Source organism: Oncorhynchus mykiss, chromosome 11 (assembly GCF_013265735.2).
Source record: "Oncorhynchus mykiss isolate Arlee chromosome 11, USDA_OmykA_1.1, whole genome shotgun sequence".
Taxonomy (NCBI): Eukaryota; Metazoa; Chordata; class Actinopteri; order Salmoniformes; family Salmonidae; genus Oncorhynchus; species Oncorhynchus mykiss.
Genome location: NC_048575.1, coordinates 69,630,434 through 69,774,612, shown reverse-complemented (window position 1 = coordinate 69,774,612; position 144,179 = coordinate 69,630,434). Strand labels below are relative to the sequence as shown.

Genomic DNA, 144,179 nt, shown 5'->3' with positions numbered 1-144,179 from the left:
CTTGTGCTTGTCTCCACCCCCCTCCAGGTGTCACCTATCTTCCCCATTATCCCCTGGGTACTTATACCTGTGTTCTCTGTTTGTCTGTTGCCAGTTCATCTTGTTTGTCAAATCAACCAGTGGTTTGGCTCAGCGCCTGTTTGTACGAGTCTCTCTTTTTCCTCACCCTCCTGGTTTTGACCCTGTCTCTGAGCCCACCTGCCTGACCACTCTGCTTGACCCAGCCTGCTGTCCTGTACCTTTGCCCCACCTCTGGATTACCAATCTCTACCTGCCTGCCATCCAGTACCTTTGCCCCACTACTCTGGATTATCGACCCCTGCCTGCCTTGACCTGTCGTTTGCCTGCCCGTTGCTGTAATAAACATTGTTACTTTGACACAGTCTGCATCTGGGTCTTACCTTCTAACCTGATAATGTAATATGTCATGTTTCATGTGGACCCCAGGAAGAGTAATGGGGATCCTAATACCAAAATATCACTAGAAAGCAGCATGCTGCCAGACCACCAAAGGACCCTAAGGGTATTAGTCAATGCTTATGAACTGGATATTGGATTTGAATTGCCCATTTATATCAATGACACTAACAAATGGTTGGATTGTTCAGCAACGTGCAGTAAATGCTAACACAGATTTGATGGTGAAACGTACTCATTATCATCTCCCTATCAGGCCACTGCATGCTGTGACATGGGCCTGGATTGTGACATGTACATCAAGCTATCTGCCTGAAGTCTGGGGCTTTCAGTGGTACCTTCCCTTTGCTTAGAGCAAGAGTCTCCTTATCTCATAGCCATTTAATATTTATTTATTATTTAACTAGGCAAGTCAGTTAAGAACACATTTTTATTTTCAATGCCTTGTTCAGAACGACAGATTTTTACCTTTTCATCTCAGGGATTCAATCTTGCAACCTTTCAGCTCCTAGTCCAACGCTCTAACCACTAGGCTACCTGCTGCCCCAACGTGTACTGTATGAGGTCACTAAAATTCATAGAAACAGATAAAAACACAAATAATTTATATTCTCTTATCCCTGGCTGTGTTTAGACAGGCAACCCAATTCTGATCTTTTTCCCACTAATTTGTCTTTTGACCAATTACATTAGATCTTTTCATAGCAGATCTTTTTCAGAGATGATCTGATTGGTCAAAAGACCAATTTGTGAAAAAAAGATTAGATAGGTAGCCCATGCCTAAACACAGCCTATGTCCTATTCTTCAGTCTCGTCTGGGATATATATTTTAGTTGGCACACCTGTGTGATGTCCTTTGTACATTAATAAAAATGTATTCACCATTCATATAAGTGGAGCATTAGAGAGATATATATATATATAAAAAATAGATATATATTGACATTGAGTGCTCCATGTTCCTGCTGGTAGCAGGCCTCAACCTGGTTGCAGGAAAATGTACTGCATTGGGTTATGGTTGTATCCATCTCCACCAGTCTCCTGGAAATCACGTGACAAATCTGTATAGATTAACAAAATAAAATGGTAACTGTATTTATTAGATTCAAGTCATGACAGCCATAGATTCTTTACACAGGAGTGTACAGAGTTTTGTTTCAGGACTTCACTAACACCTCATTCAACTAATTGTGGTCTAAATTGAACAAAAATGTGCACACAGTTCAGTCCCCTGGGACATAAATCACCCACGTCTGTATTATTGAATGAGCTTTCCAAGTTAAAAGTTTAGCGACAATTCTGCATAAAGGAAAATAACATGTGGATCTATTTCTATCTAAACTTGTGAATAAACTCCAAGAAAAATATGATTTTCCTGGTGGCTGGGAGGTTCCCAAGTTCTTTACATCTGTCTGGGTGTTAAGGATGTGCTTCAACCTGAGGAAAAGAGCAGAGGGGGGAAGAAATTAACCTCACTGCTCAAATTTCAGTTCTGGTTCAAGTCGCTGAGAACCGCAACTACCTTTAATGTACCATAGTTTTGTAGACAGTTTTACATATTCATAAGCATGATCAAGTTGTCACGAGTTTACTTGTAGATCGCTAATCTATTTGCAGTAAAATTGGGAGGGGCATTTTTATTGCCAACTTTTTCAGTCACCAATTAATCAATAAACAAGCAGTGGAATGAAGTAGTTCGACAAGTGTTCAAAAGTCAGTAACAAGTCTTTCAAATATAGCTTCAAATATATATTTCATATTTTCTAGAAACCTAGCTAACATTAGCTACGCTGCAGTGATGATGATGATGATGATGGGAATTAGCTAGCTAGATTTCCCTCAGCTGTTTCAATTTAACTATCTAATGGCATTTCCAATCAACTTCCTCAATAGATGGTTAACTAACTAGAAAATATATTAGTTTTCCCCTCGCATCTAAAGCTGCCTGATAAAGCTAGACTGTTGATAGTAAAACTTGGAAGAATGTCAGAGGCCAGCTAGCTAACGCAATAGCGGCTGTCAATGCAATGGCTGGTCTGGAGTTCGTCTGAAATGTACCATTATGTTTCACATGATGAGCAAACTACTGTCATGCCCTTTCACAAAAAAAAATCGATGAACACAGATAAAAGAGACGATTACATTCAAGTAGATAATTTTCGTTAATTTACCTCATCCTCTCTTTCTCATGTGGGAAGCTAATTCCTGAGATTTGATTGATGGAAATGGTTCGTCAGTTGTGGTTTTGGCAGAGGGAACTGATTGGCGAGGAGTTAAATGTCCTGCTCGCGGAGCGAAAATCACATTTCCACCTGCAAATATCTTTCTACAAATTTACAAAATGTTTTACAAGTTTACGTTACTCTTGTTAGCATGACAACAGTGACAGAACTCCCAGCGTGTATTTTTGGTTCACAGCAGAATATTCATACTCGTCAATGGACTTGTAATAATTCTGAAAATAAATGATACTTGCAAATCTTATTAAATGTATTCAAATGTCAAGTTACAGGTTTGCGACCCTTGTTAAATCTTTCACACATTTTCTTGAGTGGGCAGCTTCAAAATTAAATTACACATTTGCGAAGCTACTTGCAACCACGAATCTCAATGTGTTACGACAAAATTCTAAACACAAACTCATGTAGTTCTGTCAACATTATAATTCCATAGCCAAGTGAATTACTTCATCAAGCAGGGAGGTTTCTGTGTGTGTAAGGGTATGTGTGTGTGTATAAAAATGGCAGAGATGAGATGGTTTATTCAGACATGCTACAGTAGTAGGACACCATCCATCCACACACACACACACACACACACACACACACACACACACACACACACACACACACACACACACACACACACACACACACACACACACACACACACACACACATTAGACTCATGCTTGTCTGGAATAAAGGTCAGTATGACATCTGAGCAATATAAATTGTTCCTCTACAGCGTGGCAAGGTCCTCATGTACTTGCAATGTTTGACCTACCCTTATCCCCCAACATCACAGATTGTTGGTTATAAACTGTGTGTCATGGAAAAACTACTGTCTCTCTATAAAAAAAAGGTAAATCTGTGATGCGTACGGGAAGATAGACTTGAATCAGAGTACTTTGGACAAAACCAAAACCCTCTTACTCACTTTGAGTCATTTCCAACCAGATGCTTATAATTTGATTTGTGAGTTATAACTCTAAACACATTTAAAAATAAGCCCTTTTGGAGAAATCTCAAGAGATACTACTACTACTCACCATCTAAACAATCGTGCTTAGAATCAGATTTTTTTTCCCACTGTTTTCTTTTCTTCTGAATTATTAGGCTGTCTGTTTCTGTTTGCAGCACCATAATTTAGTGCTGAAAAACACATTTCCATTTAAGCTTCCTCCAGTAGCTGCATATCTTTTTCCAATTCAGTTTGTTTTCCAATTCCTTCGTCTCAGTTAACCCGAGGTACTAGAGTGGAGACTACTTCTCTGGGGGAGGCCACAGACAGGGCAGAGCAAAGAAAACACAAAGCCCCGAAAAGGGCAAACTTTTGTCATCTGCTCAAATAGTTATTCTGTGTGTGTGTGTGTGTGTGTGTGTGTGTGTGTGTGTGTGTGTGTGTGTGTGTGTGTGTGTGTGTGTGTGTGTGTGTGTGTGTGTGTGTGTGTGTGTGTGTGTGTGTGTGTGTGTGTGTGTGTGTGTGTGTGTGTGTGTTCAGGTGTGTGTGTGTGTGTGTGTGTTTCTTCTTGGCTGGGAATGAGTTTTCCTTCAAACTAATGGGAGACTTTGCTAAGCTACATGTTAAGGAAAGAATGCTACAGTTCCCCTGAAATCTGGATGGTGAGGAGAGCGGGACATTCCTAAAAAACTAAATCCAGTTTGAGGTGGAATATAATCTTTATTGTTTTCATTTGCTTTGAACTAAGTCCACTCCATGAGTCCACAGATGTTGTGGGGTTCAGTATTGTTAGCACACACACATTCTGTCCTCCCCCACCCTCTTTCCACTCTTTTCCCCTCCCCCTCTCCTCCTCTGGAATCCAGCGTCCTGGGAGCCTTTCCATTCGTGCCTGTCTGTGGCAGTCTGCGGAGGGAAGAGCAGTCTGCGGAGGGAAGAGCTGGTAGAAGCACTCTGCTACAGGACTAAGCTCTATTTTCAAATCTATAGAGCCAGCCTGGATTCTGCCTTCCCTCTCCTGGCTTCTCCAGTGAGCTGCTCTGCTCAATCTGTGCTGAGATCTCCTTTTGATCTGGGCACCTGTTCCAACTCATCAGCCAGGTGAAGGTGATTCTTTCTCTTGTCTCCCTCAGCCATTGTTTTTGGGCTTCTTTTCCTCCCTCCCTCCTCTCTGTGTTCAGCCCTGCCTCATGCTTTGAGTGAGTGGGTTTAGCTGTGGCTTGCAGTGCGCGTGTAGCTCCAGAATATTCCTCACTAGAGTGAAGGTGTGGAACACTGGCGTAGAATACTGAGACAGAACAGTGAGGTGTTTTGGTGAGGTAGAATTATTTTGTAGAATACTGATTTAGAACACTGAGGTAGAATTTCTGAGTAGCGTTCTGAGCTGGAACTTTAGCAATAACTTTAATTCTGAAGTAGAATACTGTGGTGGAATACTTGATCGGAATACTGAGCTAGAAGTATTTTGTAGAACATTGAGGTAGGTACTGTAGAGTAGGGAGGATGGGGGGTCATACTGCAGTGGTGTGTTTGGTTCTGCTGGCCCTATGCTGTGTGCTACTGCTAAGAGGAGGGGAGAGCGCAGGAGGCATAGTCTCTATAGGCCAGGCTGTGGAGAGAGGGATGGATGGAGGAATGGAGGCCCTACATGGAGAGGAGTCCCAGGATGAGCCGGCTAAAGAACAGGAGCTCACAGAGACGCAAAGACAGACTGGCAAGGCAAAGAGAGCCACAGAGGAAGAAGCCGTACCAGGTAAGAACAAAGCCAACCTACCTATTATAATACATGTTACTAAGTGGAGAGTTGGGACCCACTGGTAGATCCCAATTGAGTTGTGGCTAGAAACATGGATGGTTTTATCTACTTGATGGGGCTCAAGAAGAAAACTGTTTTGGAACCCCTGGCTTGTGTTACACTAGTGTTCTTGGATCCTAGTCTTGGAGACTCACAAGATGTGCAGGACTTTGTTCCAGCCCAGCAATAACACACCGTATCAACTAATGATCAAACCATTAATAGAAAAAAATAATCTACATCGTCTGGTTGTTGGGCTGGAACAGATGCCTCCTTTCCAGGAGCAGGACTGGAGAACATTATGTTACATTGTCAGACAGGAGACAGGGCACAGAGGACAGGGGATTCAGTCACTATGACCTGTCCAACAGTATACACACACATACCCTGCACACACCACTCTCACCTGTTTGTCTCCAGCTCACAAAATCAAATCACATCTTATTTGACACATGCACCGAGTACAACAAGTGTACACTTTACAGTGAAATGCTTACTTACAAGCTTTTTCCCTACAATGTAGTTAAAAAGTAAGAAAATGAGCAAATAGATAAAAAGAAAATAGTAACACAATAAAATAACAATAACAAGGCTATATTTAAGGAGTACCGGTACCAAGTCAGTGTACTTGGGTACGAGGTAGTTGGGGTGATTGATTGAGGTAATACAGTGTATTCGGAAAGTATTCAGACCCATTGACTTTTTCTACATTTTGTTGTTACAGTCTTACAGTATATTCTAAAGATTAAATCTACACGCAATAACACTGAATACTTTCCGAATGCACTGTATGTACATGTAGGTTTGGTTAGGTTAGGTTAGGTGATTGATTGATTGAATTACTATGTACATTTGGACACACCTACTCAAGGGTTTTTCTTCATTTTTACAATTTTCTGAAGACATCAAAACTATGAAATAACACATATGGAATCATGTAGTAACCAGAGAAGTGTTAAACAAATCAAAATATATTTTAGATTCTATAAAGTAGCCACCCTTTGCCTTGATGACAGCTTTGCACTCTCTTGGCATTCTCTCAACGAGCTTCACCTGGAAATACTTTTCCAACAGTCTTGAAGGAGTTCCCACATATGCTTAGCACTTGTTTGCTGCTTTTCCTTCACTCTGTGGTCCAAATCATCTCAAACCATCTCAATTGGGTTGAGGTCGGGTGAATGTGGAGGCCAGGTCACCGGATGCAGCACTCAATAACTCTCCTTCTTGGTCAAATAGCCCTTACTTTTTTTAACGTACTTTAAAAAATATATATATATTTAACTAGGCAAGTCAGTTAAGAACACATTCTTATTTATAATGATGGCCTTGTTCAGGGGCAGAACGACAGATTTTTACTTTGTCAGCTCGGGGATTCAATCTAGCAATCTTTCGCTTACTGGCCCAACGCTCTAACTACTAGGCTACCTACTGCCCCTTACTGTGAGGATCAACGCTGGAGACGAGAAGCAGGTACAGGGAGTGAACATTTAATGAAACACAGACATGAAACAGAACAGGAACAGCATCTGGACAGGAGAAAAATAACATCATCAATGCTGACACAGGGAACAAACTGAAGAGCAGACAAATATAGAGGGGGTAATCCACAAAGTAATGGAGTCCAGGTGAGTCCAATATTTTGCAGCTGCCCGTAATCATGGTGACAGGTGTGCGTATTGAAAAGCAGCCTGGCACCCTTGAGCCTGGATATGTGTTGGGTCATTGTCCTGTTGAAAGCAAATGATAGTCCCGCTAAGCGCAAACCAGATTTGATGGCATATCGCTGCAGAATGCTGTTGTAGCCATACTGGTTAAGTGTGCCTTGAATTCTAAATAAATCACAGACAGTGTCACCAGCAAAGCACCTCCACACCATCACAACTCACAACTCATGTTTCACGGCGGGAACCACACATGCGGAGATCATCCTTTCACCTACTCTGCGTCTCACAAAGACACGGTAATTAAAACCAAAAATCTGAAATCTGGACTCATCAGACCAAAGGACAGATTTCCAACGGTCTAAAGTCCATTGCTCGTGTTTCTTGGCCCAAGCAAGTCTCTTATTCTTATTAGTGTCCTTTAGTAGTGGTTTCTTTGCAGCAATTTGACCATGAAGGCCTGATTCATAAGGTCTCCTCTGAACAGTTGATGTTGAGATGTGTTTGATACTTGAACTCTGTGAAGCATTTATTTGGTCTGAAAATTCTGAGGATGGTAACTCTAAGGAACTTGTCCTCTGTAGCAGAGGTAACTCTGGGTCTTCCTGTCCTGCGGCAGTCCTCATGAGTGCCAGTTTCATCATAGCACTTGATGGTTTTTGCGACTGCACTTGAAGAAACTTTCAAAGTTCTTGAAATTGTATGGATTGAGTGACCTTCATATCTTAAAGTAATGATGGACTGTTGTTTCTCTTTGCTTATATGAGCTGTTCTTGCCATAATATGGACTTGGTCTTTTACCAAATAGGGCTGTCTTCTGTATACCACCAGTCAAAAGTTTGGACACACCTACTCAATGCCAAGAGTGTGCAAAGCTGTCATCAAGGCAAAGGGTCTCTACTTTGAAAAATCTCAAATCTAAAATATATTTTGATTGAGTGTGTGGACAGGTGTCTTTTATACAGGTAACGAGTTCAGACAGGTGCATTTAATACAGGTAATGAGTGGAGAACAGGAGGGCCTCTTAAAGAAAAACTAACAGGGATCTGTGAGAGCCAGAATTCTTACTGGTTGGTAGGTGATCAAATACTTATGTCATGCAATAAAATGCAAATTAATTACTTAAAAATCATACAATGTGATTTTCTGGATTTTTGTTTTAGATTCCGTCTCTCACAGTTGAAGTGTACCTATGATAAAAATGACAGAGCTCTACATGCTTTGTAAGTAGGAAAACCTACAAAATCGGCAGTGTATCAAATACTTGTTCTCCCCACTGTATATCAATGGTTAATTTTCTTCCCCTCATGCTTTAAACTGTGGAATACCACAGGGCAGCTGCCTTGGTCCACTTCTTTACTTAATATATACCAACAACCTTCCTTATGCCTTATCTGAAACTCAAACCACTACATTTTCAGATGATACTACAATTTATACAGCAAGACAATAAAATAAAATAAAATCAATTTGTATTAGTCAAATGTGCCGAATACAACAGGTATTACATTGAAACGCTTACTTACGAGCCCCTAACCATCGATGCAGTTATACGGATAAGAATAAGAAATAAAAGTAACAAGTAATTAAAGAGCAGCAGTAAAATAACACTTGTAAGACTATATACAGGGGGTTACCAATACAAGGTCAATGTGTGGGGGCACCAGTTAGTTGAGGTAATATATACATGTAGGTAGATTTATTAAAGTGACTATGCATAGGAGATAACAACAGAGAGTAGCAGCGGTGAATAGGGGGGGGCGCAATGCAAATAGTTTGGGTTGCTATTTGAATAGGTGTTCAGGAGTTTTATGGCTTGGGGGTAAAAGCTGTTTAGAAGCTTCTTGGACCTAGACTTGGTGCTCCGGTACCGCTTGCCGTGCGGTAGCAACGAGAACAGTCTATGACTAGGCTGGCTTGAGTCTTTGACAAATTTTAGGGCCTTCCTCTGACACCGCTTGGTATAGAGGTCCTGGATGGCAGGAAGTTTGGCCCCAGTGATGTACTGGGCCGTACGCACTACCCTCTGTAGTGCCTTGCGGTCGGAGGCTGAGTAGTTGCCGTACCAGGCAGTGATACAACCAGGATGCTCTCGATGGTGCAGCTGTAGAACCTTTTGAGGATTTGAAGACCCATGTCAAATCTTTTCAGTCTCCCGAGGTGGAATAGGTTTTGTCGTGCCCTCTTCACGACTGTCTTGGTGTGCTTGGACCATGTTAGTTTGTTGGTGATGTGAACACCAAGGAACTTGAAGCTCTCAACCTGCTCCACTGCAGCCCTGTCACTGAGAATGGGGGCGTGCTCGGTCCCCTTTTTCCAATCGGTTCAACACGTACAGCATATGGAAAATATCAGGGAGTGGGTTTGCCGGGAACAAACTTGTTTTAAACACTAAGAAAACCAAAGTTATGTTGGTCTGTTCCACTAGAAAAAGGCCAACACAGCATGGAACACAATTAAGTATGGGGGGAGTACAAACTTAGGAAGTGGCAGAAACCAAACTACTAGGAGTGCAGCTAGACAACTGCTTATCATGGTCGTCTCAAATAACTCATCTATGTAAAACAAAATATTAAAACTGCATGCATGATCAGAAGGATAGCTAAATATTTACCGGGAAAGATTCTTAAGTAAACAACCCAAGCATTAATTGGGAGTCAAGTGATCTACTGTTCTGTGTTCTGGGGAAATGCATCCACAAGTTAAATTTGGAGGCTGCAGATTGAACAGAACAAAGCAGCAAGGATTGTTTTAAGGTGGATATATGGTTATTCGGTTGTAGTCATGCTCAATGCTCTTGGTTGGTCATCAGTCAACAAGATATTAAATAAATACATGCTTATTTTATTTTGTAATATACACCATTTATAACAGCCAAACTCTATTCACAACAGTATTCAGTTGGAAAGAGACAGACATTCAGTAAATACTAGGTGTCAAAGTCGTGTGTATAGGTGGCAGGGAAGTCAGGCGCAGGAGTCAAACGGAGTGTAAAATGGAGTCTTTAATGAATGTCCAAGTAACATGCTCCATAACACTAATAAGAATAGAATATAAACAAACATGGGTACGAGGACACGTCGGGCACCTATACAATAAACACAACACTGACAATAAACAATCTCTGACAAAAGACATGAGGGGAAACAGAGGGTTAAATACACAACAGGTAATGAATGGGATTGAAAACAGGTGTGGGAAGACAAGACAAAACCAATGGAAAATGAAAATGGATCAATGATGGCTAGAAGACCGGTGACGTCGAACGCTGAGCATTGCCCGAACGACTTCGGTAGAAGTTGTGACACTAGGAATAGATTGTCCACCACCTATGTGTCATCTAGACAGAAAAGAGAAGGCTAAATAACATTTCGATTTAGCGCAATAAAGAAATTGAATAATTTATCTGAGCAAACAAGACCATTTTCAATATATAAATTCAAACAATACTTTAAAACCATTTAAATGTAGTACATAGGAAAGCTGTGCTGGACTATGGTAGATGAAGAATCATACTTTTTAGACTGAGTATTTATCTGGTCAACATGTCAGTGTATTATGTCTGTTTGTAACAGTGTGTTGTATGTGAAAATATGATCATATTATAAATTGTATTTTAAGAACTCTTGGAAGAACAGTCCAAATGAGGACTAAAAGAGATCCTAATAAAATAAAATATAATCCCAGGTTCCTTAGCTTAGTGATTATATGGAGGGCACTATGGTGTTGAACGCTGAGCTGTAGTCAATGAACAGCTTTCTCACATAGGTGTTCCTTTTGTCTTTTGTCATACCCATCTGGACCGTGTCTCTTGGCACGCACCAGAGCAGAGCAAAGTATACCTGGGCCTGAGACTGGTACTTGGACTAGGACTGGTACTTGGACTGGGACTGAGACTGATACTTGGACTAGGACTGGTACTTGGACTGGTACTTGGACTAGGACTGGTACTTGGACTGGGACTGGGACTTGGACTGAGACTGGTACTTGGACTGGGACTGGGACTGAGACTTGGACTGGTACTTGGACTAGGACTGATACTTGGACTGGGACTGGGACTGAGACTGGTACTTGGACTGGTACTTGGACTAGGACTGGTACTTGGACTGGGACTGGTACTTGCACTGGGACTGGGACTTAAACTGAGACTGGTACTTGGACTAGGACTGGTACTTGGACTAGGACTGGGACTAGGACTGGTACTTGGACTGGGACTGAGACTTGGACTAGGACTGGTACTTGGACTGGGACTGGGACTTGCACTGGGACTGGGACTTAGACTGGTATTTGGACTGGGACTTAGACTGAGACTGGTACTTGGACTGGGACTGGGACTTAGACTGAGACTGGTATTTGGACTGGGACTTAGACTGAGACTGAGACTGGTACTTGGACTGGGACTGAGACTGGGGAAGATTTAGTCTGCTGCTGCAGTAACATACCTGGCTGGGCTCTGAGCTGAGCATCTTGCAAACAGATTTGTACAGTCAACTTTTCTTTTCCACTGATTGTGCTGTAATCATGGGTGAACAGTGACCACAGAACCCCACTCTACAGTGGAAGGAATCACCCTCTGAGACAGAGATGATGATGAAGTTTTAATCATAAAGTACATTTGTTTCTGAGTTTCACAGCTTAAAATCTAGTAAACTTCAGCACACACATCTGTTGGTTGAATCAGACCAATTTCCCAATTAGGTTGCACTAAAACCATGTATTTATATGGCAATTATATTAGTTAGTAGGTACTGTGTAACCACACTGAAGAAAAATATAAAATGCAACATGCCTCAATTTTGAAGATTTTACTGAGTTACAGTTCATATAAGGAAATCAGTCAATTGAAATAAATCTATAGATTTCACATGACTGGGAATACACAGGGCCAGCCCGCTCATTTGGCAGATTTAGTCTGCGGCCTGTGGCGGCACATTGACGAGGGTATCATTTTCTGAACTAAATTGATAAAGATGCACTTCCAACAACACATTAAATCTCACATAATTCTGCCCAAAAACAATGTCAATTTCTCTTAAACAGTGGCATATGGGCTTTTTAGGTGAGCGCTGATGCCGCCCTGTGATAAGCAGCTCCCACTTTGTCAAAGGCAAGGCTGCAAAATATTTTGATTGTTTATTCCCAGCTCGTCTCTCTGTTGGAGAGAAGCATCGCTGCGGCGCGCAACCAACATTCCGTCCCCAAAATAATCTAACATGAATCATGTAGCAGATACAGCCAGGGTAAAACATAACCCATTCACAATAATTAAAACAAAATGTCAAGAAAACTGTAGGCTATTACACTCCTTTTTATTATTACCGCATGTAAGTAGCAAATAAGCGACTGGACACGATACTGGATGTCTTTTTGTTGTTGCTCTGTCCGGACTGGATGTCTTTTTTTGGTGCAATCCAGACTGGCCTTGCATTCCATGTCCATGGACGTTGGTTCACATTTTGTCTGGTATCGACCGGCATTGATTTGGCCCAAACATAGACGTCTATGTTTGGTTCAGATTTGGTCCTGTCTGGACCGGCCTTGATTTGGTCCAAACATAGACGTTTCTAAATGATGTTTTTTCAACTTTTATTCAGAACCAAAAATTCTGTTGATTTCAACGTCTGGAAAATGCATATTTTCAATGTCCAGAAAAAAACACATTTTCACCTTTCATTCAGAACGTAACTTGAACCTAACTTCAATGTCTGGAAAATACTATTTTAGATGTCTTTTCAATGTTATTTTGTTTACTGGGACTGTTCTAGTTTTGCATGGGAAGGCAAGTTCTTTAGGCTTGCCTAGGGCGGCAGAATGGCCGGGACCGGCCCTGGGAATACGTGGTCTGCAGTCGGACACTGCCAAATTCTCTAAAACAACGTTGGAGGTGGCTTATGGTAGAGACATTAACATTCAAGTCTCTGGCAAAAGCTCTGGTGGACATTCCTGCAGTCTGCATGCCAATTGCACGCTCTCGCAAAACTTGAGACATCTGTGTCATAGTGGTGTGTGACAAAACTGGGTCGGCAGGTAGCCTAGTGGTTAGAGTGTTGGACTAGTAACTGAAAGATTGCAAGATCGGATCCCAAGCAGACAAGGTAAAAAATCTGTTCTTCTACCACTGAACAAGGCAGTTAACATGGGTTAAAATTTCAATTTTTATTGTTAGGTTAAATTTTTTTTAGAGTGGCCTTTTATTGTCCCCAGCACAAGTTACACCTGTGTAGTGATCATGCTGTTTAATCAGCTTAATATGCCATATGGATGGATTATCTTGGCAAGGAGAATTGCTTACTAGCAAGGACGTAAACAAATTTGTGCACAACATTTTAGAGAAATAAGCTTTTTGTGCGTATGGAAAAAAAAATTCAGCTCATGAAACAAACACTTAACATGTTGCGTCCATTTTTTTGTTCAGTGTATGTTGTACAGTAGGTAGACATTGTTACATAGTTTGTAGTGTGCTATGGGATAGTTGCTACTACTGTTATACCTATTTGTCCACCATTGAGAAGATATGAGAATTACCAACCACACAGAGTCAGACAGGACAATGTTGATAATGCCCTAACAGCATGTCATTACAGTTTGACTGGGTTTACTAATGGAGGAATATTTTCCATGAAGACATAGCCTCCGTTCCACAGTTATGTCACTGGCACAGATATTCAGACAGCCATGAAGAGAGATAGTGAAATGCCAATGAGGCTCCACTGACTTCTGGATTTACACAACTTTTTGCTTCCCAAAATGTTACATTACATTACCATACAATACAATGCCTTCCAGTGGCGATTGAGGCAGAACCATAAGCAGCACAAGAGGATAATTACATCCACATATTATTCATAACATACAAAAATATGTTCATTCAGAGGAAAGGCCAGAAAGAAGAACAGCTTCATTATCCATTCCACATCAAATAGAAACCTACAGTCCTACTATGTGATTTTGGAATATTCAAATGGGACATCATGTGGTAACACTTAGATAAGCCCAGATCTCCTTGACCATGAGTATGATGATGTCGCTATAGTTCCTCTTCTTGAGGTTTGTCTGTGTGTACGTGTATGTGTTTGTGTGTCCCGGGCCTCCCGAGTGGCGCAGCAGTCTAAGGAACTGCATTGCAGTGTTTGAGGTGTCACTACAGACCTGGGTTCGATCCCAGGCTGTGTCACAACTGGCCATGACTGGGAGACCCATGAAGCAGAGCACACTTGGCCCAGCGTTGTCTGGGTTAGGGGAGGGTTTGGCTGGCCGGGATTTCCTTGTCTTATCATGCTCTAGCGACTCCAAACTGACTTTGGTCGCCAACTGGATGGTGATTCCTCCGACACATTGGTGCGGCTGGCTTCCGGGTTAAGTGAGCAACGTGTCAAGAAGCAGTGCGGCTTGGCAGGGTCGTGTTTCAGAGGACGCATGGCTCTCGACCTTTGCCTCGCCCGAGTCAGTAGGGGAGTTTCAGTGATGGGACAAGACTAACTACCAATTGGATATCACGAAATTGGGGGAAAAAAGGGGAAACTACCCCAAACCTTTTTTGTAGATAGAACAGAGGAGGCTTTCTTCTGCACAGGACACCGTCATCTCCCCCCGCCACACACACATTCACAGCCTGTCTGCCAGACGTTAGCTCAGCTGTGCCCCCTGCTAGTGATGTTGTCTGGCAGACCCACTTCCTGGTACACGTCTGGACCGGGATCTGTATTTCTGTCTGTCTCTCTCTCTCCGTCCCTTGCTCTCTCATCATTCTGTTTCAATTGCAGAAAGTTGGTGTTGATTTATAGCCGTTGTTTGAATGCCATATTGTCCTATCAATTTCAACATTTACAGTTGAGTAATTTAGCAGACGCTTTCATCCAGAGCGATATACATATCTGGTAGGAGCTGTAAGGATTCATATTGGGACCTCAGGGGTCAACATGATCGAGTTTATTCACTTTCCTTTGCTTCTTCGTCCATCTCCAAGCCCGGGTCAGGAGAGCCCCAGAGGAGGAGGAGGGCAAAGGGAAGAAAAAAAAGGGTAAGAAGGACAAGAAGAACAAGGAGTCTAAAGCAGACAAAAAGCTGAAGGACAAGGGAGGCCGCCGCGGCAAAGCACCAACAACTCCACCACCGACCACTACCACACTACCACCGACCACTACCACAGAGGTGTACACAGAGCCAGGTAATTTAGTTACACACCACTCTAGTTAAAGGTCCAATGCAGCTGTTTTCATCTCAGTATCAAATCATTTCTGGGTAACAATTAAGTACCTTACTGTGATTATTTTCAATTAAAATTGTAAAAAAAAATAAACAAAAAACAGCTTCTTAGTAAAGAGCAATTTCTCAAGCAAGAATTTTGCTAGGACTGCCTGGGAGTGTTCTGAGTGGAGAGGGGAAAACTGACGATTAGCTGTTATTGGCAGAGAGGTTTGGAACTCTTATTGGTTTATTAACTAATTGCAGCCTGGTGATGTCACCAGGCAAGCCAAAACTCCATCCCACCTAAACAGGCAAAAATTTCAGGCTCTTTATAAACAGCTCTAACGCTAAAGGGTATTATTGTAATTTTTACAATTTCACCGTATTATTCCAACTTCATAGTGTGTAAATACTGTATATATGAAACACAGAAAATCTCATTTTTGACCTCACTGGTTCTTTAAGACAGACTAGAATTGATAAATTAGCTATACAATGATTTGTAATTTGTGAGTGCTAAGTTGTTTGTAAGACGGTGCTCTCTGTTCCCTCTGAAGCGCCCACAGAACCTGACCCCTACCCAGACTTCCCCTATTTAGACAGAGGTGAGTGCAGATGTTTTCACATAATTTCTCTGTAGCTGGTGCCTCAGTGTTCTAATACCAATCAAAATGTTGATCTTATTTGTACCATTGAAAAGTATATAGATTTTCTCCACAATAATAATGTTACATCTACTGTCCTGTGTCCCTCTGACAGAGGATGACTACTGGAACCCTGATGATGATAAGCCAGCCACCCCAGAGACTGACTCAGAGGATGACTACTGGAACCCTGATGATGATAAGCCAGCCACCCCAGAGACTGACTCAGAGGATGAGTACTGGAACCCTGATGATGATAAGCCAGCCACACCAGAGACTGACTCAGAGGATGAGTACTGGAACCCTGATGATGATAAGCCAGCCACCCCAGAGACGAAATCAGAGGATGAGTACTGGAACCCTGATGATGATAAGCCAGCCACCCCAGAGACTGACTCAGAGGATGAGTACTGGAACCCTGATGATGATAAGCCAGCCACCCCAGAGACTGACTCAGAGGATGACTACTGGAAGGGAGAGGAGGAGGAGCCTGCAGGCCCAGTGGTCGACCCAGAAGATGACTATTGGACGGGAGAGGACCCGACGGCCACACCCCCCCCTCTTGTGGTGGATGGAGAGGTGGACACGGGAGATGAAGACTACTGGGAAGCCAAATGTATGTTTAAACCTCAGTTTCCTAAAATGACTGACAATGACTGACTGACTGAATGAATGGATGAATGGGATAAAGGTACCAACAACTGTAAAATGTCATTTTGAAATAACTTGAATAGTAATTTCCAAGTAGTTAGTAAAGTATTTTACATACTAGCTATTCGTTTATAAGTTTAAAACAGCACATACTGAACTATTTGGACTTGTACATTTCTTCTCCAGCTCCTCTCTACATCAAACCACCTGGAGTCTTTAACCCAGGGTTTCCCAAACTCGGTCCTCGGGACCCCAAGGTGAGCACGTTTTGGTTTTTGCCCCAGCACTACGCAGCTAATTAAAATAAACTAATCATCCAGCTTTGATCATTTGAATCAGCTGTGTAGTATTAGGGCAAAAACCAAAACTTCCACCCCTTGGAGTCCAGAGTACCGAGTTTGAGAAATGCTGCTTTAACCAATGAGTTTTAATCAGATGATGGAAAGATCATCTCATATGAAGGTCTGTCAGTGACATTCATAGCTAAGCTCAGCTCTTCTGTACTTTGTGTGAAAGTTACAAGTTTTCATTACGTTACTGTGTCCATATTTCCACTACTGTTTTACTCTACCATTGCTCCATATTTCCACTCCTACAGTATCTTACTCTCCAATACCTCTCTATTTCTCTCACCATATCACTCCACCATCTCTCTCCGTTCTCATCCTCTATTTTTCTCACCATATCACTCCACTATCTCTCTCCGTTCTCATCCTCTATTTCTCTCACCATATCACTCCATCGTCTCTCTCCGTTCTCATCCTCTATTTCTCTCACCATATCACTCCACCGTCTCTCTCCGTTCTCATCCTCTATTTCTCTCACCATATCACTCCACCATCTCTCTCCGTTCTCATCCTCTATTTCTATCACCATATCACTCCACCATCTCTCTCCGTTCTCATCCTCTATTTTTCTCACCATATCACTCCACCATCTCTGTTCTCATCCTCTATTTCTCTCACCATATCACTCCATCGTCTCTCTCCGTTCTCATCCTCTATTTCTCTCACCATATCACTCCATCGTCTCTCTCCGTTCTCATCCTCTATTTCTCTCACCATATCACTCCATCGTCTCTGTTCTCATCCTCTATTTCTCTCACCATATCACTCCATCGTCTCTCTCCGTTCTCATCCTCTATTTCTCTCACCATATCACTCCATCGTCTCTGTTCTCATCCTCTATTTTTCTCACCATATCACTCCACCATCTCTGTTCTCATCTATTTCTCTCACCATATCACTCCATCGTCTCTCTCCGTTCTCATCCTCTATTTCTCTCACCATATCACTCCATCGTCTCTCTCCGTTCTCATCCTCTATTTCTCTCACCATATCACTCCATCGTCTCTGTTCTCATCCTCTATTTCTCTCACCATATCACTCCATCGTCTCTGTTCTCATCCTCTATTTCTCTCACCATATCACTCCATCGTCTCTCTCCGTTCTCATCCTCTATTTCTCTCACCATATCACTCCATCGTCTCTGTTCTCATCCTCTATTTTTCTCACCATATCACTCCACCATCTCTGTTCTCATCTATTTCTCTCACCATATCACTCCATCGTCTCTCTCCGTTCTCATCCTCTATTTCTCTCACCATATCACTCCATCGTCTCTCTCCGTTCTCATCCTCTATTTCTCTCACCATATCACTCCATCGTCTCTGTTCTCATCCTCTATTTCTCTCACCATATCACTCCACCATCTCTCTCTGTTCTCATCCTCTATTTCTCTCACCATATCACTCCATCGTCTCTCTCCGTTCTCATCCTCTATTTCTCTCACCATATCACTCCACCGTCTCTCTCCGTTCTCATCCTCAATTTCTCTCACCATATCACTCCATCGTCTCTCTCCGTTCTCATCCTCTATTTCTCTCACCATATCACTCCACCGTCTCTCTCCGTTCTCATCGTCTATTTCTCTCACCATATCACTCCATCGTCTCTCTCCGTTCTCATCCTCTATTTCTCTCACCATATCACTCCATCGTCTCTCTCCGTTCTCATCCTCTATTTCTCTCACCATATCACTCCATCGTCTCTCTCCGTTCTCATCCTCTATTTCTCTCACCATATCACTCCACCGTCTCTCTCCGTTCTCATCCTCTATTTCTCTCACCATATCACTCCATCGTCTCTCTCCGTTCTCATCCTCTATTTCTCTCACCATATCACTCCACCGTCTCTCTCCGTTCTCATCCTCTATTTCTCTCACCATATCACTCCATCGTCTCTCTCCGTTCTCATCCTCTATTTCTCTCACCATATCACTCCACCGTCTCTCTCCGTTCTCATCCTCTATTTCTCTCACCATATCACTCCATCGTCTCTCTCTGTTCTCATCCTCTATTTCTCTCACCATATCACTCCATCATCTCTCTCCGTTCTCATTTCTCTTCTTGCGCTCTACTCGTACTTCATCATCCATCTCCCTCCTTTCTTCCTCTTCTATCTCACTCTCTTCAATCTTGCACTCCTTTCTTTCTCTCTTCTCTTTTTCATTCTCTTTCTCTCACGCTTTCACTCTCTCTTTCGCTCTCAATATCTCGCTCTCTCAATCTCTTACTCTCTCATTCTCTCACTCACTATCGCACTCTCTCATTCTCTAACTCTCACTCTCTCTGTTCTCCAATAACAGATGAGGTGCCCGAGAATCTTCCTTTCCCTGACGGTAAAGAGGTCGTCCCCACAGAGAAAGACGACTTGAGCTACGCTGTCACAGGTAACTTACATAATTATATCAATGACTCAATCAATACATACTGTAAATGTATCTCAGTCAGTCAGTCAGTCAGTCACTGCTTAGAGAGCCACAATGTATGCTGGTGTTCCTCCTTTCTAAGAATGAAAGACAACCCGTGTTTTAGTGTGGGATATGATCAACCGTCCTCTAACTCCAGGGAATCACATCAGGCTAGCTAGATCATAGCTGTTCTTTTAAATGAGAGTGAGTGGGTGAGAGTTTAGTTCCACACAATCAAAGGCTTTTCATGGTTTTGTTTTTGATCGAGAAGCCTTTCACAAGATGGTTGCTCTGTTATATTCCTTGTAAATGTAAATTAAACATTTAACTAGGCAAATAACAAGCAGTGAGTTACACTAGCTTTACGTTGGTCTGTTGTGGCTGCAGAAATTTGAACATCACTGTATTGGAAGATTACTGCATTATCAAGGCCTTTAGTTAAATAGCCGTAGCTACAGAGAGCTTTGGAAAGCACACATAAAACCAAAGAGAGTCTGTGTCATGTTGTTTAGTAAAAAGAGAACAGTACTACCAAACAGGTTTCTGCTGGAGTCAACTTGTTGTTTTGCCAGGGCAGTTATGTCCCACTGTGCACATGCATCAGTTCAACGTCTAGTTTTGATTTGCATTTGAATGAGTTGCCAACTAACGTTAATTCAACGTGAAATCAATAAAACCATGTAATTTGATTTATAGTAGGTTAAAAGTTGAGTGAAAAAAATGCAAACATTCTCAACATTTCTTAAATTGATGACTTTTTGCAAATTCAATCAGCTTTCCACTGCTGAAATGACGTGGAAACAACATTGATTCAACCAGTTTGTGCCCAGTGGGGTAGTCCTGTTGAATCAATGCAGAAACAATGTGTTACCCAGGCTACAGTATACTAAGACTGTTCTAACGTTGTGTTTCTCCCTCTGATACAGTATACTAAGACTGTTCTAACGTTGTGTTTCTCCCTCTGATACAGTATACTAAGACTGTTCTAACGTTGTGTTTTATCCCTCTGATACAGTATACTAAGACTGTTCTAACGTTGTGTTTTATCCCTCTGATACAGTATACTAAGACTGTTCTAATGTTGTGTTTTATCCCTCTGATACAGTATACTAAGACTGTTCTAACGTTGTGTTTTATCCCTCTGATACAGTATACTGTTCTAACGTTGTGTTTTCTCCCTCTGATACAGTGTTTTATCCCTCTGATACAGTATACTAAGACTGTTCTAACGTTGTGTTTTATCCCTCTGATACAGTATACTAAGACTGTTCTAACGTTGTGTTTTATCCCTCTGATACAGTATACTAAGACTGTTCTAACGTTGTGTTTTATCCCTCTGATACAGTATACTGTTCTAACGTTGTGTTTTCTCCCTCTGATACAGTATACTGTTCTAACGTTGTGTTTTCTCCCTCTGATACAGTATACTAAGACTGTTCTAACGTTGTGTTTTATCCCTCTGATACAGTATACTGTTCTAACGTTGTGTTTTCTCCCTCTGATACAGTATACTAAGACTGTTCTAACGTTGTGTTTTCTCCCTCTGATACAGTATACTAAGACTGTTCTAACGTTGTGTTTTATCCCTCTGATACAGTATACTAAGACTGTTCTAACGTTGTGTTTTATCCCTCTGATACAGTATACTAAGACTGTTCTAACGTTGTGTTTTATCCCTCTGATACAGTATACTAAGACTGTTCTAACGTTGTGTTTTATCCCTCTGATACAGTATACTAAGACTGTTCTAACGTTGTGTTTCTCCCTCTGATACAGTATACTAAGACTGTTCTAACGTTGTGTTTTCTCCCTCTGATACAGTATACTAAGACTGTTCTAACGTTGTGTTTTATCCCTCTGATACAGTATACTAAGACTGTTCTAACGTTGTGTTTTCTCCCTCTGATACAGTGTTTTATCCCTCTGATACAGTATACTAAGACTGTTCTAACGTTGTGTTTTATCCCTCTGATACAGTATACTAAGACTGTTCTAACGTTGTGTTTTATCCCTCTGATACAGTATACTAAGACTGTTCTAATGTTGTGTTTTATCCCTCTGATACAGTATACTAAGACTGTTCTAACGTTGTGTTTTCTCCCTCTGTTCTAACGTTGTGTTTTCTCCCTCTGATACAGTGTTTTATCCCTCTGATACAGTATACTAAGACTGTTCTAACGTTGTGTTTTATCCCTCTGATACAGTATACTAAGACTGTTCTAACGTTGTGTTTTATCCCTCTGATACAGTATACTAAGACTGTTCTAACGTTGTGTTTTATCCCTCTGATACAGTATACTAAGACTGTTCTAACGTTGTGTTTTATCCCTCTGATACAGTATACTAAGACTGTTCTAACGTTGTGTTTCTCCCTCTGATACAGTATACTAAGACTGTTCTAACGTTGTGTTTTCTCCCTCTGATACAGTATACTAAGACTGTTCTAACGTTGTGTTTTATCCCTCTGATACAGTATACTAAGACTGTTCTAACGTTGTGTTTTCTCCCTCTGATACAGTGTTTTATCCCTCTGATACAGTATACTAAGACTGTTCTAACGTTGTGTTTTATCCCTCTGATACAGTATACTAAGACTGTTCTAACGTTGTGTTTTATCCCTCTGATACAGTATACTAAGACTGTTCTAATGTTGTGTTTTATCCCTCTGATACAGTATACTAAGACTGTTCTAACGTTGTGTTTTCTCCCTCTGTTCTAACGTTGTGTTTTCTCCCTCTGATACAGTGTTTTATCCCTCTGATACAGTATACTAAGACTGTTCTAACGTTGTGTTTTATCCCTCTGATACAGTATACTAAGACTGTTCTAACGTTGTGTTTTATCCCTCTGATACAGTATACTAAGACTGTTCTAACGTTGTGTTTTATCCCTCTGATACAGTATACTAAGACTGTTCTAACGTTGTGTTTTATCCCTCTGATACAGTATACTAAGACTGTTCTAACGTTGTGTTTTATCCCTCTGATACAGTATACTAAGACTGTTCTAACGTTGTGTTTTATCCCTCTGATACAGTATACTAAGACTGTTCTAACGTTGTGTTTTATCCCTCTGATACAGTATACTAAGACTGTTCTAACGTTGTGTTTTCTCCCTCTGATACAGTATACTAAGACTGTTCTAACGTTGTGTTTTATCCCTCTGATACAGTATACTAAGACTGTTCTAACGTTGTGTTTCTCCCTCTGATACAGTATACTAAGACTGTTCTAACGTTGTGTTTTCTCCCTCTGATACAGAGGATTCTATTACACCACCACCTACCTATGAAAGCCCATGGTACGAGGAGTATGACTATGGATATAGTGGTGGAGAGAGTATGTACACACACAGACACACACACACACACACACGAAATGAACTAACATTAACCCATGGCCAAATCTCCAATATAAATATATTTTTCATTTCATTGGGACCCTGCAGTAAATTAAAGATTAGATAGACACAATAAAGAATTGGACCGCTACCACAGAGTCAAAGTAATGGGCCTACACTCTTTCATTCCCCACAAGAATGAACAAGAGACGTGTAGAATTGTCAGACTGTTTCAATTACATGGTCTGTTATCTTCTTCATAAAATTGGGTTTAGCGAGACTTTGCCAGCTGAAGTTACAAACTGCAAAATAAGCTAAGTAATGGAATTGATCCTTTCTTCAAACACTTATGTTTATGGTTATGTGGCAAACATGAAAAAAGGGAAGAGGGGAAAAAGTTGAAGAATGCTTTGTTCACACCTGTTGTGATGGATTATCTGTCAGATAGAATAGGGAATCATGACAGCTGTTGGTGTTCTATCTGCAACCTTTTGAATGTTTCACATCTGAAACATGGGGAGGTGGGGAAAATGGATTCACCCATTGAAGTTTTTCACTCCTTTGTTTACTACAGCAAAAAAACAGGAGGAGGAGGAGGAGAGGGAAAGACAAAGGAAAGAAAAGGAGAGAGAGGACAGAGGTATGATCTGACCTGTGGTCTGTCTGTCTGTTCCATTATGATCTGAATGACTGTGATCTATCTGTCCGTCCATCTGTCCTAGGTTGTGGATACTTCCCATCATACAGTAATATTTGACACTACGTTTACATTTTGGTCATTTAGCCGTAAGACTAAATATCATTGGTAATTCTTATGCAGAGCGGCTAACAATCAGTGCATTCAATTAAGGGAGGTAAAACAACCACACATTGCAACAAGTAAAACTTAGTAACACTGCAATGCCAAACGTTGTACTGTCAAAGCTCTCAGACAATCAGAAGAACATATGACACACAGATAGAACATGTCATGTTACTCACAGATTCATGTACAGGAGGTTTATCAGTCCCATGTGGTTCATGGTTCCAATAAAAGCCAAAAGAACGAAAACACAGATGTTAGTCTCTGCCTGGGCTTCACTTGCTAAGACTTGCAGACGAGGGACAAAAGTTAATTCTCTCCAGAACAGGACAAATCTCAACCGTATAAATGTGTTGTGAAGGAAGGATGGCAGGGAAGAAAGGCCTGGGGTATAGTGGTGACCTGTACTGTTTGAATTATTTATGAGCTGGAGTGGAGCAAAGAAAGAGGGGGGGATGGGCCAGCCAAGAGAGGTTACAGTACTGACAGGAAAGATGAATGAAAAGAGAGAAAAAAACAAGATAAGGGATAGAAACAGAGGAGCATAGAGTCCCGGTTAGAGAAGGAAGGCAGAGATGGAGATCTAACCAACAGCTGTTGCCACATGTTCTGGTCTCTTTCTGTACCTCGTGCACTGTGACCATGTTAGAACCACAGGAACTGTATAATCATAATATGGAACATTTGTCTGTGTGGGATATCCAGGGTGTGGGATTAACCAGTAAAGGGATGCCAGATGTACTGTGTTTTCAGTGTGGGATAGCCAGGGTGTGGGATTAACCAGTAAAGGGATGCCAGATGTACTGTGTTTTCAGTGTGGGATATCCAGGGTGTGGGATTAACCAGTAAAGGGATGCCAGATAGACTGTGTTTTCAGTGTGAGATATCCAGGGTGTGGGATTAACCAGTAAAGGGATGCCAGATATACTGTGTTTTCAGTGTGGGATATCCAGGGTGTGGGATTAACCAGTAAAGGGATGACAGATATACTGTGTTTTCAGTGTGAGATATCCAGGGTGTGGGATTAACCAGTAAAGGGATGCCAGATATACTGTGTTTTCAGTATGGGATATCCAGGGTGTGGGATTAACCAGTAAAGGGATGACAGATATACTGTGTTTTCAGTGTGAGATATCCAGGGTGTGGGATTAACCAGTAAAGGGATGCCAGATATACTGTGTTTTCAGTGTGGGATATCCAGGGTGTGGGATTAACTAGTAAAGGGATGCCAGATATACTGTGTTTTCAGTGTGGGATATCCAGGGTGTGGGATTAACCAGTAAAGGGATGCCAGATATACTGTGTTTTCAGTGTGGGATAGCTAGGGTGTGGGATTAACCAGTAAAGGGGTGACAGATATACTGTGTTTTCAGTGTGGGATAGCCAATAAAGGGATGACAGATATAGTGCGTTTTCAGTGTGGGATTAACCAGTAAAGGGATGACAGATAATCTTTAAGGATCCTTGAGGTTAAAAGTGTCTGTGATTAAAATCGCTCAACTGAAACAGTCATAAAACAGGTGTGTACAGTGTGTCTGTCTGTCTGCAACTTTATGGAGTATGCTGTGAAAGCCCATGCGCGCACGCCTGTCTCTAGGTTTACTGAATACAATAAAATTCATGTGAATTTATTCAGCAAATTCCTGGATTTGGAGAGATAGAAAGGAACCCAGAGGCATGTGGGTCCTCTGAGGTGTTACTGCATTTGGCCACATACACGCAGGCACGCACATACACGCACAGACACGCACATACACGCAGGCACGCACAGGCACGCACATACACGCAGGCATGCACATACACGCAGGCACGCACATACACGCAGGCACGCACATACACGCAGGCACGCACATACACGCAGGCACGCACAGGCACGCAGTCACGCACAGGCACGCAGTCACGCACATACACGCAGGCACGTACAGGCACGCAGACACGCACAGGCACGTTTTCATTTGAGTTATTTAGCAGACGCTCTTATCCAGAGAGACTTACAGGAGCAATTAGGGATATGTGCCTTGCTGAAGGGCACATGGGCAGATTTTTCACCTAACTGAAAGGTTGCTTCTTTGGCTCTGGGATTCGAAGAAGCAACCTTTAAGTTACTGGCCCAACACTCTTAACGAGCTCATACGCGCACGCACACACACACAATTGATTACTGGAATGGTAGTTAGTGATTGACTATGGGTGCTCTTTAACAGAGAGAGCTCAGCAGAGGAGGGAGGAGGAAGATAGGGAAAAAGTCAAGAAGAGACCACCCGTATTCAAAGAGCCCAAAAGTAAGTCAACTACTACCATCCAATTACAAAAATACCTTTATCATCTCCATGTCATCTTCATATTCACAATTTTTGTAATCTGACTAGTTAAATACTTCAATTTATTTGAGATAATCGGTTTCCAGAAACCATTAGCATACCTTATGATGTTTTCCAGTGTGGTTAGGAACGTTTGTGAAGTGTGTGTGACTGAGATGTTTTCCCCTGGTGGCAGAGTGTCCTCCCCTGGGTATGGAGTCTCACAGGATAGAATCAGACCAGCTGCTGGCCTCCTCCATGTCTCACCACCGTTACAGCCAGGGCAGGGCACGGCTCAACATGCAGGTAACCTTCATCCTTAACCCATACACACTAAGCCCTCACACATGAACCCTAACCCTGAGGGTAACCCCTCACACATTAACCCTGAGGGTAACCCCTCACACATTAACCCTGAGGGTAACCTCTCACACATTAACCCTAACCCTGAGGGTAACACCTCACACATTAACCCTGAGGGTAACCTCTCACACATGAACCCTGAGGGTAACCCCTCACACATTAACCCTGAGGGTAACCTCTCACACATTAACCCTAACCCTGAGGGTAACACCTCACACATTAACCCTGAGGGTAACCTCTCACACATGAACCCTAACCCCGAGGGTAACCTCTCACACATGAACCCTAACCCCGAGGGTAACCCCTCACACATTAAGCCTGAGGGTAACCTCTCACACATTAACCCTAACCACGAGGGTAACCTCTCACACATGAACCCTAACCCCGAGGGTAACCTCTCACACATGAACCCTAACCCCGAGGGTAACCTCTCACACATGAACCCTAACCCCGAGGGTAACACCTCACACATTAACCCTAACCCCGAGGGTAACCTCTCACACATGAACCCTAACCCCGAGGGTAACCTCTCACACATGAACCCTAACCCCGAGGGTAACCCCTCACACATTAAGCCTGAGGGTAACCTCTCACACATTAACCCTAACCCCGAGGGTAACCTCTCACACATGAACCCTAACCCCGAGGGTAACCTCTCACACATGAACCCTAACCCCGAGGGTAACACCTCACACATGAACCCTAACCCCGAGGGTAACCTCTCACACATGAACCCTAACCCCGAGGGTAACCCCTCACACATTAACCCCGAGGGTAACCCCTCACACATTAACCCCGAGGGTAACCCCTCACACATTAACCCCGAGGGTAACCCCTCACACATTAACCCCGAGGGTAACCCCTCACACATTAACCCCGAGGGTAACCCCTCACACATTAACCCCGAGGGTAACCTCTCACACATGAACCCTAACCCCGAGGGTAACCTCTCACACATGAACCCTAACCCCGAGGGTAACCCCTCACACATTAAGCCTGAGGGTAACCTCTCACACATTAACCCTAACCACGAGGGTAACCTCTCACACATGAACCCTAACCCCGAGGGTAACCTCTCACACATGAACCCTAACCCCGAGGGTAACCTCTCACACATGAACCCTAACCCCGAGGGTAACACCTCACACATTAACCCTAACCCCGAGGGTAACCTCTCACACATGAACCCTAACCCCGAGGGTAACCTCTCACACATGAACCCTAACCCCGAGGGTAACCCCTCACACATTAAGCCTGAGGGTAACCTCTCACACATTAACCCTAACCCCGAGGGTAACCTCTCACACATGAACCCTAACCCCGAGGGTAACCTCTCACACATGAACCCTAACCCCGAGGGTAACACCTCACACATGAACCCTAACCCCGAGGGTAACCTCTCACACATGAACCCTAACCCCGAGGGTAACCCCTCACACATTAACCCCGAGGGTAACCCCTCACACATTAACCCCGAGGGTAACCCCTCACACATTAACCCCGAGGGTAACCCCTCACACATGAACCCAGAGGGTAACCCCTCACACATGAACCCTGAGGGTAACCCCTCACACATTAACCCCGAGGGTAACCCCTCACACATTAACCCCGAGGGTAACCCCTCACACATTAACCCCGAGGGTAACCCCTCACACATTAACCCCGAGGGTAACCCCTCACACATTAACCCCGAGGGTAACCCCTCACACATTAACCCCGAGGGTAACCCCTCACACATTAACCCCGAGGGTAACCCCTCACACATTAACCCCGAGGGTAACCCCTCACACATTAACCCCGAGGGTAACCCCTCACACATTAACCCCGAGGGTAACCCCTCACACATTAACCCCGAGGGTAACCCCTCACACATTAACCCCGAGGGTAACCCCTCACACATTAACCCCGAGGGTAACCCCTCACACATGAACCCTGAGGGTAACCCCTCACACATGAACCCTGAGGGTAACCCCTCACACATGAACCCTGAGGGTAACCCCTCACACATGAACCCTGAGGGTAACCCCTCACACATGAACCCTGAGGGTAACCCCTCACACATGAACCCTGAGGGTAACCCCTCACACATTAACCCTGAGGGTAACCTCTCACACATTAACCCTGAGGGTAACCTCTCACACATGAACCCTGAGGGTAGCCCCTCACACATGAACCCTAACCCAGAGGGTAACCCCTCACACATTAACCCTGAGGGTAACCCCTCACACATTAACCCTGAGGGTAACCCCTCACACATTAACCCTGAGGGTAACCCCTCACACATTAACCCTGAGGGTAACCCCTCACACATTAACCCTGAGGGTAACCCCTCACACATTAACCCTGAGGGTAACCCCTCACACATTAACCCTGAGGGTAACCCCTCACACATTAACCCTGAGGGTAACCCCTCACACATTAACCCTGAGGGTAACCCCTCACACATTAACCCCGAGGGTAACCCCTCACACATTAACCCCGAGGGTAACCCCTCACACATGAACCCTAACCTTGATGGTAACCCCTCACACATGAACCCTGAGGGTAACCCCTCACACATTAACCCCGAGGGTAACCCCTCACACATTAACCCCGAGGGTAACCCCTCACACATTAACCCCGAGGGTAACCCCTCACACATTAACCCCGAGGGTAACCCCTCACACATTAACCCCGAGGGTAACCCCTCACACATTAACCCCGAGGGTAACCCCTCACACATTAACCCCGAGGGTAACCCCTCACACATTAACCCCAAGGGTAACCCCTCACACATTAACCCCGAGGGTAACCCCTCACACATTAACCCCGAGGGTAACCCCTCACACATTAACCCCGAGGGTAACCCCTCACACATTAACCCCGAGGGTAACCCCTCACACATTAACCCCGAGGGTAACCCCTCACACATGAACCCTGAGGGTAACCCCTCACACATGAACCCTGAGGGTAACCCCTCACACATGAACCCTGAGGGTAACCCCTCACACATGAACCCTGAGGGTAACCCCTCACACATGAACCCTGAGGGTAACCCCTCACACATGAACCCTGAGGGTAACCCCTCACACATTAACCCTGAGGGTAACCTCTCACACATTAACCCTGAGGGTAACCTCTCACACATGAACCCTGAGGGTAGCCCCTCACACATGAACCCTAACCCAGAGGGTAACCCCTCACACATTAACCCTGAGGGTAACCCCTCACACATTAACCCTGAGGGTAACCCCTCACACATTAACCCTGAGGGTAACCCCTCACACATTAACCCTGAGGGTAACCCCTCACACATTAACCCTGAGGGTAACCCCTCACACATTAACCCTGAGGGTAACCCCTCACACATTAACCCTGAGGGTAACCCCTCACACATTAACCCCGAGGGTAACCCCTCACACATTAACCCCGAGGGTAACCCCTCACACATGAACCCTAACCTTGATGGTAACCCCTCACACATGAACCCTGAGGGTAACCCCTCACACATGAACCCTAACCCTCAAGATCCTTAATGGCCTGGCTCCCCCTCCACTCAATATTTTTGTTAAACAGAAAACCCAGACATATGGCAGCAGATCCACAAGGTCTGCCATGAGAGGTGACTGTATAGTTCCCCTAAGGAAAAGCACCTTTAGTAAATCTGCATTCTCTGTGAGAGCTTCCCATGTCTGGAATACACTGCCATCAGACACACATAACTGCACCACATATCACACTTTCACAAAATGCTTGAAGACATGGCTAAAGGTCAATCAGATTTGTGAACATGGTCCCTAGCTGTGTGTTGCCGCTTTCCATGTTGTCTGTTGTCTGTAGCTTGTGAGGTGTGGAAACACTTTGTTGCTTTTATGAATTTTGTCTTGCTGCTTTTTATTTTATGTTGCTCTGTCTGTATGCTGCGTCTTGCTTGTCTTATGTTGCTCTGTCTGTATGCTATGTCTTGCTTGTCCTATGTTGCTCTGTCTGTATGCTGCGTCTTGCTTGTCCTATGTTGCTCTGTCTGTATGCTATGTCTTGCTTGTTCTATGCTGCTATTGTCTATATTGTAATTGTTTTTAATAACCTGCCCAGGGACTGCGGTTGAAAATTAGCCGGCTGGCTAAAACCGGCACTTTTACTGAAACGTTGATTAATGTGCACTGTCTCTGTAAAAATAAAAAATCAACTCAAACTCAAACCCTGAGGGTAAAACCTCACATGAACCCTGGGGGTAAACCCTCACACATGAACCCTAACCTTGAGGGTAGCCCCTCACACATTAACCCTGAGGGTAACCACTCACACATTAACCCTGAGGGTAACCCCTCACACATTAACCCTGAGGGTAACCACTCACACATTAACCCTGAGCGTAACTCCTCACACATTAACCCTGAGGGTAACCCCTCACACATTAACCCTGAGGGTAACCCCTCACACATTAACCCTGAGGGTAACCACTCACACATTAACCCTGAGCGTAACTCCTCACACATTAACCCTGAGGGTAACCCCTCACACATTAACCCTGAGGGTAACCCCTCACACATTAACCCTGAGGGTAACCCCTCATCCCCTAATCTCTAAAACGGTATGGTTTCCAGGCTTCAGAGGATGAGGACGACATGCATGGTGGGGCGTGGTGTCCTAACCAAGAGGACAACATTCACTGGTTTGAGATTGACGCTCGCAGAGTAACAGAGTTTACTGGGATCATAACACAAGGACGAGACTCACGCAATGAGTAAGACACACACACACATAAGTGCATGTTTTATCTACAGAGATTTAAATAAAATGGTGACTAAACTTTGTGTTCCAGGAGTGACTTTGTGACATCGTACTATGTGCAATTCAGTAATGACAGCAGAGAATGGACAACCATGAATGACGGTTACTCTGACTGGGTGAGTCTTTTAGCCTCACAGCTACACTGTTTCAAATGAGGCTTTTGTCAGCTTTGCTCCCAAGCAGGGTTCATTCTTATCCTCTCTTCATGGGGTGTAAATGTTTACTGTGTCTGGACATTGAGTCCTATATTTCTCTCTCGCTCTCCATCTTTTACCACCACTCTCTTCTCTTCTCTCTTTACCTCTTACCTCCTCTCTCTCCTCTTATCTCCCTATCTCTTCCTTTCTCTCGCTCTCAATCTCTCTCTTCTCCTCTCTCTCTCTCCAGTTGTTCTTTGGTAACTCTGATAAGGACACCCCAGTGCTGAATCAGTTAGCTGAGCCCATACTAGCTCGCTACATCAGAGTCATCCCTCAGAGCTGGAACGGCAGTTGCTGTATGAGGCTGGAGGTGCTGGGATGCCCACTGCCTGGTGAGTCACACACACACACCAACACACTCACACACAAACACTCATGCTGTGTGTTTCTGTCTCCTCAGACCCCACCAGTGCCTACCAGAGGTTGCAGAATGAGGTGACTCCAGTCCAGTACCTGGACTTCAGACATCACAACTACTCAGATATGGTCACGGTGAGATGGTGATGAATACCACCTTCATGAACTGGATTCAGGTCTAATGTTACAAATGACTTCAACACTGTCTTGACACTGATGATTGGTTAAAATCAGATGTGTTTGACTGTAACAAAGTCCTGCACAGACTGTAGGTCTCCAGAACCAGGGTTGGTGACCTCTGCTTTCCACTGTGTCTCTACTGTAGCTGATGAAGTCTGTGTCTGAGGAGTGTCCCAACATCACCAGTATGTACAGCCTGGGCCGCAGCTCCAATGGACTAGACATTGTGGCCATGGTGATATCAGGCAACCCCACAGAACATGAGATAGGTGGGAAGAAAAAAATACTGTATTTTTCACAGAAAGCTCTGTACTTGTGTCCTCTTTAGTATGGAAAGACTATGACGATCTGTGTTTTTCCCCCTTAGGTGAGCCAGAGTTCCGATACACGGCTGGTCTCCATGGAAATGAGGCAACAGGGCGGGAGATGGTTCTTCTTCTGATGCAGTACCTTTGTAAGGAGTACAGAGACGGCAACCCCAGAGTGCGCCGCCTGGTGGAAGGAATACGTACCCACCTGGTGCCCTCTCTGAATCCTGACGGACAGGAGAAGGCCCTCATAGCGGTTAGTACTGGGCACTATACGTGGTATAGGTACCGGCTGTACCTCCTTTATTCTTCCAGGGTGCAATTGTTTTTTTCTTTAAAGAAAAAGAAAGTTAGGTGCCAGACAGTTTCTGATTTAGCCAACTTGCTGTAGGCAAGTATTGTTGCATGCAGGAACAGTCTGGCACCCAACTTTATTTTTCTTAAGAGAAGATATTTTAAACAAGACAAAAATAGACACATTCAAGCAAATCCTAAGACGTTCTGTAAGGATGTTCTTTCAGGTTCTCTCCATAACATTGTGTCCCATTGCCACCACAGGGTTCAGAGTTGAGTGGTTGGACCACAGGCCACTGGACGGAGGACGGCCATGACATCTTCCACAACTTCCCTGACCTGAACAGTGTTCTGTGGGAGGCAGAGGACAAGGGTATGGTGCCCAAACTGACCCCCAATCACCATGTCAAGATCCCTGCTGACACAGTGGGGGACGACAAGGTGTGTGAAGGGAGGGAGGGGATGGGGAAGAGGAAGGGGCGGAAGAGAGGGGATGAAGACAGGAGAGGAGGGAGAAAATAAATGTAGATGTGTGAAGAGCAGAGACAGTACGAGTAAGTCCTATTTCTCTGTCTTTCGCCTCAACATGACAGCTGCTGTTTGTTTTTCTTGTCCTGCAGATAGCTGTGGAGACTCAAGCCATCATCTCGTGGATGGAGAGCCACCCGTTTGTACTGGGGGCCAACTTCCAGGGAGGGGAGAGGGTAGTGGCCTACCCCTACGACAACCACCGCCTAACCAAGGCCGCCAGCACCAGCGAGAGAGACCGGGCACACAGCCGCAAGAAGAGACAGTACGAGGCACTTACTCTCTCTCTCTCTCTCCCTCTTTCTCTCTCTCCCACTCACTCTCATTCTCTGGCTCTCTCCCACTCTCTCATTCTCTCGCGCTCTCCTACTCACTCTCATTCTCTGGCTCTCTCCCACTCTCTCATTCTCTCGCGCTCTCCTACTCACTCTCATTCTCTCGCTCTCTCCCAATATCTCTCTTCCTGCACTCTCTTTATGGCAAACCAAATAAACTATCAACTAAATCTGAATCATTCTTCTAGGTTCGAGGATGAGTATGACAGAGGGGCAGATTGGGATAGAGGCTATGACCGTGAGGAGCCAGAGGATGATGATAGAAACAGGGGATACCAGGAACCAGAAGAGGAGCGTTGGAACAGGGGATACCAGGATCCAGAAGAGGACCGGCGGAACAGGGGATACCAGGAACCAGAAGAGGACCGGCGGAACAGGGGATACCAGGAACCAGAAGAGGAGCGTTGGAACAGGGGATACCAGCAGCCGGAAGAGGACCGATGGAACAGGGGATACCAGGAACCAGAAGAGGACCGTTGGAACAGGGGATACCAGCAGCCGGAAGAGGACCGATGGAACAGGGTATACCAGCAGCCGGAAGAGGACCGGCAGAACAGGGAGCTGGAGGAGGAGTGGAGGGGGCATGGCTATGGCCACAGGGAAGAGGAAGAGGAGGATGACAGAGGGGGACATCAGGAAGCAGAGCCTGAGGATGAACCCAGGACCACGGCAGACGCCTCCTTTTTCAGGTGTGTAGCCTGAAGGTAACCACAGGTCAACAATCAGAATATCCCACATATCTGACTATCTGAGTGTGTGTGTGTGTGTGTGTGTGTGTGTGTGTGTGTGTGTGTGTGTATGGGGCCATCAGGTGGTTGGCTATCTCCTACGCCTCCACTCACCTGTCCATGACATACACTTCCCACGGCTCCTGTCACGGCAATGACATCACTGGCGGCGTCGGAATCATCAACCGCGCCAAGTGGAAGCCCATCACAGGAAGTGAGTACACAGTCAAACCGACAACATCCCTTTTCATTACATTGTTGTCTGCTGTTCAATAAGGAATTTGTTAGTCAACATTACATTCAGTAGTTCAACAAGGTTAAACCGTGTAATGAAACATGAATCAGTCATCAGAGTAAAGTACCCACTTTTGAGGACAATGCCACTCTCTGGTGGCCAATAATTGCTACCTTTGTCTCTCCCTCGTCCCTTTCTCCTTCCCGTCTCTCCCTCGTCCCTTTCTCCTTCCCGTCTCTCCCTCGTCCCTTTCTCCTTCCCGTCTCTCCCTCGTCCCTTTCTCCTTCCCGTCTCTCCCTCGTCCCTTTCTCCTTCCCGTCTCTCCCTCGTCCCTTTCTCCTTCCCGTCTCTCCCTCATCCCTTTCTCCTTCCCGTCTCTTCCTCATCCCTTTCTCCTTCCCATCTCTCCCTCATCCCTTTCTCCTTCCCGTCTCTCCCTCCCCCCTATCCTCCTCCGTCCTCAGGTATGAATGATTTCAGCTACCTGCACACTAACTGTCTGGAGCTGTCAATGTTCCTGGGCTGTGATAAGTTCCCCCATCAGAGTGAGCTGGTCATTGAGTGGGAGAAGAACAGAGAGGCCATGCTCACCTTCATGGAGCAGGTAATCACACACACAATTTACCAAACACACCTAGTCATGGAGTGGCTGTATAGTGACCGTGACCCTTTGACCCCTGGTTTTCACTTCACCCAGGTACATCGTGGGATCAGGGGCGTGGTGAAAGACAATGAGGGGAACCCCATCACTAATGCCACAGTGTCTGTAGAGGGGGTCAACCATGATGTCACTACAGGTGGGTACAGTGTCAGCCATACCCCATACTGCCTCCTGCATTACTGCTTAACAAATCAGTGTTGCCATGCACCGCCATATTGGCAGATTCATGAAACTTCAGGTGAGCACTATTGGTAACAGCCTGCTGTCCCTTTGCCCCTGAACAAACCAAAAGCACTCCAGGAGCCTGCTATCCTCACTGAATGTGCAGTCTAACCCCTCTCCTCCCTCCACAGCTGTAACAGGGGACTACTGGCGCTTGTTGAACCCAGGTGAGTACCGTGTGACGGTGCGGGCAGAAGGCTTCACCCCCCTGACCAAGCTGTGTGTGGTGGGCTACGAGCCAGGGGCAACTACCTGCAGCTTTAACCTGGCCAAGTCCAACTGGGACCGCATCAAACAGGTGCGTACTGCTACACCTACAATTAGGTTACCCATTAGCCCTTTGAGAGCCAATGAAGCGCTATATAAATACTATCAATTCATCAACAGATCATGGCCCTGCACGGCAACAAGCCCATCCGCTTGCTCAGCCACGGCAACGGTGGAACACGACGGAACACCGCCTCCAACGGTAACAGCCGTGTGGTTCATAACAATGGTGCTGCCGCCAATGAACCTGAGACGAGTCGCATGCGCCAGCAAAAGAGGAGGCTCGGCCGCCTCCGTCGTCTACGACAACAGAAACTGATGAGATCGACAACGACTTTGCCCCCGACAACCACGCCGGTTCCCACGACAACAGAGGCAGAACCCACCACTGCCTGGTACGACTCGTGGCTCATAGGAGAGGGGCAAACATCGGCACCAGAAGGTTTCACAGACTCCATCTTGGATTACAACTACGAGATCGACGATTACTAAGGGTAACACCAAGACCTTGTTCCAATACATCCTTTCTCCCCATTTCCTTAAAATAATCAAGGTAGGGAAGGAAGAAGTTGAACAGGACCAATTTGTCAGTCAAGCCCAGACTGTTAACTCAATTCCTGGACAATTAAGTGACCCCTTGAAAATCTGAGTGGACTGGATATGTTTAAGCAATATGGCTTAATCTCCAATAGGATAGATTGACTCTCCCCCTCCTATATTACTGAACCCATCCATTCTTTCAGATCTACAAATGGGCCACAAGAAGCGTTTAGGTATATTTACAGAAACTCAAAAGGAACAAAGATGTTGAATAGTCAGACGCACACGCTAATGTCAGTGTTCTGTATAACTGCTTGAGTAGGTCTTTTGATACGAAGTTCAACACAAATGAAAATGTCAGTACCGATATCTGGGAAGGTCCTTTTACACCAAGGCCTTCCTAGAGAATGTGCTTCAGAGATCATGTATATGTGCTGGTTGTAAATTAAACTTATTTTTACCACCTCCACCCCTGAAGAGTAAAAACAAAGAAGCAAAATGTATTTCTTTGAAAAGGGAGGATTTATTTACATTATTTTCACCCATGACAGCAAAACCATAATACCAACAGACATTAAAATGTTAACTTCACAAAATGTTAGTTGAAGGTTGAGAGAACGAGAGATTTTCTGAAATGTTCCTCATAACGTAGCTGAGGAAAGTTATTTTTTCAATGAATAAAGGCTCATTTACGTACAGCATTTGTGTTTTGTTCTTCATGACACCATCTACCGTACTAAAATGGAAACAATGTGTGTTGACAAATACAGGAGTCTGGGCATCGGCACACAAACAAAGCTCTTCATTAGATAGTCCGTTCCATCACACACACACCTTTCATTAGCAACATGTTTCCTTCTACTCAAACAGTACTGGGATGACTGCACAGCATCATTGATCCTCCATATTTACTATATATAATGACTGATATATTTGCTGATCAAGAGAAACCAATGAGAGACTTCAGCAGACACTTTAAAAACATTTTTGATAGTGTACAACCTGATTCCATTTGAGGACCAGGGGAAGGGGCTGAGGACAAAGAGTGTGCGTTGCTCCTTCAGTGGCTGATGTTCATCTCACTCTCCTCATCATCACCAGCAGAGAAGGAAGAGAAGCGGATTGGCTCACACTCCAGAGTCCGGAGGTTGACCAGGCAGGCTGTCTGAGTGCTGCTGAACTCTGGAATAGCCACCAGGAGGACTTCCTGACCGTCAGCACCTAGGGAGGGTGGGGCATGTAACTGGTCATTAAATTACACCCCATGTCACCCATGCAACTACAGTACACCAGTTGCTAAAACATATGTAGATCGCAAAAGATCCCGCAAAATGTACACTGAACATTTTTAAACAGAACACGTGTTGTTCCCATGTTTCATGAGCTGAAATAAATGATGCCAGAAAATGTTGCATACAAAGTGTTTACATCCCTGTTAGTGAGCTTTTCTCCTTTCCCAAGATAATCCATCCATCTGACAGGTGTGGCATATCAATAAGCTAATTAAATGGCATGATCATTACACAGGTGCACCTTGCGCTGAGGACAATAAAATACCCCTATAAAATGTGCAGTTTTGTCACACGACACAATGCCACAGATGTCCGAAGTTTTGAGGGAGCGCGTAATTGGCATTCCGACTGCAAGAATGTCCCCCAGAGCTGTTGCTAATTGATAATTGGAATGTTTTTCTCTACCATAAGCAACCTCCAATGTTTTAGAGAATTTGGCAGTACGTCCAACTGGCCTCACAAACGCAGACCACGTGTAACCACGCTAGTCCAGGACCTCCACATACGGCTTCTTCACCTGCGGGATTGTCTGAGACCAGCCAACCGGACAGCTGATGAAACTGGGTTTGAACAACTGAAGAAATGTTGCACAAACTGTCAGAAACCGTCTCAGGGAAGCTCCTCAGCAGGCTCTTGACTTGACTACAGTTCAGCGTTGTAACCGACTTCAGTAGGCAAATGCTCAGCTTTGATGGTCACTGGCACGCTGGAGAAGTCTGCTCTTCACAGGTGAATCCCGGTTTCAACTGTACTGGGCAGATGGCAGAACAACATGTACGGTGTTGTGTGGGCGAGCGGTTTGCTGATGTCAATGTTGTGAACAGTGTGCCCCATGGTGGTGGGGTTATGGTATGGGCAGACCTAAGCTACGGACAACAAACTATTTCATTTTATTGATGGCAATTTGAATGAACATAGATACCATGATGAGATCCTGAGGCCCATTGTCGTGCCATTCATCCGCCGCTGTTTCAGCATGTCGCAAGGATCTGTACACAATTCCCGGAAACTGAACATTTACCAGTTTCTTCCATGTCCTGCATACTCACCAGACATGTCACCAACTGAGCTTGTTTGGGATGCTCTGGATTGACACGTACAACAGCATGTTCCAGTTCCTGCCAATATCCAGCAACTTCACACAGCCATTGAAGAGCAGTGGAACTAGGGCTGTTGCAGTGACTGTATTACCTACCGGTCATGACCGCAGTAAAATTCCATGTGGCCGTTGAGTCATGGAAACCTCCTGGACATGCTTTGGTAGTACCCAACCTGCTAACTACCATCAGGTCTTAATGGCCTGGTACTCAGGACTGTATTGTCCCTCGAACCACTCACACCAAAGCAAATGCAATCAAAAATCACATCCAACACTTAGGCCTATCATACTTCTAAAACTCACCTCACTATGATGATCAATTTGAAGAAAAGTTCAACAGGGGGTTGAAACTGTAAAAACATGGTTGCTGTGGATGTTGTTTCAAAGCCTAAACTCAACGAAATGGACAGCGCTTTATAAGGTGATGATTAATGCAAAACACCTTCAAGCATACAGTGAGGGACGTATTTGATCCCCTGCTGATTTTGTACGTTTGCCCACTGACAAAGACATTATCAGTCTATAATTTTAATGGTAGGTTTCTTTGAACAGTGATAGACAGAATAACAACAAAACAATCCAGAAAAACGCATGTCAAAAATGTTGTAAATTGACTTGCACTTTAATGAGGGAAATAAGTATTTGACCCCCTCTCAACCAGAAAGATTTCTGGCTCTCAGGTGTCTTTTATACAGGTAACGAGCTGAGATTAGGAGCACACTTATTAAAGGGAGTGTTCCTAATCTCAGTTTGTTACCTGTATAAAAGCCACCTGTCCACAGAAGAAATGAATCAATCAGATTCCAAACTCTCCACCATGGCCAAGACCAAACGTCAGCCTCAAAATCTTAATGACTTGGAGAAGATCTGCAAAGAGGAGTGGGACAAAATCCCTCCTGTGATGTGTGCAAACCTGGTGGCCAACTACAAGAAACATCTGACCTCTGATTGCCAACAAGGGTTTTGCCACCAAGTACTAAGTCATGTTTTGCAGAGGGGTCAAATACTTATTTCCCTCATTAAAATGCAAATCAATTTATAACATTTTTGACATGCGTTTTTCTGGATTGTTTTGTTGTTAGTCTGTCTCTCACTGTTCAAATAAACCTACCATTAAAATTAGACTGATAATTTCTTTGTCAGTGGGCAAACATACAAAATCAGCAGGGATCAAATACTTTTTTCCCTCACTGTATTATTGGAAGGGAATCCCTAGTCAATGTTTTCAGTTTAGTGAAATGTGTCTTCCGCATTTAACCCAACCCCTCTGAATCAGAGGTGCGGAAGGCTGCCTTAAAATTGACATCCACGTCTTTCGGTTACAACTCTGAATATGCAAATCTGTCCGAGGCAGCCAGCTAATCAGATGACCTGGCTGTATATTACTTCATTAGAGCATATGCAGAGGCTTAATGAGCCCAGGCCCAGAAAAAAAATCTGAATTGAAATGATGATTGTGCCATACAATATATAGCCTACCCCATATAACAATGGCAGAAAAACTAAACTGATTTAAGATGTCTTTAGTACATAATTGGTCTAGTCTGTACTCTAAAATCAAATAGAATGAGTAATTGCCTTTGAGTGTGGACTATATTATTATGCATACTGGATGGACTGGTTACTTTATGCTAAACCAAAATGTCTATCCTTGAGTCTGGGAGAGAGAACGTACAGCCCTAGGCAATGCGGTTGGTTCATTGACTGAAGGGCGGCTTAGAGTTAGCCTAAAATTATAGTGAATTTGTATTTGAATAGTCGAGTAATAAGGCATTTTTTTATATTTTCATGATTAATTGGGTGACATTACCTTTAACTATACAGAATCTCACCACCATGCCTTTCCATCTCCTCCTCGCTCTCCTTTAATAAATTCTCCAGCGCGCAGACGGCCTGTCAACAGTTTAGTGAAATATGTTTTGTTTCCGGAAACATGCTACTATCGATGTTCCAGAACAAATTTCACTTGGTTTCCCATATTAAGCACTGGGTAGCTGCAGGAACAAGGTTGGAGAACCCATGGCATACAGAGTTTAGGCAGAATATCACCAGTCAGGCAGCGAGAGCATGCTTCTCAAACAGTGGTTGATGCATGGAGTGAAATAAGTGATGTTATATACATTTTTCAGCTGCTCATATTAAGCACACGCTCCGCTATAAAACCCAAGTAGCCTACAAAACGGACCGGCGGGAAAGCACGCGGCCTCCATTCACTATTCTAGTGCATACAGATTACATGTCTTTTCCCCCTGCCATTTGGAAAATGGGCCATTCTAATCTGAAACGAATGTTAAATATAGGTAAAGACAAGATTAAATTGGAGGATAGTCTGATGGGTGAAAATATGATCACTTGATGAGAGAACAACTGCGCTCTTTTCCTTGCCTCAGGCTGCACAAACTTTTTTTTGCTACTTTCTCAAATCATCAAAAGCCTATAGTCGCACCATCCAGTCCATATATGTTGATTTCTAAGGTTTGTATCATTCACAACTAAAGTTGACAAATAACTAAATCTAGCATATAGGACCTGTTTCAAATGATCACTTTTATGCTCAATATATTCACTTCACATGCAAACTCACTGCAATGGAAAAAAATATCCTTTCTATTTTATTCAGCTAAATGATATTCTTCTTACTATAAAATCATATAAAAAAATGGCACGGGACTTAAACATATATTGTCAGATAAATGAACAGTATGATGCATAGCCAGATAACATAGGCCTACAGTAGGCCAACTCCTATTCTATTTACCTGAAATACACAAAAGTATGTGGACACCCCTTTAAAATGAACAGATTTGGCTATTTCAGCCACACCCGTTGCTGACAGGTGTATACAATTGAGCAGACTGCCATGCAATCTCCATAGACAAATATTGGCAGTAGAATGGCCTTAGTGAAGAGCTCAGTGACTTTCAACGTGGCACCGTCATAGGATGCCATCGTTCTAACAAGTCTATTTGTAAAGTTTCTGCCCCAGGCAACTGTAAGTGCTGTTATTGTGAAGTGGAAACGTCTAGGAGCAACATCGGTTCGGCCGCAAAGTGGTAGGCCACACAAGCTTACAGAGCAGGACTGCTGAGTGCAGAAGCGCGTAAAAATAGTCTGTCCTCGGTTGTAACACTCACTACCGAGATCCAAACTGCCTCTGGAAGCAACGTCAGCATGAGAACTGTTCGTCTGGAGCTTCATGAAATGGGTTTCCTTTGCCGAGCAGCCGCACACAAGCCTAAGATCACCATACGCAATGCCAAGCGTCGGCTGGAGTGGGGTAAAGCTTTCCACCATTAGACTCTGGAGCAGTGGAAATACGTTCCAGTGATAAATCACACTTAAATCACACACTGGAAGTCCGATGGACTAACCTGGGGTGACGGATGCCAAAGTGTAGAAAAATAATAATATCATCATGTTTCTTTAGACCTGACCAAAATAAATCAAGGATTTATTGTGATGGTGAACATTCAACTAGTTTATTCAACTTTATTAAGGCACGCATCAGCTGGCGTGTATGTGTGGAAGCCTGGAGATGCTGAACGTGCTTATCTTAATTCACGGTAAATTACTGTGAGACAGGCAGGCTTTTGCTTGACAATAACCAGCTGACAAAATTTGATGACTGCCACAGCCCTAATGTGGGACAACATTTCACAGGCCACAATCAACAGCCTGGTCAACTCTATGTGAAGGCGATGTGTCGTGCTTCATGAGGCAAATGGTGGTCACACCAGATACTGACAGGGTCGTGGATCAGAAAACCTATCTGTGATCGACAGATGCATATCTGTATTCCCAGTCATTTGAAATCCATAGATTAGGGACTATTTTACTTATTTCAGTTGACTGATTTCCTTATATGAACTGTAACTCAGTAAAATCTTTGAAATTGCTGCATGTTGCATTTGTTATTTTTGTTCAGTGTAGAAAGGACTGGCAACTGTCAACTATCAGTGTGTAATACTGGACCAGCACAGTGCAATGCTCCAATGTGAATAAACAGTCATGCCAGGTTTCCAGTAACAGTGGGGACTCACCGGTGATGCGTTTGGCCTGGTAGGAGGGGGCGTTGCCGCTGAAGTACACATGAGGACATTCCTCCAGGATGAAAGGGTCCTTCAGGTAGAATGGATAACACCCTGAGAGAACACCAGATAAGACCAGTATGAGGTATGAGGTGTGTGGTTTTTTTTTATCCAGTGGGTCAGGTATGAGGTGTGTGTGTGTGTGCGTGTGTTCTTAGTCTGCACAACCAGAGAGAGTGAGGGAGAAAGTGTGTGTTCTTACCCAGTGGGTCAGGTATGAGGTGTGTGTGTTCTTATCCCGTGGGTCAGGTATGAGGTGTGTGTGTGTGTGTTCTTACCCCGTGGGTCAGGTATGAGGTGTGTGTGTGTTTTTATCCAGTGGGTCAGGTATGAGGCGTGTGTGTGTGTTCTTACCCAGTGGCTCAGGTATGAGGTGTGTGTGTGTGTGTTCTTACCCCGTGGGTCAAGTATGAGGCGTGTGTGTGTTTTTATCCAGTGGGTCAGGTATGAGGTGTGTGTGTGTGTGTGTTTTTATCCAGTGGGTCAGGTATGAGGTGTGTGTGTGTGTGTGTGTGTGTGTTTTTATCCAGTGGGTCAGGTATGAGGTGTGTGTGTGTTTTCATCCAGTGGGTCAGGTATGAGGTGTGTGTATGTGTTCTTATCCAGTGGGTCAGGTATGAGGTGTGTGTATGTGTTCTTATCCAGTGGGTCAGGTATGAGGTGTGTGTGTGTGTGTGTTTTTATCCAGTGGGTCAGGTATGAGGTGTGTGTGTGTTCTTATCCAGTGGGTCAGGTATGAGGTGTGTGTATGTGTTCTTATCCAGTGGGTCAGGTATGAGGTGTGTGTGTGTTCTTATCCAGTGGGTCAGGTATGAGGTGTGTGTGTGTGTGTGTGTTCTTATCCAGTGGGTCAGGTATGAGGTGTGTGTATGTGTTCTTATCCAGTGGGTCAGGTATGAGGTGTGTGTATGTGTTCTTATCCAGTGGGTCAGGTATGAGGTGTGTGTGTGTTCTTATCCAGTGGGTCAGGTATGAGGTGTGTGTTTTTACCCAGTGGGTCAGTTATGAGGTGTGCGTGTTCTTATCCAGTGGGTCAGGTATGAGGTGTGTGTGTGTATGTGTTCTTATCCAGTGGGTCAGGTATGAGGTGTGTGTGTGTTCTTATCCAGTGGGTCAGGTATGAGGTGTGTGTATGTGTTCTTATCCAGTGGGTCAGGTATGAGGTGTGTGTGTGTTCTTATCCAGTGGGTCAGGTATGAGGTGTGTGTTTTTACCCAGTGGGTCAGTTATGAGGTGTGTGTGTTCTTATCCAGTGGGTCAGGTATGAGGTGTGTGTGTGTATGTGTTCTTATCCAGTGGGTCAGGTATGAGGTGTGTGTGTGTTCTTATCCAGTGGGTCAGGTATGAGGTGTGTGTGTGTTCTTATCCAGTGGGTCAGGTATGAGGTGGCAATTCCCCCTTTGTTTGTATCCCTAATTCTGTCCCACAATCTGCCCCCTCCGTCATGCCCAACCGATTTGTTGTGTATGCTTCATTCATGCAACTCCCTTGCACGCATCATACTTCAAACACATTTTACCAGTTGAAAATAAACAGAAGGGCAGGGTCAATTTGACCATTTGGGTTTATACTTTCAAAGTGACCTACTACGAATAAACTTTTTTCACCGAGCAGCTGGATGGAATTGAGCTAATGTTAAGTTAGGTAGGTAGCTGATAGCCACTTTATAATATCCACCATGCTTCGCCAGGGCACAACGGCAGGATTGGATCAAAGCAGCGTGGTGGAGAAGCCTGTCACCGAGCCGCCGCTAAATCACTGAGGCCAAGGCCGCCGCTAAATCACCGAGGCCAAGGCCGCCGAGCCGGCGCTAAATCACTGAGGCCAAGGCCGGCGCTAAATCACCGAGGCCAAGGCCGCCGAGCCGGCGCTAAATCACTGAGGCCAAGGCCGCCGCTAAATCACCGAGGCCAAGGCCGCCGAGCCGGCGCTAAATCACTGAGGCCAAGGCCGCCGCTAAATCACCGAGGCCAAGGCCGCCGAGCCGGCGCTAAATCACTGAGGCCAAGGCCGCCGCTAAATCACCGAGGCCAAGGCCGCCGAGCCGGCGCTAAATCACTGAGGCCAAGGCCGCCGAGCCGCTGCTAAATCACTGAGGCCGAGGCCGCCGAGCCGCCGCTAAATCACTGAGGCCGAGGCCGCCGAGCCGACGCTAAATCACTGAGGCCAAGGCCGCCGAGCCGACGCTAAATCACTGAGGCCAAGGCCGCCGCTAAATCAGGTGCAGTAGGGGTGAGGTGTGTGTTCATACCCAGTGTGTCAGGTACAGTAGGGGTGAGGTGTGTGTTCATACCCAGTGTGTCAGGTACAGTAGGGGTGAGGTGTGTGTTCATACCCAGTGTGTCAGGTACAGTAGGGGCGAGGTGTGTGTTCATACCCAGTGTGTCAGGTACAGTAGGGGTGAGGTGTGTGTTCATACCCAGTGTGTCAGGTACAGTAGGGGTGAGGTGTGTGTTCATACCCAGTGTGTCAGGTACAGTAGGGGTGAGGTGTGTGTTCATACCCAGTGTGTCAGGTACAGTAGGGGTGAGGTGTGTGTTCATACCCAGTGTGTCAGGTGCAGTAGGGGTGAGGTGTGTGTTCATACCCAGTGTGTCAGGTGCAGTAGGAGTGAGGTGTGTGTTCATACCCAGTGTGTCAGGTACAGTAGGGGTGAGGTGTGTGTTCATACCCAGTGTGTCAGGTACAGTAGGAGTGAGGTGTGTGTTCATACCTAGTGTGTCAGGTGCAGTAGGGGCGAGGTGTCTAAGCCTCAGTGTATTCTCCAGTATCTCCAGGTGACTGTCCATGCTGCTGTACTTCTGGATGTCTTTCACATTCTGCCCTGACGTCCCCAGGATCCTAAGGCACACAGGGAAGACCTTTGCATTGGCTCCTTACAGACAACTTCACATGACATACACAACCCAACTTACACCTAGCTAGCACATATCTGTAGTACAAAGGGCATCAGGAAATACATTAGCTCGCTTAATGCAAAAGGTTATGGCAATACAAAAATCCCATTTGAAAACAGTGACCACATTACTCTTCCACAGAGAATGCTTTGTGAAGTTGGTCAAAACAAACAAAATGTTTCCAAGCTCTAAGTCCAGAAGCCCCAGGGTTGTTAAGACTCACCTCACCCCATCCAGGGTGGCCTGGTGTGGGTTGGAGGCCAGCTGCAGGGTGGGGTAGGAGGAGGAGAGGGGGAACATACAGTGGTGTAGGGGCTGCTGGGGCAGGGTATAGTTAGTAGGATCATACTGGCCCGGCATCACATCCACTGGAACTGACGACTAGGAGAGGAGGACACACTTCAGATAACTGAATGAATGGCACATTCTATGGCAAACTAGATAAATACTGCCCAAGCTGTGACATCCCTGGTGTAGGTGGTAGGAATCTCTGGAACTCACCACCAGCTGCATCAGCATCTCATCCAGCAGACGCATGGCATCCACAGTGCCTGCCTGGGTTTTCTTAGTCAAGTATTTAGCCTGGAGGGACAATACACAGTTAGGAAAACATTGCACGCACGCACACGCACACACTGGACAGTTCAAAATGAACCAGTAGCCTCTAAGTCAAGACAATTCTACTATAATGATTTGATAAGTGTAAGCTACGGTAATAGCTCACTTTCTCATCAACTGAAATGAATGGATGTCACAGCTAAATAAGTCCCCTCACCTTGGTGGATGCGTCCTTGTCCTGTGTGCTTTGGCTCAGAAGGTTCCCGGCCAGTAGAACCCTGGAGATTGTCGATGCACCACTCTGCTCCCCCTGGTCACCTAGGTGACCCGTTACCATGTCAACAAGCAGCTGTAAAGCCAGCATACTGTCTGCATGACTACCGCCCAGACCCAAACCTGACAACAGCAGCACAAACCTACACACAACATAATATATTAGTTTAGTGTTGTCACAATACCACATTTTCCTTGGCAAAATAGAAAAAGCAGACTCTACGCTTTGGTCCTTTAAAACCTACTTTTGTTAAATATTGTGTGCTATAGTTTGTTAAATAAACAAATGTGACTCTGGGTGACAACAAAAGGCTGTTTAATCCAACATTAAGACTGTTTTCCTCTAGAATTTAGGTCCGCTTCCTGTTTAGTTTCCTTTGCAGTGTTGTGATACTGGTACACTTCTAAAGTTTGACATTTCACAAAGTCAGGTATGGTGTGTGTGTGTGTACCTGTCTGAGCTGAGAGTGGTTCTGGGGGCCTGCGGGGGAAGGTCAGCAGTACAGAAATCATCCACTGTGAATTTCCCATCATTCTTTTCTGCACCATAAATAGCAATAACACTACCTAAGAGTGAGAAAGGAGAGCGAGAAACATAAATAATAAAAACAACAAAACAAAGGAGGCAGTCATAATTACTACATGAGAACTGAGACAAGCTCGTCTATCCTGATACACTAGGTAGAAGGTACAGAGGAGACAGAAACCTGTGACAAACTTGTCCACATCAATATTGCCCTCTAATTTGATCCTCTGCAGCTCGTCCTCCAGTATCAACTCATCTGATTCGCTGATGTACCTCGTGCGCGGAGGCTGGGGCAGCAGATTGTGCTAAGAGAGAGAGAGATGTAGTTAAAGAGTTACTACCAGATACAGTATACAGACTTTGGCAAACGATCCTGTTTGTTTCATGACAATCAAAGTCTGATTTTATGTTAGCAACTTCTTACTTCCTCACTGATTTCCTTCAGAATGGATGGCTGCAGTTCCATGTGCTTGAACAGGGTTCCCACAATGCAACACTGCTCACCCATCTGCAGATCACACAACTTCCTGATCCGTACATCTGCACCTGACAGGGAGGGAGTCAGGACAGAGTTAACTCTCAGCAAGGTATTGGTGTATGAACTGTTGCAGCAAATTGGAGAGCTAGGGGTCAACCCTGCACTTACCCCATTTCTGCTGGGCCCTCTCCGTGAGCAGGGGGCTCATCTGCATGAGTCGTGTGGCGTAAATGTGCGCATACTGGCGGTTGAAGCTGCGCTCCCCCAGCTTGAAACGCTCAGAGCAGGGTGAGTATGCCGGCTTGACCCTGTCAAACACGGAGGGCTCCTGGTCCTCGGAGCCAGGACGACACAACAGAAGAGAACAGGAACCCTCCTGAGGGGCGCTTACCTCAGAGAACATAGCTGCCTGGGGAGACAGTTATTAAGTTAAACACATGATATGGGATCTTGCATTGCAGCTGTAATGAACACGGTATCCTTGCTAGTTTAGGTAGTTTGAACAGGGCTTAAACACAGTCCATATGCCATCTCCACTACTGCTAGCTAAACCTCAACTCAGCTCATAAATAGTTACAATGATTGTACCGTGGTCTGCAAATGTGAGTGTGGTTATTAACTTTAGCTCGCTAATACTTTAGCTTCCGTTAGTTAGCTACCTAAGCTAGCTGCTAACGTCTTGTTGTTGTCAACAAAAGCAGTGTCCTGCGAAAACAGGAAAACGTCAATGCGTTAAATAAAGTATTTACATTACCTTTATTGGCCTTTTATTCGTGACAAAAAATGCGATTTTGTTGAAATGCACGTTTACTTTTGGAAAGGAGTTTGTTCTTTCAAAAGAGCATAGCTTAGATATCTCCCGCGAAATTTGACTGTTACCCGGCGTCGACGTTGCACAACGTCTTACGTAACAGACAAACCAGTCAGACATGTTTGTAAGGTCAAAACGGAGTTTTGAGTTCTTGGACGTCTTATTATACGTCCTCTAAACCAGGGTTCTCCAACCCTGTTCCTAGAGAACTACCATCCTGTAGGTGTTCACTGTTCCTGGAGAGCTACTGTCTTCTACACCTGCATTGCTTGCTGTTTGGGGTTTTAGGCTGGGTTTCTGTACAGCACTTTGAGATATCAGCTGATGTATGAAGGGCTATATAAATAAATTTGATTTGATACTGTCCTGTAGGTGTTCACTCCAACTCTGTTCCTAGAGAGCTACTGTTATGTAGGTGTTCACTCCAACCCTGTTCCTACCGCCCTACAGGATGGTAGCTCTCTAGGAACAGGGTTGGAGAGCCCTGCTCTAAACTATTCAGCTCACTTCCTCCCGAATGTATGCCCACTGGCAGTGGGCCATTACTATGGTAAGGATGAGTTATTATGTTACATTAATAGAGGGAATGTGTGCATCTATCCATAACAGCTGGAAGTAGGGGTGCTGAGGGTGCAGCACCCCCTGAAAATGTAAAAAAAAAAAGAGCTGGGCCTTTAGTTTTCTGGGACTGCTAATACAGAACAAGTATCTCAGCACCCCCAAACTACTTCCTGCGGCTATGCATCTATCTATCAGAATATGGCACACCCACACACAACACGTTTTGACAAGAGAAGAAGCATACCCATTGAGTGAATAGAATAAGCAGTTGGTAGGTGTGTGTGTGACATTGAGGACAGTCACACACAGTTATCCACATCATGTCAATAAAAAACATGATTCAGCATGTCACAAGGTGTCACAATCACACCTGTGTGTGTGTGTTTGTCATGCCCTCATTGTCTGTTATTTTTCTTCTCAATAATGGTTATTTTTCTAATTTGCTAATCCCATACATTACTGTATACAGTAATACATTAAGTATTATTCATGATCATGCCATTAAAACCAAAATTGTTACTTCCTGATCCAATTTTTTTGTTTTTATTTTATTTCACCTTCATTTAACCAGGTAGGCCAGTTGAGAACAAGTTCTCATTTACAACTGCGATCTGGCCAAGATAAAGCAAAGCAATGCGACACAAACAACACAGAGTTACACATGGGATAAACAAATGTACAGTCAACAACACAATAGAAAAGTCTATATACAGTGTGTGCAAATGCAGTAAGATTAGGGAGGTAAGGCAATAAATAGGCCATAGTGGCGAAATAATTACAATTTAGCAGTTAGACACTGGAGTGATGGATATTCAGAAGATGAATGTGCAAGTAGAGCTACTGGGATGAAAAGGAGCAAAAAATAAATAACAATATGGGGATGAGGTAGTTGGGTGGGCTATTTACAGATGGGCTGTGTACAGGTGCAATGATCGGTAAGCTGCTCTGACAGTTGATGCTTAAAGTTAGTGAGGGAGATATAAGACTCCAGCTTCGGTGATTTTTGATATTTGTTCCAGTCATTTGGCAGCAGAGAACTGGAAGGAAAGGCGGCCAAAGGAGGAGAGGGCTTTAGTGAAATATACCTGCTGGAGCACGTGCTACGGGTGGGTGCTGCTATGGTGACCAGTGAGCTGAGATAAGGCAGGGTTTTACCTAGCAAAGACTTATAGATGACCAGGAGCCAGTGGGTTTGGCGACAAATATGTAGCGAGGGCCAGCCGACGAGAGCGTACAGGTCGCAGTGGTGGGTGGTATAAGGGGCTTTGGTGACAAAACGGATGGAGCTGTGATAGACCACATCTAATTTGCTGAGTAGAGTGTTGGAGGCTATTTTGTAAATTACATCGCCAAAGTCAAGTATCGGTAGGATAGTCAGTTTTACGTGGGTATGTTTGGCAGCATGAGTGAAGGATGCTTTGTTGCGAAATAGGAAGTCGATTCTAGATTTAATTTTGGATTGAAGATGCTTAATGTGAGTCTGGAAGGCGAGTTTACAGTCTAACCAGACACCTAGGTATTTGTAGTTGTCCACATATTCTAAGTCAGAACCGTCCAGAGTAGTGATGCTAGGCGGGCGGGCGGGTGCGGGCAGCGATCGGTTGAAGAGCATGCATTTAGTTAACTTGCATTTAAGAGCAATTGGAGGCCACGGAAGGAGTGTTGTATGGCATTGAAGCTCGTCTGGAGGGTTGTTAACACAGTGTCCAAAGAAGGGCCAGAAGAATACAGAATGGTGTCGTCTGCATAGAGGTAGATCAGAGACTCACCAGCAGCAAGACCAACATCATTGATGTATACAGAGAAAAAGTCAGCCCAAGAATTTAACCCTGTGGTACCCCCAAATCAAATGTTATTTGTCACATACACATGGTTAGCAGATGTTAATGCGAGTGTAGCGAAATGCTTGTGCTTCTAGTTCCGACCATGCAGTAATATCTAACAAGTAATCTAACCTAACAATTTCACAACTACCTTACACACGAGTGTAAAGGAATTAATAAGAATATGTACATAAAAATGGCCGAACGGCATAGGCAAGATGCAGTAGATGGTATAGAGTACAGTATATACATATGAGATGAGTAATGTAGGGTATGTAAACATTATATAAAGTGGCATTGTTTAAAGTGGCTAGTGATGAGTCAGTATGTTGGCTGCAGCCACTCAATGTTAGTAATGGATGTTTAACAGTCTGCTGGCCTTGAGATAGAAGCTGTTTTTCAGTCTCTTGGTCCCCGCTTTGATGCATCTGTACTGACCTCGCCTTCTGGATGATAGCGGGGTGAACAGGCAGTGGCTCGGGTGGTTGTTGTCCTTGATGATCTTTTTGGCCTTCCTGTGACATCAGGTGGTGTAGGTGTCCTGGAGGGCAGGTAGTTTGCCCCTGGTGATTCGTTGTGTAGACCTCACTACCCTCTGGAGAGCCTTACGGTTGTGGGCGGAGCAGTTGCCTTACCAGGCGATGATACAGCCCGACAGGATGCTCTCGATTGTGCATCTGGAAAAGTTTGTGAGTGTTTTTGGTGACAAGCCGAATTTCTTCAGCCTCCTTCAGCCGCTGCGCCTCCTTCACCACACTGTCTGTGTGGGTGGACTTTTTCAGTTTGTCTATGATGTGTACGCTGAGAACTTAAAACTTTCCACCTTCTCCACTACTGTCCCATCGATGTGGATATGGGGCTGCTCCCTCTGCTGTTTCCACGATCATCTCCTTTGTTTTGTTGACATTGAGTGTGAGGTTATTTTCCTGACACCACACTCCGAGGGCCCTCACCACCTCCCTGTAGGCCGTCTCGTCGTTGTTAGTAATCAAGCCTACCACATAGTGTCTTCTGCAAACTTGATGATTGAGTTGGAGACGTGCATGGCCGCGCAGTCATGGGTGAACAGGGAGTACAGGAGAGGGCTGAGAATGCACCCTTGTGGGGCCCCAGTGTTGAGGATCAGTGGGGTGGAGATGTTGTTACCTACCCTCACCACCTGGGGGCGGCTCGTTAGGAAGTCCAGGACCCAGTTGCACAGGACGGGGTCGAGAACCAGGGTCTCGAGCTTAATGACGAGTTTGGAGGGTACTATGGTGTTAAATGCTGAGCTGTAGTCGATGAACAGCATTCTTACTTAGGTATTCCTCTTGTCCAGATGTGTTAGGGCAGTGTGCAGTGTGATTGCAATTGCGTCGTCTGTGGACCTATTGGGGCGGTAAGCAAATTGGAGTGGGTCTAGGGTGTCAGGTAGGGTGGAGGTGATATGGTCCTTGACTAGTCTCTCAAAGCACTTCATGATGACGGAATTGAGTGCTACTGGGCGATAGTCATTTAGCTAAGTTACCTTCGTTTTCATGGGAACAATGGTGGCACTCTTGAAGCATGTGGGAACCGCAGACTGGGATAATGATTGATTGAATATGTCCGTAAACACACCAGCCAGCTGGTCTGCGCATGCTCTGAGGACGCGGCTGGGGATGCCGTCTGGGCCGGCAGCCTTGCGAGGGTTAACACGTTTAAATGTTTTACTCACGTTGGCAGCAGTGAAGGAGAGCCCGTAGGTTTTGGTAGCGGGCCGTGTCAGTGGCACTGTGTTGTCCTCAAAGCGAGCAAAGAAGTTGTTTAGTTTGTCTGGGAGCAAGACATCCTGGTCCGCGACGGGGCTGCTTTTCCTTTTTGTAATCCGTGATTGACTGTAGATCCTGCCACACACCTCTCATGTCTGAGCCGTTGAATTGCCACTCTACTTTGTCTCTATACTGACGCTTAGCTTGTTTGATTGCCTTGCGGAGGGAATAGGTACACTGTTTGTATTCGGTCATGTTTCTGGTCACCTTGCCCTGATTAAAAGCAGTGGTTCGCACTTTCAGTTTTGCGCGAATGCTGCCATCAATCCACAGTTTCTAGTTTGGGAATGTTTTAATAGATGCTGTGGGTACAACATCACCGATAACATCACCGATAATCTCGCTCACCGAATCAGCTTATACATCAATGTTATTGTCTGACACTATGCGGAACATATCCCAGTCCGCGTGATCGAAGCAATCTTGAAGCATGGAATTTGATTGTTTGGACCAGCGTTGAACAGACCTGAGCACGGGCACTTCCTGTTTTAGTTTCTGTCTATAGGCTGGGAGCAAAGGAGGACTGGGACAGGGACTGGGACAGGGACTGGTGCTTTATATGCGCCGCGGAAGTTAGAATAACAATGATCCAGGGTTTTGCCAGCCCGGGTTGCGCACTCGATATGCTGATCAAATTTAGGGAGCCTTGTTTTCAGATTAGCCTTGTTAAAATCCCCAGCTACAATAAATGCTGCCTCAGGATATGTGGTTTCCAGTTTACATAGTCAAAGGAAGTTCTTTCAGGGCCGTCGATGTTTCTTATTGGGGCTGGACTCAGTGTATGTAAACTGGAATTGTGATACAGTGAATTATAAGTGAAATAATCTGTCTGTAAACAATTGTTGGAAAAATTACTTGTGTCATGCAAAGTAGATGTGCTAACCGACTTGCCAAAGCTAATAATTCACTGTATAACAATTCCAGTGGGTCAGAAGTTTACATACACTGAGTTGACTGTGCCTTTAAAGAGCTTGGAAAATTCCAGACAATGATGTCATGGCTTTTGAAGCTTCTGATAGGCTAATTGACCAAATTTGAGTCATTTGGAGGTGTACCTGTGGATGTATTTCAAGGCCTACCTTCAAACTCAGTGCCTCTTTGCTTGACATCATGGGAAGATCAAAAGAAATCAGCCAAGACCTCAGAAAAACGTGTTCGCTCAGCAAGGAAGAAGCCACTGCTCCAAAACCGCCATAAAAAAGCCAGACTATGGTTTGCAACTGCACATGGGACAAAGATTGTACTTTTGGAAAAATGGCCTCTGGCCTGATGAAACAAAAATAGAACTGTTTGGCCATAATGACCATCGTTATGTTTGGAGGAAAAAGGGGGAGGCTTGCAAGCCGTAGAACACCATTGCTGCTGGTGAGTCTCTGATCCACCTCTACGCAGACGACACCATTCTGTATACTTCTGGCCCTTCTTTGGACACTGTGTTAACAACCCTCCAGGCAAGCTTCAATGCCATACAACTCTCCTTCCGTGGCCTCCAATTGCTCTTAAATACAAGTAAAACTAAATGCATGCTCTTCAACCGATCGCTACCTGCACCTGCCTGCCTGTCCAACATCACTACTCTGGACGGCTCTGACTTACGTGGACAACTACAAATACTTAGGTGTCTGGTTAGACTGTAAACTCTCCTTCCAGACCTACATCAAACATCTCCAATCCAAAGTTAAATCTAGAATTTCATCCTACCAATCCTCGACTTTGGCGATGTCATTTACAAAATAGCCTCCAATACCCTACTCAACAAATTGGATGCAGTCTATCACAGTGCAATCCGTTTTGTCACCAAAGCCCCATATACTACCCACCATTGCGACCTGTACGCTCTCGTTGGCTGGCCCTCGCTTCATACTCGTCGCCAAACCCACTGGCTCCATGTCATCTACAAGACCCTGCTAGGTAAAGTCCCCCCTTACATCAGCTCGCTGGTCACCATAGCATCTCCCACCTGTAGCACACGCTCCAGCAGGTATATCTCTCTAGTCACCCCCAAAACCAATTCTTTCTTTGGCCGCCTCTCCTTCCAGTTCTCTGCTGCCAATGACTGGAACGAACTACAAAAATCTCTGAAATTTGAAACACATATCTCCCTCACTAGCTTTAAGCACCTACTGTCAGAGCAGCTCACAGATTACTGCACCTGTACATAGCCAACCTATAATTTAGCCCAAACAACTACCTCTTTCCCTACTGTATTTAATTAATTTATTTATTTTGCTCCTTTGCACCCCATTATTTTTATTTCTACTTTGCACATTCTTCCATTGCAAATCTACCATTCCAGTGTGTTACTTGCTATATTGTATTTACTTTGCCACCATGGCAAAGTGTTGTTGACTTGTCTTGTTGACTGTACATTTGTTTATCCCATGTGTAACTCTGTGTCGTTGTATGTGTCGAACTGCTTTGCTTTATCTTGGCCAGGTCACAATTGTAAATGAGAACTTGTTCTCAACTTGCCTACCTGGTTAAATAAAGGTGAAATAAATAAAATCCAAACCGTGAAGCATGGGGGTGGCAGCATCATGTTGTGGGGGTGCTTTGCTGCAGGAGGGACTGGTGCACTTCACAAAATAGATAGCATCATGAGGAATTAAAATGATGTGTGTATATATAGAAGCAACATCTTAAGACATCAGTTGGAAGTTAAAGCTTAGTCGCAAATGGGTCTTCCAAATGGACAATGACCCCAAGCAAACTTCCAAAGTTGTGTCAAAATGGCTTAAGGACAACAAAGTCAAGGTATTGGAGTGACCATCAAAAAGCCCTGACCTCAATCATATAGAACATTTGTGGGCTGAACTGAAAAAGCGTGTGCAAGGAGGCCTACAAAAAAATCACCCAAATTATTGTGGGAAGCATGTGGAATTCTACCCAAAACGTTTGACCCAAGTTAAACAATTTCAAGGCAATGCTACCAAATACTAATTGAGTGTGTGTAAACTTCTGACCCACTGGGAATGTGATTAAATAAATAAAAGCTGAAATAAATCATTCTCTCCACTATTATTCTGGCATTTCACATATTTAAAATAAAGTAGGGATTCTAACTGACGGGGAATGTTTACTAGGATTAAATGTCAGGAATTGTGAAAAACTGAGTTTAAATGTAGTTGGCTATGGTGCATGTAAACTTCCGACTTCAACTGTAAAACAGTAAACATTATTGAAGTGACCAGTGTTCCATTATTAAAGTGACCAGTGTTCCATGTCTATTTACATGTGGTAGCAGCCTCTAAGGTGCAGGGATGAACAACTGGGTGGTAGCCAGCTAGTGACAGCGACTAAGTTCAGGGCAGGGTCCTGGGTGGAGACTGGCTAGTGATGGCTATTTAACAGTCTGATGGCCTTAATATAGTTTTTCAGTCTCTCGGTCCCAGCTTTGATGCACCTGTACTGAGCATGCCTCCTGGTTGATAGGGGGTGTGAACAGGCCGTGGCTCGGGTTGCTGAGGTCCTTGAGGATTTTCTTGGCCTTCCCGTGACTCCGGGTGCTGTAGATGTCCTGAAGGGCAGGCAGTGTGCTCCCGGTGATGCTTTGGGCTGACCGCACCACCCTCTGCACAGCCCTACGGTTGCAGATGGTGCAGTTTCCATACCAGGCAGTGATACAGCCTGACAGGATGCTCTCAATGGTGCATCGGTAAACGTTTGTGGGGGTCACATACTTTTACAGGGAGTGGCACAATTTTTACAGGGAGTGGCACAAATTTTACAGGGAGTGGCACAACTTTTACAGGGAGTGTCAATTAAATGCAAGCGTAAAAAAAAAGTTTCAACATTTCTAGCCTGTCTTCTATCCATGGGTAACAGAGTTGACTTGTTATGCTCAACCCGCTCAGTAGTCCCTCACAAAACACCAGAAAATGTACAAAAACAGTAGAACCAGCTCACTTGTTTTTACACTATGATTTGACTATTAGATGTTCAATATGTCTTTTGAATTTCTTTTTTACTTCGTCATATTAAAAATGAGAATTCAGTTCACGTAAAAGGGTTGACCTTAAAATAAATGATCTTCAGATATGACTTTGTCAAAGAAACAAAATAACTAGGGCTTTACAGTGATGGTGAAACGTGAAGAAAATGTTTGGTTAAGTGGGTTAAAATCTTTCTAGAGGTGACACGGTTGACGGAGGGAAATGTCAAAATGCTGAATTTGTGCAATTTATCAAGTCTTTATTAATTTTAAAAGATGTATTGAATTATCCATAATTTAATATAACAGGCTTTTAAAATTAAATCTTGGTTGACAATTTCTACTTAAAATAGGCTATCAAAGGGACGCAAAGGAACCCATTTTGTGGAAAGACCCATTCATTGTTCCTGACAGACAGTCAGTCATAGGCTACCTACATGTGCCAGAATAGGAACTGAAAACACTGGTTGCTAAGTCTTAAATTATTTTCAGGATTTTTGTTTCAATGTCATTTCTATGTATTGTACCAAATTGTAAAAAAAAAATCATGAAATTATTATAAAACGTACAGAAATCTAATTTTATTTGTCACATGTGCCGAATACAACAGGTGTAGGTAGACCTTGCAGTGAAATGCCTACTTACAAGCCCTTAACCAACAATGCAGTTAAGAAAGAAAATAAGTGTTAAAGTATTTACTCAAATAAACTGAAGTCAAATGTAAATAAAAAATACTGTGAGTGACGTAACTTTGTTGGCTGTGGTTAACTCAGGGAATATACCGGTATAATAATTTATATAATTCTGAATAAATTATGCATGATGCTACCAAAATTATATCAGCACATCTCCTGTGATACACGTAGAACACAGACCCTGGATCATTGCTACTCTCCCTTCCGGGACGACTACAACGTCCTTTCCAGCTCCATATACACCAAAGACAGTACAGTATGAAGATGGGCTAAAACTGCTTCTCCAATAGAAATCCCAGATCACACGCGTTGGCGATGTCATGGCGGTGTTGGCTAGCTAAACTCATGCATAGGAACACATCAGATCTAATGGTCATCTTGCGCTAACTGTTAAATCAAAGGCACTCCTTTGATATAAAGTTGTTTTTGACTAAAATGAAAATGTGTCAGTTTGTCACTTTTACGAGTTTTGAGTAATAAGTTCAACTACTTAAGACACTGGCTCGATTCTAAGTTGTGCCTTTAGGTTTCACGAAAATTAACAGCTAAGGAATAATTTTTCACTTCTCTCATTGACTTCAAGCCCCAAACCACGGCCTGGTCTGTTTCGCAAGCATTCCCGGAAGTATTGCGATGTTGCATCTCTGGGTTTAGAAACTGTGGATGCAGTGACCACATTTACATACAATATTTCGGATAGTAGCTTACATCCCGCTTAGTCTTATTTGGGATAAGCTGTTTACATGCACCTTTCATATCCCTTTCACGAGTATCCCTGTATCAACAAAATATTCCTAATTGGTTCATATGTGTTAAATGGAATAGTAACTGAAATCTGGACACTGACTGTAGGCCTATAGCCTCTCACATGTAGAGAAATATAATATTAACTCCTGCAGAATTATGCATTTCTTGCAGTAAAATGATACAACAAATGTCAATTTTTACTCTGGAACAGGATTGGAGAAATATGACTTCCAGCATCTCTGGAGGGGGGTTGAGGTGGCAGAACGGAGTGCTCGGGTTGGGGTGGAGGGTTTGAGAATTGTCTGAATCAAATCAAATGTATATAGCCCGCCTTACATCAGCTGATACAGTGCCTTGCGAAAGTATTCGGCCCCCTTGAACTTTGCGACCTTTTGCCACATTTCAGGCTTCAAACATAAAGATATAAAACTGTATTTTTTTGTGAAGAATCAACAACAAGTGGGACACAATCATGAAGTGGAACGACATTTATTGGATATTTCAAACTTTTTTAACAAATCAAAAACTGAAAAATTGGGCGTGCAAAATTATTCAGCCCCTTTACTTTCAGTGCAGCAAACTCTCTCCAGAAGTTCAGTGAGGATCTCTGAATGATCCAATGTTGACCTAAATGACTAATGATGATAAATACAATCCACCTGTGTTTAATCAAGTCTCTGTATAAATGCACCTGCACTGTGATAGTCTCAGAGGTCCATTAAAAGCGCAGAGAGCATCATGAAGAACAAGGAACACACCAGGCAGGTCCGAGATACTGTTGTGAAGAAGTTTAAAGCCGGATTTGGATACGAAAAGATTTCCCAAGCTTTAAACATCCCAAGGAGCACTGTGCAAGCGATAATATTGAAATGGAAGGAGTATCAGACCACTGCAAATCTACCAAGACCTGGCCGTCCCTCTAAACGTTTAGCTCATACAAGGAGAAGACTGATCAGAGATGCAGCCAAGAGGCCCATGATCACTCTGGATGAACTGCAGAGATCTACAGCTGAGGTGGGAGACTCTGTCCATAGGACAACAATCAGTCGTATATTGCACAAATCTGGCCTTTATGGAAGAGTGGCAAGAAGAAAGCCATTTCTTAAAGATATCCATAAAAAGTGTTGTTTAAAGTTTGCCACAAGCCACCTGGGAGACACACCAAACATGTGGAAGAAGGTGCTCTGGTCAGATGAAACCAAAATTGAACTTTTTGGCAACAATGCAAAACGTTATGTTTGGCGTAAAAGCAACACAGCTCATCACTCTGAACACACCATACCCACTGTCAAACTGTCTCTCTCTAAGGGCACCTGATGGGCGATTAATGACAATGTTATGCTTGAGTGGACAAGTAACAGTGACAGCATGAAATTCAAATTAGCAGATGGACAGGTGAGAAAATCTCCAGTTGTTAGGAGAAATTAGTAGCCCTGTGCCACCACCGCGACAACTAGATGCTCTTGGAGAAAACATAATCAGATGAAGAGAGCAGCTGGAGTAGCAGTGTTCTCTGGGGTGATCCATGTCTCCGTCAGGCAAATCAAGTCAAGGGACTGAATGGTAACATTGGCTGAAATTAACTCTTGACCGCAGATTGGCAGTTCCAAACACAGCCAGAGACCAGGAATTGCACATGGATTGTGCACGCAGGGTACACTAAATTAGAAGGGTTGCAGCCAAGGGGTGGGGAGCATCTATAAAGGCTACAGGGAGAGGAGTAAACTGGGATAGAAAACACACACTTGCCATAGCTACAAAATAGCAAAATTAGATCAAGGTAAGATACACAAGTGAGAAAGTGGAGCCTTCCTCTCTTTCCTTCCTTGAATAACTCGGCAGAACAGTCTGTTTCAGCAATGGTATTAGTTTTGCGATGAGACCGCAGCTTACAGCTGCTGCTGTGAAACCAGGGGAGACTGAAGTACTACCACTAATTGCCTAGCAGAGGTGAATAGCACACCTCCCTGTACTAATTGCTGATTACCTAGGAGAGGAGAAGCTGCTGCCCCTCCAATACAGCCACTGATTAACAAAACAAGTCACATATTGCCCTACCCCTTGATCCTGGTTAATGTGTCAACAATCATCTGCAGGTTATGAGCAGTCAGCAAGTTCACACACCAAGTTTGCTACTGGGAATACAGGCAGCACTAAAAGTAGATGGCCCTGGCTAACAAAAATACAAAAATGATAGTCCTCTAGTTATAGAATGAAGCACATTGAAATGGAGCCTGCGAAGCTGGTTATATACACTCAGAAAATGTGTGAACTCATTCCCCCTCCAATACAGCCACTGATTACCAAAATTGCCTATTTTTATGACAGAAGTGAAGCTGTGGTAATGGCTGGAGCGTAATGGCTGGAATGGTATCAAACACATGGCTTGATGCCATTCCATTTGAGCCATTCCACCTCCGCACGTCTCCAACTTAATCATCAATTTGCTGACGACACAACAGTAGCAGGCCTGTTTACCAACAATGATGAGGCAACCTACAGGGAGGGGTGAGAGCCATGGCAGAGTGGTGCCTTTAAAATAACCTCTCCTTCAATGGCAACAAAACTAACGAGCTGATTGTGGACTACGGGAGACAGTAGAGAGAGAGAGCATGTCCCCATCCACATTATTTGTAACATATTTTGTACATAATGTTTCTGCCACCATCTCGTATGACTGAAAATAGCTTTTGGATATCAGGACAGTGATTACTCACCTCGTACTGGACCAAGATTTTTTCTTTAACTTCTTGGTGACAGCGGGCAGTATTTTCATGTCCGGATGAAATGCATGCCCAAATTCAACTGCCTGCTACTCATCCCCAGAAAATAATATGCCTATTATTAGTATATTTGGATAGAAAACACTCTGAAGTTTCTAAAACTGTTTGAATCATGTCTGTGAGTATAACAAAACTTATTTAGCAGGCGAAACCCCGATGACAAACCATTCAGATTTTATTTTTTGAGGTCACTCTCTTTTCAATGCGTTTTCATTGGGAATCCATTTCTAAGGGACCTTCTTGCAGTTCCTATCGCTTCCACTGGATGTCAACAGTCTTTAGAAATTAGTTGAGGTTATTCCTTTGGGTAATGAAGAAGTATGGCCATCTTGAACGAGGGTCACTTGAAGTGTACTGTTAGATAGAGGCGCGTGAGCAGAAAGCTAGCTACAGTTTGTTTTCCTCCTGTATTGAACACAGATCTTCCCGTCTTCAATTGTATCGATTATTTACGTAAAAAAATACCTAAAGTTGTATTACAAAAGTAGTTTGAAATGGTTTGGCAAAGTTTACAGGTAACTTTTGAGATATTTTGTAGTCACGTTGCGCAAGTTGGAACCAGTGTTTTTCTGGATCAAACGTGCCAAATTAATGGACATTTTGAATATATATCGACGGAATTAATCGAACAAAAGGACTCCTCCCTCTGCAACTGGATCCTAGACTTCCTGACGGGCCGACAGCCAAGCCATAAGTCTCCTGAACAGTTAATCAAATGGCTACCTGGACTATTTGCATTGTCCCCACCCCAGAGCCATTTTTTTACACTGCTACTCTCTGTTTGTTATCCATGCATAGTCACTTTACCTCTAGCTACATGTACATATTACCTCAATTACCTCGACTAACCAGTGCCCCCGCACATTGACTCTGTACCGGTACACCCTGTATATAGCCTCGCTACTGTTATTTTATTGTTGCTCCTTAATTTTTCAATTTTTGAAAATATTTTATACTTCAGTTTATTTTTGTAAATACTTTAAGTCTTACCTGCATTGTTTTGTTATTGGCTTGTAAGTAAGCATTTCACTGTAAAGTCCACACCTGTTGTAATAGATGGTATAAGATACAGTATATATACAGTAATGTAAGCTATGTAAACATTATTAAAGTGACATCATTTAGAGTGAAATTGTATAAAGTGACTAGTGATCCATTTATTAAAGTGACCAGTGATTGTATGTCAATGTAGTCTGCCGCCTCTATGTTAGTGATAGCTATTTAGCAGTCTGATGGCCTTGAGATAGAAGCTGTTTTTCAGTCTCTCGGTCCCAGCTTTGATGCACCTGTACTGACCTCGCCTTCTGGATGGTAGCGGCGTGAACAGGCGGTGGCTAAGGTGGTTGATGTCCTTGATGATCTTTTTGGCCTTCCTGTGACATCGGGGGCTGTAGGTGTCATGGAGGGCAGATACTTTGCCCCCGGTGATGCGTTGTGCAGACCGCACCACCCTCTGGAGAGCATTGTGTTTGAGGGCGGTGCAGTTGCTGTACCAGGCTGTGACACAGCCCGACAGGATGCTCTCGATTGTGCATCTGCATCTACTGAACAACGCTCTGTAATATCATCTGCCAGCTGATGTTTGGGAGCTGTTTTGACTATAGCGACCCCAACTTCCAGACCCTGTTGAGCTACCTGTCTGAGGCCATGCTGATAGAGGAATCCCTATAGACCCAGGTAAGACACCAGCAGGAGGACACCAGCAGGAAGACACCAGCAGGAGGACACCAGCAGGAAGACACCAGCAGGACACCAGCAGGAGGACACTCCTCATAGAGACATAGAATGTAAGCGGCTCTTACTGTTCCTCTGACGTTATTTACCCCCAATGATGAGTTTTGAAAATGTTAATTTGTGATTGATGAACCCCTCCCCTGACAGCACAGGGTTTGACCTGGCCAACCTGGTGCTGTGTTATCTGAGACCACCTCCACCACCCTGCTCTGAGACCTGCTCTGAGACCACCTCCACCTCCCTGCTCTGAGACCTGCTCTGAGATCACCTCCACCTCCCTGCTCTGAGACCACCTCCACCTCCCTGCTCTGAGACCACCTCCACCGCCCTGCTCTGAGACCTGCTTTGAGACCACCTTCACCACCCTTCTCTGAGACCTGCTCTGAGACCACCTCCACCTCCCTGCTCTGAGACCTGCTCTGAGACCACCTCCAACTCCCTGCTCTGAGACCACCTCCACGCTCTGAGACCACCTCCACACTCTGAAACCACCTCCACCTCCCTGCTCTGAGACCACCTCCACCTCCCTGCTCTGAGACCTGCTCTGAGACCACCTCCCTGCTCTGAGACCACCTCCACTACCCTGCTCTGCATAATCACACACACATACAGGGTGAGCCTGTGACAACATGGAAAGGCATTTTAAAACTAGTATGTGCCTCCTTCATGAAAGATGAGTTAATGTTAACAATTATTGGATCTGTTGACGATTGGTGTTAAACCCTCTGTTGTGACACACTGACACAAGGTCCAGTTTAGATGGACCCCTCCTGCCAGCCCAACACTGTCTAACATGTCTACCAGAGCCAGTATTCCCTACACGGAAGATGCCATCATTAGATCTCTCAACGCACCCTGGATGGCCTACAGAGGCACTATGCTGGATGGTACCTCATACCAAAGGTGTGTGTGTTCTCAGTGTTGTGTGTAGGGCAGTTGTGTGTTACTGTTCATATAGTTGTTGCTTCTAGAGCACAGCGTTGATGCTTACCCTGAACTCGGTGCTGTTTGATCAGGCTGAATGGGAGACACCAGACATCTTAAACCCACAACACTTCCTGGATGCTGAGGGACACTTTAGTAGGCGGGATGCATTCATGGTCTTCTCTGCAGATAATCTTAATCTCACCTAAAGAGGGTGTGTGTCATCCCTAGGTAAGCATGTGCCTTGCCAGGATAGAGCTTTTCCTGTTCTTTTAGTCTGTTTCAGAAGCAGAGTCTGGATGGACAGGAGGGAGCAACAAGAGCACCACACCACTAAGTTCCACACCAGACCATGATGAATCCCCCACTGCCCTGCAGGAACCTCTCACCCCGTGCACTAAACACAGCAGAGATCAAATATAGACCTTTTTGTGGGCTAGGCTACATTAAAATTACGACAGGACAGTTTGAACATTTTACAAGTTTATTAGTTACATAAAACCCAAAGGACTTAAGACTTGAATTTCTTAGAATCATCTAATTTTGTATGACTTCAAGACCTCCCACTAACACAATAATTTGTTAGTATTTGACAGAGACAATTTTGAGCTCATTTTAAACCTCTCCTTTCCTAGTGTTCTGTTGCATAATTTGCATTGTTCGTTAATCAGTGAATGTACATTCCTCCCAACACTAAGTAGTAACTCGGGTGTAAATTCAGATTTAACTGATAAAAGTAAAAAAGGGAAAACTCAGTAAAAGTGCAAGAACACAAATCACAGTTTAATGAAAGGAACAGTAAGTCACATCCTGAGGAAAAGTAACATGACAAAACCTGGATATCATAAGGCCATTAACTCCAGCTCAATCATTCACCTAAAGCATCATATCACATGCACAACCAAATATATAAAGTATTAGCAAATTTCCCATTCATTATCACTTTCCTTTCAAACACATGTAGTCAACCCTAATCAAAATCTACACACACTTTCACCCAAACAGAAGAAAAAAAAACATACCCACATGTTTGCCAGGCCAGTAGGCTTGTTGACCGATAGGAAGAACAGTGACCTGTGCTGCCTCCTTCCTCAGTAGTACAGATTTCACTGTCAACTGTCAGTGACCTGCAGACAACAGTATAGCTACGCTTCAGTTAAAGTCAGCATCTCACGCAGGCATAGCACTGTGGCATACAGTGGATCCTAGAATCATTTAGATCAGGCTCTCTCAAAGTATTGGGGTCCGGCACCTCTTTTGTGATAGCAAATATATAAAGGGACCCACTCAATCAGAACAACTCGAGTGAGAAAAATAGCATACACGGTGTTTTACTATGACTTCAGTGTATGGCCGGACGAACCAAGGCTCGGTCCTGGGGAGGAACATTTTAAAAGGCCAGCCTCTTGACATATTTTGTCATGGGGCAAAGAGTTTGTGTTGTTGCGGCTTTAGCACTAATATTCTGCAATTCTACACATTTTCCCATGAGACAGAAAGAAAACTGCAGTTTAAAATATATACACACACACTATGGGTTATTGAGTTGAAAAATGTATAATTGGTGAGTACTGTAGATGCCAATATCCCTGTGAGCCTCCCAGGCCCACGTTGTCCAGGGTTTAAGAACATAAATTGTATATTAATAATATGACATTTTATTGTATTTACACTCTAAACTAATTCAACAGATCTCTTGGCAAAAATGTGTTTGACCTGTTAGTAATATTCAGATTATTCTTATTTTTTTACATACAAAAATGTTTACAAGTTTGATGGGTCTGCAGACCCCAGCTTAACTGATTTAGATTGTTTGTTCATGCTCTCTGACACACTTCAGTTGGATCCTTTAGCCATTTGAGTGGATCCTCTTAAGGCAATTTAGAAGATCCTTTTAGATCCATTTGACCGGATCCTTAGATTCCGGTCCATCCTCTGACCATGATAAGCTAGATCCATAATTATGCCATCCCCTAGCTCTATGCAAATGTTTCTGAATCTCCATTTCCTCTCTGATGTCCAGGAACATCCTGATGAGAGACTCAAGTCAGTATGAGTGGATCTTTTCGGGTCCGTTTGACTGGCCGGGGTTTGATGCAGGAGTTGGATCCTCTGGCCAGATGGCCTAGATGAGATCCTGATTGTCAGTCAGCATAGTTGGCTCCTCTTGTCTTGAACCCTCACCCTCCTCTTCTTCCTATGTTGAGTGTTCAGCTGTTACTTAGTGACTAACTCATAATGCGCTATAGGTTAAATATAAAATGTTAAATCATTTCTGAATCACTTGTGATTGAAAAAAAAAATGATTATACATAATGTCATTTCGGGTAAAATGATCTACTTTAATCTTAAACTATGGTATCCAAATAAGTAAATAAACAATTCTGTGTTTAAACAGAGATGATTACCTCAGAGAGTAATTAGAGTTCACTTCAAATAAACTGACATTACTGGTTACTATTTGAGAAATAAAGATTATTATGGTGGCAATGTCGGACTAGATCCAAAACCTGACCCACTGGAGATGAGATTGTGATGTCACATCCTATCAAGCCTGGACAAGTATTCCTTTTCAAACCAATGTCACATGAGAATGCTGTTTGGATTGGTTTCTTGTTCCTTACCTTTGGGGTGGTGAGACCATACACTTCCACAGAACTGCATAGAGACCCAATACGAAACCAATGAATACTGCAGCTGCAATGGCTCCTACACACAGACAGATTTACGGAGAGAAATCATTGTTCACACATTTAGGAAGTATACACATTGTCACCGATGGCTTTTAGTGTCAAAAATAAACTAAATTCAGTGAAATTCCATCACATACAATATGCTACCCTCACACTACCCTGTCACGTCCTGCAACTTCAAACGGAAAAGGCGTCTTAACAGAGCAGCTCAAACTCATCTACAGGACATGTAACTGTTTGCAGCAGTACAGAGACGACACTTAGCAGTGCAATGCCAACTGCACTGCCCCTTGGTAGACCATGAACTATTACTGACCATTACCGTGGCTAGCGGAATGTCACGCTGTCTTCCAGACCTCTGGCCTGCCTGGGTCTGGCCACCTGACACGTGTCTGATTAAGTGTTTTTCTTTTCCACCATGGAAACAAACATTGAGCATGTTCCAACTGAAACCTTAAAATCAGATAAGAGGATAGCAAGAGAGTGATGTCATGACCCACCCCAAACAATGTTTTTCTCAACAACAAAAAAGGCAAAGAGAGACAGAATAAAAACACAGTTAAAAAGCCAGGGGCCATGGTGACAATGAGGACACCTCAGCCTGGTCGTTATTTGACTGGTCAGAGGTTTACATTTGGCCAGCATTTATCTGGATCGTCTATGTCTAGAGGGATCCAGATCGACCAGAGAGGAGATGAAGGGAGAGGTGAACTGAGCTACTGCTTATTTAATCTGCCTGACACATCAATGTACCAAGGTAACAGACTAGCCTTTGTCAATGCAAACAAGTGATGAGTCTCACCTGGAATGATGCCACTGCCTCTGGCCTGGGGGTCTTCTGTGTATGAGGGACGAGGGATGGCCGTTGACTCTTTAAAAAAAAAAAAAAAAAAAAAAAAAAAAAAAAAAACTCTTGAATGAGATTTGCTGTGTGTAGCAACTGTCATCAAAATTGTTAAAAGGTTGTTTGTTTGTTTCTAATAAATGTATCAGTTGGACAAGGGATGAAGATACTCCAAACTTTTAGAATTGTTAAAATCCCTTAGATATTGACAGAATTATAGCACATGAAACATTTTCCTGGCACGGACAAATAATGAATTCAGGGATTTGTGGGAATTCAGTTATTCAATTTAAAATGTCATGTTTTTTTTATATTTGTGTGTGCCTAATTAGCATATGGCTAAATTAGTTTGCATATATGTATACATTTAACATAAATGAGTGGAACAGGGCTGTAACCACCAAAAACGCGCTCGGTCTTCTAGGCCCACCTGCACTCACCTGCTGTGTCTAGGCCCACCTGCACTCACCTGCCCTGTCTAGGCCCACCTGCACTCACCTGCCGTGTCTAGGCCCACCTGCACTCACCTGCCGTGTCTAGGCCCACCTGCACTCACCTGCCGTGTCTAGGCCCACCTGCACTCACCTGCCGTGTCTAGGCCCACCTGCACTCACCTGCCGTGTCTAGGCCCACCTGCACTCACCTGCCGTGTCTAGGCCCACCTGCACTCACCTGCCGTGTCTAGGCCCACCTGCACTCACCTGCCGTGTCTAGGCCCACCTGCACTCACCTGCCGTGTCTAGGCCCACCTGCACTCACCTGCCGTGTCTAGGCCCACCTGCACTCACCTGCCGTGTCTAGGCCCACCTGCACTCACCTGCCGTGTCTAGGCCCACCTGCACTCACCTATGTCGTCTTGACTGCATTCAATTACTGTTGTCCTGTTCTCTTGCATAATTCAACAAGTGTTTCAATAGCAGGATACCCTCAGATTTAAAATCAACACGCTTGGCTCTAGATTATACCCATCTATACATACTTTAAATTATTTGTGTAATCAGACATAAATATAATCCAAGTGTTTATTTTCGGAAGTTACTGTCATTTCAGCGCACCTAATTTGTAAACATTTCAAAATGTATTAAATTACTTTAAATTCCACAAAAAATGAACACCAAACAAAATAAAGTTATCTTTCTTGTGATGTAAGTGTCGAGGAGATGTGTTAAATCCCAGACGAAGATTTAGCCTTTTTACAGATGCAATGGAATGCCAATGTTTTCCACTGAGCCCATTTCATCCATTACCAGGGTGTTCCACAGGTCCCTACAAACATTCACGCGATCAGAACGTAAAAAAAAATGAGACACAAGCAAGAGTAGGAATGAGTCACAGGAGTAAAACGTAAGCAATCAAGCCAGCAATATTTAACTGACAAGTGGATTTTGTGGACCCCTCAGACACAGGAAATAGATAGCTGAAAGGGACAGTTACCGAAGTGGGCGGGTCATGCACATTTCTACTGTGTGTGTTGGAGATTGACACCACACCTGGTCCCAATTCCAGTCAATTCAGGAAGTACACTGAAATTCCAATTCTCGTCAAAGCTTTTCAATTAGGAAAAATTGGAATTTAAATGTGGTTTACTTTCTGAATTGACTGGAATTTTAATTAAATTGACCCCAAACCTGACTGATACACACTCACCATTGCGCTGTTCATATGTAGCGAGGACCCATGTGTGCATTGGAACAGCTCTCTGAAAGACAGAGACAGACTGAAAACATACAGGACACACACACAATCCCAACGAAAACACAGTACTGATGAGCACAGGAGGTTGGTGGCACCTTAATTGGGGAGAACGGGCTCCAGACAATGACTGGAGCGGAATCAGTGGAATGGTATCAAATACATTAAACACATGGTTTCCAGGTGTTTGATGCCATTCCATTTGCACTGTTCTGTCCATTATTATTATTAGGAGAGTGGAGACAAAAGTTCCAGGGGAAAAAATCCCGCCAGAGGCGTTCAGTAGCATCAGCTTGTCTGTGCATGTCGTCAGACTCATCTCCTGTTGACAGTTGCACTCTGATCCAACTCAGAGGCCTATTTCAACTCATGCAACACTAAAAAATAAAGTCAGCTTGCATTCACCCTTCCCTGGAGAAAAATTACAAAAACTGTCCTTGGCCACTTTTTAATAACAAGACACAGTAAACACATAAAATCGGGTTTCAGCAAAAACATTGGAGGAAGTCTTGCAGAATGGAAAATTAAACTAGGCCTACGGCGCGCTATGATCCAAGATAAGAACTGAGCCAGCGACAGTTTCCAAAACATCTGTAGGGTTTTTCACAGCCTGCCTGAAAGTCTCCCATCAAGAAATACGAATAATCGCATAGGCAGTTTGCAGACCAATACTAAACACTTTAATATATGCAGGGATGCTCGTAGGAAAGAAAATAGGTTCAGTAAATTACTTTTATTCTTTACAAATATTCCCTCGTCAATCAAGTTGCAACAATGTAACAGCTGAGCAAGCACGTCCACGAAAACATGCAGGCTACAAATGTCTCTTAAAAAATATCGAATGTAAATATACTGGATGACCTACCTGTTTTTATTTGTTTATTCGCCTACGATGAGTTTGTCTAACGCTTACCTCCGAGGTGTTTCCATCGCTAAATACATTTTTGGTCTGGTTTTTCACCTCCGTCCACATTTTTGCACGCGTGTGTTGTGAAATTAAAGGGAGTTGATGACGCTCCTCTTGTCCGCCGCTGGTCCGTTGCGGGCTCACCAGGAAAACCTCTGTCGCTTCGTAGCTTTGCTCCGCCAGCGAACTTTCTCAAAACACTTTACATCAGCTGGCTGCGATCTTCAGGAGGGCGGAGAGAGTAGGGTTCATGGGACGTACACCCTTGATTCGTCTGATAAAAATACCTATTGTGATGTATACAAATAATTTAATCAGATCCGTTTCTCTAGTTGTTGTATTAATAGGCGTACCCTATCCACACGGGTGGAAAAACTACCCAATTGTCATACTTGAGTAAAAGTGAAAGTGAAAGTCACCCAGTAGAATACTACTTGAGTAAAAGTCATGATTACCATTACTAGTTATATCTTGTCTAGGTGGTTTGCTTGATTGGTTTATTACAAAATGATTCCCACAGGTTGGTTATAACAACACTACACTGTAAAACAATGAATTTACAGGACACATCTGTTCAAGGCCTTTTGTTTTTTATCTAGGCAATATTACAACTTCTGTAAACAGTGTTTCAGCTAAATAAATGTCCAAAATATTTATTAATACAACATCTTCAATGTTTGCTTCCAATTCCATGATGTGCTATTTAACTAAATAAATTACAGAACATCTCTCTCCCAATTAAGACATGATATTTAAAGTAGAGAAACAAATCACTAAATAGCTACAGCTTAACTTTAATAGTATTTGTAACAGTATAAGTTTTCAGCACAACTTAAACGTTTACAGAACAAAATTCCTCAGAGAAAATGTTTTTTTTTGTTCACCCTTGGCTTACTTCATTTGGGGAGTTGATCATAAGTGTACAAGAGTCATCAAAGTGTCCTTCAATGGAAACACTGGTGTCAAGTTAACTATCTGTTTGCCCCACATCCAACATTATGGAGAGTGTAGTCAGCTTCTAGAAGTTACACAGAAGTTGTGCCATAAAGCAATAAGAGCAGTTCAGGTCACAGACTAATTATGTATTTGCACACAGATGTTCACAAACACACACACACACACAATCAGGTCATAAGACACAAAATAAAGCAGCAAGATAAACTACATCTAAAATATCAAAGGCCTCTCTCCATCTCACATTGTCCAACAACTCGTCCTTTGGAGTCTGGGAACACAATGAAAAACCATCCAAAGCCAAATAAGTGTTAGGGTACTGATTACAAGGAGTGCTATCTGGGATGTTGGCCTGTGAGGAGTGTTTTTCACACAAAACTGAGCCAGTTAAATGAAACAGAATGCTCTGATAGAAATGTTTGTTGAACACACCTAGGTTATGCTGAAAGGGGAATCTTGTCTGTTCTATACTGTTCTATACAAATAGTCCCTCGTCAATCAAGTTGTAATGTATCAGCTGAGCAAGTACGTCCATAACGGGTCAGAGCTTAAATGGCGCTGCATGGTCAATCCGTCATCTGCAATGGCCATGCAGCATCTCCAGTGATACAGCCTCTGCAGAAACCACACAATTCATACTTCCGCTTCAAAGAGCTGTAGTGAAAGAAGTGAGTTTGTGTTTATACAGGACCTCCATTACTACCTAGCATCAACCAATCATGTCAATGCAGAGATATTTTTATTTAACTAGGCAAGTCAGTTAAGAACAAATTCTTATTTACAATGACAGCCTAGGAACAGTGGGTTAACTGTCTGTTCAGGGGCAGAACGACAGCTTTTTACCTTGTCAGCTCAGGGATTCAATCTACCAAGCTTCCGGTTACTGGTCCAACGCTCTAACCACTAGGCTACCTGCCACCTCAATGCCCTTCACATTGTTCAAACATTTGGGAGGCCCACAGCAATGTGGTACGGAACTCAATTTGGCCTCAGCGTGCCTCCGGATGCTCTGCAATTATGTCACACCCTCCATACGGAGTTTCCGACCACACTTTCTGATCAAGCATAAATGGCCTCTTATAGTGGATCATAACTATAGAGAATGATAAAGGCCTCTAGTGGCCAAAATGCCATTTTAGCATTGGCAGCGCCATTGAGGGCTTCCACCATACTTCCGCCATTTTAAAATAGTCAACTGGGTGAGGATTCCTACGGGTTGCAGCCTCAATGGCGCTGCCCATGCTGTGACAGACGCTATAATGGCACAGCTAAAAAAAAGTGTCCTATATCTATCTCTATGATCAGAACCCATTGGTGGGTGGGTGATGGCTGATTCATTGTGAGAGTCGTCTTAAGACTGCATCCAGACAGACCAATGATTTAGATAAACACTACATGACTAATAGGGGACGCTGTGTTGAAGCCAGCATGTCTCCATCTTGGCACTCCCCAGCATTATAAAAAATACTTTGGAATCTATAGAAACGCATTTATTAATGTCTACATTTGTTTTTTGCCACATTTATTCTACTACAGACACCTTAAATGCATACTTTTACATCATGTGAGCTAAACATTAAAAAAAAACATATTTCCTTAAAGTATCATTTTTTAGAGATTACTAATGTTACAACAAAAACATTTAAATATATGTAACTTTGTCCTTGAAAAATGTCATTGAAATACTGTAGAATTTCAATAATTCCTATGGAGGACTGTTCCTACTGGGGAGTACCAATATGGCCAACCAGTGGCTTCAAAGCCTCTCAATAGTCAATACATAGCGTCAACAATCCAGTTTTTATATACATCAATGGTCCGAACAAACACTTTTTTTTTTGCCTTCTCTGTGAAACACAAAATTAAAAAAAGCTTTGGAGGGATTACAACGCAACTCCAGTAGGACACTGCAAGACCTGCCTTTCATACCACATACTCGTACACAGCAGGACTTCAATGTAACCCATAATTCAATAAGGCTTAGTATCTCAAGACGAGTCTATAGACATCACTACACACTGCTTTTTAAGTACAGGCTACCCAATTTAGTTTAACAAGCCCATCCGCACGAGCAATACCAATCAAAAACTCTTGACATTTTTCAAAGTTTTCACATGCCTCCGCAAAAACCCCCATGATTTAATACGATTAAATCACTACCCTAAAACATTCTGTGGAAATGAGCAATTTGATCATGGAGTTCTGATGTCTCAGACCCAGTTACAAACAGCCACTGCTCCCCCAAATCCCAATACATAGAATATAATTCCTCCAGGATACAGAGGCCCTTTAAATATGTAACTGAATATACCTGAACTACGAATGTGAGGAAACAGCACCATCTAGTGGGAAAAGAAAATACGACGACACTACAAGACCTTTACGAGAACACCAGCAGATCCTGGGTTCCAGAAGTCTCTTGTTTAACGTTAGCTGTGAGTTACTACATAGAACAGAGCGAGATTGTCAGGGTTGCTTTAAAGCCAAGCATGAGAACTTAATCTCTCCTCCTTCAAAACATACGATTCTGATACAGTCTGAAATTCAGGAAACGCTTTAAGACTTTTTTCAAAGAACAAACAACCAAAGATACAAACAACACGTTATTGACGGACCACATCCTGTCTGGCTATGAACCATCTCAATGCCTTTTGAGAGGTCACAATGAAGCAAATAAATATAACAATTTCCCCTGCCAACCCCCCCACCCAACTGCCTCTGTGCCCTCCCAGTGACTGAGCGGAGGCCATTCGATCTCCTGGAGGCTGGGGCATGATGGGAGTTGTAGGATGAGCAGAAAGGCCAAGAGATGTGTCTAAGAGGACAGTTCACAGTCATTACATGACCTCGCAGCATGAGTTCTGCTTCCGTGCCTGTGGGATAGAAAACAGAGAGTGATTGATTAGCAATTACTATATCAGTTGCACACTGAGGCGGCTACCGCCGTGAAGAAAATGGGTGGTAATAAAGAGTTTTAAAAAGACAGAGGCCGCGGATCTGTAAGTAACCCCGTCCCGGATCCCTTTTCATCACAGCTGAAGATCCGAATCACGTTCTGCGCACACAAATTTGTGGTCACCCTCCCTTCACATTTCTGACTGTTGATCTGGAATTATAATTCTTCAAGTTTTACAGGTGAAACATCCATTCAGCTTCTGCACACCAACTATTTGATCTCAATCAGTTTCATAAGGAAATTAATTTAGATCTTGAGTTCCACAGTGTTGTTTCAAATTAGCCTACATTGTTGTTTTGAAATAGGTACAGTGAGCAAATATTAGAGCAAATGGTGTTCAACTGTAGCATACCTGTGTTTAGTTTCAATCAGCGCACCTACTTTGCCTAGTGACACGCGCTGTTGAGTTTTAGGCCACGAGAGAAAAATGCAACGATTCGCACAATCATCCTAAAATCCAAAGAAATTAGGTGTTGTTACAGTAACGTTATACTATGCAATTATATTTGGTTCTGTTATGTAGGATACTATCATTGTGTGATCTTGCAGACATTGATTCCACTTTGATATAACTATTAACAGCGCACCATTCACCATTCGTTAGAGTAGCCTGTTCTCTGAGCTACCGAACGAATAGAGCAGTAGAAAGTAGAGTAGAGAATCCTTCACATGCAGAAGCTTCTAAACTGTCAAGAAGAAAAGTCAGATCAGCAGCCACTACGTTTTTATTAAGCCTAAAAATAGCCCAAGTTTAATCTAAAATGCAATGACAGTTTGAACCGGAGAGCCCAGTCCACAGTCACTACAGTACTTACAGTCTTATAGAAGGCTTTAGACTGGTTCCCAAGGTGTTCAGACTTCTGCACCAGATCATCCAGCTTCTCCCCTCTCTCCAACAGAGACTCCATGGTGTTGTGCTGCAGAGACAATCACACCACACTTCATATACAGCATCACACCAACCACAGGCACTAGCAGTGTTAGACATGCAGTAGTGCAAGTTTCAGCGTCCTATATGGGGAAAATCATGTTAGAGTCCATAGCAAAAGAAAGTAAGGTTGAGAAACCAGAATAGAGACAGTTTTTCACACAAATCTCCAACTGGCATAAACAGTTGATTTACACTAGAGGCAATTATATTAGCTTATCTCAAGTTTGCCCATTATGTGAGAGATTCTCAGAGATGTGGTCATGTCAGGGAGTGTCGACTGTAGAGACTTACCAGAATGATCTTTGTCTCGTCCAGTTCAGCCTGCACTTTGGTCATAGCATCTGCCTCTCTGGGGTTCTGAGGAGAAAACACAGACTCCGTCAAACCATCACAATCGTGGATATTCAAGTGTTCTTCAAAGTTATTTAATTGTAAGTGTAATGTTTGTTGTGTGTCATTTTAGAGACAGGATGCCATGTGTACCTGGTACTTGGCCAGGTGGATGTCCAGAGCTTTGTAGTTGATGGTTTCAGGGTTTCCAGATGGCCAGTCTATGCTGTCCACTTGTCTGGAGAACTCCTCTAGCACCTGCATGATCAAACATCAAACCATTTAATCAGGATTTCTTAAACTATGGGTCGAGACCCAAAGTGGGTCCTGGTCATGTGAGAGGTGGGTTGCAAATTTTGAGAATACATCTATAATCATACACCATTTCTTCTTAGTTTGGAGGATCCCTGCATTAAAATGCTGAAACAGATACCGAAAGGGCCTGGTGAGGAGCAATAACTCTGGAAGAAAACTTGAGACGAACAAGACCCAGACCAGAGAGTAATATTCTCCACTTGTTGCTAAGGGAATAATGTATCTCTCTGCACATCATCTCTACCCACCTTGTCTAGTAGTGTGAAGGCGACCCTTTGAGGATACTCGCTGTCTGCTATCACCACTGCACTCAGACTGTCATTCCTCACATACACGTGGCACAGGTACTCTGGAGGGAGAGGGTAGGAATTATAGGAATAACCTCCTGTGAGCAGGTAGAGGACAGCACTGTGAGCAGGTCGAAGACAGCACTGTGAGCAGGTCGAAGACAGCACTGTGAGCAGGTCGAAGACAGCACTGTGAGCAGGTCGAAGACAGCACTGTGAGCAGGTCGAAGACAGCACTGTGAGCAGGTCGAAGACAGCACTGTGAGCAGGTCTTTCTCCAGGCTCCACCATCACCTGCTTTTACATCTTTCTTAACTTATAACATGGACGTGGGGTTCTTCCACAGCCCAAGTGCAGAACAGGACAATCGCTTCAGCAACAAGTAGAATAAACTTCTAAAGAAACTTCAGTTTTATCTCAATCTCTTCATTCAAAGACTCAGTCATGGACACTCTTACTGACAGTTGTGACTGCTTTGTGTGATGTATTGTTGTCTCTACCTTCTTGCCCTTTGCCCAACAATGTTTGTACCATGTTGTGGTCATGTGTTGCTACCATGCTGTGCTGTTATGTGTTGCTGCCTTGCTATGTTGTTGTCTTTAGGTCTCTCTTTGTGTTGTGTTGTCTCTCTTGTAGTGATGTGTGTTTTGTCCTGTATATTTTATTTTCAATCCCAGTCCCGCAGGAGGCCTTTTGATAGGCCATCATTGTAAATAAGAATTTGTTCTTAACTGACTTGCCTAGTTAAATTAATGTTAAATACAGTTATTAAATAAAAAAATCAGAACACCGCCAAATGCTATGGCCCAGTGTGTCAGGAGTTTACCTTGTTCTTTGACTGAGGCTCGGCTGCCGTGTGCAGAACGCTCCACAATCAAGGCGCTGGTGAAGGTCATGAACTCTTGGACACTGCCAAAACCAAAAACACAGACAATAGTGAAAACAGTGTTGGTGTTCCTTTCAATTCTAATGAATTCTGTTAAACCATGACAGGATACTATTAATGACAGGGAAGTCATCTTCTCCTTCATCTGCACTGATGTACAAGAACTGGACAGGTGACAGAATGTTCCCAGTCGGAGTCCATCGCACATTGCTTTCATATATCCTGTCTTCAGATCAGTGGAGATTGAGGGGAATCCCCTTTAGACTATTAAAATGCACCCAGGTGCCAAGAGGAAGACCCACCTGGAGCGTTGGAAGAAGCTAAAGGAGGATAGGTCATAGGCAGATTTAAGGAGGTTGGATTTTGTTGCTCCTTTGTGGAGGACGCTGAGGCTGTACAGCTTCATGATGACGCAGGGACAGAGAGTCACAGCGCTAGGGATGATAGGCGTGTCCCCGCGCAGAAGCCTCAAATCAACAACAACCACAATGCCAAGAGGTCTCAATGCCTGCCTGCCAAGAAAGGGAAACAATTCAAATCACATGAGCCAAAGCAAACATATAGCCACAAAGGACATACTCTGTAAGATAGCCTACTACACACAGTGCCACATATTCTACACACAGTGCCACATATTCTACAATCTAAACTAGTTAACATTACAACGATAGAATCACAGACGGAACAAGGGTTAGTTAAACATATATTTGAAATAAGTCGACATGCACCGCTTCGTCATATACTGGATTTTCATCAATATTGCTTGTTAGTTAGTTCACACCGATTGCTAGCTCGATAGCTAAATTATTTATTTTAGTTTCCTGGCGAGACGAAGAGCAATTTGACACTGGATGAATGAATCTAAATGCGATCCCACTTCATAGAAAGCTGGCTAACGTTACAACAACAACTCGTGTTCTTTCGACGACGGAGTTAGCTAAAGTTAATTTGTCGTACTTACTTACCAGACAAGACTGCACTGTTTGACATATGTTGATAATAAAATACCAACTGAATTAGTCCATAACTACAGATCGTTCACTAACGTAGTTTATTTCTATCACTCCAACCACGTCACGATATAAGCAATGTCCCACAGGATAATTGTTCCGGAATGCAACACCGCCTCATCTTCTTCTTCTATGATACCATGGCGGTCCGCAAACAATCGTTAAAGTGCATGCCGTCACCTACTGTGCTGGAATGATCTGCCCAATTCTGTACTACCATGAAAATAAAATTCAAAACCAAATAAATCCTAACTTCTACCACACCCTCCCCAACCCCATAGAACTAGATCTATATCATGTTGAAACACTCCACCCTTAGGATTGTTCAGCATGTCAACAACCATTTCAACAGTAACATCTGTTACCCCCAATATCTATTTTGGAGTCTCCACAATAACCTTCAACCTGGCATTTCTGCTTTCCACAACCAAAGTTATATTGATAGACTTACCAATAAAACCTATGAAGTCAACTTTATTCATTATTAAAGTGTCATTTGACACCGCACATTCATGAGCACAAGATTTCTGAACAGGCCTCAAAACCCGGCCAGGACCATCAGAAGCACCAGTCCTGACAGTAGGTCCACTTACTACAGGTACATTCATTTAAGCTCCACCAGTCCCCGGTGTCGTTCTACCAACATGTTTTATGGCCTCTGCATACGACACATCATGACTGATCCTATATCTCTGAGCCTCTCTCGGTACCTGGTATCCACCAAATTCTGCACTGTGTTCTCCTCAAAATTAGTGCACTTAACCTTCACAATGCTTCCACATTCACTGTAATCATGTGCCCCTCCATACTTGGCACACATTTTCTTTCCTTTACATTGAGCAGCTGCATGTCCCATTCTTTGGAATTTAAAACACTGCACTGCAAATGATACAAATTCTCTAACGTTGAAACTAAGGAATCATTTCTCTACTTTTCCCAGCAAAACTCTCAAACCTCAGCATCACTGATAAGCTTTCACTTATTTGACCCTCTTTCCTACCGATCAACCTTTTGGCCTCAATCTCTCTGCCTCCCTTCACATTTTCTTTAATATCATCTGTGGACTTAGATATTGGGAAACCAGTGATGACTCCCCTCAACCTAGCATAAGCACCAGGGAAATGGCTTTTAATCTTCTTCCAATTAAGCTTTTCCAGTTTCAAAATATTCTCTTGCAGATTTTTACCTTGTCAGCTCAGGGATTCGATCTAGCAAGCTTCCAGTTACTGGTCCAACACTCTGACCACTAGGCTACCTGCTGCCTCAATGCCCTTCACATTGTCCAACATTTTTGGAGGCCCACAGCAATGTGGTACGGAACTCAATTTGGCCTCAGCGTGCCTCCGGATGCTCTGCAATTATGTCACACCCTCCATACGGAGTTTCCGACCACACTTTCTGATCAAGCATAAATGGCCTCTTATAGTGGATCATAACTATAGAGAATGATAAAGGCCTCTAGTGGCCAAAATGCCATTTTAGCATTGGCAGCGCCATTGAGGGCTTCCACCATACTTCCGCCATTTTAAAATAGTCAACTGGGTGAGGATTCCTACGGGTTGCAGCCTCAATGGCGCTGCCCATGCTGTGACAGACGCTATAATGGCACAGCTAAAAAAGGTGTCCTATATCTATCTCTATGATCAGAACCCATTGGTGGGTGGGTGATGGCTGATTCATTGTGAGAGTCGTCTTAAGACTGCATCCAGACAGACCAATGATTTAGATAAACACTACATGACTAATAGGGGGCGCTGTGTTGAAGCCAGCATGTCTCCATCTTGGCACTCCCCAGCATTATAAAAAATACTTTGGAATCTATAGAAACGCATTTATTAATGTCTACATTTGTTTTTTGCCACATTTATTCTACTACAGACACCTTAAATGCATACTTTTACATCATGTGAGCTAAACATTAAAAAAAAACATATTTCCTTAAAGTATCATTTTTTAGAGATTACTAATGTTTCAACAAAAACATTTAAATATATGTAACTTTGTTATTAGCATTAGTTAGTTGGACAGAGTGTGAGGCTCTGTGGTCTCATCAAACACTATCACCACTTTCCACTCCAACACATCACTACTTTTGCTTCCTACCTTGGTCCTCTTTATGCTTTCTTTACTAGACACTCCACTGCTTTCTGTATTATGATCTCTCTTCTTCCTATGTCTTTCCACAACCGACCATTCCGGCCCTGGACCCTCATCCTCCCGCTCCATACCATCAGAACTGACAGCCATGTTGTTCGCATTCTAGCATAGCTGTTGCTTCTCAAACTTTTTCTCCATTTACTCCATTTTGTCCACACTACTAGCCGTCAATTCCCATTAACCTCTTACCACATTTCTGCAATAGCAAAACAAGTTTCAACGATATCAAACAACTCTCACTTGTGGTCAAACAATCGGTCACCTGCACTGCTGATCCAAAAATGCACTCTTTTTTCCACACATGCATAAATCAGATATTTAAGAATGGTAGGGTGGTGCCATTTGAAGAACATCAATGGAGTGATTGCTCTACCGCCTCATCTTCTTCTTCTATGGTATAATGGCGAACGCACAATTTAATGTGCATCCTGCCATCTACTGTGCGGGATGGAATCAGGATTCCCCAAAAAACTGAACAAACTACCAAAAATAAAGACATTTTTAAATCAAACAACTTTTCTGTTAAAAAAATAAAACATCTGATCCCTACACAGGCTCAAGGGGAAGGAACCTGGCAGGACGGGTCCTCTGGTGTCAGTACCCCTTGCAAGTCTTCAGATGTAAAATCCTTAGGTCCCAAAAACCTTTCTGCCGCAGCCACAATAACGTCCAGTTTCTAAGACTTCTTTGAGACTTGTGTCATACAGTTTATAACTGTGGCAAAGAACGCAGCAAAATCCTTTTTAATACACAAAGTATCTTTTTACTGGCAACAAACATTCTTATTATTCTTTAAAAATGCCTTCCTCACCATCTTAAATAAGCATGCTCCATTCAAAAAATTTTGAACCAGGAACAGATATAGCCCTTGGTTCTCTCCAGACCTGACTGCCCTTGACCAGCACAAAAACATCCTGTACTGCATTAGCATTGAATCGCCCCCGTGCAACTTTTCAGGGAAGTTAGGAACAAATATACACAGGTAGTTAGGAAAGCTAAGGCTAGCTTTTTCAAACACAAATTTGCATCCTGTAGCAAAACTCAAAAAAGTTCTGGGACACTGTAAAGTCCATTGAGAATAAGAGCACATCCTCCCAGCTGCCCACTGCACTGAGGCTAGTAAATACTGTCACCACCGATAAATCCACTATAATTGAGAATTTTAATAAGCATTTTTTCTACGGCTGGCCATGCTATCCATCTGGCTACCCCTACCCCAGTCAACTGCCTGGCACCCCCCACAGCAACTTGCTCAAGCCTCCCCCATTTCTCCTTCACCCAAATCCAGATAGCTGATGTTCTGAAAGAGCTGCAAAATCTGAACCCCTACAAATCAGCTGGGCTCAACAATCTGGACCTTCTCTTTCTAAAATGATCTGCCAAAATTGTTGCAACCCCTATTACTAGCCTATTAAATCTCTCTTTCGTATCGTCTGAGATTCCCAAAGATTGGAAAGCTGCTGCGATCATCCCCCACCTCAAAAGGGGGAGACACTCTAGACTCAAACTGCTACAGACCTATATCTATTCTACCCTGCCTTTCTAAGGTATTCAAAAGCCAAATTAACAAACAGATTACCAACCATTTCGAATCCCACCGTACCTTCTACGCTATGCAATCCAGTTTCAGAGCTGGTCACGGGTGCACCTCAGCCACGCTCAAGGTCCTAAATGATATCATAGCCATCAATAAGAGACAGTACTGTGCAGCCGTATTCATCGACCTGGCCAAGGCTTTCGACTCTGTCAATCACCACATTCTTATTGGCAGACTAAACAGCCTTGGTTTCTCAAATGACTGCCTCGCCTGGTTCACCAACTACTTCTCTGATAGAGTTCAGTGTGTCAAATCGGAGGGCCTCTGGCAGCCTCTTTATGGGGGTGCCACAGGGTTCAATTCTCGGGCTGACTCTCTTCTCTGTATACATCAATGATGTCACTCTTGCTGCTGGTGATTCTCTGATCCACCTCTACGCAGATGACACCATTCTGTATACTTCTGGCCCTTCTTTGGACACTGTGTTAACTAACGTACAGACGAGCTTCAATGCCATACAACTCTCCTTCCGTTGCCTCCAACTGCTCTTAAATGCAAGTAAAACTAAATGCATGCTCTTCAACCGATCGCTGCCTGCACCTGCCCGCCCGTCCAGCATCACTACTCTGGACGGTTCTAACTTAAAATATGTGGACAGCTACAAAATACCTAGGTGTCTGGTTAGACTGTAAACTCTCCTTCCAGACTCACATTAAGCATCTCCAATCCAAAATTAAATCTAGAAATGGCTTCCTATTTCGCAACAAAGCCTCCTTCACTCACGCTGTCAAACATACCCTCGTAAAACTGACCATCCTACCGATCCTCGATGTCAGCGATGTCATTTGGCCTATTTATTGCCTTACCTCCCTTATCTTACCTCATTTGCACACACTGTATATAGACTTTTAATACTGTATTATTGACTGTATGTTTGTTTATTCCATGTGTAACTCTGTGTTGTTGTAGGTGTCGAACTGCTTTGCTTTATTCTTGGCCAAGTCACAGTTGTAAATGAGAACTTGTTCTTAAGTAGCCTACCTGGTTAAATAAATCAAACTAAAACTACAGGCTGTGTGTGGTGTGTCCACTACCATATCTTCACAAGCATCACTTGTCTTCTCAATTATTTTAATCGCCTTCTGAATAGGAGATTCAATGGACCTTTCTAGCCTTTGCCACCTCAATCTCTTTCACCCTTACAGGGCACTCCTTACAGGGCACTCCAGGAACTCGGGATCATGATCCCCACAACAATTGCAATACCAAAGTCCTTCTACACACCGTTTTCCGTATATTATGTCCGTCTGCAAACACTTGAAACATGGTCAAATCCTCTGCAATTCTTACTGCAATGGTTTGGGGATGAAAGCTCTAACAGCGTATCTTGCTTAACCAGGCTTCACATGCGTAGGTATTTGCTATTTATCAAAACACAACAGGACCGACAGACTTTTTTATTTTTCTCCATTCACCCATCGGGTAAGACACAGGGGCACCAACCACACCAGGAATTCTCTTCAGGTATTCAACCTGAACATCCATCGTCACCCCTGAGATGACTCCTCTGACGGTTGATCTACTCCGAAGTTTAAAACACAAAACTTCTGTTGTTCGGATTCTTTTGAGGCTCACTGCAATCTTCCTATGTTCTTCAGAAATACAATTACTCAAAATAAGACAACTAGCGGTCACTGACAGACTCCACTTGTCCCAGTGCATACTTCACAATTTTTGACATCTCAAACAGGTCTCCCACATATGCATCCTTACTCAACAAATGCATCCCAACAAGAAGCGATTCATTTCCATTCATACATGTATCATCCACTCCAGTTTTCGATACCACTGTTGTCCATTCAGAACATTTGCCTTCACCAACTTGTCGACGCGCTGCTTGATTCTAACTCAGCATCCACTTCCACCATCTTTCCCTCCCTTGCCACACACCGCCTTAGAGACAGTACAGCGCATCATCACAATCTGTGTAGAGGGGGTTGCATCATGTCACAAATCACCTAGCAACCACACCAGGTCCCATGTTGGAAGACCAGAGTCAATCTTAAAAAAAACTAATATTTTTATTTTGTATTATTATTATGAACACAACAAATACAAAAAAAACAGAAATATACAAACAAGAGTACATAAACCTAACAGACAGGGGTATTACATATCAAGATTCATTTTCAATTTGTTAAATATTTTTATGGTGTGTATTGCTTTTTTGTTTTTACATTTACTGATCATTTCAAAATAATATTGAAATTATATCTTAAATAATGTGAAAAGGGTTTGTTCTCTGCCCACTTCATTTTATGGACAAAGAATCTTCCATGAAAGATAAACAAATTAACAATGAAAGTTAAAATCAGGGTCCATATCATTTGGTTCAAAATAAAACATAATATCAGAGTCCCCGGACTGGGGACCCTTGCAGCGCCGGACAGGCGGGCGACTCTGGCAGCGCCGGACAGGCGGGCGACTCTGGCAGCGCCGGACAGGCGGGCGACTCTGGCAGCGCCGGACAGGCGGGCGACTCTGGCAGCGCCGGACAGGCGGGCGACTCTGGCAGCGCCGGACAGGCGGGCGACTCTGGCAGCGCCGGACAGGCGGGCGACTCTGGCAGCGCCGGACAGGCGGGCGACTCTGGCAGCGCCGGACAGGCGGGCGACTCTGGCAGCGCCGGACAGGCGGGCGACTCTGGCAGCGCCGGACAGGCGGGCGACTCTGGCAGCGCCGGACAGGCGGGCGACTCTGGCAGCGCCGGACAGGCGGGCGACCCTGGAGGGAGGAGACGGAGAGACAGCCTGGTCCTTGGAGGAGGCACAGGATAGACCGGGCTGTGGAGAGACCTGGTGGTCTCGAACTAAGGGCCTGCACAAACCATCCTGGCTGGATGGTGATTTTAGCCCGGCACGTGCGGGGCGGAGGCACAGTACGCACTGGGCTGTGCAGACACACGGGAGACACAGTGCGTAGAGCCGACGCAGGATATCCTGGCCTGAGGAGACGCACTGGCGTTCTGGAGAGCAGGGCTGGCACCATCCGTCCTGGCTGGAACCTCACCCTAGCCCGGCAGATGCGGGGAGCTGGAATGTAGCGCACCGGGCTCAGAGCACGTATTGGAGAGCTGTAGCGCCGAGCTGGCACAGGACGTGCAGGGCTAGTGGGGCGCACAGGAGGCCTGGTGCGTGGGGCTGGCACAGTCTTCACCAGACGGCTAGCACGCACGTTAGGACGAGTATGGAGAGCTGACTCAGGTGACATCAAATCGCGGACACGCTCCGTCGGGCGGAAGTCGTGCCTCATGCACCAACACAGCAGCTCTCTCATTGCTCTCTCCTCCAATCTCCCCATCAACTCCTTCACAGTCTCGGCTTCGCTTCCTTTGCTCACCTCCAATTTCACCCCATAGCCCAGGGCCTGACCAGTCCCATGATCACCACGAGGAGTGGGCTCAGGTCTCCAACCTGACTCTGCCATACTCCCCGTGTACCCCCCAATTTGTTTTTGGGGGGGGGGCTGCTTCTCGGGCTTCCTTGCCAGCCGCGTTCCCTCGTATCTCCGGTTCCCTTCTCCTGCTGCCTCCGCCTGTTCCCATGTCCAGTCCTCTTCTCCAAGCTGCTTGGTCCTTTGGTGGTGGGTAGTTCTGTAACGGCATTCAGAGGAAGAAGGTGAGGACCAAGGTGCAGCGTGGTACGTGTTCATATTATTTATTAGAAACTGAACAGTAATTACAAAATAACAAAAGGAATAACCGAAACAGTTCTGACAGGCGATACAAACACTCAACACAAAACAACGACCCACAAAACCCATGTGGGACAAGGCTACCTAAGTATGGCTCTCAATCAGAGACAACGATAGACAGCTGCCTCTGATTGAGAACCACACCCGGCCAAACAACAAAGAAATCTAAAACATAGAAAATTAACATAGAATGCCCACCCTAGTCACACCCTGGCCTAACCAAAATAGAGAATAAAAGCCCCTCTATGGCCAGGGCGTGACAGTCTTTCAAATTAACATTAATAGTTGTTTCTTTTAAAATAAAATCTTCTAACTCACAACAAAATCTTCTGACATAAGAACAGTCCCAAAATAAATGGTCAAGAGTCTCTGGGTCACAATCACAAAACACACATTTGTTATCAATAGCTATTTTAAATCTGTGTATAATAAAGGTCTTTACAGGGTAGATTCTATGAATGAGTTTGTATGATAATTCGATCACCTTATTAGATAATCATTATTTACCAGATAACAATGAAACTTTGTTCCAGTTCACTTGTCCCAGGGCTGCATTCCAGTACATTTTAGCAGAGGGAATAGTAACATATTGACATAGTTTCCTTATATACATGTTATTACATTTATAGTTTAAAATGTCAATTCCTTCTAGTTGTATTGAGATGACAAAATCCTCAACAGTTGCACTTGGAGTACTGTTATAATCTCCTAAAAGAAGAATAGCACCTTTAGGGACAGCTCTAACAACAATTTGATACTCCTCAGGAGTGAATGTAACATTGTGTGTTGTAATACATTCTGGATAATCATATAGTTGTCCATCATTATTCAATAATTGTTTAACCCAAATAATGTTGTCGTCAAACCAGTTCTGGAAAGACAAACACGTGTTTTTGTATCTTATGTCTTTATTATTCCAGATTGTATTACCTATGTGGGGAAAATTGTGTTTGTACATGAGGTTCCAAGTTAGAAGTACTTGTTTATGAAAGTTTGCAAGCTTAATAGGGATTTCTCCAAATATCTACTAATCCAAGACCAAGACATAGGTTATTAAACTCAGGATTAACTATGCTGGATCTGTTAGGAGGGGGATATCTGTCAATCATCACATTAGATACAGAATTAAAATCTCCACCTAAGATAATTTTGATATCCTGAAACACACCTATAACTCTATGAACTTCTCCTTCAAATTCTTGAAATAATATCCAGTTGTTTTGTTTGTTGTTGGATGCATAAATATTCCAGAATAAAAACATTTCACTGTCGAAATTTACTGTTAAAATTAACAAAACGTCCTGAGTGGTGAGTCTTACTACTGATGACCTTCCCTTTAAATGCACCTCTTAAAATTGCTACACCTGCAGAGTGGTTGTTGCCATATGATAACCAGATATCGTTACCCCATAGATTTTCCCAAAAAGAAAGATCGGAAGAACAAGCATGAGTCTCTTGTAAAAAGTAAAAGTCTGCATTAAACCGTTTGCAATACAGGAAAATAGCCTTACGCTTGAGCAAATTACGAATACCCCTGACATTAATTAAACAAAGAGATAAAGACACACTTCAACCAACAACCTTGTTATGCTAATATAAGCTTTTCCTAAGGATATGTAACTCAAAAGGATTTCCATCCCATTATTAACCTCTCCAACAAAAAATGAATATTGATCATAAAGTTACCAAAGTATTACTCCCACAAGGGGGAGACATTGTGTAGACTTTACAATAAGCAGTTATTCACCTATAGTTAGTGTTTAGTGTACCAGTTCTCAGGTCAGCCTTCTCATTCAAGTGTTTGTGTACATTTTTATAATAAAAGGCTGCTTTTCACCTGGTAATCAGTTTTTTGGCCTGACAGTTCTGTCCGAGTTAGACTCTGGCTCTCACTCAAATGTTCTGATTTGGCCGCATTTCTTTCCCATCGATGATCACTCTTGCACCTATAAAAAAATGCAGTTTTCCCTGCCTTTCGAGCTGCAGCCATCGGCCACAGTTTCTCTCTTGTCACGTTGTCTGCTAAGGTCAGATCCTCCGTGAACCTCAATTTTTGCTTGATGAGGAATTCACAATTCTTCGCTCGCCTCCAAAGAAGATCCCTTGTAGATCTGTTGGTGAACCGGATGATGGTTGTCTCTGGTCTCTTGCCTTGATCCTTTAGTCTTCCCAAACGATGGACGATGTCTACAGTTTCCTGAAGTTTGGCTTTTGATTCGGGAATGACAGCTCCACAGATGTCAACAACTCTGCATTTGATGTCCTCACCCGCCTGCTCTGGAATTCCATGGAGCCTCAGGTTCCACCTGCGCTGGTATCTCTCCACCTCATTCACCTTTTGCTCGAGTTCAGGCACCTTCTTTTAATTTTCCTGGCAGATAACTTCCACTTTCTTCATGTTGAGGGTTTTCACTTCTCCAAAGATGAAGTCAACAGATTTGTTAATGGCCTCAATTTTCATCGTATTCTCCCTAACCATGACCTCCAAGCCATTTGCCCTTTCATCTATCTTTGTTGTCAAAAGCATTACAATATTGTTTTGCATCTCAAGAAGTGACATACCCTCCTGGCCTCTCATCTTTATTCCCTGGGGCTTGACTGGAGTGCCGGGGCGGGGTCGTAAGGTAAAGGCCTGAGCTGGGGACTGGAGGGGCGCAAGTTGTGAGCATTGTTGTCCGTGCTCACCACATTTTCATCACCCATTGCAGTATTTCCCCCCACAGTTACATTCTGAAGAGGAGTACCCAAAATCATACTATCTTTTGTGGTTAATTGTCCATCTGACGATCTCTCAATTTCTTAGCTTTTGGTTCTGGTCGTGGCAATTTCCATGTACGCTCGACAAGCTAGTTTTTGTGCTGGCTATTTAGTGTTGTCGCAAACGTAGTTTTAGAGGTGAATAACTTGCAGAAATTAATCAATTACTTTGGTAAATAAACTAAACCATATTCATACAGAGTTTTATGACCGTAGAAATAATCCAATGGTCATAATTGGGTAAAGAAATCCAATAATTCCTTCAGCTACCAAAACAAATGATCTGCACTGACCACCATCTTGCGCGCCAAATCGACCAGAGTCAGTCTGCTGGAACATTGTTGCCTGTCCATCCACATGGCTCTGCATTTTGCTACCAACGAAAACATCTAGACGATTGCCCGTTATTTTGTTTTTCTAAGGACCCAGAAAACAGAGGCAGTGGTAAAACCTATTCAAGTAAATAAATATATTTTGAAAATGATAAGCAAATTAAAGCAATGTTTTATCAGCTAGCTAGCTAACATTAGTTAACATTAACATTAGAGTGTGCAGTTACCCTTAATGTTAGATAGCTAGCTATCAGGGTTGTAGTACTAGAGACCACATATTTAGTTTCTTGGTCTGTGTCAGATACATTTGTACTCGGTCTTGACTCGATCTCTGACAGTGAGGACTCTTAATTTCTTCCCAAGACCAGCAAAGTAGAAAACGTATAATTATTAGCTTCCATTCAGTCCACGCATAAAACTGCTTAGCCAGACCAAATATATACACTCCTTTCTTGAAACATGAATATCTTAACAGCCTTTATCTATTATGTTTGCGCAGTGGCGAATCTATAGGCCTTCAGTGTGTGACAGGTTTGTGAGTCTGAAAGGACAGAAACTGTAATCCCGGCTCATGTAGGAGAGTGCACTTTTTGTAAAACCCAGAGGGTCAGTGATGTAGTGGAGGGTATACGCAGGCATCGCTTATACTCACTTCTCAATCCCTACTGATGTGTATCTAAGTAAAGTAGTTGTGGTGTACGATTTATCAATTATGTAGTACAATGGAGAAATCATGCACAAAGTAGCCTACACAATCGCAAAGCACATGAAATGGGGTGGCAGGGTAGCCTAGTGGTTAGAGCATTGGACTAGTATCTGGAAGGTTGCAAATTCAAATACCCAATACAAAGCTGCTGTCTGAACAGGCAGTTAACCTGTTCCTAGGCCGTCATTGAAAATAAGAATTTGTTCTTAACTGACTTGCCTAGTTAAATAAAGGTAAAATAAAAAAAATCACACACACAGCCTAGTTTCAGCTGAATATCATCTGCAGGCAGCAAGATAACATCACATAAGAATGTAGCTGGTAGAGTAGGAAAGACTTTCAATTTATGATATATAACAGTAAATGCTAACTAAGACAACAATGGGTAGGCAAACCAGGTAATGAAAAAGATTTGTCCGAAGTGCTGTAGGCTATTAGTAGGCTATTTGTGACGTGCAATTGATATCATGTATGAAATCACCAATGTAGAAATCGCTCCACCTGGTTGATAAAATTCTACACTGTTCGCTCTATTTGAGTTTATGTGGGAAAACAAGCACTAGTGTAGAGAATTATTGTGACATCTAAGTCACTGTGAAATATATTTTCAAAACCATAGAACACTGTTTTTACAGCTGTTTGAAGCTGGTGGACAAAAATGAAAGTAAAAGGCTCAAGCGGGAGTATTGGCCATGTTACAGGTAAATGGGACGTGGGGGAGGAGGAGATTGGTTTTGAATGCAGCCTACTGCTGTTGCAATTCACCTAGCTTCCACACAGGGGAGGAGTTCGGTGGAAATTCTATGTGTCACACCTTTTAGTGAATTAAATTTCACCAGCTAGCTTCATATTAGCTAGCTATCTTGATGTATATATCATTGGTAACTAAAAACACAAACTCCAAATGCATTTGTAGCTAGCTGATTGACAACCCTGGAAGAGGGTGAAAAGATTAGCAGCTCCAGCTGTCAGAGAAGGGAGAGAGTAGGGTAGGCTAACATTACTCTGGATAGGGCAGGTACCTATGTGAAAATATTTTCCAGTTCTAGTCAGCAAGGAAAACTATGAGAACAGAGAGATATGGCAACACCATATTTAATCCTGTCTCGTTTGAGTATAATAAAGCCTGTTTCTTTGTGATGTTTTCTGTCCTACATTTTACATTTTCAAATTTTAGTAATTTAGCAGACTCTTATCCAGAGCAACATACAATTATTCCATTCATCTTAAGATAGCTAGGTGGAACAACACATCACAATCTTATTCAAGTACATTTTCCCTTAAAAAAGTATTTCTCAGCAAAGTAAGTGCAAGTTGGGAAAAGAGAAGTGCCTTTTTGGGGAGGGGGGGGGGGGGGGTCTGATGCGCGACTACATGTCAAAGAGGTAGGGTTTCAGACGTTTTTGAAAGATGGGCAGGGACTCTGCTGTTCTGACTTTAGAGGGAAGCTAGCCCAATAATGGACTAAAGGAGCCTAATATTACTTATTATTGTCCAAGGACCTGACATGTTCTGTTTAAAGGCAAATTGGCTCTGGAAGCCGAAACAGCCAAATACTCCATCTAATCGTTAATCGATTCTCAATTGCGGGTACAGTTCTAGAAACCTAGATCCCTCTACTTTCATATCACAACAAAATTATTTCACAAACACAAAATACACAACTGTACACCGTTTTAAACTTCTTCGGGATTGGTGTCCCTTCCACAGGAAGAACATTTCCAAGGACATAAACATATCTGATATTGGCAGAAAGCTTAAATTCTTGTTAATCTAACTGCACTGTCCAAATTACAGTAACTGTTATAGTGAAAGAATACCATGCTATTGTTTGAGGAGAGTGCACAATTTTGAACATGAATAGTTATGAATAAACAAATTAGCCATATTTAGGCAGTCTTGATACAAACTTTTGAACAGAAATGAAATGGTTCATTGGATCAGTCTACAACTTTACACATATACTTATGCCATCTAGTGGCCAAAACCTAAATTGCACCTGGGCTGGAATAATACATTATTGCCTTTCTCTTGCATTTCAAAGATGATGGCACAAACAAAATACAAAAGAGCAGTTGGTTTTGTCTTTGTATTATCTTTTACCAGATCTCTTGTGTTATATTCTACTACATTCCTTTCACATTTCCATAACCTTCAATGTGTTTCCTTTCAAATGGTACCAAGAATATGCATATCCCTGCTTTAGGGCCTGAGCTGAAGGCAGTGATATTTAGGTATGGCATTTTAGACGAAAATGTTAAAAAGGGGCTAATCCTTAACCAGTTTTAACATAGTTGTAGTCAACAGTATTTTTCAGTGACAACACGTTTGTGGCATCCATCTTCCTTTTACACACTGGTGTTTCGGAGACGCAGATAGCTAATTAATACAGATAGTACATTCAGTCTTCAGGCTGTTTTCTGTAAACAAGCGCAGTAACATGGAAATATGTTATAAAGGTGCATATCAACCTTGTGTTTTTTTAAAATAATTTCTCGCTGATTTAAAAGATAAGATCCTTATGCTTCCAAAACCGTACCATAAGCAATGCTTGTTGATGTTCAGACCGAGCATCGGGGCTCTTAATTAACAAAACTCCCCCGTACAAAAGACATCTTTATCGAAAGACGTGTAACGTAATGGAACTAAGAGTCATGATTAAGGGCTAGGGGGAAGCTTGTACCACCATTGGGATGCCAGGACTGAGAAGAGCTTTGACTGGGCTGAGGGGGAGCTTCCCTCCAGTGATAGAACGGAGTGCTCCGGTTGGGATGTAGGGTTTCATATCAGATATAGAGAGCTGTGAAACCCTGTCTGCAGATGAATATCCCAAGAGAATAAGGGTACATCCTTGTATACTTTGGGTTATACAGTGCCATCATAAAGTGTTGATACCCCTTGACTTTTTACACATTTTGTTGTGTTACAGCCTGAATTTAAAATGGATTACATTGAGATGTATTTGTCACTGGCCTACACACAATACTCCATAACGTCAAAAATCTGAAATGCCTTAAATCAATATTCAACCCCTTTGTTATGTCAAGCCTAAATAAGTTCAGGAGTAAATATATGCTTAACTAGTCACATAATAAGTTTCATGGACTCACTCTGTGTGCAATAAGTGTTTAACATGATTTTTGAATGACTACCTCATCTCTCTACCCTACATACAATTATCTGTAAGGTCCCTCAAAAAAGTGGGCTGTAAGGTCCTTCCAAAAGTGGACTGGGATTAGAAATAAATATGCAGGACAAAACAAACATCACGACAAGAGAGACACCACAACACTACATAAAGAGAGACCTAAGACAACAACACAGCATGGCAGCAACACATGACAACACAACATGACAAAAACAAGTTGTATGTGGAGGATCAGGGCTGCAGTAGGTATCTCAGATGTGGGGGAGTGAGGCCTAAAATTGTTTTATAAATAAGCATCAACCAGTGGTTCTTGCGATGGGTATACAGAAATTACCCGTTTAAAGAGGAGTATAGAGTGCAGTGATGGGTCCTATAAGATGGCCGAATAGTAAAGAACATCTAGCCGCTCGAGAGCACCCTTACCTGACGATCTATAAATTACGCCTCTGTAATCTAGCATGGGTAGGATGGTCATCTGAATCATGGTTCGTTTGGCAGCTGGGGTGAAAGAGATTATGATAGAGGAAACCAAGTGTAGATTTAATCTTAGCCTACAGCTTGGATATGTGCTGAGAGAAGGACAGTGTACCGTCTAACCATATTCCCAAGTACTTGTATGAGGTGAAAACCTCAAGCTCTAAATGCTCACAGGTAGTAATCACACCGGTGGGGAGAGGGGCATTCTTCTTACCGAATCACATGACCTTTGCTTTGAGGGTGCCCAGAACAAGGTTAAGGGCATAGAAATCTTGTTGGACACTAAGAAAGATTTGTTGTAGAGCGTATCACAAAATCCGGGTGGGGGCCAGCTGAGTATAAGACTGTATCATCTGCATATAAATGGATGAGAGAGCTTCCTACTGTCTGAGCTATGTTGTTGATGTAAATTGAGAAGAGCGTGGGACCTAGGATTGAGCAGTTGGGTACTCCCTTTATGACAGGCAGTGGTTAAGACAGCAGATGTTCTGACTTCATACACTGCATTCGTTGAGAGGCCAAAGACACCTCAGAGACACCAATACTCCTTAGCCGGCCCACAAGAATGGAATGGTCTACCGTTTCAAAAGCTTTGGCCATGTCAATAAAAACAGCAGCACATTGCTTAGGGCAATGGTGACATCATTTAGGACCTTTAAGTTTGCAGCAACACATCCATAATGGCAGGTAACCTAGTGGTTAGAGCGTTGGGCCAGTAACTGAAAGTTTGCAAGATCAAATCCCTGAGCTGACAAGGTGAAAAATATTTTGTTCTGCCCCTGAACAAGGCAGTTAACCCACTGTTTGTAGGCTGTCATTGTAATTAAGAATTTGTTCTTAACTGACTTACCTAGTTAAATAAAATAAAAAAAAGAAACCTCAGTGGATTCTGGACTGCATATCAGAGAGAATACTATAGACATCAAGAAATCCAGTCAGTTTAGCACCTTAGACTCAGTGACTGCCTGCAGGGAGAAACTTTGTAGCGGGGCAAGGGAAAAAGAGGGAGGAGCAACTGGGCTAGTCACATTTGAAGGGGTGGGAGATGAGGAAAGTTTGGACGGGCAAGGAGGCACTGCTGAGTCAAATAGGAATCATGACTTAATGAAGTGGTGATTAAAATAGTTTAGCCATGTGCTCCTTGTCAGTCATAACCACATCATTCAAATTAAGGGACATTGGCAGCTGTGAGGAGGAGGGATTATTCTCCAGGTCTTTAACCGTTTTCCAGAACGTCTTGGGTTAGACCCAAAGAGAGAGAACTGCTCCTTAAACTAACTAACTTTGGCCTTCCGGATAGCCTGAGTGCACTTATTTCTCATTTGCCTGAATGAGAGCCAGTTAGCCTGAGTATGAGTGTGACGAGCCTTTCGCCAAATGCAATTCTTGAGGTGTAGTAACTCTGCCAGATCCCGGTCAAACCAGGGGCTGAACCTGTTTTTAATTATAATTTTAATTGTAATTTTCTTGTTAATAACAATACCACTGAAAATATCAAAAAATAAGGTCCAAGCGTCTTTGACAGAGGGGATCAAGCTGATTCTATACCAATTTACAGAGGCCAGGTCTTGAAGGAAGGCTTGCTCATTAAAGTTTTTTAGCAAGCGTCTATGACAAATCAGGACAGGTCGTTTAACTGAGCAACCATTACGAATGCAGGCTGTAAAGAAAACATCAGACTCATACCTATCAGGATTATTTGTGAGGATAACATCAAGGAGAGTAGCCTTTTCTGGATGTTTGGACTCAAACCTTGTGGGATTGGTAATAATCTGAAAAAGATTGAGGGAGTCCCGTTGCTTTAGGGCTTTAGGAAGATCTGCTTGCCGAAAAAGGTTATAACCAGAAAAGTTAACATCAGTATTCAAAACACTCTTCCTTAACCACGTCTCAGTAATGACCAACACATCTGGATTCGAGCTGTGAACCCACACTTTCAATTGATCCATTTTATGTAATAAGCTTCTAGTGTTAACATGCAGAAAACCCAGGTTTTTAATATTTGTAAATTAATTTGGTCAAGCTTTGTAGCCTGTTCGGTCTTTCTCTATACATATACAGTATGCTTAGATAATCTACGTAGAAAAATGTACAGATTTGTACATATAATTAGACATAATGATTATGGCTCTAGATTGCAGGAAAAAATTGTTTCCAGTGTTTTAAAAATGTAAGATTCAAATAAATTCGTACCTCCCCCCTCGATCCTCATCTACTTCATGCCCCTTGATGCATGACGCCCCTGGTTTCAACGTAATTTGTCAACATATTGTGACGTGGAATCGATATGTAAAATACATTGGATTTGCTAAAAGTTGTTTTGAGAACGATATTTGAACCACAGGATTATGCCATCATGGTTACACATTTTCAACATAGAATTTAAATTAGTGCCTTTGAAACAACGTCAGATCTTCAATGTTATATCCACTACCAGAAAAAAATGGTGGGTAGCACCTCCTACTGGATAATTGATCTACCTGCAGCTATCCCTTTGGTCTCCTATCCAAGGTTTTAACTAAGCCCTGCTTAGCTTTGATATTTGTCACTGACTATTACTAATGTGCTATTGTTGTCACGACTTCTGCCAAAGTCGGTTCCTCTCCTTGTTTGGGCGGTGTTCGGCGGTTGACGTCACCGGTCTTCTAGCAATCGCCGATCCATTTTTCATGTTCCATTTGTTTTGTCTTGTTTTCACACTCACCTGGTTTCAATTCCCCAATTACATATTGTATATGTTCCCTATGTCTTCCCCATGTCCTTGTTGGCAATTGTTTATGTGTAAGTACGTGTGCATTGTGTGACTGGTGCCAAATGGGTTTTGTGCCCATGTGTTTGTTGTTGTTCGTATGCCGGTAGTTATGTTTATTAAACGGCTCCAGCTATTTACCAAGTTCTGCTCTCCTGCGTTTGACTTCACTGCCACCAGTTACGCACCCCTTACAGAATTCCCGACCGACCATGGAGTCAGCAGGAGCAGGTGCCCCTGGTATAGGGGTTGAGGAGCGCATCCAGGAGCAAGTGAAAATAATCCACCATCTCGGCACCATCATGGATCAAGTTATCCAGACCCTGGACCATTGGGAGAGACAAGGAGGTCCACCAGTGCCTTCAACAACGCAACCCGAACCTCCACTACTCACTCCTCCTGCAACCGGTCCTAGTGGGATGCGTCTCGCCCTTCCCAGGGAGTATGATGGGACGGCGGCACGGTGCCTGGGTTTCCTGTTATAGCTGGACCTATACCTCGTCACCATTTACCCAGCTCCCTCAGAAAGGGAGAGGGTGTCCGCCCTCATCTCGTACCTCTCAGGGAGAGTTCTGGAGTGGGCCAACGTTGTGTGGGGAGAAGGAGATGCGACGTTTGACTTCACAGAGTTCACCCTCCGTTTCCGGCCCTGTCGACCACCCGCCCGAGGGTAGAGCTGAGGCAAGAGAAGAGGAGCGACAAGGAGTTTGCCAAAGAGTTTAGGACCCTGGCTGCTGGCATGGGATGGAACGACAGGGCCCTGATCGACCACTACCGTTGCAGTCTGTGCGAGGACGTGCGTCGGGAGTTGGCCTGCAGAGACACCACCCTCATCTTGGATCAGCTGGTGGACCTGTCCATCCGGCTGGATAACCTGTTGGATACCCGCGGACGTTCAGACCGGGGTCTGGTGGTTCCATCCCCTCGCACCCCCTCTCCTGAACCTATGGAGCTGGGAGGTGCGGTGCGTAGGAAGACCGGGGTTCCAGTTCGTGCACCATCTGTGGCCGCAGAGGACACACTGCTGGTCGGTGCCAGGTTGGTCCCTATGGGAGTCGAGGCAGCAGGCAGGGCACTCTGGCGTCACCCCAGGTGAGTCTGCACCACTCTCATCCAGAGTCCTCTGTTGTCCAACTGTTTGTACCTGTTTGTTTTCCTGATTTCCCCCCCGCATTCCCAGCATAAGGCGCTCGTCGATTCAGGTAGAGCTGGGAATTTTATTGACAGAGCACTCGCTCTTAGTCTTATGATCCCCATTATTCCTGTGGATAGACCTGTCCCAGTGCACGCTCTGGATAGTCGACCATTAGGGTCCGGGCTAATCAGGGAAGCCACCATCTCCCTGGTCATGGTGGCGCAGGGGAGTCACGAGGAGAGAATCAGTCTCTTTCTCATTGACTCTCCTGCGTTTCCCGTGGAACTGGGCATTCCCTGGTTAGCTCATCATAACCCCACTTTTTCATCAAATCAAATCACATTTATTTATAAAGCCCTTCGTACATCAGCTGATATCTCAAAGTGCTGTACAGAAACCCAGCCTAAAACCCCAAACAGCAAGCAATGCAGGTGTAGAAGCACGGTGGCTAGGAAAAACTCCCTAGAAAGGCCAAAACCTAGGAAGAAACCTAAAGAGGAACCAGGCTATGTGGGGTGGCCAGTCCTCTTCTGGCTGTGCCGGGTGGAGATTATAACAGAACATGGCCAAGATGTTCAAATGTTCATAAATGACCAGCATGGTCGAATAATAATAAGGCAGAACAGTTGAAACTGGAGCAGCAGCACGGCCAGGTGGACTGGGGACAGCAAGGAGTCATCATGTCAGGTAGTCCTGAGGCATGGTCCTAGGGCTCAGGTCCTCAGAGAGAGAGAAAGAGAGAATTAGAGAGAGCACACTTAAATTCACACAGGACACCGAATAGGACAGGAGAAGTACTCCAGATATAACAAACTGACCCTAGCTCCCCGACACATAAACTGCTGCAGCATAAATACTGGAGGCTGAGACAGGAGGGGTCAGGAGACCCCAACAGGCACGTGTATACCCTGCCTGTTGCCATTTCATGAAATAGACAGTACATATAACCCTAGGGTTTAGAGCTTTGGTTAACTTCCAAATTAATCTACAAGTTAACTGATATCCAACTGATATGTTGGATTCACGTCTCCATCTCAACCAAAAATCTAATTTAAACAATAAGACTAAATCAAATCATGATTTTGTCATATTCTAAATCAAATCATGATTTTGTCCTATTCTTACATTTTTATTTTCAGTTGAGATGGAGACGTGAGTCCAACATATACATTTTTATTTTCAGTTGAGATGGAGACGTGAGTCCAACATAGCCATTTTTATTTTCAGTTGAGATGGAGACGTGAGTCCAACATATCCATTTTTATTTGTAGACAATTTGAAATTAAAGCAACTAAATCAGTGGCACAGATGTAACTATCCAAGCAGAATATACATGTTCTTCAAATGTTGATATTTGGATGTGTTGACAACCAAACACAGATGTAACTATCCAAGCAGAAGATACATGTTCTTCAAATGTTGATATTTGGATGTGTTGACAACCAAACACAATTCAATATTACTTTTGTAGAATAGTAAATAGCCTAAAGTTAAGGTTTTCTTACCAACTAACATAACATTATTTATTTGACCATCCATGGCAACATTGAGGTTACCGTAACTGCATTTGTCTCCTTATGTAATCATAGAATGCATGTATGTTCAAGATAGCATGCAAGTCACAGATCTGTGGAGATCTTCACAATTGCTATAATAATCTGCATAGAATCTCGAACAGCATTGATGTACTTTTTATGTAATCTGAACTGCAATCCAGGACATTTGGTGGTGCTATTAGATGAAGCACAGTGATAACACATTAAGTTGTTGTATAAATAAACACATTATCTGACTTTGTATTCCTATTTGAACTTGGTTGTGCTTTTAAATGCTTGAAATTGCAATGATAGCACATTTAGGTGACAACTAACCCAAAATCTGACATTGTTTTTCATTGGAATTTGGTTGTGTTTTTAGATGGTTGACAGCGTTTTGACACATTCGGGAATTCAGCATATGTTTGGCTGTCTTTTTGAAAGGGTGAATATAAACCGAGTGGACAAAATATTAGGAACTCAGGCTCTTTCCATGACATAGACTGACCAGGTGAATTCAGGTGAAAGCTATGATCCCACTTGTTAAATTCACTTCAATCAGTGAGGATGAAGAGGAGGAGCAGGTTAAATAATTATTTTTAAGCCTTGAGACAATTGGGACATGGATTGTGTATGTGTGCAATTCAGAGGGGAATGGGCAAGACAAAAGATTTAAGTGCCTTTGAACAGGGAGGGTATGGTAGTAGGTGCCAGGTGCACCGGTTTGAGTGTGTCAAGAACTGCAGCACTGCTGGGTTTTTCATGCTCAACAGGTTTCCGTGTGTAAGAAAAATGGTCCACCACCAAAAGGTCATCTAGAGCCAACTTGATACAACCGTGGGAAGCATTGAAGTCAACATGGGCCAGCATCCCCATGGAACGCTTTTGACACCTTGTAGAATCCATGCAAATTAAGGCTGTTCCTAATGTTTTGTACACTCAGTGTAGGTTGTAATCTCATTGGTCAATGTCTCAATCAAATACTATCCACGTTGATATGACGTGGTGTGCCCAGGGGGTATTAGTTTGGTAAACTATATTTTCAGAGTAGCTTTCCCAACACTGCTAAAATGTCAACAACAGGACAGGCCATGATGACCTAAGCCTCACCTAGGCTACTGTCATTTCTCAGCACCCCCAGTCTTTGTTTCCCTAAGTAATTTTGCTCCATTTAACAATTCCCACTTGGCCACTTTCCTCAGTGCTAAGTGTTTTCCATACCAGAAGTGTCCAGATAAATTGATTTCCAGGGCAACGGATTAAAAACATTGAGCATGGAGACTGTGAAAGAGAGTTCTTGGAAGCATCTGTTGATGGGGTGGTTGTGGCAGGATGAGGGGAGTTTTTCCCCCCTTGAATAGGATAGTTTTGGTTGCCATAGATATTCAGAAAAAAATAGCCCTGCCTAGTCAATGAGACGAAGCTTTGGAGCTGTATACCGTAACCGTACGCAATTGTTTTCTCAAATGGAAAAGCAATAAAACATGTATTTTTTTGGATACACATTGAGATTCATATTTGGTTGAAAATGACGATCTGAGGACCAAGGTGAGAAGGACTTGATTTAACCTGATGTTGAATAGTTTGCTTTTGGCCAGTACACTTATATTGACGGCCGCAGTGGATGCATCATTAACTGCAAAAGCACACAAATTAAGAAAAATAGTTTCCAGGCCTTTGAGTGAAAACTTTTAACTGAATTAGCTATTGTTGTAAATTATTATTTTACAAAATAACTAGCCTAACAGCAGACAAAATGTTCAGCAGGGAGGAATTGGTTGGACATAAATGACTGGACATTTGTTCAACACATGTTAAATAAATAGTTTAAAAATAAAAATAAAAACATTTATGTATTTACAGATGAAGACCAATCATTTCTAAGTTTGTTATTTCTCTTTACGTTTTCTGCGTTCTTCATGCAGCACCTTTAAAACAAACCGCTACTTTTTAACCTGCTCCTGTCGCCCACCTGGACAGCAGTTTACTATTCCACAGCAGACAGCACCCATGACCGGCAGGACTTGTATTATATGGACCCTCATACGATGGACAAGGTAAAAACAGAAAACTATTACCATGTGTTTTTAATGTTACAAATTGTCATTGTGATAATCTAAATCGGTTAATGGAAAATTCCCTAAAGTGCCCTTTTAAATTGTCCTAAGAAAGTCTCAGAAATCTCACCTCCTCCCAGGGCAATGGAAACTTTACTTATCTAGCAAACTGAGTTTCCAGAAGTTTAAGAATAAATCACTGCAAAAGTCCATGAAAGCATGAAACAGTGTGGTTCAAAGATAAACATATCCAGGTGTTAGAATGGCCAAGTCAAAGTCCAGACCTGAATCCAATCGAGAATCTGTGGAAAGAACTGAAAACTGCTGTTCACAAATGCTCTCCTTCCAACCTCACTGAGCTCGAGCTGTTTTGCAAGGAGGAATGGGAAAAAATGTCAGTCTCTCGATGTGCAAAACTGATAGAGACATACCCCAAGCGACTTACAGCTGTAATCGCAGCAAAAGGTGGCGCTACAAAGTATTAACTTAAGGGGGCTGAATAATTTTGCACGCCCAATTTTTCAGTTTTTGATTTGTTAAAAAAGTTTGAAATATCCAATAAATGTCGTTCCACTTCATGATTGTGTCCCACTTGTTGTTGATTCTTCACAAAAAAATACAGTTTTATATCTTTATGTTTGAAGCCTGAAATGTGGCAAAAGGTCGCAAAGTTCAAGGGGGCCGAATACTTTCGCAAGGCACTGTATACAGGCACAAATCATGTGCATGTTGAACCCAACGACATAGGCTACTCTGGACCATGTTGACTCCAATGCTTCCCACAATTGTGTCAAGTTGGCTAGATTTTTGATACACACGGCCATTCTTGATACACAAGGAAACTGTTGAGTGTGAAAAATCCAGCAGTGTTGCAGTTCTTGACACACTCAAACTGGTGTGCCTGACACCTACTACCATACCCTGTTCAAAGGCACTTAAATATTTTGTCTTGCCCATTCACCCTCTGAATCCATGTCTCAATTATCTCAAGGCTTAAAAATAATTCTTTAACCTGTCTCTTTCCCTTCATCTAAACTGATTGAAGTGGATTTAACAAGTGACATCAATAAGGGATCATAGCGTTCACCTGGATTCACCTGGTCAGTCTTGTACACTCAGTCTATAGCTCTCCTGAAATCAGGTCATAGATATTTCATCTGACCATATGACCTTGGCCAGATGGGATGAGGCATTAGGGTGTGGGCGTTTGTGTGTGTACAGAGGCCACCATCTTCTCCGGCCAGCCCCTTTTACCAGAGCATAAAAACAGCTGAGGTCCTCATTCAACTGTATTTACAGTCCACTGGCTCTGCAGACTCACACTCTCCATACTCCCTAGATACACACAGAGAGTAATTTGTAAGGCTAGAAAAGATGCCGTGTGTCAGCTCCTACACGGGCCAGATGGGGAAGATGCCTTGTAACCTCAGCTCTGTGCTAGAGACAGCCCTCATGGTAAGACACACATTTCTGAAGAGTTTAGATGAGAACTAATTTTGGTATCCAGTCTAGGTTTTAACGTCAGAATAGTTTACTTAGGATTGAGTTACTTGAATTGATTTTCAAATAATTTGTACATTATTGCCTTAATTATGTTATAATTTGACTACTATTATTACTCATACTGTTCTGTATGAATGTTGTCTGAATTAACTCGTCTTCACACACAGACTGCCCCGTGTTTGAGAAGAAATTATGGGTGAGAAGCTTTGTCAGATGTTCAGTTCACTACTTTGTCCTCTTTGTGAAATAGCTGGATGAAATTCTGTGTGTCTTGGTGGTGACGTATTTCAGAGCAACCATCAAACAGGGCATACTGCAAATAGAAACTTCTTTCACTTTCAACTTATTACATTTTATTTTATTTGTTTTCAATGTTTGTGTTTCAGCAGGTCACATTTTAGATGAACAAAAATGGAGAGCAAGGGCTGAAGTGAAATATTAAATCTTCGTTATCCCTTACTCTCCCACACAACTTTTTTTTTCAATATTTGCTTTATTGTGCTATAAATTATGTACTCCATCGTTTCCCAAACTAGGGTTCACGACCCATGTGGGGTCACCTGATTTAAAATGGGTTTGCGAGAAAAACTCTGAAATCAAATGTAAAAAAATGGTGCTTGGTTCATAGAACCGGGGTTACGTCAGTAACCTCCGGTAGCCGCTAGATGCGGTTGGAATAACAGAGCGGTTTCTGTTTTCTTCTTACAAATGTGGCTCACTCTTTTAAGTTACAAAATATTATGACCCCATCACTGAAAGATAAGGAACACGTATGTGTCTTCTGTTTCCCTCTACAATCCCACAAGCTGCAAGGGACACATTAGAACAGAGTGGATAAGACCAGGCACTAAATCAGACTGGGGGGAAAATAACATCATTAATGATAACGTTCTTTTCTACACAGAAGTTTCTAGAACATTATAGCCTGGTGATCTTCTGAACTTCCCAATACCTTTCTGATGCATTTCAGTCAATTCAAATCATACTTCCTTCAGATTGAAATACCATCAAAAGTACTATCAGACTGATTTGTAATAGACTGTCATAGACTCAACTTAAAGAGTAAACATTGACCGTTGATTACAACAGTTTGGGAACCCCTGCTGTACTTTATCTGTGACGTATGTAAAGTGTCCTTGGGCTTGAGAAATGCCACACCTGACGTTTCCTTGGGGGGAAATAATGTTATTCTATTCTAAAGGTATTTTATGAATGAGACCTGCTCTGACCCTGTTCGTCCCTCCCTCCCCAGGTGGAGCAGATTCTGTCGGAGTTCAGGTTGAAGAAGGAGCAGTTGAAGGAGGTGATGAAGAGGATGATGAGGGAGATGGACCGGGGACTGCGGGTAGAGACGCACCAGGAGTCCAGCGTCAAAATGCTACCCACCTATGTCTACTCCACTCCTGAGGGATCAGGTAGAGGCATTTACCTAATTTGGGTCGCTCAACAAAATGAGTGCCTTTTGCGTATCTTTCATATTTTAAGTAGAAATTGTGCACCAATATTGCATTTTTAAAAGCCTGTTATATTAAAGGATCAGACCCCTTTTTTTCAATTTTCGCCTAAAATGACATACCCAAATCTAATTGCTCTGTACCTGAGGCAAGGATATTCATATAAATGATATCATTTGAAAGGAAACACCTTGAAGTTTGTGGAAATGTGAAATGAATGTAGGAGAATGTAACACATTAGATCTGGTTAAAGATAATACAAACAAAAAAACATGTTTTTTCTATAAAACTAAAAATTCATCATCTTTGAAATGCAAGCGAAAGGCCATAATATAATATTGCAGTTTAGACGCAACTTAGATTTTGGCCACTAGATGACAGCAGTGTGTGTGCAAAGTTTCAGATTGATCCAGTGAAGCATTGCAATACTGGACAATATTTTGCATCAAGTCTGCCCAAACGTGCCGAATTGGTCAATTGAGACATTTTCAATTACATAACTATAGAGAACATACAAAAATGATATGGTAATACAAAGTGTAAGTTTACACACTCCAAGGAATGTCCTACATGATGGATCATTAGCTTATACACTAACTTTCACACATCTAGATGGCCATGCGGGATGGGTGTGGAGCCAGAGACTGTAGAACCCAGTTCCTACATTTGAATATAAAAATGTATTTTATGAAACAAAACCGCGCTACATTTTATCTCTGGGAAATCAGAGCAGGATTATAGAATGTAAGTGCATTATTTACCTTCAGAGGTGAATGTATCAAACCAGTTGCCATGATACATTTTTTGTTGTTGTGGACTGTCCTCAAACAATAGCATGGTATTTTTTCACTGTAAAAACTACTGTAAATTGTACGGTGCAGTTAGATTAACAAGAATGTAAGCTTTCTGCCCATATAAGACATGTCTATGTCCTGGAAAGTTTGCTGTTACTTACAACTGTCATGTTAATCACATTAGCACACATTAGTGCAACCGTCCCGGTATAGGGACACCGATCCCGTAGAGGTTTTTAAATGAAGTGCCCTTTAATATAGACAACAAAGAGAATTCAACTTATCTGAATTTCAAAATGAAATAGAAGTCACACCCTCTGACTTCTAGGAAGGTTTTAACCCACTTACCCACAACATTTCTCAAAGTGTTCACCAACAATGTAAACCTCTAGTTATTTTGTTGCTTTGACAGTCATTTCTGAAGATTATTAATTATTTTATGTGATTACTGATTAATTCACATTGGTCCCTCATTTTAAGGTCAACCCTGTAACGTGAACTGAACTCTTGTTTAAATGTGGTGAAATTATTCCTTTAAAAACATTTATTTTATAGAAACATTTAAAATCATATTGTAAAAAAAGGTGAGCTGGTTTTAAACATTTTGGCAATTTTCTGGTGTCTTGTGGTGGAAAACTGAGCAGGTCGGCATAACACGTCAACCCTGTTACCCAGACAGGCTAGAAAGGTTTTAACAATTTCCCCTAAAAAAATAAGCTTGCATTCAATTGCCCCTCACTGTTGCACACAGCTTCCATTCTCCCTGTCACAAGCATATTTATGGCTGATTTAAGATGAAATCACCAACCCTGTTACAGTCAAACCTGTTACATTAAACACTTACTTTATTTGGCTCTTTATAGGCACTTACCATAGTCAACTTGATTGTGTTTTACCTCTTGAGATTGGAAAACATGTTTTTTTATGAAGTTAATGAAGTTTGTGAAGTTATGAAGTCTTTTTTGACCAAGTTACACTTCGCATCAGCCACCGATTTGGTTCAACAACCCATTTATTCAATGCCTTCTTGTGAAATAACAATGTAAATTCATGATAGCTAGTCTATTTGTACCGAGTGGTAATGTCTTGAGAGCTGGCACATGAAAGAACATTACATTTCTCATTAGATCTAGTTAACATTCAGTGTCTAGGGCTTTTTGAAATACAATATTCCACAATAAAACTCTATTCCAAAAAACCCTGGTTGTGTGAGTGTGTGTTTGATCCTTTATGACAACCTTCTCTATGCTGCGCTGTGTCAGAGGTGGGGGATTTCCTGGCCCTGGACCTGGGGGGGACTAACTTCCGTGTGATGTTGGTGAAGGTGGGGGAGGATGAGGAGAGGGGGTGGAAGGTGGAGACCAAACACCAGATGTACTCCATCCCTGAAGACGCAATGACAGGCACGGCTGAGATGGTGAGCGTGCAGCACTAGCGTACTTAGAAGTGTTCACTCAGAAGTGCACTTTGCTGACCAGTGTAATTAGTGTCCCATAAATCCCGTCTTTCCATTTCTCCGTCTTCCCCTCTTTCTCCTTTTCCCTCTTCCCTCCCTCTCTCTTCTCAGCTCTTTGACTACATTGCAGAGTGTATATCGGACTTCCTGGACAGACACCACATCAAACACAGGAAGCTTCCTCTGGGTTTCACCTTCTCCTTCCCCGTACGACATGAGGACATAGACAAGGTATGACATGGACTAAGTACAAGATCCACACAAGTTTAGAGACTTCAGATTAGAGAGTTGACCTCAGTGACTATCTGATTGTCTGAGTTAGTATCTGTTAGAGGAGGCTGGTGGGAGGAACTATAAGTGGAGGGGCTCATTGTAATGGCTGGAATGCAATGAATGGAATGGTATCAAACACATCAAACACATGGACACCACAAGGTTGACTCTGTTCCATTTACTCAATTCCAGACATTACAATAAGCCTGCCATCCTAGAGCTCTGCCTACCAGCCTCCTCTGAGCCCTGCTACCAACCCTACCCCTAACTCTAACCTGTGTGTTCCTCCCAGGGCATCCTACTGAACTGGACCAAAGGGTTCAAGGCTTCTGGAGCCGAGGGTAACAACGTGGTGGGACTACTGAGAGATGCCATCAAGAGGAGAGGGGTAGGGTTTTTACTACAGGATAAGGATTCTATGTTTACGATACACACAATTATAAATATGTTATGATAGACATGCTATGAGACATTTGTAAAACATGCGCAAGAGATTCATGTAAATAGATCTGTACTGAAATGTTCCTTTACTCTTCAGGACTTTGAGATGGACGTAGTTGCCATGGTGAACGATACAGTTGCTACCATGATATCTTGCTACTATGAGGACCGCAGCTGCGAAGTGGGAATGATTGTGGGTGAGGACACACACACACACATTGATTGCTCATCCACTAATCTCCTGTTACCTACCACCTACTCTACCCCTCTTTAAAGCCAACTATGTTGGTGTTTGTCTGTAATACAACACACAAATCAAGTGTAATATGAGCATTGTCCTGTCCCCAGGTACTGGGTGTAACGCATGCTACATGGAGGAGATGAGGACAGTGGAGCTGGTGGAGGGAGAAGAGGGGAGGATGTGTGTGAACACAGAGTGGGGGGCCTTCGGTGCCAACGGAGAGCTAGAGGAATTCAGACTGGAGTACGACAGGGTGGTGGATGAGACATCACTCAACCCTGGACAACAACTGTGAGTACTGGAGAGCTGTCTGTTTCACAAAGAATCAACCAGGCCCTTCTAAGTTTAGAGGGTGTTCCAATCTCCACTCGTGATTAAACATTTCATAGACATAAAAGTGCCTAAATTAATCGATTCTTGAAAGTAGTACCTAGAGGTAACTGCCAAAATAAAGGAAACACCAACATAAAGTGTTTTCATAGGGCATTGGTCCACCACAAGCCACCAGAACAGCTTATATGCACCTTGGCATAAGTGTCTGGAACTCTATTGGAGGAATGTGACACCATTCTTCCACGATAAATTTTTGTTGATGGTGGTGGAAAACACTGTCTCAGGCGCCGCTCCATAATCTCACATAAGTGTTTAATTGGGTTGAGATCTGGTGACTGAGACACACACACACACACACACACACACACACACACACACACACACACACACACACACACACACACACACACACACACACACACACACACCCTTTAAACCCCCTATGCCCTCTGGTGACACACACACACACACACACACACACACACACACACACACACTCTCTCTCTTTAAACCCCCTATGGTCCTTTGAGACCCCTCTGTACAAAGTCACTGAGATCTCTTCTTCTAGCCATGGTAGACAAAATAATGGGTAACTGGGCATTTTTATACATGCTTAATTAATTAAGGAAACACCTGTGTGGAAGCACCTGCTTTCACTATATTTTTTACTAGTAGTTCCAGCTAATACTGCACGTGTATCCAGACATTCTTAGAAGGTCAAAGTAAGTAAGAGTCCAATGTGTTTCTGAGAGCTGCACATGTTTCTGTGACACGCTGCACATGTTTCTGTGACACTGCACATGTTTCTGTGACACACTGCACATGTTTCTGTGACACACTGCACATGTTTCTGTGACACTGCACATGTTTCTGTGACACACTGCACATGTTTCTGTGACACTGCACATGTTTCTGTGACACGCTGCACATGTTTCTGTGACACTGCACATGTTTCTGTGACACACTGCACATGTTTCTGTGACACACTGCACATGTTTCTGTGACACACTGCACATGTTTCTGTGACACACTGCACATGTTTCTGTGACACTGCACATGTTTCTGTGACACTGCACATGTTTCTGTGACACTGCACATGTTTCTGTGACACACTGCACATGTTTCTGTGACACTGCACATGTTTCTGTGACACACTGCACAAGCAGCCTGAGGATAAGCACAGGTGGAAACGTGCCTCTCTCTCTCTCTCTTGTTCTCTCCCTCACCTGTCTATGACGCTCACCTGGCTGACCTACAGCCTGTGTGGTCGCTAGGTAACCAGGTTGTTTTCCTGGCTGTGGCCAGTGGCAGGCCCATATACGTCAGGGTCAGATTAATGAGCTCCTGTCCAGTGCTCAACCAGGCTAATGGCTGTTTACCGTTTGCTCTGACAGTCTCTTCACACAGGCAACCGAGGAGCTGAGCCTCACTCACCCTAGCACTTTATCTCTCTCTCCACTCACAACGACAGAGAGATGGAGAGATCGCTCTCCTGCTTTGCAATCCTTCTTATTCTTCAGCCCAGCTGGGAAATTATGATGACAGGGATATATATATAGGTTCACGTGTTATGTGACGCACGACTCTCTCTCCATCCACCTCCTCTGCCCTGCGGCTTCCCTCTACTGTCTCCCCCCCTCTCCTCCATCTGTCTGTAGCTACGAGAAGTTGATCAGTGGGAAGTACATGGGAGAGCTGGTGAGGGTGGTATTGTTGAAGCTGGTGAATGAAGAGCTGCTGTTTAACGGGGAAGCCTCTGACCTGCTGAAGACTCGCGGCAGCTTTGAGACGCGCTATGTCTCCCAGATAGAGAGGTGAGGGGTCAAGACACAACAGTGAAATGACAATAACATCTGTCAACACTATTAGAATTACAGCAACACAGTTTGTGTCAGTCTTCTGTGTGAGACAGTAAAGCTACGCTCAGTAAGTCTTGGTTCCTTAGTAAATGTTGTGTGTATTCTCACCCTGTGTGTTTCTCAGTGACTCTGGTGACAGGAAGCAGATCTACAACATCCTGTCCACGCTGGGCGTGTTGCCCTCGGAGATGGACTGTGACATAGTGCGTCTGGCGTGTGAGAGCGTGTCCACGCGGGCAGCACATATGTGTGGAGCGGGGTTAGCCGCCGTAATCAATCGCATGAGAGAACGCCGCAGCCAGGAGGTGCTGAAGATCACCGTGGGCGTTGACGGCTCCGTCTACAAACTCCACCCCTGGTGAGGAGGGGGAGGGAGAGGCAGAGAGAGAGAGACAGAGGGTCACTAAGTTTGTAACATACAAATGATGCTAGTCATATCTAGTAAAAATGTGATGGATTTTATTCTAACCCTGATGTTGATCTCCCTCCACAGTTTCCAAGACAGGTTCCACAAAGTTGTACGTGAGCTGACGCCTCACTGTGACATCACCTTCATCCAATCAGAGGAAGGGAGTGGCCGGGGGGCAGCACTTATCTCTGCAGTAGCCTGTAAGATGGCAGCGTGCATGCTGACACAGTGAGAGGGTCGTAACAGCCTCCCACCTATAGGGGGTGATACAGGTGAACCAGGCTGAACTGAACCCCCACAGTAAATGACTCTGGAGAATCTCAATTGGTTTTGCTCAACTCGCATCCTCTCCTCCATCCTCACCTCGCCTCCTTTTGAAAAAGGTCAACGGTAATCGAGGAGAGGAAGGGAGGAAACATGGAAACAAATGACGTTTACAGAGGCGTAAAGTAGTAAAAACTAATGTAGCTAGTTGTGCTAGACATTTTATAGATAAAACTACAAGTATTGTTTTGAAATATGTGCATGCTTTCTCCTCCAAGTGAACAACAGCTGAATCAAAGGGGGCAGATTTCAAAACTCTGCCGCGGAGGATGCGCTTCAGTATCCTTCGCGAGAGGAAGCTATAGAAGTGAGGAGGACACTCCTCTGTTCGCCTACAAACAAATTAACTCTCTCCTTGACCACTTATCGGTTTCCAGGTCGCACAGGAGAGGAGGACAGAAGAGTCGAGGAGAGGATGGACTGTTGTCCAATTAAGAACCCCCTCCCATCTAATGTCACCCAACCCTTTTTTCGAGGCCCTCACAGAGTAAAGCATCCCTCCTCACTGGTGAGAGAGGGAATATATGTGTGGAGAACTCATTGTACTGACATATAACCCTACCACACAGCACACACTATGGAAAACAAAGAGGCAGGTTAAATCAGTATTTTTCCTAGTGTACAGTATTATACAGAGTCTCTGTACATTTCCTGGAGTACCCACAATGCACAGGTGGTGTGTCACAGCAAGTACTGAACCCTTGTTATAACATGTTCTCAAGCTACCACCGATTGCAGGTGTTTGAAGCCTGGTTAGTACTGTAATATAACGTTCATGTGAAAAGCATTGACATTGATTTATAATATCTGTATGTTTTCAGTTTGCTGATGTCTGTACAATCCAGAGATGTTACCTTAGATACAGTAACTCAAAAGTAAAGGATTATACGTTTCAAATGTATTGCAGTTTAGTCTTTCACTTACTGTTAGTGGGAGATGAAATGCTTCTTTATAAAAGGTATGTATGATGAGTTTAGGTCTTAATTGCTAATATGTATATCTAAGAATGAGAATGTGCTTTGTTTATTGTAAATAAAGTTGCTATAAAAAAAAATCAATTTCTTTTGTGTCTATCCTCATAAAACATTTAGGCTTTTGCTGTACATGACCACATACTTTGGTGTCATAAATAACTGTAAAGTTTATGTTCAGCAAAGTCTTAGAGTAGGTGAGTAACACAAAATCAGGCAAACACCCAACACAACTGAAATAAGAGTATAAACAACAGCCATACCAATGGGTAACATCTCAACTTTTCATCGGTAGAGATTTTACTGACTACTCACATTGCATCACATAATACCCACAATCCTCTAAATCCCACCTCCTCGTTTGCCATATCCCGCCATCCCCGCTCTCACCGTATCTCTGCACATCCACCTCCCCTCTCTCTCTCTCTCCCCTCTCTTCTCTCATTGTATCACCCCTCCCCCTGCATTATATCTCTCCCTATCTCCTTCTACCACCCCAGTGGAATCCTGGTCCTTGGGTCCTTATCGTGTTCCCACAGAGAGAGGTTAGAGATGGCCATGTAAGGGACTATGGCACCCACTGCAGGCTTATTATAGGAGGGCAGAAGATAACATGGGCCATACATATAAACCCTCCCCACTAATCACACATAGTCCTGGACCAAGAGAGACATCGCACCACACACTGACATGGTGAGTAGAAAAATGACATTCTCCATATTATTCATCGTTTGCCATCTAACTTTTCTTTTGAGCAATATATCTCTGGAATATTGATCTGGAATGGAGTTAATTGTTGTGATACAATATTAGAAGCGTTTTTGACTATGTAGAGAGTAAATCTGGTGTCAGCTTTCTATTGGAACTCCTTTTACAGTGTTCAAAGCCCTTTTATAATATCCTACTGTTTTGATTACAAATATAAGTCCTTAGAAAGTAAATCATGCTGAATTGAATTTAAATCACACCGACTTTGGATGACCTTGGTCAAGTAAAACTAGGATGTTTTAGTGTAAGAAGAAGAGGCTAAAATGTATGTGACATGTTTGAATTCATCACTCAATACTCTTTCACGTAGAATACATGGTTCAATTATTACATGTTTATGTAAGTGCTTTTGTTTGACTCCCTCTCTCCTCTCACTCTGGTCAGACTGAGTGACAGCAAAGATCATGTGTCTGTCAATTTGTCCTGGTTTCTCAGGCCAGTAAGAAGGCTGCTAATAAGAGACAGAGAGGAGCCCAGAAGAGCTGCTCCAATGTCTTCTCCATGTTCGAACAGTCCCAGATACAGGAGTTTAAGGAGGTATAGTTACACTTTCACGGTCTAATTCATAAAAGTGCTATATTGGTAGTTTGGATTGCTGGTTCATAGACATTAAACGTCAGAGGAAACTGCTTTAAATATAAGTGATAAATACATTTGGATAATAATTATTTATTTTATGATGAAGGTAAAACCAATCAAAAGCAAGATAACCACTGGTGAAAAAAGTACTCAATTATCAAACTTGAGTAAAAGCAAAGATACCTTCATAGAAAATGACTCAGGTAGAAGTGAAAGTCACCCAGCAAAATTCTACTTGAGTAAAAGCAAAGATACCTTCATAGAAAATGACTCCGGTAGAAGTGAAAGTCACCCAGCAAAATTCTACTTGAGTAAAAGCAAAGATACCTTCATAGAAAATGACTCAGGTAGAAGTGAAAGTCACCCAGCAAAATTCTACTTGAGTAAAAGCAAAGATACCTTCATAGAAAATGACTCCGGTAGAAGTGAAAGTCACCCAGCAAAATTCTACTTGAGTAAAAGCAAAGATACCTTCATAGAAAATGACTCAGGTAGAAGTGAAAGTCACCCAGCAAAATTCTACTTGAGTAAAAGTCTAAAAGTATCTGTTTTAAATGGACTTAAGTATTAATTGTCATTCTTGAGTAAAAGTACAAGTCAATTCTACACATCAAATTCCTTATATGAAGCAAATGAAAAGACAACATTTATTTTCGGAACAGTCAGGGACACACTTCAAAACTCAAACATAATTTACAAATGCTCTATTTGTGTTTATTGAGTAAGCCAGTTAAGAGGCGCTAGGGATGACAACAAAGGTTATGTATGTGACCACGGTTAGACTGGTCCACTAACGCCTTTCAGAGGCCGAGCCCAAAGCTGGAGGCGGTGCGGGTCCGGATGCCACAGTGTCTGAAAGAGCAGGTTGGGCCTCAGGGGCAGCTGCCATGGAGTCCCCGACAAGAGGGACAACAGGAGGCTGAACCATGGTGGTCTCGGCCAGCATGATGGAGCTATCAAGTGCAGCTGGTGGCCCATCAAAATGACCCTGTCTAGCATAGCTGTGATCAGGGGAAATGGTGGGAACACGTAAAGCCAATCGTGAGCGAGGGTGTCCAGACCCAGAGGGCCTGTAGGGTCCGACATCGAGAACCAGCTGGGGAAATGAGTGTTTTCCTGAGTTGCAAACAGGTCCACCTGTACAGGTGCATCTAAATATATACATACTCTGGACACCGACATTGCTCGTCCTAATATTTCTCTATTTCTTAATTCCATTCTTTCACTTTTAGATTTGTGCGTATTGTTAGATATTACTGCACTGTTGGAGCTAGGAACACAAGCATTTCTCTATACATACAGTGCATTCAGAAAATCTTCAGACCCCTTGACTTTTTCCACATTTTATTACATCACAGCCTTATTCTAAAATTGATTAAATATTTTTTTGCAAATTTATAAAAAATTAAAAAAAACTGAAATAGCACATTTACAAAAGTACTCAGACCCTTTGCTCAGTACTTTGTTGAAGCACCTTTGTCAGCATTTACAGCCTTGAGACTTCTTGGACATGACGCTACAAGCTTGGCACACCTGTATTTGGGGAGCCTTACCATGAGCGGTTCCTCCTCAATTAAGGTGCCACCAACCTGTGGTTGGGATGTACTGTATAGAAATAATGGACAGTATGTGGATAGACTATATAGTATATCTGAATAATACATGGATAGAATAGTATATGTACAGCAATAGTTGAAAAGGATGGACTTGACTAGAATACAGTATATACATTTTAAATGGGTTAAACAGTATGTAAACCAGTGTTCCATGTCTGTACATAGGGCAGCAGCCTCTAAGATGCATGGTTGAGTAACTGGGTGGTAGCCGACTAGTAACAGTGACTAAGTTCAGGGTAAGGTACTGGGCGGAGGCCGGCTATTTAACAGCCTCCAGATAGAAGCTGTTTTTCAGTCTCTTGGTCCCAGCTTTGATGCACCTGTACTGACCTCACCTTCTGGATTTTAACGGTGTGAACAGGCAGTGGCTCGGGTTATTTTCCTGGCACCACTCTGCCAGGGCCCTCACCTCCTCCCTGTAGGCTGTCTCATCATTGTTGGTAATCAGGCCTATCACTGTTGTGTCCTCTGCAAATTTGATGATTGAGTTGGAGGTGTGCGTGGCCACGGAGTCATGGGCGAACAGGGAGTACAGGAGGGTGCCGAGCATGCACCCTTGTGAGGCCCTAGTTTTGAGGACCAGCATAGTGAAGGTGTTGTCGCCTACCTTCACCGCCTTGTGGCGGTCCGTCAGGATGTAAAGGACCCAGTTGCACAGGGTGGGGTTCAGACCCAGGGCCCCAAGCTTAATGATGAGCTTGGATGGTACTATGGTGTGGAAGGCTCAGCTGTAGTCCATGACCAGCTTTCTTACATAGATATACCTCCTGTGCAGATGGGACAGGGCAGTGTGCAGTGCGATGGCAATTGCATCATCCATGGATCTATTGGGGCAGTATGCAAATTGCAGTGGGTCTAGGGTGTCGGGTAAGGTGGAGGTGATATGACCCTTAACTAGCCTCTCAAAGCACTTCATGATGACAGAAGTGAGTGCTACGGAGCATAGTCATTTAGTTTAGTTACGTTTGCGTTCTTGAGTATAGGAACAATGGTGGACATCTTGAAGCAAGGACAGGGATAGGGAGAGATCGAATATGTCCACAAACACTTCATCCAGCTGGTCTGTGCATGCTCTGAGGACGCGGCTAGGGATGCTGTCAGGGCTGGCTTAACACTCTTAAATGTCTTACTCACGTCGGCCACGGAGAACGAGAGAACGAGAGAGAGGGCCAGTGTCAGCGGCACTGTGTTATCCTCAAAGTGAGTGAAGAAGGTGTTTAGCTGCGCCTTGTGAGAGATGAAAACGTGCTGCCTCGTGACACCTAGCTCACTATCATGTGAGAAGTGCAAGTCCGCTGGTGCAAAACATACAGTCTCCCGATCTTGCGGGGTAGGCGTGGTCGCCGAACCCGAAGGCTAAAACCGAAGAGGGTGCCGGTGGATAGACAAGTCACACAGTCTACTAAGACAAACCCTCAGCGACTAAACCGAGTATCACCCCTTGTTGGTACACTCTGTCACAAGTAATACAAACAACGACAAAACCCAAACGAGATGACACAAGCCAAACGTGTGGGGAGGGGGGGGGGGGCAGTAGAGCACCCAGATGGAGAGGCTAGCTAGCTAGCTGCTCCAAGCTATTGAATAGCTGTGGGTATACTTCTGCCCTCATATACTCTAACATAGAGCTCTTACCAAGCGAATCAACTCTGGAATGAGACTAAATATAGGAAGAGGAGGAAGTAGTGCGGCGACAGCTATTTAAGAGGGTCAGCCTCAGCACCACCAGGTACACAGGAATAATCTGCATTCCTTACTTGGAATGTATGCTGCTGTGTGGAAGGATACCATATTGGAGTGATCCAATATAGAGCAACATAACTTATGTTGATAGGTACGTGAATTTGATTATATTGCTATCGAAATGTAACAAGTACTTTTGGATGTCAGGGATCGTGTATAGAAGTAAAAGTAAAAGTTCTCAAAAATATTAATAGTAAAGTACTTAAGTAGCACTTCAAAGTATTTATACTAGTTACCTTACACCACTGTTACTAACTTACGGTTGTACTGTGTCTGTCTCCAGGCCTTCGGCTGTATTGACCAAGACAGAGATGGTGTCATCAAAAAACAGGATCTGAGGGAAACCTATGGACAGCTAGGTATTCAGTCTCTTTACAAATGTATGTGTGTCTGTGTGCATACGTTCATGTGCATATGTTGGTATAATCATTTGGTTTTTTGTTTCCCAGGAAAGTTGAACGTAAAGGATGAGGAGCTGGATGAGATGTTGAACGAGGGGAAGGGTCCCATCAACTTCACCGTTTTCCTCTCTTTGTTTGGGGAGAAACTCAATGGTGAGATCCCTCGGCATCTCACACAATCTACTTCACAATTAGAAGGCTGAGTCTCTTTTAATCTTGCCATAGGGACAGTCATTCATCAGTGTTTCCTCTGTATGAATGTCCTGATATCAATGTTATGATGTTATGTCATATAATGTGGGTTACACTGTTGGTTATTAGGCTGGATTGTGTGTGTGTGTGTGTGTGTGTGTGTGTGTGTGTGTGTGTGTGTGTGTGTGTGTGTGTGTGTGTGTGTGTGTGTGTGTGTGTGTGTGTGTGTGTGTGTGTGTGTGTGTGTGTGTGTGTGTGTGTGTGTGTGTGTGTGTCCGTGCAAGCTGAACTATGAAATATACCGTGACTCTCCCTCTACAGGCACAGACCCTGAGGACACCATCCTCGCAGCCTTCAAGCTCTTTGACCCAAACGGCACAGGCTTCGTCAACAAGGATGAGTCAGTATCATTTGAATCTCTTCCTAGTTTGCCAAACTGTACAATGACGTAGAGTATAATGTTAGTTTATTCGATTTGTTCTGTCTTTTCAAAAATGTTTTTTTTTTTTAGGTTTAGACGATTATTGATGAACCAGGCTGATAAATTCACAGCAGATGAGGTTGGTAATGTCTAACTCCTTCTTACCTCCTTAACAAGAATACTTTTTTTTTTTAAATCACACAGTTGACAAATTACTAGAGAGAGAGAGAGATCAATCATTCAATCAGTAGTACAGTCCTACAAGGACAGTAGAATCAATATCTGTTCACATTTATTTTGATCCTTTCCCAACGAGTTGCCTAACCCCACTCTCCTGATGAAATCCTCAGGTGGATCAGGCCTTCTCTGTGGCTCCAATTGACGTGGCCGGCAACATCGACTACAAGTCACTGTGTTACATCATTACACACGGAGACGAGAAGGAGGAGTCCTAAAGACCTTCTGACACCTGATAGGGCAGAACTGGAATCTCCTCTGTGCTCGTCTTTTGCCAATACATTAAAGACATTTTCAAAACTCAACACCTGTCTGTGAAATGTTTAGGCTTGTTTCAAATCAAATCAAACTTTATTTGTCACATTGGCCGAATACAACAAGTGTATTACCGTGAAATGCTTACTTACAAGCCCTAAACCAACAGTGCAGTTCAAGAAGAGTTAAGAAAATATTTACCAAATGAACTAAAGTAAAAAAATAATAAAAAGTAACACAATAAAATAACAATAACGAGCCTATATACAGGGGATACCGGTACCGAGTCAGTGTGCGGGGGTACCATTTAGTTGAGGTAATTTGTACATGTAGGTGGGGGTGAAGTGACTATACACAGATAATGAACAGCGAGTAGCAGCAGTGTACAAAACAAATGGAAGGGGGGGCAATGTAAATAGTCCGGTGGACATTTGATTAATTGTTCAGCAGTCTTATGGCTTGGGGTTAGAAGCTGGAGCCTTTTGGTCCTAGACTTGGCGTTCCGGTACAGCTTGCCGTGCGGTAGCAGAGAAAACAGTCTATGACTTGGGTAACTAGAGTCTCTGACAATTTTATAGGCTTTCCTCAGACACCGCCTGGTATAGAGGTCCTGGATGGCAGAAAGCTTGGCCCCAGTGATGTACTGGGCTATACGCACTACCCTATGTAGCACCTTACTGAGCAGATGCTGTTACGGGATTCTTCCTGGGAAGGAGAGGCAGACCAAAATGCAGCGTTGTTATAATTCATGGTTCTTTAATAATGAAACTATACATGAATAAACTACAAAACAAGAAACGTGAAAACCCGAAACATTCCCGTGTGGTACAAATACTGACACAGGAGACAACCACCCACAAAACCCAACACAAAACAGGCTACCTAAATATGGCTCCCAATCAGAGACAATGACTAACACCTGCCTCTGATTGAGAACCATATCAGGCCCAAACACAGAAACAGACAAACAAGACATCCAACATAGAATGCCCACTCAGATCACACCCTGACCAAACAAAACATAGAAACATACAAAGCAAACAATGGTCAGGATGTGACAGATGCTGAGCAGTTGCCATACCAGGTGGTGATGCAACAGGTCAGGATGCTCTCGATGGTGCTGCTGTAGAACTTTTTGAGGACCTGGGGACCCATGCCAAATCTTTTCAGTCTCCTGAGAGGGAAAAGGTTTTGTCATGCCCTCTTCACGACTGTCCAGGTCCCATTCAGATGTTGCAGTTCAATGAAAGCGTTGTCATCTTTATAGTTGTACAAACTCTTGTTTCTGACAGCTGACTGACACGGAACCGGAAACAAAACTCACAAACTACACCTGAACACTATAAAATAAAGCAAAACATACTCAATTCAACATATTTAGTCCCCTTAGTCCCCTCCCACATCCATATCCGCCTCAAAGCGTGCAAGATTTAGATTAATACCCCAAGTAGGACTTTTTTTAGGCACATTCAGGAGAAAGGGCCACACTTCAATGAGGCTGTGTAGTTCCAGTCAGAGCCATATATTTATATGTGACTCTGGTTCCAGTCATTTAGGCTTTGGTTGTCGTGGATACAACAACAAACTCTTTTGTAAAACTCCACTGCCAGACAGCCACCACATTCTCCTGGTCAAAACAGATGCAGAACTGGACGGACAAATTTGTACACAAGGCTTAGGATACCAGCTATACTCTTCTAAGTCCCTAGACTTAGGTGTTTGTGCGATGTTTTAGTTTTTGCAGTGTGAGATGTAGTCGTTGTAGAAGAAGCAGAGATGCCTATATCTTCTGGAGCTGCAGGCAGAGTAGATGTGGGGATAGATACATCCATAGCATGGGCACCAGATGGCGTGAAGAAAGAGGCAAAACCTGTCAAGAACTGTGATTCCTATCTGAGAAGGTGGGTGAAATTATCTTTACTCTCTGTTGAATTAAAGGAGACATCTTGTTTAAAACAAATGTTGCATCCTGATGAAGCAAAACATATTTTTGGATTCATGTCCATGTGTGGCAATTTTTGCAATGCATCAAGTTCTCTCTGCTAAAATGGTCAATTAACATTTAACAATAATACAACTATTTAATAAAACCATGCCTCACACCATTTTAGGCTATTTCATTCTAACAGCATCTATGGATGTTTTCCATCAAAAGCATGTTTTTGTTGATGTGTCAAGCAAAACGTTACTTGTATTCTTACTTGTATTCTAAAATGTTGGTATAAATGTATGTTTTGGTAGCATGATACAGTGCGACCCGTCATTCAGGGCAGGTGGGGTTTTGAGCCCGACATTTTTTGCAAAAAAAAAAAAATATATATATATATATATATATATATTAAAAATACTTTTTTTGGGGGAGCTTGCCTGTTTTGCATTTTATTTTGGCATTAATACGTGTCACATATCAGTTTGAAAATTATGTAAAAATAATATATATAATTGAGTTAACAAGGCCGCATATAAACGTGGTCTCTTTTTTGTTTTCTTGAGTAAGGCAGCTCCAAAATGTAGGTGTTTCAGCCTAGCTCAGTGCTTTCTGTGGTGGGGCAAGCCAACAGAAAATATGGAGTGTTGCACCGTGATTGGCTCAGTGTTCTGTCACTCATGGGGTACTACGTCACCACCAAGTCTAAGCCTAGACTTAGAAAATTCTAGCCCCTTGGGGGCTGCCATAGAGTTACATTAGAAGTGCCCATCCAAGAAGGCTCAAGGTCATTGGCCACAGATAAAATGACTTCAAATCACGTTATATGTACAGTAGCTTTGATTGGAATGATCATGTCAACATCATACTTTCAAAATCTTAGCTAGCAGTCATCATCATGAATCAAGACAACAATCTACTGGCAAATCATTTTTAATCCTTGTCATAGGAAGAGAAATAATGAAAATAAATTATAGATAAAACATATCGGTGCTCATTGGCCATCCAACACAAGTTGGAAATCGCAAATTCAACGAGTGGTTTGAAAGGAATCAGTGACTGGCTGTGTGGTCCCAAATCTTGGATTAAGGGGCACTTTTCTACAGTTCAAATTATAAAATTCAACATTGGCCATGCTGTCAATGAAGCAAGATTTGTGGAGCGCTCAAAACAACTTAACTTGGAGGACCTCCGCGCCACCTTCCTGTTCAAGTGAGCCGAGCACAACGATGTGAGTCCAAAACGGTTTTGTATGCTGCTTCATAAATGATGTAATATGCCAGGGAGATATGTATACTGTAGCTAAGTGTCACGACTTCCGCCGAAGTCGGCTCCTCTCCTTGATCGGGCGGCGTTCGGCGTCACCGGCTTTCGTTACCGGCATTTTTCATGTATCCATTTGTTTTGTCTTGTTCCCTGCACACCTGGTTTTCATTCCCCAATCAATTCATATGTATTTATTCCTCTGTTCCCCATCACGTAGGATTGTTTGTGTTAAGTGTATTTTGATATTGTGGATATTGTTACGGTCATTATTTTTTGTCTGTTACGTGTTTTATGTTTTATAACATTTTATGTTATTTTGTGCTGTCATTTTGACTGGAATAAAAAGTGCGCCGGTTCACTACACTCTGCTCTCCTGCACCTCACTTCGCCTCCGATACACACCCCTAACACTAAGAAAGTAATAAGCATATTGTGTAGTAAGATGTTAGTAGCCATGTGCCTCACCCTAATAACTTGGTCTATATACCTCTAACTTTGCCTACTTTTGACTCTACTGTAGCCTATAACCTGTTTTAGAGAAATTAATCATTGAATATTGCATTATTTAGCCGACGGTTCTAACTGGGTGTACAGAGAGAGCACTAAGAACAGCCCATGTTCTGAATTCTGTCGCTGTATGTTTTAAGTGCTAAAACAAATAGTTGTATTGACTAACGTTACATCTGTCCTAGCTCGCTCATTGTCTTTATTGAAATGACAGATTGCCTCCTATCCGCTTGGCATTCCCTTATGCCAGTTTGTACATCTCAATTGTCATTAGAAACCACATTTGTTTAAGCAAGTCAGCCATGTTTTTTTAAAAGGTAGTAAAAGAGGCTGAATGAACTGTTTCACTTCCAGAAAAGGCTCTGCTGATAGCCAGTTGTAGGCAGTGGTAAGATGTCGGGACAGCTTTATGTAGGTCCTAACAGTTTGTGGGCACCGTTTGAGTGCAATTAATGTATTGTTGTGTGTTGTGTAGTGGCTTTGCATTCCGTTGTTCATATTTTTTGCCCCACCAAGATTTACATGCTAAAATCGCCACTGCCGTGATATCAAATCGTGGTACCGGCATACCATGCAAAACTAGTCTCAGCACTGTTTATGAAACATTTCAAATCATCAATTCACAATCAGTTTTACTGATTCTGACTACCTTGTTCTAGTAGCTGAGCTTGTTAATAAACACACCCCTAAAACAGGGAACAGCTGAAGACTAATGTTTATTTTCAAACAATTAACAGCATTGATTGATCTACTGGGCTCAACATACAGGGGGGGAAAAAACATTCAGACAAAAAATAAACAGTCATGGTATATGCATAACAAAACTCTAACATTCAGAACTCTGGGATTAAACAACAACAAAAAGTTATACGGTCACAAGGTTATTAATTCATTCCAATGCCAAACAGGATTTCATAGTCATTTCCTAGCAGAACCATTTTTTACAGCAGCACAATAAAGAGCTATTCCAATCGGACCTGCCACCCCATCTCCTTTACAGTTCCATTGCACTAGTGTTGACACAGTCTTTCCAATGTAATGCGAATTGGCTTATCAGTTATCATACAGTCTACAAGACACTGTCAATGTTACATCCCTGAATGGTCCATCCACACGATGGCAGTCTAGTCCATGGTCATCGGTATTAGTCAGTCATCAGGCAGGGATGTGGTAGTGGAGGGTGTCAGTCACTGTGACTGCTGTTGTCCTCCTCACTCCCAACCACCATGCTGCTGTACATCTTCTGCTGCTCCTCTTTAAACATATCCTTCACCTTGGCCCTCTTCAGGCCCCCATCCCTACACAGAAACAAACACACGTAAGAAACATTTACATTTGTAATTTAGCAGACACACTTATACATTTCATACTTTTCCCAAACTGGTTCCCTGTGGGAATTGAACCCACAACTCTGGCGTTGCAAGCGCCATGCTCTACCAACCGAGCCACATGGGACCAACGTATCTGTGCTCAAGCGAATCTACAGCAATTCTGTGTGCCTTTTTTTGTTTTCCCTTTATTTTAACAAGGAGACCCATTGAGACCAAGGTCTCTTTTACAGGGGAGCCCTGCATGTTTATTTAACTAGGCAAGTCAGTTAAGAATACATTCTTATTTACAATGACGGCCTACATCGGCCAAACCAGGATGATGCTGGGCCAATTGTGCTCTGCCCTATGAGATTCCCAATCGCGGCCTGGATTCGAACCAGGGTGTCTGTAGTGACGCCTCAAGCACTGAGATGCAGTGGCTTAGACCGCTGAGCCACTCAGGAGCAACACAATTTACAAATAAAACATAATACACATTTACAAGATGACAAAACACACAAGAGAAACAATCCCATTCCTCAGCAAAGAGGTCCCCAATGCCTTCACTGCCTAGGTCAAAGACAGTCCAGTACGAGGCTGTCAAATGTTTATGCCTAGGCTCTAGTGCAAGTGAATTATCAGAAAATCCTTATAGAAGGACGGAAGGATATTCTTACCAGGACAAGTCCACTAGTCCCCCCTGATGTGCGATGGCAGACTTGACTCTGTTGGCAAACTGGACAGCATCCTCCCCTGCCTGTGAAAAGAAGAGATAGATCAGTGGCACTTGGTCCATGGCTGGCAGGTTGTGTGTGTCTGTGTGTTGTATACACACCTGTTGGGTCATGGCTGGCAGGTACCAGACGTTGCAGACTATAGCCCAGCTGGTCATCATCCTCAGCAGGTAGCTCACCATGTTGTACTTGGCACTGTTCCAGAACGCATCCCCAAACTGAGGGTCATACTGCGGGAGGGAGATGGTCCCACAGTTGACAGAACACCTCTTCAAAGATGTGCTGACATTTTCTTGCAATTTTCCCAATGCCATCTTTACGTGATTTAGGGAAAAGTCAACTACTGGACAGAAGCAGTGATATTGATGCCTCACCTTTATGGCTACTGGGTATATTGTTCCTCCAATCTCAAAACTTCCCTTTTTGAACATCATGACAGACGTGTTGTTGATACAGGTCCCTGAAGACACCAGAAATATGCACTGTAGATAAGCCACAACCACTAAACATACAGTATACAGATCCTATGATAACAACAATACTCTCCAAAATGACAGAAAAGGGTGAAAACTGCAAGGCCCTGCATGAGATATACAGTGGGGCAAAAACGTTTTTAGTCAGCCACCAATTGTGCAAGTTCTCCCACTTAAAAATGAAAATTACAGGCCTCTCTCATCATAGGTACACTTCAACTATGACAGACAAAATGAGGTGGAAAAAAATCCAGAAAATCAATTTCAATTTATTTGCAAATGATGGAAAATAAGTATTTGGTCACCTACAAACAAGCAAGATTTCTGGCTCTCACAGACCTGTAACTTCTTCTTTAAGAGGCTCCTCTGTCCTCCACTCGTTACCTGTATTAATGGCACCTGTTTGAACTTGTTATCAGTATAAAGACACCTGTCCACAACCTCAAACAGTCACACTCCAAACTCCACTATGGCCAAGACCAAAGAGCTGTCAAAGGACACCAGAAACAAAATTGTAGACCTGCACCAGGCTGGGAAGACTGAATCTGCAATTGGCAAGCAGCTTGGTTTGAAGAAATCAACTGTGGGAGCAATTATTAGGAAATGGAAGACATACAAGACCACTGATAATCTCCCTTGATCTGGGGCTCCACGCAAGATCTCACCCCGTGGGGTCAAAATGATCACATGAACGGTGAGCAAAAATCCCAGAACCACACCTAGTGAATGACCTGCAGAGAGCTGGGACCAAAGCAACAAAGCCTACCATCGGTAACACACTACGCCGCCAGGGACTCAAATCCTGCAGTGCCAGACGTGTCCCCCTGCTTAAGCCAGTACATGTCCAGGCCCGTCTGAAGTTTGCTAGAGAGCATTTGGATGATCCAGAAGAAGATTGGGAGATGGTCATATGGTCAACTCGTCGTGTTTGGAGGACAAAGAATGCTGAGTTGCATCCAAAAAACACCATACCTACTGTGAAGCATGGGGGTGGAAACATCATGCTTTAGGGCTGTTTTTCTGTAAAGGGACCAGGACGACTGATCCGTGTAAAGGACAGAATGAATGGGGCCATGTATCGTGAGATTTTGAGTGAAAACCTCCTTCAGCAAGGGCATTGAAGATGAAACGTGGCTGGGTCTTTCAGCATGACAATGATCCCAAATACACCGCCTGGGCAATGAAGGAGTGGCTTCGTAAGAAGCTTTTCAAGGTCCTGGAGTGGCCTAGCCAGTCTCTAGATCTCAACGCCAAAGAAAATCTTTGGAGGGAGTTGAAAGTCTGTGTTGCCCAGCAACAGCCCCAAAACATCACTGCTCTAGAGGAGATCTGCATGGAGGAATGGGCCAAAATACCAGCAAGACTTACAGAAAACGTTTGACCTCTGTCATTGCCAACAAAGGGTATATAACAAAGTATTGAGATAAACTTTTGTTATTGACCAAATACTTTTTTCCCACCATAATTTGCAAATAAATTCATTAAAAATCCTACTGTGATTTTCTGGATTTCTTTTTCTCATTTTGTCTGTCATAGTTGAAGTGTACCTATGATGAATATTACAGGCCTCTCATCTTTTTAAGTGGGAGAACTTGCACAATTGGTGGCTGACTAAATACTTTTTTGCCACACTGTGTGTGTGTGTGACTTGCATATACTGTATACAGCAGTGGTTCCCAAACTTTTTAAAGTCCCGTAACTCCTTCAAACATTCAACCTCCATCTGTACCCCCTCTCGCACCAGGGTCAGCGCACTCTCAAATGTTGTTTTTTGCCATCATTGTAAGCCTGCCACACACACTATACATTTATTAAACATAAGCATGAGTGCGAGTTGTCGTCGTAACCCAGCTTGTGGGAAGTTTCAAAGAGCTCTTATAGGACCAGGGCACAAATAATATAACAATAATCAATCATTTTGCTATTTATTTAGCCATCTTACACATAACTTTATTTGTTCATCAAAAAATGGTGAATAACTCACCACAGGTTAATGAGAAGGGTGTGCTTGAAAAGATGCTCATAACTCTGCAATGTTGAGTTGTATTGGAGTCTCAGTCTTAAATCATTTTCCACACAGTCTGTGCCTGCATTTAGTTTTCATGCTAGTGAGATCCGAGAATCCACTCTCACATATGTACATGTCTTAACAGCGCAATTTGCCAAGGCAAGAAACTCTGAGCGTAGTATCCAGAAATCTGGCAGTGGCTTCTGATTAAATTGAATTTTCACAGGCTCTTTTTTTCAGATATCGGTAAGTGGACTAGAGGCAGGGCATGAAAGGTATAGAGAATCCAGTGGTATGTGTCGTCTGTTTCAGGAAAGTATCTGCGTACCCAGCTTAATCAGGTGCTTCGATATATCACATTTGACATTGTCCGTAAGCTTGAATTCATTTGCACTCAAAAAAAATCATACAATGATGGAAAGACCTGTGTGTTGTCCTTGTTAATGCAGACAGAAAAGAGCTCCAACTTCTTAATCATACCCTCAATTCTGTCCTGCACATTGAATATAGTTGCAGAGAGTCCATGTAATCCTAGATTCAGATCATTCAGGCGAAAAGAGACATCACCCAGATAGGTCAGTCGTGTGAGTAACTAGTCATCATGCGAGCGGTCAGACAAGTCAAAATTATGGTCAGTAAAGAAAACTTTAAACTCGTCTCTCAATTTAAAAAAAAAACGTGTCAATACTTCGCCCCTTGATAACCAGCACACTTCTGTATGTTGTAAAAGCATTACATGGTCGCTACCCATATCATTGCATAATGCAGAAAATACACAAGAGTTCAGGGGCCTTGCTTTAACAAAGTTAACCATTTTCACTGTAGTGTCCAAAACATCTTTCGAGCTGTCAGGATTTCCCTGGCAGCAAGAGCCTCTCGGTGGATGCTGCAGTGTACCCAAGAGCTTCTCGTGGATGCTGCAGTGTACCCAAGTGGCGTCGGGAGCAACTGCTTGCACGTGCGTTACCACTCCACTATGTCTTCCTGTCATGGATTTTGCACTATCAGTACAGATACCAACATCTTGACCACCAAATTCAATTTGATGTCAAAAAGCTGTCCTGTACTTTAAAAATATCCTCTCATGTTGTCCTTGTTTCCAGAAGAGGATGTCTTCCTTAATTGACCCCCCATTAACGTAACGGACATATACCAGGAGATGTGCCAGGCCCTCCACGTCTGTTGACTCATCCAGCTGAAACGCATAGTAATTGTTTCAAAACATCTCCTGCCATGTCACTGATGCATCATGAAACAGTGTTGTTTGATTGAGACATCGTCTGTATAGTTTTTTTGGCCTTTTCTCCCAACATTGTCTCTGCCATATCGAAGGCAGCAGGAAGAATGAAGTCCTCCACAATAGTATGGGACTTGCCTGTCCTAGCCACTCGGTAGTTCACCATATAAGACGCTTCTAGCCCCTTCTTAATAATGGTATCTGTTGCTTTTATACATGTCTTACTACTCAAACGTCTTTATTTTTTACTAAAAAATCCTGTGGCTTATTTTTCAAAATGGTCATGTTTCGTTTCTAAATGTCTGCGCAAGAGTGAATGTTTCCCGTGAGAGAGTAACGGTTAATGTGATTGGATGTTAATTATTTGACTAGACTACCTGTATTTGACATTGTGTTGTTATTTCGCTGAACACTAGATGGTTTAAATTTATTTTTGGCAGTCAAACTAGGCTACTCAGGCGAGAAAAAAAATATATATATAATCACCCAAATGTAGAGCCCCGTTGGAAAATACAAATGTACTGTTTGAAAATGTGAAGAAAATGATTTAAGTTTGGGAATACCTGGTATACAGCATATTTGTAGGTGTAGGATCAGCTTACCTAACTAACCAAGGCACTGGCTTAAATTAGTGTCTAAGGGCAACTTCATGCTAATCCATTTGGCCAATGTAGCACTTACCGATTCGGATAGTCCGGATTTTCCATCTGTAGATGCTCTACAGATAGTTTGTTGTTAGCATGACCATCTGTTGATAAGCAACTGCTTGCTAGGGTTAGGAGTAGAATAAGGGTGAGGGTTAAGCTTGGGGTTAAGGTTAGAGTTAGTAGATTGTAGAGCATCTACAGATGGACTGACTATCCAAATTAAATAGAACCCACCTTCTGGAAAGATCAATATAGGAAGCTTTGTGTTGTCATTCACGTGATCCGTCAACCTGTAAACATTCATAACAGTTAGAAAACCTAACTTTATATCTGGGAGGAGTATGAACATAGCTCCAACTGAAACTATAATGCATGTCCATATCAGAAAATGTCCGTGTTAAATTATATCCCTAATTGTCAATGGCAATGACCCATACATTTGTGCATGAATGTGCTAACGTTTGGTTTTACTGACAAGCACTTATAAAGCAGAGAACATACTGTAAGTAAGCTGTCTGGCAGGAGTACATTATCAGGATGAGGAAATATGATTAGATATGACTGATTTTTTGTCTGTAGCCATTTTCAATGGGCATGTCATTGCTTGTCTGAACATTGTAGGTAGAGATGGGAATAACAGTGAACAGGTAAGCTCACCTCTTGGCCACCAGGTGGCGATCTTTCATATCCGCTCTCTCAAACCAGATGTGAGGACAGGACCTGGCCATGGCCCTCTGCAGCACTCCCATCAGACCACCATGTGACTGGCCCACCTAAAACACATCAAATAAAGTCCTCATAATTCCTTTCACAATCAATTCATCCGATTTGGATTAAAGAAGTATAAAGTAGTAAATTGCCAGATAAATGTAAGGTACATAAACATGCATAAAATGGTGTACAAAATAAAAAAAATTGGCTACACAGAGAGAAAGCAGTCAATTGAGCGTCAATCAACAAATTTCACACAGTTCAGCCATTTCAAGCGAGGCTTAATGTCAGCTTTATTTCACGTACCATGGCGTAACACCCATCGTTGCAGAGAATTACGATATCAATCGGGGAGGTGTGATTGGCCACACAGATTCCTCCTTTTCTGGGTCTGTTTTCTCTGTAAAACAAGATGGAGACCACACACACACACTCTAAAGTAAAATAAAAAAAATCTCTGCACACATCATGAGGACCAACAGTAGGGTCACTTGGGGACAGGATGGTGTGTAATAGCTTGCTGAGTAGAGATGTGCGAGAGGGGAGGTCAGTTAACTGACTTGTTATAGTAGTGGATGGTGCAGGAGAGGCCTCGGGCACAGATCCTGTAGCACATCACATGGACCCAATCGCTCAGCCAGGACTTCAGCCTACAGAACACACAGACGCTACCTTAAAGATGACTAAAATACAATGACGAGAGGAATGTCTCAGTCTTTAAAACAATCCTGTGTGAACTTGTAGATTGAAAGCTGTGTAAGTGTACCTCCAGTTCGGGAGGAATCCTACAGCAGTGGTTCCTATCACCAGCCAGGTCAGGCCTATAGATGCCAGCGTGATCCTGAAAGAAAACATTCTCACTCAGGAACATACATGACACAACAACACATTATGCTGGTCATGAGCCAACACTCCACACCACAGGAGGTTGGTGGCACCTTAATTGGGGAGGACAGGCTCGTAGTAATGACTGGAGCGGAATCAGTGGAATGGTAACTAATACACCAAACACATGGCCTCCAGGTGTTTGATGCCATTCGCGCCGTTCCGGACATTATTATGAGCCGTTCTCCCCTCAGCACCCACCTGTGCTCCACACTTTATTGATATCTGTGGTTGTGCATCCTGTCTATTCAGCCACTAGCTGGATTATTTGTGGTAAGCACTGCATTTATTATTACTGGTGCATGGCATGTATGTTTGGTTCAGGGATGTGAACTGTAGGAGAACTGAGGCCTTGCTATAGGGGAACAGTGATTCTGAATGATTTCACACTCCCAGGTGTTACCTGAGTGGAGCCAGGATGCAGTAGCGTATGAACACACCAAGCCCCCAGACCATAGTCAGTTTGAGGCTGATGTACTGGAAGTCGATGTTGGTCCGAGTTAGCAGGTTCCACGACACCAGCTCCTCTGACGAAAACCGCTGGGTCACCTTGAAATCAGAAGAAGAACATTACAAATAATGTAGGCCTACCTGTACAAAACAAAAGTCTGGACTTTGAATAGACGTTGTACTGTTTTTCCCAATCCTGAATCAACCCCTGGCCCTAAACACTTCCTGATGCCCCTTCGTTGATATGAAAGGACTGGACGTGTGCAGTAAAGGCAATAACTAGGAAACTCATCTTAGCCTACCAGAGAGTTAAGCATTACTGCATAGCTCAGATATATCAGGGGCCATCATGGAATATCTAGCATTAGGGGTACATTTGGAATTAGGCATCAATCTTATTCTAGTTGTGATCTCACCTCATCCTCTACGATGTCTTCGATGCCTCGTCTGTAGAAGTAGAAACAGTCGCTGAGTGTGAAGTCCCCTCCCACTGGTGTTTTAGGGCGACTGCGCCTCAACTCCCCAAGCGCCTCCTCCATAGAACCATCATCCCTCTGGATGAGGCCTGGAAATCCACACACAAAGATATCACCTAGTCAACCCTATATCATTTTCAGATGTGATCATATCATCTGTAGTTGATAAAGATTCATTTGTTTTATATTTTACCATCAATACAGACAACATTCACAGAGTCACAAACAAAGAGCTTCAAAGTCCAATAAGTTTGTTCATTTTGAATGACAAATATGTCAAACGACCATGGACATGTTAGGAGCTGTCGAGGAAGGAAATGAGTCACAGAACTGCAACACATTTAAGAGAGTGTCACCAACTAACTCACACTGTTGCTCCATATTGAGAAATAGAGATATCTTGGGCTGATAGTGATTCTTCCACTCAGCTAACCACAACCCTAGTCCTGATCCTAAACAGGTTAAATAAGAGATGACAGGCCATCAAACATAGTAAACAGCCCTTTGTGTGTCTATCATCTCGAGGTAATCACAGGTCTAGGATCAGATTACCCCACCACAGTGTATCCCTTCCTCCTAGAGGTCTGAAGGCAGTGAAATCAGCTGAGGAGACTGAATCTGATGACGCACGAGGCAAAGTTCAGGAGAGAGAGAGAAAGAGTGACTGACTTTATGCTGAATTCAATCAATCCTGCTAAAGCAATGTTTATGCTGGACCCATTTGTTTTCTTTGAAAACTACAACCAGCATCTACAATGAGGGGAGTACAATACAGAAACCATCCTGTGAGTTTATATATAACAAATTAAAATAGCATCTTGATGTGCTGTGCTAGCTAGTGAACACAGCGCTGTGAGTTTGATTGAATTGCCCCCTGACAAACCTATAAGACTGCTGATTGTGAAGTGACTGCATCAGTGGATAGATAGGTAGCCAGCACAGAGCCACATCATTCAGCACAGAACATTGTAAATTCTCACGATCACAGTCAGCTAATTAACAGAGACTGCTCCAAGCCTTCCACTGCAAGCACTATAAAAATAAATAAACACATCAAATCAGGTTTACACCGTCTCTAGGTTCTCAGTGGTAAAATTAAGCAATAAGGCCCAAGGGGGTGGCGGTCCTGGCAATATACCACGACTAAGGGCTGTTCTTATGCGTGATGCAATGCGGAGTGCCTGGATACAGCCCTTAGCCGTGGTATATTGGTCATATACCATAAACCTCAGAGGTGCCTTATTGCTTTTATAAAGTGCTTACCAATGTAATTATGCAGTAAAAATTTAAGTATTGTCATACTGTCAGCCAATCATCATTCAGGGCTTGAACCATCCAGTTTATAATTTCATATAGGTTCCCATCATCCCATCTAACGTGCCTTGAGCACATTGAAAATATATATATATATATTATAAAGGCAACCTATTTCAACCATTGACAGCTGACTGAAATCAGTCCTGACATGATATTTTCAATGCACTCCACAGAGGAAAACCTGTTTAACTACTATGGTACACTAACATACAGGATTTGTTCGAAGGCACTTTACATGTAAATTAGCTTCTGAACACAGCAGATAAACAACAGTGTCTTTGGGAACCAGTGTTGTTGAGAGAGAGGAGAAACAGACCGAATAGAAACATACTGTATATGTTTCTTTATGAGTTTCTCAATGGCAACGGGAGTGACTGAAAACGTTGAGGTTTCTCTTTCCACATTGGCCAGGCTTGTACGCCTAAATTATCAACCATGCAACTTTAGGGAATGCCCACAATCATTTCCTTATCAGAGACCAATGAGTAAATAAATCTCTCTATCCATTCATCCATCCTATATATCAATCAAGCAAATTAATCCAATGAGCTCTGCTCATTGGCTCACCGTTGGATGAGGAGGATTCGATTATATGCTGCTCTTTGTTGACTGTCTGGATCCTCAACGTGGCCCACTGGAGAATATGAGATGAGAAACATCTTTAGCCTTTGACATCTCACCCCATGACCCACAGCAGGACAGGAGAGAAAGGACATACAAATATTCACCCCTGAACTCTCACCCCAGATAAGCCCCTGGACAGGGTTTGAAAGTTGTTGTTTTTTTTCCAGGAGGCCACAAGGTTACAGGATGTTCAGATGGAAAAGTGCAGAGAACATACGTGCTTTTCTGTCAGAAATCATGTCAGTTCTATACATTTATTGCGATTCAAAGTTCCAAACATATTGCTCACCATATGTCTGCTGCAGAGAGACAGAGCCATGAGAAAACGAGCTTTGATCAGTCATGGAAATAAAAGTGCTGAAAACAAATTGGCTCCATATTTAAGAAGATGAGAACATGCTATGAAGGGAAATTATTACTGGAGTTTTGATGCAGGTGCAGCCCACCTGCTCAAAATAATATTGCGATATGAAACTGTATCGATTTGTTTCTCCCTCACTAATGCTGTGGTATAAATACATACATTAAGACCACAAGTCTTATATTTAGGACATGATGAATAGATAACATTTAAGACAACTATAAACACATGAAGCTGTGCCCCTCACGGTGTCTGAGTGATGCAGTTTACCACATTTTACAGCGTGTGTAAGTATTACATTTCCTCTTTCCCCCCTACTTCTGAACAGAGGCAGTTTACCTCAAGGGTTTTGACCAGGATCTTCATGTATGTCTCAGAGATGCCCAGGGAGAAGCCAAACATGGCAGGCACCATGAGAAGAGCCACAATGAGGTAGACCCACACCTTCAGCCCTGCCAGGACCACCACCCAGAAATCCTCCATCGCTACAGACCTCTCTACAGTATGTCACCCTGCAGAAACAACAACAGGTGATTGATAGTAGTAATAGCATAGCAAGCTTATGTGTAGGCTATGGGAGAAAGGGACATAAACACACACATTGAACCAACATTGAAGGGTGTCAGAATAACCTCTCTGTGTGTAAGCGCAGGGTGTTGTTGGTTCAATATCTAACAGTACTACCTCAATTGCTACAGTTAAAGATATAATTCACCCAAATGACATATTGGTTTCCTTACCGTGTAAGCAGTCTATGGACAAGGTGAGACAGCAAATTAAATCCATGCTTTGATGCTTTGCATATGACATGTGAAAAATGCTAATATCTGTGATATTGACTTGCATTGGATTTGTTCCACAAATTCCTTAAAGAAAAAAATGTAGGTTTTGGAGACAGTGGCCAGGTAAACAAAACCAAAACATAGATCTCTGTCATACCATTTTCATAGACTGCTTACAGGGTAAGGAAAACATTTAGATAATTTTGTTGTTTGGGTGAACTATCCCTTTAACTATAGGCTAGAGAGGGTGGGAAATGATACCACTCAGATTTCAGGACAAACACCGAACATGCTACACATCAGGTATGTGTGTGACTATGTAAAGCAGAATGAAACAAATATATATGAATAACATAGAATGTGCAATCTATTAGATCAAAAACACAAGGGGAGCTGAAATAGGCCTACTATACTTTACTAAAATATAAACGTGACATGTAAAGTGTTGGTCCCATGTTTCTTGAAGTGAAATCAAAGATTCCAAGAATGTTTCAAACGCACAAAAAGCTTCTCACAAACGTTGCGCACAAATTTGTTGACAATCCCTGTTAGTGAGCATTTCTCCTTTGCCAAGATAATCCATCCACCTGACAGGTGTGGCATATCAAGAAGCAGATTAAATAGCATGATCATTACACAGGTGCACCTTGTGATGGGGACAATAAAAGGACACTCTAAAATGTGCAGTTTTGTCACACAACAATGCAACAGATGTCTCAAGTTTTGATGGAGTGTGCAATTGGCATGCTGACTGCAGGAATGTCCCCCAGAGCTGTTGCCAGTTAATTAAATGTTAATTTCTCTACCATAAACTACCGCCAACCTCATTTAAAATAATTTGGCAGCACATCCAACCGGCTCACAACCACGTGTAACCATGCCAGCCCAGGAACTCCACATCCGGCTTCTTCACCTGCGGGATCGCCGGAGACCAGCCACCCGGACAGCTGATGAAACAGAAGTATTTCTGTCTGTAATAAAGCCCTTTTGTGGGGAAAAACGAATTCTGATTGGCTGGACCTGGTTCCCCAGTGGGTGGGCCTATGCCCTCCTTGGCCCATCCATGGCTGCGCACCTGCCCAGTCATGTGAAATCTATAGATTAGGGCCTAATACATTTATTTAAATTGACTGATTTCGTTATATGACCTGTAACAGTAAAATCGTTAATTGTTACATGTTGCGTTTATATTTTTATCAGTATAATAATGGGCTAACGTAGGCCTACTATCAACAAATCCAAGGCGCATGCCTGAAATGACAAGTTCAAACGCGACAGAAAGAAGCCCAGCATTTGATTATAGGCTAATACAAATCTATCTAGGCTGACGATTGGAAACTCAATTTAAAATAAACTTCACCAACTTTAGATTGCGCAACATATACGCTCGTCACGAAAATCCTCAACCGGAGACGCTCAATTCATTTCAACGTCAATAGCCAATTATAAACAGAGTAGGCTATTGGACACAGCTAAACTAAATCGCTTGACAAAAAACTGTCAGCAAATTGTCCAGACCTGGCCGGACAATTACAAAGTTTGGTTCCCGATATTCAGCCCGGCGTGGTGGATCTTACCTGTCAAACTCCAGTCCATGTTACCATGCCCTTCCCTATTGTAGAACTCATACGACTATGTGTAAAGCTAACCACAATAGGGATTATCCACAATAGTGGAATTTGCGGATCGCTTTCAAAATAAAAGTCCATAATTGAAACGGATCCAAACGGCAACAAATAGGGGAATAATTCCACATTTGGATTAGATAATGCTAAACAAGGTTTAAATGTTGTTACATAACTTAAATACATTTTTGTATTTATTATTGACAAACAGTAAACAAACTGTTCAGATCCCACTGTGGCTGGAATAGACTGCATACTTGCATTGGGGCATATGCATTGTACACCCTTAACTATAGAGAGCAGTGGTGGCTGGTGGGAGGAGCTATAGGAGGACGGGCTCATTGTAATGGCTGGAGTGAAATTAATGGAATGGTATCAAACACATCAAACACATGGACATCACATTTGACTCAGCTCATTAATTCCATTCCAGCCATTACAACGAGCCCATCATCAAATCAAAGTTTATTTGTCATGTGCGCCGACAGTGAAATACTTACCGACAGTGAACGCTGACAGTGAACAGTGAAATGCTTACTTACTGCTCTAACCAATAGTGCGGAGAGAAAGTGTGTGTGTGTGTAGGTAAGTCAAGAAATAAAACAGTAAAAATACATTTGAAAATAAGAGTAGCAAGGCTATATACCTGTTAGTCAGGCTTATTGAGGTACTATGTACATGTGGGTTGGTTAAAGTGACTATGCATATATTATGAACAGAGAGTAGCAGTAGCGTAAAAAGAGGGGTTGGCGGGTGGTGGGACACAATGCAGATAGCCCGGTTAGCCTATGTGCGGGAGCACTGGTTGGTCGGGCCAATTGAGGTAGTATGTACATGAATGTATAGTTAAAGTGGCTATGCACATAAGATAAACAGAGTAGCAGCATAGAAGAGGGATTGGGGGAGCAACACAATGCAAATAGTCCGGGTAACCATTTGGTTACCTGTTCAGGAGTCTTATGGCTTGGGGGTAAAAACTGTTGAGAAGCCTTTTTGTCCTAGACTTGGCACTCCAGTACCGTTTGCCATGCGATAGTAGAGAGAACAGTCTATGACTGGGGTGGCTGGGGTCTTTGACAATTTTCAGGGCCTTCCTCTTACACTGCCTGGTGTAGAGGCCCTGGATGGCAGGCAGCTTAGCCCCAGTGATGCACTGGGCCGAACGCACTACCCTCTGAAGTGCCTTGCGGTCGGAGAATGAGCAATTGCCGTACCAGGCAGTGATGCAACCGGTCAGGATGCTCTCGATGTTGCAGCTGTGGAACCTTTTGAGGATCTCAGGACCTATGCCAAATATTTTTAGTTTCCTGAGGGGGAAGAGGCTTTGTCGTGCCCTCTTCACGACTGTCTTGGTGTGTTTGACCCATTCTAGTTTGTTGTTGATGTGGACACCAAGGAATTTGAAGCTTTTAACCTGCTCCACTACAGCCCCGTCAATGAGAATGGGGACGTGCTCGGTGGTCCTTTTCCTGTATTCCACAATCATCTCCTTAGTCTTGGTTACGTTGAGGGATAGGTTGTTATTATGACACCAGCCGGCCAGGTCTCTGACCTCCTCCCTATAGGCTGTCTCGTCGTTGTGGGTGATCAGGCCTACCACTGTTGTGTCGTCAGCAAACTTAATGATGGTGTTGGAGTCGTGCCTGGCCATGCAGTCGTGGGTGAACAGGGAGTAGAGGAGGGGACTGAGCACGCACCCTTGGGGAGCTCCAGTGTTGAGGATCAGCGTGGCAGATGTGTTGCTACCTACCCTCACCACCTGGGGGCGGCCCGTCAGGAAGTCCAGGATCCAGTTGCAGAGGGAGGTGTTTAGTCCCAGGTCCCTTAGCTTAGTGATGAGCTTTGAGGATACTATGGTGTTGAACGCTGAGCTGTAGTCAATGAATAGCATTCTCACATAAGTGTTCCTTTTGTCCAGGTGGGAAAGGGCAGTGTGGAGTGCAATAGGGATTGCATCATCTGTGGATGTGTTTGGGCGGTATGCAAATTGGAGTGGGTCTAGGGTTTCTGGGATAATGGTGTTAATGTGAGCCATACCAGCCTTTCAAAGCACTTCATGGCTAAGGACGTGAGTGCCACAGGTCTGTAGTCATTTAGGCAGGTTGCCTTTGTGTTCTTGGGCACAGGGACTATGGTGGTCTGCTTGAAGCATGTTGGTATTACAGACTCAATCAGGGATATGTTGAAAATGTCAGTGAAGACACCTGCCAGTTGGTCAGCACATGCCCAGAGCACATGTCCTGGTAATCCATCTGGCCCCACAGCCATGTGAATGTCGGCTACGGAGAGTGTGATCACACAGTCGTCCGGAACAGCTGATGCTCTCGTGCATGCCTCAGTGTTGCTTGCCTCGAAGCGAGCATAGAAGTGATTTAGCTCATCTGGTATGCTCGTGTCACTGGGCAGCTCGCGGCTGTGCTTCCCTTTGTAGTCTGTAATAGTTTGCAAGCCCTGCCACATACGACGAGCGTCGGAGCCGGTGTAGTATGATTCAATCTTAGCCCTGTATTGACGCTTTGCCTGTTTGATGGTTCGTCGCAGGGCATAGCGGGATTTCTTGTAAGCGGCAGCTCTACCCTTTAGCTCAGTGCGAATGTTGCCTGTAATCCATGGCTTCTGGTTGGGGTATGTACGTACAGTCACTGTGGGGACGACGTCCTCAATGCACTTATTGATAAAGCCAGTGACTGGTGTGGTGTACTCCTCAATGCCATCGGAAGAATCCTGGAACATGTTCCAGTCTGTGCTAGCAAAACAGTCCTGTAGTTAAGCATCTGCTTCATCTGACCATTTTCTTATAGACTGAGTCACTGGTGCTTCCTGCTTTCATTTTTGCTTATAAGCAGGAATCAGGAGGATAGAGTTGTGGTCGGATTTACCAAATGGAGGGCGAGGGAGAGCTCTGTACGCATCTCTGTGTGTGGAGTACAGGTGATCTAGAATTTTTTTCCCTCTGGTTGCACATTTAACATATTGATAGAGATTTGGTAGAACCGATTTAAGTTTCCCTGCATTAAAGTCTCCGGCCACTAGGAGCGCCGCCTCTGGGTGAGTGGTTTCCTGTTTGCTTATTTCCTCCTATAGCTCCTCCCACCATTCTCCACTGCTATAGAGTGTGCACCCATTAAATGGGGTACCTGCCTACTCAGTGACACCCACAGCACACAACTATGTAGTTTACGCAAATATTATCATCATAGCAGGGGCGGCAGGGTGGCCTAGTGGTTAGAGCGTTGGACTAGTAACTGGAAGGTTGCGAGTTCAAAACCCCTGAGCTGACAAGCTACAAATTTGTCGTTCTGCCCCCGAACAGGCACTAGGCCGTCATTGAAAATAAGAATTTGTTCTTAACTGACTTGCCTGATAAAAATAAATAGCTCTTATTGCACGACTCTGAAACCACTGTGAAATGAGCCACAGCTCACCAGTTATTAAGTTATTTTATTTTAATTACATTTTTTATTTAACCTTAATAAGAACAAATTCTTATTTACAATGATGGCCTACCAAAAGGCCTACTGCGGGGACGGGGGCTGGGATTAAACATGTAAAATGTTTAAATATATAAATATAGGACAAAACATCACAACAAGAGAGACAACACAACACTACATAAAGAGAGACCTAGACAACAACATAGCAAGGCAGCAACACATGACAGCACAGCATGGTAGCATCACAATAATAACAACATGGTAGCAGCAGAAAACATGGTACAAACATAATTGGGCACAGCGCAAAGGGCAAGAAGGTAGAGACAACAATACATCACACAAAGCAGCCACAAGTGTCAGTAAGAGTGTCCATGACTGAGTCTTTGAATGAAGAGATTGAGATAAAACTGTCCAGTTTGTGTGTTTGTTGCAGGTCATTCCAGTTGCTAGCTGCAGTGAACTGAAAAGAGGAGTGACCCAGGGATGTATGTGCTTTGGGGACCTTTAACAGAATGTGACTGGCAACTTTTGCTATTGTGCCTATTGAACATTCATATAGGACTGTAAAGCCTTACCTATGGAGTGTGCACCCATGGAGTGGGCTATCAGTTTACCTATTAACACCCACAGAACAGAACTACGTAGTTTGCACCAATATGAGCATCATACTTCTTATAACTCTTATTATAGGACTGCAAACACTGTGAAATGAGCCACATTAGCTCATCTATTGTGCGTATTGAACATTAATATTGGACTGTATAGCCTTATCTATGGAGTGTGCACCCATGAAATGGGTAGCCTACTCAGTGACAACCACAGTTTACCATCTAAAAGAATTTACACAAATATGAGCGTCATAGTTTTATTAGCGTCAAGTTGCCGTCGCTTTTTCAACATGAGGAAATGCACTTTTAGGCTCCACCTCCGAAGAATGACGAAGGCTACTTGGTGCATTTGATGCCGTGTTCAAAACAACTGGAGGGGAAAAATAAGAGTTCCGAGTTGTTTTGACTCGGCGCGAATTGGGTGTGGGAATTTCCCAGTTTATTTCCATGTGGATTTAATGAACATCAACAAATAGGGCACTGATAGTTGTCAGTGTAGCTAGCTAGCATGCGGTTAACATTATCTATCTTGCTAGCTTGCTAACCTTATCTATCTAGCTAATGTTATGTATTGTTGCTGTAATTAATTTTTTACTACATTTATTCAAAAGATTAGTCCAGAGCTGTGAACTCTCACGCATTGTCCGTGAGACACAACAAATTGACCCTCTTCTCACGCTCTCACGGCACACCTCTTATTTCACGCATTGAAAAGTAGCCTACTGCTTACATTTTCTCTAATAGTCCGTTATATAATCCACGCGTTCACTTTTTAATTGTGCTCCATATCGCTTTGAAATAGGGGCTTCTGCGCCTGCAATTTAACATCAGGAAAGGTGCCTTTATCATTGTCCTGCCACGGCACTGTGAACCGCGGCACATTGAAGCATATGATTGGTTTAGTTATATAAGGGATCTCTGACAACGAAAAGACAGCAGCAGAGACCTGTATGTTTTAGCAGGGAAGTTTGGTAGGGTGACCTGATTTGTAACTATGAAAATCATTTTTGTCTAAGAGATTGTGAACCCAAAAGTTCGATTCTAGAGGGGGGACAATAAATATAACAATTATTTGGTTAGGGTGTAGAGACAGATTTGATTATGTATTTACTTTATTTAGTCTGATCAGTGGAACAATTCTCATTCTTAACAATGGGCTAAAATACAGGGGAATTACTGTGCTTGTCAGCAAGAACCATACTGTATTTTATTACTCCACTTCTTCCCAATTTTGCCAGTGTAATCACATATTTGAAATCTGATGCCTACGTTTGTCTTTTTAAATGTATTATATGAGGCTATGCATTTTTGCAGCCATTCGTGGACAGTTTTGAATAAGTCATACAAATAACCATAGGATATTAAATGCTCCATTAATCAAATATCATTTTCTTTTTACATTTTAGTATTGTGCACATGCTCGACAGAGATGGTAGGGGGACTCATGACTCAAACACATATTTTGTCTATGTAGAGTAAGATGATCGTCAACTAGTGGGCATAAACCATCTGCATATTGATATTCATTAGATTTTTCTTGGTGATTGAGAAATACAAAATTAAATTTAAAAAATTGAAATGAATAACGAATACAAATAACGAGTAGAAATAACATGGCTATATATAGTAAGTAGAAAATAACATGGCTATATACAGGGAGTACCAGTACTGAGGGGATGCGCAGGGGTAATAGGTTGAGATAGCTATGTACTGTACATAAAGGTAGAGGCTGTTACCTTCATTGACCACGTTTACATGTCCAAAGTATTCCGGATAGTAGCTCATAGCACCTTTATCCCGTTCATGAGTATCCCTGTAACCGTGAATAAACAGAATATTCCTAATTGGTTCATATGGCTTAAACTGTAACTGAAATCTGGACACTGAGTGTAGGCCTATAACCTCTCACATATAGAGAAATATAATATTAACTCCTGCAGAATTATGCATTTCTTGCAGTAAAATGATACAACAAATGTCCATTTTTACTCTGGAACAGGATTGGAGAAATGTCTTTCTTACAGCATCTCTTGAGAAAATGTGAGTATTTCAGTATTTCAATTTCAATAAAATATGCACCCAAGAAAAACTGAGTCTTCTCAGAAATGTGTTTAATCGTTTTATCAGCTTTTCATTTCCTTAAAACCGGTCAAACTGATGACATTGGACATTTTGCACAGGACCAATCTTTAGTGTTTTGGAGTTACTGCATTTTCTCCCAGTCCCTAAACAAAACAGACACCTTTACTGGTGTTACCTAGATTACCAATGTATTCATTATATCGATGTTAGACATTATTCTGCTGAGCACTACTTTATTTAGTCTTGTAGGGCAACAACTTATGATAGAAGAGAAGCTGCATGTATCTAACTATACTTGATAAACAAATGACCAACCAAATGTCCAAACTTATATGTGACCGACCAGATCAATCTTATGTACGTTGGCTTGAGAATGTATTCACCCCACTTGGCATTTTTCCTATTGTGTTGCCTTACAACCTGGAATTAAAACATTTTTTTTGGGGGGGGGCGGTTGTATCATTTGATTTACACAACATGCCTACCACTTTGAAGATGCAAAATATTTTCTCTTGTGAAACAAACAAGAAAAAACACAAAAAAGCTTGAGTGTGCATAACTATTCATCCGCCCAAAGTCAAAACTTTAAAGACCCACCTTTTCCAGCTCTTACAGCTGCAAGTCTCTTGGGGTATGTCTACAAGCTTGGCACATCTAGCCACTGGGATGTTTGCTCAATTTTAGTCTCATCTGACCAGAGTACCTTCTTCCATATGTTTGGGGAGTCTCCCACATGCCTTTTGGCGAACACCAAACATGTTTACTTATTTTTTTATTTAAGCAATGGCTTTTTTCTGGCCACTCTTCTGTAAAGCCCAGCTCTGTGGAGTGTGAGGCTTAAAGTGGTCCTAGATACTCCAATCTCCGCTGTGGAGCTTTGCAGCTCCTTCAGGGTCATCTTTGGTCTCTTTGTTGCCTCTCTGATTAATGCCCTCCTTGCCTGGTCTCTGAGTTTTGGTGGGCGGCCCTCTCCTGGCAGGTTTGTTGTGGTGCCATATTCTTTCCATTTTTTAAATAATGGATTTAATGGTGCTCTGTGGGATGTTCAAAGTTTCTGATATATATTTTTTTATAACCCAACCCTGATCTGTACTTCTCCACAACTTTGTCCCTGACCTGTTTGGCGAGCACCTTGGTCATGGTGCCACTTGCATAGTGATGTTGCAGACTCTGGGACCTTTCAGAACAGGTGCCTTGCGAAAGTATTCGGCCCCCTTGAACTTTGCGACCTTTTGCCACATTTCAGGCTTCAAACATGAAGATATAAAACTGTATTTTTTTGTGAAGAATCAACATCAAGTGGGACACAATCATGAAGTGGAACGACATTTATTGGATATTTCAAACTTTTTTAACAAATCAAAAACTGAAAAATTGGGCGTGCAAAATTATTCAGCCCCCTTAAGTTAATACTTTGTAGCGCCACCTTTTGCTGCGATTACAGCTGTAAGTTGCTTGGGGTATGTCTATCAGTTTTGCACATCGAGAGACTGACATTTTTTCCCATTCCTCCTTGCAGAACAGCTCGAGCTCAGTGAGGTTGGATGGAGAGCATTTGTGAACAGCAGTTTTCAGTTCTTTCCACAGATTCTCGATTGGATTCAGGTCTGGACTTTGACTTGGCCATTCTAACACCTGGATATGTTTATTTTTGAACCATTCCATTGTAGATTTTGCTTTATGTTTTGGATCATTGTCTTGTTGGAAGACAAATCTCCGTCCCAGTCTCAGGTCTTTTGCAGACTCCATCAGGTTTTCTTCCAGAATGGTCCTGTATTTGGCTCCATCCATCTTCCCATCAATTTTAAACCATCTTCCCTGTCCCTGCTGAAGAAAAGCAGGCCCAAACCATGATGCTACCACCACCATGTTTGACAGTGGGGATGGTGTGTTCAGGGTGATGAGCTGTGTTGCTTTTACACCAAACAAAACGTTTTGCATTGTTGCCAAAAAGTTCAATTTTGGTTTCATCTGACCAGAGCACCTTCTTCCACATGTTTGGTGTGTCTCCCAGGTGGCTTGTGGCAAACTTTAAACAACACTTTTTATGGATATCTTTAAGAAATGTCTTTCTTCTTGCCACTCTTCCATAAAGGCCAGATTTGTGCAATATACGACTGATTGTTGTCCTATGGACAGAGTCTCCCACCTCAGCTGTAGATCTCTGCAGTTCATCCAGAGTGATCATGGGCCTCTTGGCTGCATCTCTGATCAGTCTTCTCCTTGTATGAGCTGAAAGTTTAGAGAAACGGCCAGGTCTTGGTAGATTTGCAGTGGTCTGATACTCCTTCCATTTCAATATTATCGCTTGCACAGTGCTCCTTGGGATGTTTAAAGCTTGGGAAATCTTTTTGTATCCAAATACGGCTTTAAACTTCTTCACAACAGTATCTCGGACCTGCCTGGTGTGTTCCTTGTTCTTCATGATGCTCTCTGCGCTTTTAACGGACCTCTGAGACTATCACAGTGCAGGTGCATTTATACGGAGACTTGATTACACACAGGTGGATTGTATTTATCATCATTAGTCATTTAGGTCAACATTGGATCATTCAGAGATCCTCACTGAACTTCTGGAGAGAGTTTGCTGCACTGAAAGTAAAGGGGCTGAATAATTTTGCACGCCCAATTTTTCAGTTTTTGATATGTTAAAAAAGTTTGAAATATCCAATAAATGTCATTCCACTTCATGATTGTGTCCCACTTGTTGTTGATTCTTCACAAAAAAATACAGTTTTATATCTTTATGTTTGAAGCCTGAAATGTGGCAAAAGGTCGCAAAGTTCAAGGGGGCCGAATACTTTCGCAAGGCACTGTATACTGAGATCATCTGCCAGATCCTGTGACACTTAGATTGCACGCAGGTGGACTTTATTTAACTAATTATGTGACTTCTGAAGGTAATTGGTTGCACCACATCTAATTTAGGGGCTTCATAGCAAAGGGGGTGAATACATATGCATGCACCACTTTTCAGTTTTTTATTTTTGGACTATTTTGTGTATGTCCATTACATGAAATCCAAATAAAAATCAATTTTAGTGACAGTTTGTAATGCATTAAAATAAGAAAGTACTACTTAAGTAGTTTTTGGGGTATCTGTACTTTACTTTACTATTTATATTTTTGACTACTTTTACTTCACTACATTCCTTAAGAAAATATTGTACTTTTTACTCCATACATTTTCCTTGACACCCAAAAGTGTTGGAGTGTGCCCCTGGCTTTCCATAAATTAAAAAAACAAGAAAATGGTGCCATCTGGTTTGCTTAATGATTTGTACTTTTGATACTTAAGTATATTTTAAACCAAATACTTTTTAGACTTTTACTCAAGTAGATTTTACTGAATTCTACTTTTATTTTAGTTATTTTCCATTAAGGTATCTTTACTTTTACTCAAGTATGACAATTGGGTACTTTTTCCACCACTGCGTATAGGGCTTTTCAGTCTCAAATGGCCATAATCTTTTGAACATGATGGGGGCAATGAAACAATAAAGACCCACAAAGGGAAGCGAAGTGGGCGGAGGGACGATTTTCAAGTGGAGCTTGGCAAAGGGGGCATGAATTGTTGACATAATTGTAATGAAAACCCAACCTTCATTTACTCGTGACTCACTCAGGTTCCAAACTCAGTTTTACATGAGACTTTATGACACAATTATCCTATTTACACTTTGTAATCAATATTGACAAGAATAACTGTTTCTGACTCATATCAATGCCATATAGGCCATTTTATAAAACATTGGTTGTTTTTTTAGGGGGGGGGGAAGTCATTCTTTAAATGTTTGTGGGACACTAACAGTTTGAGCTGGAGGGAGAGATGAGCAAGGAAAGACCTGTTCTTGAGTGGCCCAGCCAGAGCCTGGACTTGAACCCGATCGAACATCTCTGGAGAGACCTGAAAATAGCATTGCAGCGACGCTCCCCATCCATCCTGACAGAGCTTGAGAGGATCTGCAGAGAAGAATGAGAGAAACTACCCAAATACAGGTGTGCCAAGCTTGTAGCATCATACCCAATAAGAATCAAGGCTGTAATCGCTGTCAAATGTGCTTCAACAAAGTACTGAGTAAAGGGTCTGAATACTTATGTAAGTGTGATATTTAAGTGTTTTTTTTATTTGTATAAATTTGCAAAAATGTCTGAAAGCCTGTTTTTGCTTTGTCATTATGGGGTATTGTTTGTAGATTGATGAGGAACAATTTTATTTAATCCATTCTAGAATAAGGCTGTAATGTAACAAAATGTGGAAAGTGAAGGGGCCTGAATGCGTTCCGAATGGAATGCACTGTAGTATACCCTAAAGGGCAATAATGCAGTCTAATAAGTCCACAGTGTTTTTTTTTATGTTTATTGTTTTTGTCAAATTAATTCATTATTGTATTAATTTTCAAGTTATGTAACAACATTCTAACCTTGTTTACCATTATCTAGTCCAAAAAGGGCAATATTCCACTATTTGTATCCGTTTGGATGTTTCAATGGGGAACTTTTATTTTGAAGGCAAACAGCAAATTCCACTAGTGTGGCTAGTCCTTAGTGTGGCTTTCTTTACACAGTTACTATCTGTGAGAGGTTGAGAGGGCAAGCCACCACTGTACTAAAAGAGTCTGGACCAAAGTTCACCATGTCAGGTAGAACAGCGCCATCCAATGGACAGAGAAAGAAAGGCAGACAGGTGTACATACACCTATCAATGTAAAATTATGAATAACCTATAAAACGACATTGCCAACACTGCATTACGCTCCGTACCTTCCTTCTTGGTAGTGTGTGAATTTTCCTTAACCTGCAGACTCAGGTGAGTAAGTCCCTATTGTGAGTCTGATATTAAACCAAGATCTAAACACATAGCTGGTGGCCCAGGACCATAGTAGAGACACACACACACACACACACAAGCAAACAAACACACAATAACACACACACACACACACACACACACACACACAGAGACATGCGCGCACACACACACTCGATTTATTTAGGTCATCTCTGGGACTGATTAAAAAAACACTGTTGATTCTGACTTGGAAAGCCTTTTGGAATAAGCCATAGCAATATACAGTGCATTCAGAAAGTACTCAGACCCCTTGACTTTTTCCCAAACATTTTACATTATATCCTTATTCTAAAATTGATTAAATAGTTTTTTCCCCCTCATCAATCTACACACAGTACCACACAATGACAAACCAAAAACAGTTTAAAAAAAATGTTTCCAAATGTGTTAAAGATAAAAAAAAACATAAACCTTATTTACATAAGTATTCAGACCCTTTGCAATGAGACTCGATATTGAGTTCATGTGCATCCTGTTTCTACAACTTGATTGGAGTCCACCTGTAGTAAATTCAATTGATTGGACATGATTTGGAAAGGCACACACCTGTCTATGTAGGGTCTCACAGTTGACAGTACATGTCAGAGAAAAAAACAAGCCTTGAGGTCAAAGGAATTGTCCGTAAGAGCTCCAAGACAGGATTGTGTAGAGGTACACATCTGGGGAAGGGTACCAAAACATTTCTGCAGCATTGAAGGTCTACAAGAACACAGT

General features: G+C 43.0%; 7 protein-coding genes across 14 annotated transcripts; 3 read left to right on the top strand and 4 right to left on the bottom strand.

Moving 5' to 3' along the window:
• Positions 1-4,483: 4,483 nt before the first annotated feature.
• Positions 4,484-36,419, top strand: LOC110536316 (adipocyte enhancer-binding protein 1). Its single transcript, XM_036936231.1, has 23 exons — positions 4,484-5,353; positions 15,023-15,223; positions 15,801-15,848; positions 16,003-16,503; positions 19,185-19,268; positions 22,550-22,627; positions 23,203-23,268; positions 25,635-25,712; positions 25,927-26,036; positions 30,680-30,819; positions 30,898-30,982; positions 31,254-31,398; positions 31,467-31,558; positions 31,749-31,872; positions 31,971-32,167; positions 32,470-32,646; positions 32,826-32,998; positions 33,257-33,757; positions 33,880-34,010; positions 34,496-34,635; positions 34,729-34,828; positions 35,046-35,212; positions 35,302-36,419. Exons 1-23 carry the CDS (start codon positions 5,104-5,106, stop codon positions 35,671-35,673), a joined length of 3,960 nt encoding a protein of 1,319 aa, XP_036792126.1. The 5' UTR covers positions 4,484-5,103; the 3' UTR covers positions 35,674-36,419.
• Positions 36,223-47,846, bottom strand: pold2 (polymerase (DNA directed), delta 2, regulatory subunit). Of its 2 annotated transcripts, none has more exons than XM_036936232.1 (11): positions 47,687-47,846; positions 47,101-47,341; positions 46,879-47,000; positions 46,636-46,759; positions 46,381-46,495; positions 45,873-46,071; positions 45,599-45,679; positions 45,321-45,478; positions 44,914-45,041; positions 42,153-42,254; positions 36,223-36,942 (listed from the first exon to the last, which is right to left on the bottom strand). In XM_036936232.1, exons 2-11 carry the CDS (start codon positions 47,333-47,335, stop codon positions 36,782-36,784), a joined length of 1,425 nt encoding a protein of 474 aa, XP_036792127.1. In that variant the 5' UTR covers positions 47,336-47,341; positions 47,687-47,846; the 3' UTR covers positions 36,223-36,781. The 2 variants fall into 2 exon arrangements, with proteins under 2 accessions (XP_036792127.1, XP_036792128.1); XM_036936233.1 differs by having other exon boundaries at positions 36,225-36,942; positions 46,879-46,994.
• A 15,355-nt stretch (positions 47,847-63,201) lies between these two features.
• Positions 63,202-69,279, bottom strand: sb:cb288. 3 transcript variants are annotated; one of them, XM_021622045.2, is made up of 6 exons: positions 68,874-69,279; positions 67,916-67,967; positions 66,227-66,295; positions 65,741-65,877; positions 65,356-65,440; positions 63,202-64,928 (listed from the first exon to the last, which is right to left on the bottom strand). In XM_021622045.2, the coding sequence occupies exons 1-6, from the start codon at positions 68,931-68,933 to the stop codon at positions 64,912-64,914; spliced, it is 420 nt and encodes a 139-aa protein (XP_021477720.1). In that variant the 5' UTR covers positions 68,934-69,279; the 3' UTR covers positions 63,202-64,911. The 3 variants fall into 3 exon arrangements, with proteins under 3 accessions (XP_021477720.1, XP_021477721.1, XP_021477722.2); XM_021622046.2 differs by having other exon boundaries at positions 65,747-65,877; positions 68,874-69,275; XM_021622047.2 differs by lacking the exon at positions 65,741-65,877 and having other exon boundaries at positions 68,874-69,249.
• Positions 69,280-69,440: 161 nt separating this feature from the next.
• On the bottom strand, positions 69,441-76,652 carry LOC110536313 (synaptobrevin homolog YKT6). Of its 2 annotated transcripts, none has more exons than XM_021622042.2 (8): positions 76,492-76,651; positions 75,829-76,038; positions 75,467-75,549; positions 74,602-74,702; positions 74,192-74,296; positions 74,000-74,065; positions 73,593-73,694; positions 69,441-72,694 (listed from the first exon to the last, which is right to left on the bottom strand). In XM_021622042.2, the coding sequence occupies exons 2-8, from the start codon at positions 75,930-75,932 to the stop codon at positions 72,659-72,661; spliced, it is 597 nt and encodes a 198-aa protein (XP_021477717.1). In that variant the 5' UTR covers positions 75,933-76,038; positions 76,492-76,651; the 3' UTR covers positions 69,441-72,658. The 2 variants fall into 2 exon arrangements, with proteins under 2 accessions (XP_021477717.1, XP_021477718.1); XM_021622043.2 differs by having other exon boundaries at positions 69,494-72,694; positions 75,829-76,034; positions 76,492-76,652.
• Positions 76,653-100,154: 23,502 nt separating this feature from the next.
• Positions 100,155-108,502, top strand: LOC110536311 (hexokinase-4). 2 transcript variants are annotated; one of them, XM_036936229.1, is made up of 11 exons: positions 100,230-100,334; positions 100,550-100,578; positions 101,635-101,797; positions 103,893-104,047; positions 104,198-104,317; positions 104,652-104,747; positions 104,898-104,997; positions 105,149-105,332; positions 107,033-107,188; positions 107,358-107,591; positions 107,727-108,502. In XM_036936229.1, exons 3-11 carry the CDS (start codon positions 101,689-101,691, stop codon positions 107,872-107,874), a joined length of 1,302 nt encoding a protein of 433 aa, XP_036792124.1. In that variant the 5' UTR covers positions 100,230-100,334; positions 100,550-100,578; positions 101,635-101,688; the 3' UTR covers positions 107,875-108,502. The 2 variants fall into 2 exon arrangements, with proteins under 2 accessions (XP_036792123.1, XP_036792124.1); XM_036936228.1 differs by lacking the exon at positions 100,550-100,578 and having other exon boundaries at positions 100,155-100,334.
• Positions 108,503-109,483: 981 nt separating this feature from the next.
• Positions 109,484-115,199, top strand: LOC110536312 (myosin regulatory light chain 2, atrial isoform). The gene is made up of 7 exons (XM_021622041.1): positions 109,484-109,630; positions 110,141-110,242; positions 113,927-114,002; positions 114,093-114,197; positions 114,558-114,636; positions 114,748-114,796; positions 115,008-115,199. Exons 1-7 carry the CDS (start codon positions 109,628-109,630, stop codon positions 115,110-115,112), a joined length of 519 nt encoding a protein of 172 aa, XP_021477716.1. The 5' UTR covers positions 109,484-109,627; the 3' UTR covers positions 115,113-115,199.
• A 4,346-nt stretch (positions 115,200-119,545) lies between these two features.
• Positions 119,546-132,524, bottom strand: agpat9l (1-acylglycerol-3-phosphate O-acyltransferase 9, like). 3 transcript variants are annotated; one of them, XM_021622038.2, is made up of 14 exons: positions 132,442-132,524; positions 130,422-130,594; positions 129,665-129,731; positions 127,721-127,869; positions 127,258-127,403; positions 126,736-126,810; positions 126,530-126,619; positions 126,276-126,369; positions 125,916-126,031; positions 125,493-125,548; positions 121,268-121,353; positions 120,995-121,123; positions 120,837-120,916; positions 119,546-120,147 (listed from the first exon to the last, which is right to left on the bottom strand). In XM_021622038.2, exons 2-14 carry the CDS (start codon positions 130,563-130,565, stop codon positions 120,033-120,035), a joined length of 1,347 nt encoding a protein of 448 aa, XP_021477713.1. In that variant the 5' UTR covers positions 130,566-130,594; positions 132,442-132,524; the 3' UTR covers positions 119,546-120,032. The 3 variants fall into 3 exon arrangements, with proteins under 3 accessions (XP_021477713.1, XP_021477711.2, XP_021477712.2); XM_021622036.2 differs by having other exon boundaries at positions 120,837-121,123; XM_021622037.2 differs by lacking the exon at positions 132,442-132,524 and adding an exon at positions 131,688-131,821 and having other exon boundaries at positions 120,837-121,123.
• Positions 132,525-144,179: the final 11,655 nt, after the last annotated feature.

Bases quoted from the DNA above. Each gene is read 5' to 3' on its own strand.
- LOC110536316 (XM_036936231.1), top strand. From the start codon at position 5,104: ATGGGGGGTCATACTGCAGTGGTGTGTTTGGTTCTGCTGGCCCTATGC. The intron at 30,820-30,897 runs GTAAGACACACA...TTTGTGTTCCAG, and splicing joins GGACGAGACTCACGCAATGA to GAGTGACTTTGTGACATCGT. The intron at 30,983-31,253 runs GTGAGTCTTTTA...CTCTCTCTCCAG, and splicing joins ATGACGGTTACTCTGACTGG to TTGTTCTTTGGTAACTCTGA.
- pold2 (XM_036936232.1), bottom strand. From the start codon at position 47,335: ATGTTCTCTGAGGTAAGCGCCCCTCAGGAGGGTTCCTGTTCTCTTCTG. The intron at 46,072-46,380 runs GTACACACACAC...TGTTGTGTGTAG, and splicing joins ACCACTCTCAGCTCAGACAG to GTTTGTGCTGCTGTTGTCAG. The intron at 36,943-42,152 runs GTGAGTCCCCAC...CACCCTCCCTAG, and splicing joins CCAGGCCAAACGCATCACCG to GTGCTGACGGTCAGGAAGTC.
- sb:cb288 (XM_021622045.2), bottom strand. From the start codon at position 68,933: ATGTGGACGGAGGTGAAAAACCAGACCAAAAATGTATTTAGCGATGGA. The intron at 67,968-68,873 runs GTAAGCGTTAGA...TCTGTCTTTCAG, and splicing joins GCGATGGAAACACCTCGGAG to AGAGCTGTTCCAATGCACAC. The intron at 65,878-66,226 runs GTGAGACTCATC...TCTGATTTTAAG, and splicing joins AGGCAGTGGCATCATTCCAG to GTTTCAGTTGGAACATGCTC.
- LOC110536313 (XM_021622043.2), bottom strand. From the start codon at position 75,932: ATGAAGCTGTACAGCCTCAGCGTCCTCCACAAAGGAGCAACAAAATCC. The intron at 75,550-75,828 runs GTGGGTCTTCCT...TGGTTTTGGCAG, and splicing joins AGCTTCTTCCAACGCTCCAG to TGTCCAAGAGTTCATGACCT. The intron at 73,695-73,999 runs GTAAGTCTCTAC...TTGTCTCTGCAG, and splicing joins ACGAGACAAAGATCATTCTG to CACAACACCATGGAGTCTCT.
- LOC110536311 (XM_036936228.1), top strand. From the start codon at position 100,254: ATGCCGTGTGTCAGCTCCTACACGGGCCAGATGGGGAAGATGCCTTGT. The intron at 104,048-104,197 runs GTGAGCGTGCAG...CTCTCTTCTCAG, and splicing joins TGACAGGCACGGCTGAGATG to CTCTTTGACTACATTGCAGA. The intron at 104,318-104,651 runs GTATGACATGGA...TGTTCCTCCCAG, and splicing joins GACATGAGGACATAGACAAG to GGCATCCTACTGAACTGGAC.
- LOC110536312 (XM_021622041.1), top strand. The intron at 114,003-114,092 runs GTATTCAGTCTC...TTTGTTTCCCAG, and splicing joins GGAAACCTATGGACAGCTAG to GAAAGTTGAACGTAAAGGAT. The intron at 114,198-114,557 runs GTGAGATCCCTC...CTCCCTCTACAG, and splicing joins GTTTGGGGAGAAACTCAATG to GCACAGACCCTGAGGACACC.
- agpat9l (XM_021622036.2), bottom strand. From the start codon at position 130,565: ATGGAGGATTTCTGGGTGGTGGTCCTGGCAGGGCTGAAGGTGTGGGTC. The intron at 127,870-129,664 runs GTGAGCCAATGA...GTGGATTTCCAG, and splicing joins CGAATCCTCCTCATCCAACG to GCCTCATCCAGAGGGATGAT. The intron at 126,370-126,529 runs GTCAGTTAACTG...CTTGTTTTACAG, and splicing joins ACCATCCACTACTATAACAA to AGAAAACAGACCCAGAAAAG.